This window comes from Myiozetetes cayanensis, unplaced genomic scaffold (genome assembly GCF_022539395.1).
Source record: "Myiozetetes cayanensis isolate MyiCay16 unplaced genomic scaffold, myiCay2020 scf23, whole genome shotgun sequence".
NCBI lineage: Eukaryota > Metazoa > Chordata > Aves > Passeriformes > Tyrannidae > Myiozetetes > Myiozetetes cayanensis.
The window spans coordinates 10453345-10597523 of record NW_026087445.1 but is presented as its reverse complement, the minus strand read 5'-3'; the positions used below and the strand labels follow the sequence as shown (position 1 = coordinate 10597523).

The window sequence follows — 144179 nt, the reverse complement described above, 5'->3', positions numbered from 1 at the left end:
GGGGTTTAGCCAAAGAATTTAAGATAAGGAAATCTATAGGCATTACAACTGGGAGAATTTTTAACTGCTTTATTGCTTTCCATAGGTTCTAAAGCCAGCTGTCTCTTTTTATGAGCTCTTTAAATCACGCATCAATGTGTCTTGGCTTCAGTCAGACTAAACTGTCTCTGAATTTATACTGATTCTTCTTGACTTTATTCTTTATAAATTAGCATCGAGGTATGATTTTGAGGTTTTATCAAAGAATTCTTATCTTTCTGCTAAGCTACAGCACTTTCCACTTCAGGCCAGCAGTTCTTTCTGGTGTGTAAGGCACAGAGAGGTCACTGGAGTTCTTCAAACAGGGTCTTTTTCCTATTCATCACTCTGCTTAAGGGAACTGCAAGGGAAAAGAGAGATTAAACCCACTTACTAACCTTTCCAGCTCAGTTAATTGCATTTCTTAGGAAATTTCATTAAGAATGTGCTGGCAACTTATTTAATAATGATATATCAAAATTTATTAATGTCATAATTTACGCATTATTAAACACCATATTATTTACAATAACAACACAGTAATTTTGAACTTTATACTGAAGGATATTTTTAACAGAAAAGTGTCCTGATCAGTCAGGTTAGATTGGTAGTGGGCACAGCAGTGCTGTGGCCCCAGCCGCCCACTGGGCACTGTGTGGCCACTGTGCTGGCAATGGGGAGCTGACCCTACCCTTGAGTACAAGATGGGGCTTGGGTGTGCCTGGTTTGTGGGAGGGGGCACCTTCTGCTTTGCATCCTAATGCCTAAACAAAAAAGCTCCTCACAAAATCCCATATGTTTCTCAGAAAACAGCTGAATGGTCATTATTTCCTTAAGGAAAACTAAAGCTGCATGAAAACTGGAGTGCTTTCCCTTATGTCTCTTGTTAAGACCCAACAACAACAGCTTTACTGCTTTTCCCCTTAGCCCCCCCATCACTCTGTTTCACAGTATCTTTGGGCTAATCTGCATGTCAGCAGCAAAAAGACTTTTCCCTCTCTTGTTTCCCTGTATTTGATTTCTTAAACCCGCACTTCCCTTCTGTCCGTACTGGAAGGTGTGACAAGTGACACAGCAGAATTCAGCTCTTCGGTCCCTCAGGGCATCACTAAGCACATGGGAGGCTGGTACACAGCAAGGACACCCCTCTGGTCGCAGTGGAGCGGGACCTTTTGTCAGCTCATCTGACCTGTCAGTGTTCACTGACTCACTGAGTGGAACATCAGTGCTGGCTCTCTCACTGAGCAGGAATCAGGCTCATACAGTTAAAGCCAGATTTGCAGCATAGAAGAATTTACCTTGTGTGTAAGTTAATAACAAAGGAAAAAAACCCAAAGGGGTGATAACATACATACTATAAATTTCCGTAAAATCAGTGGCATTAGAGAAATTACAGTCCTTACCTAGCACCCAGCCGGAATCTTACAGTGAAGCTATTATCACATTGGTGTATCAGCCTCAGACTGAAGGTTACATATGAATTTACAGAAAGAAGGGAGAGATACCTCTGCTCACGCGTGTTAGCCCATCCAGAGCATCTGGGGTACACTGCTAGGAGGGTGACTACAGGTGCTAAGCTTGTCATAACCCTCACAGATAAACCTCTGCTTCGGAGGTTGCATCCCAATAGACAGGGCTGAGGTGCAGCTGAGATGTGAGGTCTCCCTGTGCCCCGCTGGCACCCTGGGGCACTTCCTGCTCTCTCTGCACTTAGAGCAGTACCAGCCTGAGGAATACAGCCTGCTCAGCCTGATGTCCTGGGAAATGAGAGCTGCCACACTAAGTTTGAGGACAACTTTTACCTCTTCCTTTTACTAAACTGTATTGGAAAATTAATGCGCATAAAGTAATATACTTCACATTCCCCAGGTAAGAGGAGCTCCTTCTACGGACACTTTTTTTTTTTTTTTTTTTTTTTTTAATAAGACTGTCTTGTTTCTTCATTATCTTATTCCATTTTTAAAATGCCTCTTAGCTGACTAGGAAAAAGATGCATTTGTGCCCTCAAACGGGAGTTAATCAAGAACAGTTGAGGCAAGTCATTTTACACTTGCTGTCTTTAGGAGCTGGCCTTTATCTGCTGTGATTTTCAGCCCAGGTATGACTACAGGTTAGTCCTCCTTGCATCGCTTTTTCTTACATGCCGTAATAATTGTGTAAAAAAACATTTTTTCTAAAATTGGGTTTGCCTGTGAATAATCCTATTTTAAGCCAAGCCTCTTTCTCATGAGCTCATGTGCAGCTTTGTGGGGCAACAGATCCTGTTTCAGTGGATGTAAGAAGAATTGGTCTGTTCCCCTTAAGGCAAATGTTTGCAGAGAAATGTGTTGCTCAGCTATGACCTGCCTATTACTGCTTCAACCTGTCAAGCTTGGGATGTAAGTGCACGTGCAAATAAGGAGCCGTTTGTGACTGCCTTACCTGCTCACGCTGGCAGCTCCTCTCTGGTGCGTCTGACCTGTGTTGGCCCAGCTGTGCAGGTGGCTCGTGCCACTCACCAGTGCCATCCCAGGCAGTCCTGAATTCTGTGGATAAACAACTGATAAACTATAGCTGGACAAACTGGCCCGAAATGCTTTTGGAGACTGAAGGGTGAGCTGCTGAATATGTGAAGGGGCAGGATTTAACTTGTGCTGATGTAGAGGATAGTTCAGTGAGCAAAGCAGATGAGAATGAAGTGGGGCAAGAGCCCAGTCAAGAACAAAGATTTCCCTGAGGTCCCAAAAGCATTAGCTGTAAGTGATGCAAGTTATGTAATCTAGTAAAGTCTTTCTAGTTTTGCTGAGTGTGGCACCTGAATAGGGCATAAAAATGCATTTCTATAGAAGATGATGTCTAAATTTGTAAGTAGAAAAGTCGGTCTCTAATTAAAGACATGGAAAGCAGTTTTGATGCTTGTCTTTTAGGAATACTCTTCTGGATACTCCAACTTGAAAAGTGCTGTTGAATGTTAAAATGTGGAAGGTGAATGTTTAATTCAAAACAGAAAATTTAGAATTAGAAAGAAAGGAACCCAAATAGCCACTATAAAACAAAAAAGGAAAACATACAGAAATAGCGCTCCCCAGAAATCAGTCAGTGAAATTCCCCAGTCTCTCTGGCCACTGGACTTTGCTGACTGTATCACTCTGGCTCTATTTCCACGTCCTACTTCTTGCAACTACCTGCTATTGACCTTCCTAGCTTTTAAGTGTTGAAAAATATGTTTTAAAGAAAAAGCGGTAACACTTTTCAACTAAAAAAATTGAACTAAATTGTTCAAACAATTTTTCTTTCACTGTACATCAGAGTTAGAGAAGCCCAGGAAAAGAATTATTGCTGTTACACTCACTGATTTTCATGCAGTTGATGAACACGGGAAGAGGTATAGCCCCCCACACTGGGACCCCCCATGGGGCATTCTCTAAGTCTGGGACTGGACTGCACTGTGGGAACAGGAGCCACCTCTGGTCCCACTGAATCTGGTAAATTTTACCTACCTATGGCAAACACCTCAAAACTCAAGTGTAAGATAAATTATTAGGGGAACTAAGGAAAAAATTTATGTTAGTTATCTTCTTCAGCAAAGCATTCTATCTACCTGCAACAGGTGATATAAAGGCACTGGTGATGACCTGTCCTGGAGCCCTGCCCTGCCTGGGAAGTAGTGGCATTGCCTTTTTGAGATTCCTGATGGCTATTGCAGTCTCTTTTGTTTTGTTTTGTTTTTTTCATTTTTTAGCTCCCCAGATCTCCACGCTCTTGTTCATGCACAGGTTTCCCATGTCTCTGATTTGATGCATGAACAATATACTTGATAGGATGTACCTATGCATGTCGTCTCTCCTCAGAGGTAGTGGTTTGCCCTGATTTGTATCATCTCCAGGGCAAATATTTCAGGGTTATGTATAGCTTAGAAATTAATTGTGGAAACTTCAAAATTATAGTAGCAAGTAGGGGAAATACAGTAAGTAAGAGAAAAAGCACATTTCTCTATAGATTTTTCAGTCACATAGTTTAATGATGAAAAAATATTCAACAAGAAGGAGAAAGTTACAGGTTTACTGTTAACAGAATTTTGAAAATAGAAAATTATTATAAGGAACCTACAGAATAAAATTATAATATTTGATTGTGTAAGAAAAATTTTCTTTTAAAGTATAAATTTGAGAAGAGTTTCACAACTATGTCATATTTTGTACATAAAGTCACTTGCATGCCTAACTACAGAGCAAGACCTTAAAGGGAAAAAAAATTATTTTACATATTTTACATGAAAATATTCATGAAAAAAAATTGAAAATAGCCATACTTTTGTGCCTAGTTGTTCCAATCTAAGCCAACTTATTTTAAGCCACAACATTTCATCTGTTGTTTTCCTATTTTTCTTCTAATTCTCTGATGTGTTGGTTATGGTGATCTCACAGCAAACCAAAGCTGGATGTGAGCATGTGTATAACAGGTTTTGTCTCTCTACATGGGCTGCAAACTAATCATATCAACTGCAAAGAATTTTCGGTGCAGTGGTAATTCAAAAATAGGGTCTTTTAAATGGAAGCAAGGCACTGTACCTTATAGCACTGCCATAGTGTCATTTCACATATTTCTGTTGCACTTCTGTATTCTGCTTTTGACCTTTTCAAAGGTACACCTTTTCAGTGTATGACAATATTTATCTTTTATGAAAAAAATTAGGGCTTCTAATAACTAGTTTTCAGTCTTGAAATCATAAGAGCAATTTCTGTTATGATACAGAGCATGAAGAAAGGCCAGCAGTTAGGAATCTGCTACAAATCTAGCCCATACTATTTGTACTGAGTGTGATTTTAGGAACATAAGTTTATTATTATCATGTTTAATAAAAAGAGCCTCTAGATTCTTCCTATGCACAACTATCAGATCTATTGGCACTTAAGATGATAAAATAAGACTTGGTTTCAAGCCTAATACATATTTCCAAAGAATTTGTGATTACTGATCTTCATAGTAAGCTACACTCGTTTTTAACTTGTATGATACATTTTAGAACAAGATGGTGAAGAGAGTCTTGTTAGATCTCATGCAGACTAAATGCTTTGAAATAAGACAATTCCTCCAAATTCTGAGGGATAGCAAGAGTCAGACTCTTGCCCTTTTACCACCCTCCAAAATTTGATGATAGAGACTGATTTCAGCAGGTATCAGGAATGCATCTGGGAAAATTAATTAAGAAGCCCACAAAACTGGATGTGCAATTCGGACATTGAGTCATTCAAGAGGAAGAATTCTTCATATAAGATGAGGGCAGTAAATCAAGGGGGTTTTTCACAATTTCTTTTCATGCTGATACTCCAAGCAGAAGCACCCACACTGCTCAGTGCAGAAAAAACGTTTTTTAAAAAAACTTCTTTCTTTGAACTTTTCATCACTAATCAGTTGTGATTGTTGTGCTTCTACCTGTGCATCTAAACTACACTGCATTTATTGGAGAATATTTCAAACTCTGAGGAGATGAATTTGACTAAATTTGTGTTTTCTAAAATATGATACAAACGAAAAACACTTTGAGAAGGGCAGTGATATTTAAAATTAAAATTGATAGAACTAAATGTGACATTCTTCCCTTCAAAGTAGTATTTTCCTCTTTTCATTCATGTCTTTAGAATTAATTCAAATGTACTTTGAATTACAGCAAATTCTGTGGAGGATTACTTTCTGTTAGCTAACACAGAGCAAACTGCAGCAGACAACATATTTTTTTTAATTTTTATCTATTATTACTGCCCTAGTTTAGCAGATAAATTGGCATTCTGATCAGACAGTTTTCAGAGCATTCAGTTTCTAAATCTCAGTATTCTAACACATCTAAAGAGCATATTTAATTTTAAAACATAAAAAGTCTCTCATATATTAATTTATTGGGGTGGGGGAGCAGCAATAACACAGACACAGTTCAGCCCTAAAGATTTTTACAGCTCTGTTTTTCATTATGCTTTTGCATCCCAAACAAGGTATGTAAAGCATCTATTTTGTTTCAGTGTTCAATAAGAATTTAATATTTGTTGAATCAGATTCTTCAAAGTCTGTAATAAGCTGATTCTTTGTTGTTAATTTTAACATGAGTGAACTTAATTTTTCAGTGTGCAAAGGAGCTTATGATAAGTAGTTTTGAATTAAATAGAACACCCAGGGAGTAATATTTATGAAGAAATGTGGCCAAATGAATTTAAAATGCAGAATATTTGTGACTTTGCTAACCAGTAAATCCTTTTCTGTTCTCTGCTTTGCTACAGCAGCTGGTGATTTTTCAGTTTCCAGGTACAGTATCAGCAGCATAGCTTTTCTTTTGTGACAAAGGAATATAAGTTGCCTTGGAGATTTTTAATTAACTCTTCTCCTGTAACTCTGCCTGCTTATCATTTCAGCAGTTATTTAAGCATCACATCAGATTTTGGATATTGTTCTTCAGAAATGTCTTCTTAATCTACACAAATTAGCATTTCAGCAAAACAAGGTTTCCATAATGCACCATTCATTTCACTTTTTTTAAAGGTGCAGTTAGTATTTACATCCATTAATTCAGCCTTGAAAAACAGAGGAATCCTAAAGAGGTGAACCTGTGTGGATTCTGCAACTAAAATAAACAAATATTTTTATTCTGCACGAGAGAAGTGATGGTGATTAATTTCCTACCCCTAATCAGAATAAGATACTTCTTAATCACTTTTTATGATTTGTTCTTATCAATGAATAAAGGTGAGTAGAATATTTTTGATGAATTTGAATTATTCAGACTAATTTATTATTTAATGGTATTCATTTAACAAATAAATTTACTTTAATGCCCTTAACTTTCTCACTGTCATTTTGGAATGTGTAGTTCTCTCAACCAAGTGGGTAAAGTTATATGTATTTCTAGATGTGAAAATAAAAGCTGGAAGCGGCAGAAAGCTGCTTATGACAGTCACATCCCCTGATGTCACAAATTTTTTCCCTATGCTGTTCCTTTTAAAAGTCGGGAATTTACTGTCATCAATGCTGTTAATGCCATTCAGCAGCTGGGCTTTAGGGGCATTTTTTATTTCAGACAAATTATAAATGTCATAAATGTTTCCAAGAATATACAATCAGAAGCCTTTTCTACTCTGAAAATGGAGGTATGAGTTTGAGCAAATATGATTTACAGACACAGGGTTAATGCCATAAGCTAGAGGGAGCTCCACCACAACGAAATGCAAAGGTTCAGTTTCATTTATCAATGTGCTTCTCTGGCTTTGTCTGCTCCTGAACATAAAAGACCCAGTTTTATTGCAGATATTATCTACACCATTCTGTGATATGAATGTTATTGTCTGAACTGTTGCTGGGACATAAAACAGCTGAAACCTTCTACTAGCACCGTATTTATGCCAAACCTTTTGATAAATACACAGGTCTTTTTGTTCCCCATCACTGTCTTTGTCTTCATCTTAACACTCAGCCATCTTTAATGAAAATGCATCCTCTATAAATCCCCAACACAGAAATGCTCCCGGAGCTGATCTTGTAGCTGTAATTGTGCGAGTTAATGCCCAGCAGTTGGGCAAGAATTCTGGGCCAGCCCTGCGCCCTGGTTTGATAGATGCAAATATCCTTCCAGTTCAGTTATTTCACAGTGCTCTTTCCGAAGTAGTTTACACTATAAATTCACGCCAGTGACAACCTGGTTTATTCCACAACTGGACTTAAAGAGGGATCAGTGAAGTGAGGTTGGAGTGACTTGCTTTGGAAGGGTGTGTTGTTATTATAACTGCAACGTTAATAACCTATTTGCTTCCATTAAGCATCTTGGAGACACAGAGATCTATTTACAGTTCCAGTAATCCTCTAGGAAGCTTGTTACCCCTTTCATAGTATTGGCTAAAGTACAGTGTTTGTCCACTATTATTTTCAGATGCAGTTTCAGTATAAGGATGATTTTTAGTTTATTTGCATTCCTGTCTTGCCTCTGTGCACTGAAATTCCCAAGCCTACATCTGAGGTCCTTCCTTCTTACCTCTTGATCCTTGATCTCAGCAGATGGTATTGCGCTAGTCATAGAGTTAATAAGAAAGCACCTAATATCTTCTCATTGATTCTTGTTAATGAAATGCCACTTCTGAGAGAAAGCAACAACTGAAACTATCAAGGCTGGGTCATGGTTGTGTGAATAAACTTTATTTTTGTCTATATTGAGTGTGTAATTCATGGTGAATAGTTTATTGAATGTATTTGGTGTCTTTCCTGTTTGTGGAATACACACAAGCAAATTATTATCTTATACCACTTTTTAGAAACGACATTATTGTTTTCTTCTGCTAATTTTAAAAACATTCAAACAAAATTGACCAATTCTAAAAACTTTCAAATATAATTGACCAGGTCTCTTCTCCTTTAGCACAATTGACTGCATCGGTTGGGCACAGTGTTCTCATAGCAGAGAACAGGAATCAGCTTTCCAAACAATCTTGCTGCTAATGTTCTCTTAGCAGAATTTTAATATGAGATTTCCAAATATGGAGCAAAGAATACTTCAACATTTGCTGTGCATCAGCATTCCTGAGCATAAAACCTGGTAGGCTTGACCTCACTTGTGGGAAAAGGCCAGAACAAGGCTTAGAACTGGGTCTGGGGTTGGTCATTCGAAACTCAAGAGAAGGGGATTTGAACATTTGTTTCACTGAGCACCTTGAGTTCACACAGCTCGTGAGTTGCTTGTAGCAAAGAACCAAGTAACTGTGACCTTAAAACAACATGTAGGTAATAATCTTACACATAATTTGTTTTCTACTTTTAGTATTTTTTTTCCAGTTTCTGAAGAGTCATTCTGTTTGAAAGAGACAGACAGGATGTCTTTTTCTCTCATATTTATGTGAGACATGGACTTATTTATGCTCCTTTTATATGTTATGGCACATTTACTGAGTTATTCTGTACAGATAGGTGTAAAATTGTGCAATTTTTTATACCTCCATGCTTTAAAATAGAAGTCTGTGTGTTCTTTTCGTAGATGGGCCCTCCAGGATGCCGAGAGGAGCAGCTTTGCTCCCAGCCTGGGGAAGGGGATGGAAGTTTTAGAGGAGAATTTGGTGACCCGTTTTTAGAGCTGTCTGCATACAGATCAGACCTTCACCTCATGGGGATTCAGGGAAAGGCTGTTGTCTGCTTCATCGGCCTCTGGAGTGGGACCTGGGTCAGTGGCAGATCATTCTCAGTAAGTGTGCCAGAAATATTTATCACCCTGAAAACTCTGACTGCAGAACTTGCAGATCAGGATGTTTGTTTAGAGCAAGATGCCTGAACTCACTTCTTAAAAGACTTTAATTTCTGTAACACAAACCCAAATACTTAATAATTTCTAAATATCCTGAGAGACCACATGAGAAGGAAGACCTCTTTTGAAAGTATTCTCTTCTTTCCCTTTCTCACCTTGGAATAAATTTTTCAATGCAGACATTCTGAAAACATACACTTTGGTCAGAAGTGGCAAAACAAACTGGTGCTTTCCTGACAAATCTGGGCTGCAGGCAAAAATGTTTACCAACATCTGTCTTTAGACTATACAATCATTCTCCTGTATTTCCTTAAAAATATAATAGAAAGGTAGAATGTGATTTCTGAGCCTCTGATACCACTAAAGCATTTTATCTAAGAAATTCTATCTTAAAAATATTTTTTGCTTAATTTGCTTTTAATATTAAATATTTCAATACTAACAAATTCTTGCCGGTCTTATGGATATATATGCAAGCAGCAATTCTTGGACTTGCTCCAAAGCCCAGCTGCCAGCCATTGCCCCAGTGTCAGAGCAAGGAGTGATATGGTCAGAAAGGATTTCCAAAATGTAATTTTAGAGGCAGCTGTTTGCCAATCCTTAATTTGCTTTCTGAGTTTGCTGGAAGTCCTGCTCAACGCCTTTGTGAAGATTTTAACCAGTGTTTGTTTGTCTGTTTGCCATGTGGGATTGCCCTAGGACACAGCCGCGGGATGCAGCCCCAGCGCAGGTTCTGCCTCTCAGCACCGCATGGGTTGCCATAGTGACAGACAGTAGAGACAGTACTTCAGAAATGTTGCTTTATTGCAGCTAAAGTGTATTTTGAAACAGGATCACATTTCAAGTCAGTCCCTGTGTTTCATACAGGAATAAGCAGTATTATTTGCTTCTAGTAATAAGAATTATTTTGAACCTGCCCATTCCCCATCAGTCACTCACTCACAAGTCCGTCACGGTGTGCTGTATGTGCTTTCCACTCCTTTCGGGTAAAAGACAGCAGAATGTCCCTCTCTCTGCTCCTCTCTCTCAATGTATGCATAAACACACTTTACCTCTCTGCTGCCTTCAGAACAGCCCCTGCTTCCAAACAGGCCCAGGAATGCCAGGTCACCACTGCCTCTGACAAGTTGTCTTTTATTAATAAGGAGTACTTACCTCAGATTCCATTGATTTTTTCACATTAATGCAAGAGTGACATCAGGGGAGATTTCTGAAGGATTCCTGGCTGTGTTATGTCCTGACAAATGAACCTGATAACAGGCATTCTGCAAGCACAGTGCTGCCTGGCCAGCCTGGGCTGAGCCATCTCTCAGATCTGTCATGGGCTTCCCTATGGGAACACCAAGCCCATGGAGATTAAAGCTGCAAAGCTTGTCAGCCGTCCTCTCCCCTGCAGTGTCGGCTCCATCCCACAGCTGGGGCAGCCCTGGAGCTATCAGCATCCCACCTCTCCACTGATTAAACCCATGCCCACCATTTTCTCTAATAAATAAAATGAAAGGGTGTGCTGGTAAGGGGAGGAGCTGGAGCACAGCTTAGAAACAGGTGAATTGGCAGTTTGCAGGAGGAATGTTGAGCCTTGAAAGCCCTCCGGCCACTGGGCTCTCCTCCTGCAATTGAGGGTGATGGGTCGCTGGAGCCTCTGTAGGTACATGGCCTGCACCAGGACATAGAGGGAATGCTTTAGAGAAAGATCTTACTGCTTTTTGAAACAGTTTTGATTTATGCCTTGGATTTTACAGCTAGATCTTTGATATCCTTTCCTATCTCTTTCTGTAACTCAGACACAAGAACTATTCCTTCTGCAGTAGATAGCTGCAAAGGCCAGAGGCGGGATTCAAATCCTGTGCTCTTGTGCATCTACTTACAGTTATGCTTTTATCAGTATAGTTGCAAAGTAAAATGCTGATTTCGTGTCTGTCCAGCATCCTCCCTCCAAAATATACTGTCCAAGTCAGATTTCTTCATAAGCAAATAAATACTGCACTGTTCCACCTGCTCCTTCCTTCCTGTCTCTGTGATGCTTAGTTCCCTGGGCTGGGAACTATTAGGAAGATTAGACTTCTTATTTTACTTTGTGCTCATTCCTTGTTATTCTGCCTAAGCAGACATGACTCTCTTTCCATTTGCTTAGCACAAATCTTCAACTACTAAGTCAAGGAACAAGCACTAGTATTGGATGAATTCTTGTCTCGCAAAACTTTATTTTCCTGTCCATCAGATAGCAACTAGGCAAAGAGGTGGATTAAAGATTAATGCTCCAGGTTTGTTATGACACTAGAGAGCAGTGAATATAATTAACAGGGGGAAAATATTCCTATTTTCTCATCTGGAAAACCTGTCTTCTATTGAAACTTTAAAAGTAGGAGTAGACTCCTGGCACAGAGAGCTGAAGGTTTGCCACAAGCATAGTGGTCACAGTAGGACATTTGTGGGTGAACATCCATGGGTCCTCTGAAGCGGGTCTATGATTTGAATCATTCTGTGAATGAGGAGGACACAGAGCTGTAGGGCAGAGTTTGCTGCAGCTTGTGGCAAAGCCTGTGGAAGAAAACCTGTGTCAGAAGAAGTTATGGCATTTGGCTCATCACAGAGAGCCAGGGTTTTGCATCAGGAGAGATGAGCCCAGCTGAAGATCTAACTATTGAGCTTGATTTAATCTGTGCCCTGGCTTTTCTCAGGTGTGGGAAAAGGGCTGAAAGGAAGCAAAATGTGACAGACTTTATGTCTAACTATTCTGTATACCCTCATGCAAACACTCCTTTTTTTCCTTATATCCCTGCATGAAACCACACACTTGTGGTTTGCTGTGTAATTAGTTTTGGTGCTGAGAGAAGACAAGAGAACTTCTTGTTAGATGGATTAAAGGGATCTGTGCTCTACACCACTTGAGTGACAAGAACCATGTCAGACCAGTCTTCTGTCAAGTGGAAAAAAAGTGACAGCACAGTCTGAGCACGACAGGTTCTCCCACTTAGCAAGTGGCAAGAGGCAGGCACGAACTAGTCCTGTCAGAGAGCAGCCACAGGTGACTGGGTCAAAACAACTGGGACAGAGCCGATAGAAGTCAGTCCTGAAAACACACAGCATGATTCCTCCTTGGCTTAGCTGAAGCTCTCCTGCTGAGACTTGTGTCTTCCTGCCAAGGGAGCCAGAAAACACCTTCAGGTCACAGGGCGGGAAAGGGAGGAGGCTGGCACCAGCTCTGAAGAAGTATTTCCTAGGTTGCAGGCACCACTTTGGAGCAGTGTTTACATGCAGTAATTCTTGTTGAGTAAAAGAGGATGGAAAGTATAATATGATGAGAAAACCAGAACTCTCTGTGCCTGTGGCACAGTGTCAGTGTGGCTGAAATCCAGCCTTCAAGTCAGCTGATGCCAGACTACAAGTCAGGGGAGAGGGAAAGAGATTCCCTTTGTGTTTTCAGTTCCCAAGAGCTCTGCTAACAGTGAATGTTGGTGGGGTAGGTGTCACAGAATTGCTGAGGACAGGCTTGTGCTGTTCAGCCCCTTGCAAGTCCCCATGACTGTGGGCAGCTCAGTGATGGCCTACCTGCTCATTGCATTAGGATTATTGCCCAAAATAGTTGGTTCTCAGATGTCACAGGCTGTAGCATCATGCCAGCAATGTCACATATATTCAAGATCCACATCCTTCAAGTGCTGCAGAAGCAAGCTAGTGGGAAATGAATGCGCCAGATTTGGATTCATATAATTAATTCCATGCTGGAAAAAACCTTCCTCTCCTGTGAAATTCTACCTTAGTTCTGCATTCTGAAATTCTGAATTCTGCAAGCAAAACAAATCTTCCTTTTCTGCCTCTAATCTGTATAAATATAAATACAGTTTAATGCAAATTTTACCAAGCATGACAATCAGTACCTTGAAATTATATGACACAGAATGGTTTAATACTTTCATTCCATGGGATTGGAAAAGAGACACTGCAGCTCTCACCTAGCTACCTGAACTTGTTCATGTAAAGCAGGTGCCCACAGTAGAAAGTCCTTTCCCTCACAGAACACTGTGGTTGCATCTTCCTGGGGCTCAGGAAGTGTGCCCAGTTCTGCAAGGCAACCCCTTGCACTCTCCCCATGCACGTGTGTAATTGCAAGCACAAACTGCGATAGCAAATATGTGACTGGAGCTTCAGAAGCGTCAGTGGTGCTGCGGCTGCAGATGTGCTGTGACTGTGTCTGACAATGTGGACCAGCATCAGCCCGTTGATACCTGATGTTCTACAGATCTTTGTGATCTTTACCCGTTGTAAATCATCTTACATCAAGACTGTCAGCATTTCAGGGCAGATAATAATGATGGCAGGATCAGTAAAACTGCAGCTTAGATGGGTGCATGTGTGGCTGAAAGATGTGTGCCCCAGTCATGGTGGAACTGCTAGAAATGTGTGAGGAATAACAGGGCAGGAAGGGCAGAGAAAGTGATCTAAATGCTTTAAAGAAGAATGGACAGATCTGTAATACTGATGCAGGCAATGAGGCAATAAATCATTTGGTGATGATCAGCAAAATGATAGCATGAAAATAACCAGTGGGGTGACTGCAAAACCGACCATGTGCTGAGGGTGAGGCTCAGCATCATACCTATTGGATCAATAGTAAGAGTATCTGTCAGGGCACATACAAACCATAAAATCTACAGTCTCTGCTAACAAAGTGACAATTCTTTTTTTTTTTTTTTTTTTTGTTTGCACCTTACTCTATGACTCCAAAATGTGGACAAGTTAGTACAAGAACATCAGAGGAACTAGAAATCATTAATCAACAATACCTTCAAGCTATTATGCTTATAAGTGTCAAGACAAAAATCATGAGTAATGATTTTCTGCAGTACATTTTCACAAATTGTTTTTAAAAAATACTTTGAAAAATAACAGGTTTTCTGGACTGCACTTTTTTTCCTGGCTGAAAAGAATTAATATCTAAAGACATTTTAATGGACAGATACAAAATGCAAAAAAAGGGATGGAAGATCCAGAAAGAGCTTTTCTATCATTAGTCAGAGCTCAACAGTGGGAAGAAGTCCCTATGGCACACTGAGAATGATTATTGCATGGCTTCTACAGAGATTTGCCATGTTTTGAAGTTGCCTAAAAATAAAAAAATCAAGCTTCTTAACTGTCCCACCACTCACAGAAACCTTGGAAAAATTGAAATTCATGATGGACAACTGCGATTAGAACTTCTTTTCCACAAATTTCTAGTGCAATGGCTTGTCTCTAATTTAAGAATACCTCTCAGTTTTTCAGACTGGGAACTCTAACTGAAGGCATGCAGGCATCTGGTATTTCCCTGTCACCTAGAGTATCTGCAATGTGATGGATGAATGTTCAATGCTTTGCATACACTCTGCTTCTGTTACCTCCTTTTTATCACCTGAAAATAGGACTTATTAAAATTTTCCACACTGGGAATTTCTTCAGTGCATTTGAGATGAACAAACACTTCCGGAGAAATAGTATCATCATGAAAGGTCAGAGTGGTTGCTCTATAAAGCATCTTAAAAAAATCTTGAAAACAATTTTGGGATAGGGGAAACAAACTTCAAAACTCAGGTAACTGGGAAATTGTCAGTCCACTTCAATTAAATGGTCTTACATTTGTATACCTGAAAAAACAATTATTAGTATTCTGTGAATTTTAAAGCCTGCATTTTATACTCCTAAAGCATAGCACTAGGAAGAGAATGGGACAGCCAAGGAGCTGTCTCTGGATGCAGCCTTTCATGAGGGTGGCTGTGTGTAGCTGATCCCACCTGGCAGCACCGCCATGGGACCTGCTGCTGTCCCCTAGTCCCACGCTGCCACAGAGACTGGCATGGCTGGGGAGTCCAGTGAGGTGATCCTGCCCCTCTACTCAGCCCTACAGTGCTGTGTCCAGTTCTGGGTTCCTCAGTGCAAGAAGGACAGGGAGCTCCTGGAGCAGATCCGACAGAGAGCTGCTAAGATGACCAAAGCACTGGAGTATCTCTCTTATGAGGAAAGGCTGAGGGAATTGGGCCTGTTCAACCTCGAGAAGACACGGCTGAGAGAGTACCTCAGAAGTGCCTGCCAGTGTCTGCAGGGAGGTGTCAAAGGATGAACCAGATTCTGCTGAGTGGAGCCAGTGGGCAGAAACTAATCCACAGGAAGTTCCACCTGAACATGAGAAAAACCTTCTTCACTATGCAGTGATAGAGCACTGGAACAGGTTGCCCAGAGAGGGTGTGGAGTCTCCCTCCCTGGAGATACTCCAAAACCATCTGGACACAATCCTCTGCCATGTGCTCTGAGATGACCCTGCTTGAGCAGGAAGCTGGGACCAGATGAGCCACTGTGGCTCCTTCCAGCCTATCCCATCCTGTGATTCTGAGGCAGTGTAGGGCACACATAGCTGTGCCAGTGGGGAGCAGCCAGGTCCCCTCCCTGGGAAAACCCCTCCCTAGTCACACCCAATGGCTCCTTCATGTGTTCCTCTCTGTGAGATGCCACTTCCTCATACTGTACTGCAGTCACAGATCCCATGCCCTTTTTTGACATTAAAGAAATAGATTTAATTGTCAGTCCTTTTAAACAAGCGTTTAATTCCATTCTGTGGGGACTAAAGACACTCTTAAATAATTGAGCGGCCAAGAGATTGGTTATTTCTGTTTTTATTGCCCATATTGATTTAAGTGCAGTTAATCCTTTCAAATACCCATGTCACACAGGGCCTGATGGCTCTCTTTAGGGCAATATTGTTCCTCTGGCTAGATTATTTGACATCAAGCATTGTAATGTCACAATAAATCCTTCATGTGGGCTGTTCTTTTCAAAGAGAAGCACCAGATGGGGACTTTGCCTCTTACATTAAGCTCTGGGTTTTACTAGTCAGAAGTTGGGCTTGTGAATAATTTTCATTAAATTTTCTTTTGTGCCTCATAAAAGCTACCTTTGCAGCAGTGACATTAAATAATCAGAAGCCCAATTAAACAGGCATGTTGACATAAAACAAACCAAGGTGTTCCCCTCACAGCAAATTAAATATAGTTGTGTGTAAAATAATCTCATTTGGGATATAACCCAATACAGAATTTGTGGAATGGATTTTACTCACAGAAGTGAGGATGGCAGAAGCCCAGATCCAACAGACGTTTTACAAGTCATTGCAACATTTCTTACTTCTAGTGAAGTCCTAAATTTGTCTGTCTTCCTTGAGCTCCATCCTGTTAGTTGAGTGATACTCCACTTGTTACTCATCAATGGATGCAAGTGGACCCAATCAATATTTTTTCATGAAAATTCCCTTGGTTGATGCAATCATCCTGGCTTCTTCCTTCTTTACTATGATTTTCATCACTGCAGAGCCTTAGAATAACTCTGGTGTTTGCTGGCACTGGGAAAGGGGAAAGCAGAGTAGTGGATGAATTTCCCTTGAAGCAGAAGACCATCTGCCTTTGCCTGTGCTGTTCATGTGGACAGCTGCTCTATGAAAGAGTTTTCAACTTTGCTCGTCTGGCCTTCACTTTGGTAATAATTGCATTGTCTGTTTCTTGGACTTTGGTTGGTTGATTGGTTTGGTTACATTTATTAGGAGAATACTTAATGGTCAACTGGTAAAAATCTGCATGGTGATTCTTTGGCTCTGTCTCCAGAGAAATTAATGACAAGCACAACTTTATACTGTCTTGTTAGATGGCAAGTGTCATGGAGGGATAAACAGGAACCTTCTGGCACCATTGTGCCAGTGGGGGACAAGGCTAACTGCACATTAAACTGTGCATGGTCCCCATCCCCCTGACTGGAGAGTACCAGGGTATCAATTTTATCAAAATGTAAAAGTTTGTGTTGGTGTTCTTTATACTCAGACTCAAGAAGTCTAAAGTCCTGGTCAATTCAGTGAACATGGCACTCTCCTCTGCTAATTTAAGCTTTATCTCAGCACTGCTTTGGAAGGAGCAACAGCAGGACTGGAATTCACGGGCTATCTGCGTCAGCAACATTTATAATTAACCAAGGAAAAAAGATCATTTAGTTATTAACAAAAAAATATTTGTTTATTACTGCTTTCTTACTAACCAGTTGTGTATTTGAAATTCCTGAATTTTAAGCTTCATCTGGTTGAAGCATCTGGATCCACCTCACTGGTGCCTTTAGTGACAGAAAATATTTTGGACTGACAGCTAAAAGGACACAGAATATCAGCTGGTTCAGCTCGGCTGACATCATCCCTCTCATGGCATCTCCACTTAGCTCTCCCTTTCCTGTTGTCGCACAGGTTGCTTGTACATTCTGAAACACGTCCTCGCACTACCAACCTTCAGAATAAAATTATTATCTGCTTCTTCAGCAGGAGCAGTGTCTCTTGCCTGTGCATTAGATGAGGTTAAAATGTGTTCCCTCTGGACTCTCTGTTTGTCAAGGCTACCCTTCTTCAAAAGAAGAAAGATGATGTCCAAGAACAAAAGTGTGTTAGAAAACCAGGCAGATAAGGAAGTTCTACAAACCCAAAGAAGCACATGTTTTAGGCTCTGGGTCTGTGGCCAAGGGTACGGATACTCACTGTGCTTGTGGGTTATACCAAAAAAAATGCACTTCCATTCGCTGAGCAGATTGTGTGAAGAACAGATGGCTGTTACTTGTCTGCTTGGAGTATTTACAACATAGCACTATGCACAACACTTTTTAAAATTATTGATTGCCATTCTTCTGCTCTCTTGCCACAGACCTGTCCTAAACTCATTCTGGGTGGCCACAACTGCTCTGGGATCAGCAGCAATGCACAGATAAATGTTTGGGTCAGTTCTGGTGCACATTTTGTCACTTTTTTGGGGTTAATTTTTAAAAGTACGTTACTGTCAAATCCTGTCCTGAGAAGTAAGAGTTTACACATTTGATGCATTTTTAAATGACATTTTAAAGAAGTTTTCTTAAGATCATAATGGAGACAGTCTGTCAAGAATGCAGCACACAGCAGCGTGGGAGCATTCCAACGGCATTACCAGCTCAGCAGCCACACACCCAGCGTGCGGCTCTGCCTCATTATGCCCAGAGGTGTAAGAATAGCTGTGAACAGCTAATAAGAATCAATACTATTGGAGACATCTGTTTCAGTTTTCATTTTTCAGTGTTATTAGTGCTTATTGGTACAAGGCTAAGGAATGCAGCCAATCCCTTTGAAGTGGTGCGTGTTGTAAGGCTGGAGGCATTGTGAGCCTTGTTGATGACCCTGTGTGTAACCTTTCAATTAAACATCCATAACGCACAGAATGAGAAAAGACCTCTTTAAAAGAGAAGACTACTATACTGGAAATCTTGTTGCTGACATTTTAGTATTCATTTTGGATTTTATAATCTCCAAGCAAATAACAGATTTTTTAATTTTTTGAGATCCTTTAGTCTTTTAAAAGATCTTTTACTTTGGTCCTGCTCTTTCAGTTATTAATATGTTAAAAATGTCCTTAATCTGTGAAAGCAGCAGAGGAAGATATAGTAAGTGAAGATATGACTCTTTGGCCTCGACCTAGAAAATAAGAGAGAGATCAAGAGGAGCTGAAGTCAGCTAGCTATGTCTTATTCCCCTCAAAAACCTCATAACATGCACCAACAACAGCCTGGGACAGGAGGACAATTTGACTTGTCAATAAATTGATCTGCAGTTTAGAATGAGGTTTTCAAAGTGTTTTGCTGATCACAGGGAGGTCAGCACAGCCTTGGGAAGCTCCTGCCACAGGTGGAGGAGCAGCATGGTGTGGGTGGGTGGTTCTGTGTGTGCTGTGCTCTTTAGAGACATCTCAGTGAGGAGACTGGCTTGAGTAAAAAGACTGTCCCAAATGCAACAGTGATGTCATACCTGAAGAAAGCTGGGAGAGATGAGCCGTGTGCAAATAATCACTACTCTGAAGTCAGTGCTACTGTACTTTGATCTATACACGGGAAAAGTTTTTGAACCCCCTCTGACAGTAGGATTAAACCAGTTCCCACCTCGGTGCAGTAACCTCCGTGAAAGGTACTTTTATCAAGACAAAGAAAAATGCCCCCAGGTGCCGAGTACAGGATCCCAGGTGGTAGCTGGCTGCTGCTCACTCATGGAGGACAGCACAAAGTTTTGCTAATCCTCTGCACAGATCTGGCAAGCCTATCATGCTGTTTATCTTACCATAAATAATGCAAGTCCTCCCTCCTAATTGCCTTGAAAGGAAGTAAGTGACAGCATCTGCCCTCTTTTTTCGTTGGGGGTATTGGGAGGAAGCTGATGTTCAAGCCGCATGTGTGACTCCAGTATCTGGCATGTGTTTGTGAAAGAGACCTGATGCTCGCTGACTGCAACATGGACAAGTGGAACCAGCCATGTGGCATAAGACAAAGCAGTACAGTGGGTGAATGGTTGCAGTGGAATCTCCATCACTGTTCTCTGCTTCTCATTAGCAGTGGGGAGGGTCAGCTCAGGTTTTTCAACAGTTGGTGTGAAGTCAGAACTCATTAACTTGTTTTTTTATTTTAGAGTGATTAATACAGTTACTTACTTGTACTTAAATGGAAAGAGTCACAAATATTAGCAAGAATCAAAACATAATAAAAATGGGCCAAAAAAACGAGCCAAATGAGGAAAGTTGCAGAAGTTAGTTGGCCTCAAAGATGAGGCATTATAGGTGACATATAATTGGGAGAGAAATTACTAATGGATCATAAAAGTGGGAATGATGGAAGGAATGAATAATGTCAAACCTTGAGCTGGCAGCGAGCTCTGCAGTGCTGTGAGAAGTCTCATAATCAAAGGGTGGAGTATGTCACTAAGGATACTTAAATCAACTAGAGTAAGGTAGAGTAGGAAATGTCTTTTGAATAAAATGACTTAGTCCTTTGGGATGAGATACAGGATGTTACAGTGCCAGCAAGTTCTATCTGTGTGTTTCGACCACCGACTGCTGCTGGAACATATCTTGGCCTCATGTGTAAAGAGGACAAAAACAATGGTAGTGGTCATTGTGCACTGCGTGGACAATAGGATGTATTTAGTTAGAGCTGCACAGCCGTACATCAGCACAGAAAGTGTTTCTATTCTGCTACAGAAATACACATTTGTATAAAAGTTGTCCCTTCCAATTTCTGTCTGCAGGAACCCTTGAGTAACAACAAGAGCAACAAATCAAGTAAAGCTACCAAGGGAATTTTTCTTCACATGGAAAGAGTGAGCTATGATTTTTTTTAAATCTAGACACTATTACATTGTTGTTTCCCAGTACGCATATCAAGGTTATGTTTTAAACCAGAAACACTATTTCCATATAAGACTGAACGTACATTTTCTTCAACTGCTGACAAAGAAACAAGGTGGTACATTGGGGCAGTGCATAAAAATGTGGAACAAAGAAAACTAGCCCACCATGACAGTGGAAATAAGAAAACTGCACATTCCTGTGCCTGGGGCTTCCTCGCACCTCAGTATCCTTAATTATATTCCAGGGTATTTTGGCATTCCTTCTATTTGCATTTAGATCTTTCATCAGGAAGTTAATGTTCTCAGAGCAAGTAAAATCTCAAACACCATAAATCCTAATGTTTAATACGTTAACGATATAGAGATAAGTATTTAATTTTGCTTTATGCATGACAGAGAAGCCAGTGACAAATAGCACTGAGTAATATTTATGAGTTCCATGCCTGAAGGAATAATAAGCACCCTAAATTATTGTAAATTCTGACAAGGCACATACATTGAAAACTTTATAAAACTTTATACCTTATGCATGTTAACCACCACACTGTTTTCCCTGCTACAGTTCAGCTCTTAGTGTTACCAGCTGCTATGATTACAAAGCAGAATCATCCCAAGCTGAAACAATCTGTAGGAATGTCTCTAACTGTCCTGTTTGATATTGCTCTGGCTTTCAGCTTTCAACTGTATCCTGAAATGTGCCATGAAAAGGGCAGTAAGGAAATCTACTGGAGTGCTAAGCAAGTGGCATATGGTTACTAAGTGTCTGCTATGGCTAGAAATAAAGCAGGATTCATCTTTCCTTCCTTTCTTTCATTATTTGTATATTAACATTGCTTGGCAGCTGTGCTGGCCAACATTACCTGGGCAGAGCGTTTGCTCAAGGACAGCTCGAGAAAGGAACCTTATGCATCCAGGAGCAGCACAGCAGCAGTTTCTGAAAGCATCTTACGCCTGTTCAGTAATAAAGAATCAAGAGCTATGGGAACAGAAGATGGACTATAGCATAGGAAACCTATAGGAAGCCACTTCATTTCTTGAATTTTCAAGTGCACCTTCTAATTGGATTCGGAAGAAGTCACCAGTGTTCATGGAAGTACCAGTTCCTCTGGCTGAATTTAGCTCTGATAGCGGGGGCAAACTGAAGCTGCCTTGATATTCAGTTACTAGGGCAAGAAGATGACAGCCTTTTATAAAGTGATGCAGTCGCCAATTGCTGTCATCAACATTAATCATTACTGCAAGACTTAAGATATTTTACAATGTACTATTTTAAGAGCATTGTAGCAAAAAGTAGCAGCCAGAATGAATGGAAAGTAACCTGCTTCGTGGGGAAAAAAATTGGTTTTCTCCTCTGTTCTAAAAAATACACATGTAGAGCAGAGGCAGTGGTTGGTACATAAATGAGCACAGTTCTGTGACTGGGTTTCATGACACCAGTTAACCAAGTATGATGAAATGAAAGGGAGTAGAAAGGAATTTTCCTGTCATGTTTAGATGGGTAAAGAGGTGGATCCCCATTTCTAAATGCCACATTTTACCACCCATGCTTTGTGCCACTGCAACACATTGGTGTGAGTCCTGTGCAGCCCACAGTCTGCACACAGGACGTGCAGGACATAGGCATCAGCCTATTCAGTATTGCTCGTAAAGAGATGTGCTGACAGGAAATCTAGCAGCAGAGCCAGCGCCTCAGTCTTGCTTGGCATGACTCCTTCCTCTCTTCATAGTAAAATCAAACTGCTCCTTGAAAAAAAAAAATTGAACAAAACCAAAAACCCCCACAACAATCCCCCTGAGTAAGTGTCCTTTTTCCTTAAGGGCAATTTACAAAACCTATACCCTGGACAGAACCTCTTCCAACAGAAGCTAAGTTTTGTTTTTACTCCGTTAATCAGGCATGGCAGGAAACTGTTACCAGTTGTGCACAGTGCATCTAGTTTCTTCTCTTCTCTGTTCCAAATGTGCCTGGATTTATTAAGGTACAGAAGACTTTGAGAAATGTGGTGCTGTGGGCTTGCCAAAATAAACCACAAGCGATGATGAAGCAATAATGTATTTAACAAAGTGTCATGGAGAAGACAAGCTGCAAAACCTATTTGCTGGGCTGCTATCTCCACTGCACCATCTGCAGCTGCACAGAGCAGTCCTGTGTATCCACTCGGTGCTTTGAACACACAGAAACGCTACAGGAACTATTGAAGTTCATGTGCATTACCCAGACTGACCTTTAAATTCTGATAGCAACTGTTGAAACTATGTTGATTAGAGAAATTTTTGGTTACATCCATTCTTGGACAACTACAATTGATTAGTCTTACCAATACCTTTAGAGGAGACCTTGTGAGCAAGACATGGCTACAGAAGAAAGGAAATTCCATCAGTTCTTCAAGTGCCAGTTCAGACACTGGGACATGACTGAACTGGAAGAAGCAGCATCTCTAGGAGATGCCTCCTTATGTTAGTTATGTCACTTACTACAGGTACAACATTCAGGCCTGTCAGTGACTGATGCTGTAACATTTACATTTGCATGGACAGTGGAATCCATAACTGGTTTTTTTAGAACATTCTTCTGGACTTGGTTAAAAGACTAGTTTTGTCTTACCACAACAGAAAGCTTAGAGGGAGGTAAGCATTTGTACTGAAAGGAGAAAGATCTCCTCTCCCAGAGGAGAACAGGCAGCAGCCACATTCTACTCTTCCTGTCATTTAACAGGTGAATTAATGTATTTTTAATTCTATTTTTTAATTGAGCTGCAGAGACTGGCTGTCTCTTGCCAGCTCTTGTTGTTTTGTGTTTTGGGTTAGACACATATACATAAAAGGTCTTGAATAAATAGTAGCATTCTATTGCACTCAGTGCCCATCTGTAACTCATTTTCAGCTCATTCTAAAGCTCGAACTACTGAGTGTACTGAGGACACTAGAAGAAAAATTAAAAATAATTCAGAAAGTTGGTGAAATGCAGTTTTTCTTGGCAACAGGGAGGATCATGGGCTGCCACAGGGAGTTGCCTGGTGAGTGAGGGAACCATCCTCCTGCCACTGGTGGATGGGCATCAGAGGCTGAGTGCCCAGGAAAACTAAGACACCCTTGTGGCAGTGGGACTGGTGTGTGTGTAGACCCCCACCTCATCTCAGTGCTGGAGGAGTGTGCTGAGATTGAACCCCAGCAGTGGCTCAATCAAAATGATGATGATCAGACATGTAACTGATCAGGTGTGGGTCACTGGGGAGCTGTCAAGGACTTGAAGCTGCTCAGATACCCTGTCCTTGGGAAGAGTTGGGTGGAAGCTGCCGGGCTGTGCTGGTCAAGAGCAAGCACCTCAGAGACTGTCAAGTCTCATGTTGTTGTCTGAGACTGAGCAGGGGGACTCAGTGGCAGGGGGTAGTAGCCGAGGGGTTAGTACCAGGGCAGTAAATCCATATTTGGGGTCACTATCTCCTGCTATGAAAGGTCAGCTGCAGCTATGGGTCAGACAGTTTTTACTAGCATTCATTTAAGAAAAATGAATAACTAAACATAAACCATTTGGGGTTTTTTGAAGGGACTGCAGTAAGATTTTTAAAAACATATTTCAGAACTTTGCTGCATAAGGATGCAGGGCACTCCTGACTTCCTGCATGGTTTTACCAGGATTCCCTGAGAACGCCATCCCTGTCTAGCCTCTACTGGAATGACTGAGTCACCTGAATGTGGAGGAGGGTTTTTAAGCGCTTGGAGGAGGGGCAGGCTGGTAACTAAGCAAGACTTAAATCCTCCAAAGCTGCACTTCTCTACTCTCCAAATTAATGAAGGCATCCCTTCTTTGCAAGGAGAATTTTCCTGTACTCCCAAACAAGTGTTGCAAGAGATTATTTAAAACATTGCTGTTGGTGCGTTCTAGTACTAAGCCTAATTAAGTTTTTCTCATATCTTGGAGCACTGCAAATGCTTGCTTTCAGGAGGATGGCAAAGCATCACTAGGGCCGGGAGATCCGTGTCAAAGTGTGAGGTACCTCTGCAGTAAAAAATAGACAGTCAGAAACTGGTAGTTGGGGCTTATAATATAGACCTGAGAAGCTAAGATTGACATTTGTTGGCAGCAGTTTTGTTGAGGTTAAATATCTTTTTTCTTTAGCCAAAGAAAAATACTCTCACAAGAATTACTTGATCCACAGCAGAAGAATAGGATTAGCACCAGGAAGGGTGTCTGGTAGCAGCATCAATAGTACAAACTTCCCTCCCTGAATGGGATTCATTCTTCCCAGTCAAGCTGGTGGGAAGTTCTCTTTCTTACAGAGAAGTGCGCAGAATGCTGTTGCGGTGTTGCTTTTTGCTCTCATGTTATGCCCTTTTGCAGGGGTCAAAATTTCTTCCATAAAACTCACTGTAGGCTCGAGGTCCCAACATAAGAGACCTACTTGGCCTGTCTTCCCAGAAGGGATTTTATACATAGGGTGATGGAAGCCCCATGAAATGCCTGTCAACCCAGCACTGCTTGCTTATCCCAGGTTCACTGGAAGGAGACCTCACTTCACTCTTCAGCCTGTCCTGGCAATTGCTTTTTCACACATTTTCTCTACCACAACCATCTCTCAGTGAGATCTCTCTGCTGCAGCCAACCAGCTCCTTGGGGCTGGCAGTCTGGCACAGGCAGACAAAGCCGACTGAGTCACTGACAAAACCAAGGAGCTGCCCATTATTTGAGCATGCTGGAGTGGACAACTGCTGGGAGATCTTGAGTGCCAGACAATGAACGAATCGTGTCTGGTTAATTGTCATCCCTGCCAGTAAGATGGAGGTTGGTCACTCTCAAAATCAAGGACAAAAGTCTTTTCTTCTGCCCTTTGTTGCCTGTCACAAAGCTGGTTGGTGCAGCTGGGATCAGGCCCACAGCTGATCCTCCTCTCTCCCGCCCTAGGCCATTCCTCCCAGCTCAGCTGGGGTCACCCGGACAATGGGAAAGCTGTGTCTGCTGTGTCACAGGATGTGGGGTCTGTAGTCTGGACAGCCCGAGAATATCCCCCTACATGTTCAGGGGCTTGATTCCTCTTTGTTTGCTCTGGGTTATTGGAAGGTAAAATGGAAGAAGGGAAAATGCCCCTGCCTAGAAATTTAGATGCATGGTGACATAAAAGGGATGAGAAAGGCACATCTCAGCTGTGAGTCCACATCCTGGCTTGGCATAGGGGCAGTGTGGCAGGGGGCTGTCACATCAGCTGTGCTGCCCTGCTGCGAGGGATCTGCAGGCAGGATCCTCTCCACAAAGCAAAGCCTGTTCCATGTTCAGGTAACAGGCTGCCCAGCGTAAGGTGTCAGGATAATTTGCCTGCTCTTCTGGCAGGTTGCACTCCATGCAGGGGCAAACAGGCAGGTCTGACTCAGCTGCAAGCAGATGAGCCATCAGAAAGTGGTGATCAGAAAGTAGTGTCCTCTGTTTTCTGGTGCTGGAACTTTGCTTCCCTGATGTGTTTGATGTAGGTGCAATAAAAGCACAGAATATTTTTTCCACTCTCTGTTTCTGTATTTTTGTAGTTACCTTTCTCCAAACTTGGGAACCAGCAAGCAGATCCCAGCATGTCCATTTGCTACTACTCATGAGTGCCTCGGCAAGACATGGCACGAGCTGTGCATCACCTGTCTCATTAGGATCTAACCTGGTTACCTGCTTCTCAGCATTTACCTGGTGGGCCTTACAGGAAATCACTGTCCAGTGTCATTTCCATAAAGATACTGCTACCAGGAGCATTGCAGCAGCTGGCTGCCTTTGCCCCAGTTTATCATATGTGAAGGCTAAACTGCATTTATTCTGCATATCCACCTAAGCAGCTGCCTGTGTTCACACCTGCACTGAACACCAAAGGGACAATGCCCAGTTCTAGGGGTTAAATAAAAATATACTCTGTGCCAGACCATTCCCAAGGAGCTGGAAAAAGGTCAAAAATGCAGTGGTTTTCTTCCCCTTCTCCCTGCTGCTGAATAAGTCTTTTTATGCCTTCAGTGCAAAGAGTAGCTGAGGTTGATAAGCATCTTGAAAGAGATCATTTAACTTGTATTTACCTATGCATACAGAACAGGCTTGAGACAACATAGGCAACATCCCATTCTCTGGCACCTAATGTTCAAGAAATGAAAGGCTCTTAGTCCATTTACAATTTGGAATAATGTATTCCTTGATTTTTTTCAGGTGGATTATTGGTAGTTAACTGTGTTCTATCTGCATATCAGTGCTTGTACTCCCCCTGCAAAAGATGGTCACCTGGAAGCCTGCAGAAATTGAATACATATTCAGGACTTGAAACAATTCCTGCCTGATATATTCAAACACAGCAGCAGAATTTCATCACCTACCTCACCACCAAATTCTTTTCAGATCTTATCTTTTCCAGTCATAAGCTAAAAAAGATGCATGATACAATATCCTAACAGTGCTGCAGGGGATGTGACTCCATCAGTAATTTGTGAGATAGATGTTGGGAGTGCCCCTAACTAAAATTATTTCAGGATAAAATTATTGCGCACAATGCTGAAATGGTGCATCACCCGCTGGCCTGGTCCAGGATTTCCAAAGCACTTCTAGAACTTAAATGCCAAAATGCCACGGGATATCAATTAGAATTTTGTTTCTAATTCAGTTGCCTGAAACTCAACTCATCCTTCCCACAACATTTCTTTCAGCTTTTGGATGATGATTTAAATAAAAATCCTATAGACTTTGATCACAACAGACAACACTTGCTTTGATGTATTAGAGCTTTGATACCCACATCAACATGAAATCAAATTACAAGAAAAATTTAGAGATTTTTATCAGCTTATGATGGCAGCTATTCATAAAAATCTCTGATAAAAAGGGGTGCATATGTGATGTTTCTATACAGTCTTAGAAGCACAAGCCAGGGAACAAAGGTCTGATGCAAAATCAAGGTGTTAATGACAAAAAACTCAAGCACTACCCCAGTAGAAATTACAACACCTGTGAATCCCTGTTCCAGACCAGACTGTGGGTCTGGGAGTTGCCATCTCCTTCCCTTGTTACAGTAGGTGACAACATGAGTATTTTTAACCAAGAGACAAGAAACATCCGTTAGTTTCTGACAGAGTATCACCAACATGGCTATGGATTGGGACCTGTTCAATTCTGACTGCTAGTTCCTTAGAGAAGGACAGGATCTCTGGTACGGATTTGCTTCTCAAGAGCAAGTGTGGAGGGACAAAGTGCTGGAGAGACCCTGTGCCCTGAGGAACACAGTCCTGACCTCCCTCAGCACCCTTGGAATTGACCACTGGGTAACTGAAGGTGTTTTGCATAACTGGAGGACAAGATTTTCCTTCTGCTGGCCACAGTGTTTGTACAAGAAAGACCTGCATGTGTGATTGGAAGAAAAGAATATTTGTACCTCACATATTGGAGAAATTGTTCAGGAACAGTTAATCCTTGTGAAAATCTTGCTCTGAAATGCTGCCAAGAGCAGTGGTTGTGCTGTTATTTGCCATGTCAATGCCAGTCTGTGAGGAGCACCACCTTGCCATGTAGCATGTGACTTGGGCATCTGGCAAAAAGAATGGAAGGTTTTTCTTTCAGAGGGGTGCAGCAGATTCTGTCGTTAGCACTGCCTGGCCCACGGGTGCACCAGCTTTTCCTTCTGCACAGGCATTTCCTGGTATCTGCTCCATGGCAGTGGCAAGGCCAGAGACATGGTGCCTACAGGTGGGGCACACAGGGGGGCTTGTCCAAGCACATCTTACCTGGAGTCTGCGCTCTGTGTCATTCAAAACCGGCTGCTCCTCAGCCTGCTGCTGTCACACAGGATGTATCAGTAAACCCTGCCCACCTCAAGGACAATGCTCATCACTTAACATCACATTGTGCTTTACCTCACGCTCTTAGCAGCCATAACAAGTCTGAAAGGTAAATTATGAGAAACCTGAAGTACAGAGGGGACAACTGATTCTCCTGCAAAATTGGGAAAGAAAAGCTACAAGCACTTTTGGATTTTAACATATATAAGACGTTGCTTGTGCCACACCCATGCTGGACTCAGAAACATAAAACTTGCTGGTTTAAAGGAAAATCAGAACAGGTATCTGGAACATTATGTAGTTTTGTAAGAGTTTGGGGGAAAATTGGTCTTACTCAGATATTCTTAATTTTAACTCAGAAATATAAAATAACATTTACATAAAGATGTCATGTCAGGTAAACTTTGTATTTAATTTTCAACTGTATTAAAATAGCAATGTTACCACTGTATTTTCATTCATAAAAGCTTTAATCACTCATATGTGAGTTTGATTCAAACCCAGCCATTTCAGACTTTTTTCCCCAACATTCAGAAAGTTAGCTTTCCATTTCAGTCTGTCAGATTTTTCACTAGAATAAAAAAAAATTCATTTTCCTCCTGTGTTATAAAGTCTGGCAAAGCAAACTAATGATGATTAATAAAATGTTATTTCATTGCTTTGACTAAACCTGTTTGGTTTTATCTCCTGAGTTTGTGGAGCTTTGTTTTTCTTCCTGTGGTGTAATTGTTGCTTTTGGTACAGAAACACAAATATTCCAGACTTGCAGATACCATCTCCAGCTCTCAGAAAGTTCCCTCTGATAGCTAATTGAGGCATTGTTTCATTAACAGTGTGAGCAGGAGTAGCACTGCCTTTCTTGTTCCTGTGGCAGGGCTGCTTTGGAAGAGAGTAAGCAGAATAATGCAGGGAAAAGCAGCACTGGGGCAAAGTAGAGACTGGCAAGTCTGGTGGGTTTGTCATGGGGCAAGACAGCGCTGAGCTGTGAAGGCTCGGTCAGCTGGAGGGGAGTTGTTGTATCCTGGTTCCTGAGGATGCCCCTTCCAATAGCTGAATGCTGCTACATGTTTTAAGCAGATTAGAAAAGAAAGGTACAGAAATCTTTGATGGAAGCTGAAAATTACTGAAAGCTGTGTTGGTCTGGTATGTAAGTTTGAATAACAGTTTGAACATGTGAATTAAGGTCCAGATACTTACTGTGATGCCCTCAGGGGGCTGTCTTTGCAGTTGCTCTGTGTAAAGATAAGCAAGGTACCATGAGAATCAATTCCTGCTTTTTGTAGCTACAATAATTTAGGCTAATTAGGGCAGGCTCAGCACCACCCTAGTGCTGAACAGAGAACTGTACAGAAATTCAAAAGAACTAAGCTGTCAGTTTCAATGTGTTCCTCATCCAAAAGACCTCACTTACAATCACTCATGGAAAAAAGCTACTTGCACAGACAGGCCATCCTGAGAGCATCCCAAGCCACGAAAAAATATTTCAGTTCTGAAGAAGGTGCGATGCTTAGAGCTTCTGCCAAAACTCCCTGGTGCTGTCTGCAGAATGCCAAGATGCTGTGCCTCTGGGGAGAGACTCGCTGCCTGGGGGCAGCTTGTGCCTTGCCAACCCTGCGTGGCTGACCTGGCTCAACCAGGGAGAGAGAAACTGAGTGCACTTCCCATCTGCTCTGCCCAGCACCTAGCCCAGCAGAGTCTGGCCTCACTTCCAGCAGTGCCTATAAGATGAAAGGCTGAGATCTGCCAGTGGTTGCCATCTTACTCCAACCCAGGCCAGCCCAGCCTCAGCAATGCCCCAGGGCTGCCTGAATCATCACCACAGCATCAGCACCAACACTTTGCTTTGCAAAGCGCTTGTTGTTTAGTGCCTGTCTCTGCTCCAGTTACTACTTGGTTGAAATGACGAAACGCTGCACATCATCCTGATACAGCTTCTCACTCCTGCTCCTGGGGAGGATTCGTTCGCTGCATTGACAAAGCTGCCAGGTATGTGGAAGGGGAAGGGCTAGGGCTGCGCTCACATGCTCCAAAAGCAGTTGAGAAACGTGAAAACACAGCACAATCTGATGTAAACAAACAAGTTCTGCCTATTCTCCTTTCCCAAATATTCAGAAGCCTTAAAGGAATTGGGTGTGTAATTGAAAGTAGCCAAAGGCAGCTTTATCCTCTGCTACTAGTGCTTACACAGTCGATCACACGAAGTTTCACTTGGCAGCTTGACAGGGTTACGCATTTTCACATGGGTGAACAGTACTCTAACAAATCACTGCACCCTGAACAACACTGAAAACCACATTCTTTTGTTCCATGGATTCTGCTTTTGATAGGCTGGAAGAGAAACCTTCCTTCTTTCTTTGTTCCAGCCTTGCCACTAAGTCCCTTGCCTGATAGAGCAGACTTCCAGCACCAGGAGCCTGTTTTCTTTTACCTCTTTAATCTCTTTTACATTTTCACTAAAAGTCAACAGTGACAGTCTTTCCTATGTAATGTCTCTTGTGCTCTGCCCTGTGTCCTCAGTAAGCACCTTTGGAGACATCTTTCCTGATGTCATGAGATCCCACCATCAGGAAAAGATCTGAACCTGCAGCAGTTTAGAATTTGGAAGACCATTTATCAGAAAATTTGTCACTTGCCAGGGATGCAATAGTTCTGAGAAACAAGGAGCACTTCCCTGCAAATCCAAGTGCTCCAGAGCATCAGCTCCAGGGAACAGGGTGGCTGGCTCCAGAACACCAGGTGACATGACCTGTACTTTTTTCTTTTATGGGCCAGAGAGGAAAATCATTAAATGAAAACTCAGTAGGTACCACATTAATGAACAAACCATGAAGGAGAAGGCAAGATGAGCCTCTTACAATTCTGTATGGAGGAAACAGAGAAACTTCTCCCTTTTACCATAATAACTCAGTAGCTCTCTTAAAAATAGTGGATTTCCCATCTTTTGAGAAAAATTCTCACTTCTGATGACTTCTGTTCCACAGTAAAAATATCTTTTTTTTTTTTTAACTGCAATACAACATGATAAACAGAAAACTCCACAATATGGGCAGACACCATACAATACTAAATTCTGACACATTTTTCCACGAGCATCACCATTTTAATTCATGTATCTGCTACTTCCTGCCTACTTGCATAACTTAGAAGTATGTGAAAACAAAAGAGTGGGTGAATTCTTGAGAACTCCATCCTAGAGAATCCATGTGAGGTAGTGAGGTCAGCCAGAAAGAGCAACTTGCCTGACTAAATCGATAATGAGCAATCATTAGAAAAAAAGAAAAAAAAAAAAAAAAGGGAAGCAAAGAAGAAAAAAGAAAAGATTAAAAGGCTCTTCACACAGGTGATTTCTGTTGTTTAGGGGAAAAAAGGTGCTTTTCTCAATCATCATGCTTGTGAGAGACAGAAAATTCCACCTATGATACAAATCATATCATTTACCAAAACCCCAACTGAGTACACTTCTGGTTCCTTCTGTGGCAAGCTTTGACATCAAGTGGCATTCCCAGCATGGACAAAAATTTATTTATTCATTAATTTAATATATTCAATAAACCAAGTAGCACACAGACTTATTCTTTACAAGTAATTAGAATGTATTACAAGCATACAAATGTGCCTAAGATTGAGAACTTGGGTTATAATCTAATGAAAATATTGTCGCTGAATTAATTTCCTATGTGGTGCCAGAGCCATAGAATAAAAAGTATATTGAAAGTCTTCAGAGACGTACTGTCAACAGCCCAGCACTACCTCTATTTTAAGCAGGAGAAGATTAGATTTCAAAAGCCTGTTCTTTTTCATGCATGTTCTAGTTATCTTACAGGAATCTTCTATGCTTGAAAGGCCTCACAAAAGTTTCAGAGACTAAGAAAGTGAAGAAACAGGCAATTTTTTTCTACAAATGTCATTAAAATTGGGAATTTATTACTAAAATTATCTATTAATTAAGTACTATTTATTTATGAGTTACTTTTACTATGCTATTGATTTATTATTAGCGATTAGTCATTAAAAATGCATTGGTCTCACAGAAATGCAGTTCAGATGCCAACTTACCGGGCTCTAGGCGGTTGCTCCTCCCTGTGCCGAGCTGCAGCCCCAGAAATCGCAAGTTGCATCACTGCAGCGACTGCAGGCAGGAGTGGGTCCGACTGTCCCGGCCGTGGTCTCTGCCAGTGCTGCTGCAGCACCCGGACCGCCACCGCTGCTTCTGTCCTTCGCAACACCATTCATTTCACATTTGCCTCAGATGTTAATTTCTAAGCGTTTTGCAAACTAACTGTTGATGTACCAGTGAGAAGAGGAATGTTGTGAAGAAAGGGACATGTGATCTCTCTATAACTCAACACACACAAACCCTTTGGAGAGAGCTGGGGCAGACACGGGCTGTTGGCTGGTGTTCTCGGAGAATAGCAGCTGGGACTCATTCGTAGCCGTTGGAAGTCAGACAGGCAGATGAACCACCACCGGCATCTCGGTTCCAACTTCCTGTTCTGATCAGCTGATACAGATATCAAGCAGAAATAGCCCCTTTTGGGTGCAGAGGTTCAGGCACAAGCTGCAGCCCCGTGTCAACGCGCATCCCTAGAGCATCCCAGGAGCTGACATCCTGACAGCAATCTGCCTTCCAGCACACTTCTGTTTCTGCCTAGTGCACAGGCCTGGGGTCTTCTCCCTCTTTATAGCATTGGAAGAAAAGAGGTTGAGTTATCCAGGGCTTTGTGATTAATTTTTTTAAGTCAGATATATTTTGCCTGCTTCAGTAAACAGCAAGTTTCCATTCCTGTGTCCTTCACAAAAGACTGTTGCCACTGGGAGTATAATTACCTAGTTCCTCCTCTCAGTCCTAAACCAAAAGGTTTTTGTATAATGCTGAAGTGCAAAGAAAGATCAAGGGAATACTCAGGGTTCCCTGGGAACACTTCAGTGCAAGGCTTATCAGCAGCTCCTTATCACTGCTAATCTGACAACACAGGTGTGATGGGATGCCCCAGCTGGGACGGATCTCTGGTAATTTGATCAGGAGTAACTCTTTGTGTGCTGCTGGACACCAGTGTACTCCTTACCAGTTGAAGAAAGGAAAAAATTCAGCCTGACTGAGTGGTGCTGGTACCCTGAGGGGTGTGGTGGGGAGAGCTTGGCTGTCTGTGGGTGTGCAACTCCCAACCATTGCACAACACCACAGACATGTTCCCTGGAGGGGGGAGTGGGCAGGTAATTACAGAATGGGTGTTCAGGAGGAAAAGGCATTTCATATCCCATGTTGCTCATTTTAATAATACAGACGACTCATTGTGAAACTCCTTTCTTAGAAAAGCATTAACACTCTGACCCATGTCCTCATGGCAGTGGTTGTCTGTGCCTTCCTACTGCTCCAGCAAAAGGTCCCTGTCCCCTTGGTGGCCTGGGCTTGTCCCCAGGGCTGGGTCAGCGAAATTCGTGGCTGAAAGGGTCAATGTCTGGCTGGAGCCAGGGTCACAAAGCAGAGTTGCTCTTCCTGAGCTCACCCTGAAACACCACATAAAGATGTAGATATCGATGCACTGTCAATTCAGCTTCTCTAAGAGGAGGGTGGACCAGATCTCTGCCACCTTCCTCATCCCAACTCCCACAGGGGCCCTGCAAGTGTGCCTTGGGTCCCACTCCCTGAAGGGAGGAGGCAGCATTCCCAAACGTTGTCTTGAACACTGAACTGAAGCTGCAGAAGAGCTAAAAGTATTTTTGGGAAGACCTGTGTTGAGCTATCATAGTCCTGCTGCTCCAAAGGATTTTTCAGCGAGGAAATAGTATTTCAGGTAGAAAGCTGCAAGAAATCCTTCAGCGCTCTACTCTTTTTTACAGTAATTTGTATGGAAAAATGGCTCAACTATGACAAAACCACTTGAATTCTGATTAAGCCTGTTTAGAAGTAAAAGATCACAGCATATGGAAAGATTTTTTTGGAACGGGAGGGACACACAAGCAGATGACAATGAAAAAAACCTATGTGTGGCTGATGGATGACGTGAGGGGTTTGAGTATCAGTGCCATTCTCCTGTGCATTGTGTATAGCTTCAGCCTTTCCTTCCTGATGTCAGCAGATAAAGGCTGTAAAAACACTGCTTTTATCTGCCTGTATCACAGAATTCTTTTTCCTTTGGACATCATCTGACTATGCTGGGGTCTCATCAAACCCTCATTACCTGCTGCTCCTAGGAATGGATCTGTCCTAACTGCCAGTCAGTCAATGGGCACAAGGGATGGCAGAAAGATTTTGGAACAAGCAGACGTCATGTTAGTTCCATGCACAAGTCCTTGTGGATGCATCCCATAGGCATCCCACAGGCATACGAAAATGCCACTTCACTTCCTCTTTTTGGCTATAGACAAGAAAATGTGATGTCCTCTTACTAACCAAAAGTCAAGAGATTATCAGTGTAAATCCAGGGGGTAAAGAAGAGCAAAAGGGGAAATCCAGAGAGTGGTACAAAGGCTATCAAAATTCAATGCCACCAAAATGTGCATTGCCACAGTTCATGTTATGCTTTACATAATTCTCCACTCAAGATGATTTTCTTTGCTCTGCAGTTTGGGGCATAGCTTTGGCCATGCCTAACACTGGGCCTTGCTCACCAGGTGACACTTCAAGAGCCTGTGATTGACACACTGAGCTGGTTGTGAAGAGCACACCCAATGCTGGTCACCACTGGTGGGAGGAGCTGCATGCCAAGGAGGTGGAGAGGTGTGGATAGATTCTGAATTTAAGGTCTTCCCCATGTACAACTGATGCCATGCTTTCACTTCATCTGAGTGATGCATATTTAGTTCTCAAAGTATGACAAAAACCAGTCTGAGACTACAAATGGTGGCTGTGGCTTTGACAAATACTGCAGGCCAAATTCATTAGTGAGCCTTCAGAGAGAATTTTGTTCTCCCATCATAAGTAAACAAAGAAATAACACTGTCTGTCATCTCATTTCAGAATGTACCTGCTGGTTCTGGGGCTAATTACCATGTTCCTTCTGTGATGGAAAATAGCCCTACAGCATCTTAACTGTAAAATTTGGTTTTCAGGAAAGAACAGTTTTCTAAGGATTTAAAAATGTGTTTCATTCTTACTGAGTAATTGGTTTATATTTGGATATAAATAAATGAGAAGCAAGTATTCTATCTATTTCATAGCATTTAATGTACAATCATTTATACAGTGGGGCCATACTCATAATGTTTCTTTTATGCTATTAAAAATATTGATAAAACAGTAGACATTCATTAGTTACACCATTTCCAAGAGCACAGAAGGATGAACAAATGTGTTTTCATTATAAGAGGTAATAATAATTAAGAGTGACAGAACCTTATCCTCATGATCTGCCTCCCAGCAGCAGTTTGGCTAATAAAAACCCAGAAGTTAAGATAAGGCAGCAATTATTAAGACAAATCTTCTGAAGGGCTGTTTGAACTCCTGTGTCCAGCAGATAATCTGATTTTACAAGGTGCTCTGAGCGGGGGTAGGCTGCATGAGAAGCAGTACCCAGGTGCAGGCCTTTAGCCCTTTGCACTGGCATTTTTACCTCTAGCGATTTCCCTGGTCTCTTCTTCTTTTGTTTGCTACAGCTGTGGCACATAAATCAGTCTCCATTCTGTCTCACTGACACCAAAGAGAAACACGGCACAAACAATGCACAGCACCAAGCCCCAAATGTATTAATCATCTTTTTCTCTCTTCTTTTTTTTTTGCTTATCCCTTTCACCTGTCTTTTTTGGGAAATTCAAAAATGGCTATGGGCAACTCAGTAATTCTTCCCTCATAAATATTAGATGCACATGGAGCATGAATATTTGAGTAGCTAACTCTGACTTAGGTGAAACTGATTGCTAATAGCAATTCATTTTTTCTCAGTGACATTCCACCAATAACCAGCATGAGTGGGACAGGATGATGCAGGTTGGAGCTGGACAGTAAAAGGGAATAAAAGTGCCAACTGGGAGCTTTATCGATCTGGCCCTCAGGTGGGACTTGGGTCTGTGCCTTCCTCCTTACCTTGGAGAAAGGTTGAGCAGGGAGATCTCTGCTCAGCAGCTATGTGTGGATCTTTAGGAACCAAATAGGGGAAAGAAATTTTAAACTGATTTTTATTATGTCATCAAGCTGCTGCCTCTCAATGTGTTATGCCCTGTGCAGTGTCACCTGTGTGATGTGCAAACTGCAGTGGGAGAGACCCAGTGGGTCCCAGCACCCTCTACTTTGGATATACCACGTCCCTACTGTTGGGCAAGGCTGTTGGGGCCTTCCAATATCTTGTTTCTCAAGGCAGGTGAACCCACCCTGCTGCACAAGGGCTGCAGGGATGTACTGAAATGGTGTGGGGGGTGGAAACGGGGCTGTCCCATTTGGTGACACCAGGTCATCTGTAAAATTGTGTGCTTTGATCTTTAATAAAAAGTAGAAATTGTGATTTTATGCCTGAGGCGTAGAAAAGAAATGTAGTGTCTCTGGACCTAGGGAAGCACAATGAGCAATCAGGTGTGACCAGCTCAAACCTCAGTTGAAGTTCATGCTTACATGGCCCAAGGGACACCAGTGCATACCTATCATTTTATATTGGTCCCAAATTTACCATTACTAGATAGATACTTTATAATCCATTGCTAATACTTACACACATTTGTCTGTTCTAGCATGGGGCTACCCTTGCACGTGCTTTGGACAGGAAAAATCCCACTGGGTCTCTGAAATCACCACGGTACAGCTCCTCTGTCAGGGCTGGCTGTTTGGGTTGGCTCCCTGTCTCCACCACGGCTGGCTGGAGGAGTCTGTCCCCATCCCTACAGAACAGTTCTCAACTTGCAGAGGACAAAGACCAGTTCGAACAGAGCCTCTGCCACTGCCCTTGCTGTGTCCTTCGCCAGGCAGCCTGGGCTCCAGTCCCACCAGCAAAACCAATAGGGCAGCACTCAGCCATCCCCATCCCTGGGCTCTCCTGCCTGTGAGAACACTGGTGCCAGCCCCAGGACACAAGCGAACACGCTCTCAGTCTGCAAAAGCAAAGAAAAAACTTCACACTGAGAGAAAAGCCCACTTAGTTTACAGGTTGCTTTTATTTACAAATATACTGAAGTGTAATCTCTCTTTTTTTTCTTTTTCTGCTTTTGTTTAGAGAGTGTGTGTGTGTGCACACGTGTGTACACGTGCACATGCACGTGGGAAGGAACACAATGGATCTTAGCTCCAGGCAATGGTGGCAGGAAGAAAAATGCAGTGAAATGAAATTTAAAAACACTAATAAATAATTTAATAATGACAAATAATTAAATTAAAAAAAATTCCAATCTACATACATTATGGTGGTTTGTTTCCAACACAAAGGGAAAGGAGCAGCGAATCTACAGTGAAAGGAGCTGGTTAAATATGAGAGAGCATAGTCGTATTTTTTACAAGTTAAACAAATTGTAACAGACAGCTACAAAATACTACATTTCTATAACATAAATACAGAATATATAAATATACAAGTAATACAGCCATACACAGCTAAAAAACAGGGTGTTCACTTAAAAACAGAGTTCCCAATGCAAGGTATCCGGTAGCCCCTTCACAGCTGCTGCTGAGTAGAACCAGGGTGCGCTGAGCCAAGGGTATCCGGCTGCAGACGCGAGGAGGGAAACAGCCATCAGTGTAGTCAGATCAGCCTTAGAGGAGCAAGACCATGCTGAAAGCCCACCAAAGCCAAAAGACTTCATATGTCTTGTGACCAAGTACCTCCCTAACTGAGGAGCACAGCTGCCCAAAGCTCTGGCTACAGCTTCCCTGTGCCTCCAGGCCAAAGAAGAGGGGCTCTGGAGGAACCTGCATGCACAGAGAAAAGCTGCTGGTCAGAAAGGCGTGAGGTGGTTTGGGCATGGGGTTGTGTAAAGCACAATCTGGAGCACTGAGACTCTGGGTACTGTGGCTCCAGCTCCCACAGCCATGTCGTGCTTCAGCAGGCTCTGTCCTTTCACTGCTGTGACTAAGCTCCAGGCTTGTGAGAACTCTTCCCTTCCTCACAATTCTACTGTGCATTTCTAGTGACTTTCAGGGACAACTACAGTTCTTATGACAGGGTTCATGGAAGTGCTCTCTCAAACCCTAGCTCACAGCATCCCAGCAGCATCCCAGAGCCGACTTCCCTGGGACAACTGGGGCGGTGGCTTGGGATATACTTCTGACTCTTAAGGAAAGTGGAAAGGAGTCCTGAGCTCAGTAAGAAGAGGTAAGTGAGTTTACATCATCCCTGGAAGGTTTACTGTCATGAAGGACCTTCCCCATGCCATGATGTACAGCGAGGTGGCTGAGCAATGACCCTTCAAAGGAGCTGGTAATGCTCATCCATCTTCTGCAGGACGGGTCTGAAAAATCCACTCAGCAGCTGCTGTGCAACTAACGTGAGCCTCACCTTAGGTATAGTTAGCTGCAACTGGGCCAAGTGATATGGATGTTTTTGACGACAGAGTTTAAAGAAGAAAAGGAGTTCAAAATGCCCAGGATGGTGTTTCAATATAAGTGGTTGCAACCACCACCCTTTACTTACAATGACATAATTGTGTTCCATGTCATGACTGTTAAACACATTTGCCACCACCAGCCCCAGGGTTTGCCCCACAGTGTGGTGGTAACGGGGGGATGAGAACAGCAGGAATCATCCCCTCCACAGCCAACCATGCCAGAGAAGGTGCTGCTGCTCAGCCCAGAGCCTGGCTGGGACCCAGGACCACACAGCTCAGTAACCCCTCCTGAATGCTGGGAACAATCTGTCTGCCACCATCACAGACCTGCAGCTGCACAATAAGGACCTCTGAGGAAGTTGGTACCCAGCATTCTGATCTCACAATCATCTTTTTTATGCATTATTGAGCAAACACTGAAACCTAATCAATCATCTTTTACTTAATTGCATCTTGTCACCACTTTAGCTGCACAAGTATTCTTTGATTAGCTAAAACAACATGATCGAAATGCTGTGAAGAGCTCACTTGATGCATTTGTATTAGAGAGGGGTTAATTTCCTAGGGAAAATGATCACTGTAAGGTGCATGTAATAAACTGCTGTCATGACCTCTAGCTTTCGAGCTCCCATATGTGCAATCATTGTTTGTGGTTTCCGTGGAAGTGCCAGATGCTAAGAATTTTTTGGCTAGAGTTTATCAATTTGACTCAATGTAAGATATTACTGTGATATGGCCCACTAAACGTTTTACTTTCACCTGATCGGGGACATTCCCTTGACAATAAAAGAGTAGAGCAGAAATCAAAAAGGTCAGAGGTTGCTGTATAATCTTTTACTGCAGGTCCCAGGTTAAAACCACAATGATCACACTCCAGTAGAGTAATTTATTCTACAAAAAGGAAGTGACATTTATTTTGCTTTAATGAACTTTGGCCTTTGCCAGCTACAACAGGCCCACTGGAAATCCTTGGCTATGTATGCCTTCCCTGGACCAGCAGCAGCTGCCCACCATGGCACAGGAAATGTTACACATGGCAAGGGTCTGACTGGGCTGCGTGTGTGGCTCCAAATGTGGCAGAACATGGGGCAACAAACAGCTAAGGCATCACCATACAACACACCAAGGGATAGGAGATGATATGTACAAGAAATGAAAAGGAAAAAAAAAAGGTGGAAAACGTCATCCAAGCCATCCAAAATCAGCAAATTATTATGGTTACTTCATCTATAAAATGGGATATCTGATTTTTTCCTTGGAGATGGATTGTTTTTTCAACATCCAACCCAAACGCAGAGGTAGAGTTGGGACAAGGCAGTTCTCCAAACTGTAGGTCACATTAGAGTTCTCATATAAGTCCCTGTAAACCCTAAAAATGCCATTTTGATCCTGTCAGTAATGAAATATGAAGCAAAGTTGTGCCTGTGTGAGTAGTCTATAAACTGGTATGTCTGAGAGGGTGAAGACACTTTTCTGTGACTCTAACGTAGCACAGCAGAGGGATAAGGAGGGAAACGATGAATCCATTGTGGTGGTGACAAATGTTTATATGTGCCATATGAAACCTGCTTGCCTTCTGCCCTGCAAGCAGTGAGGATCACCTGAGTTCTTTATAGATGTTTGTTTTCATGCAGAGAGAAAGGAAATTGTTGTTTATTTTGATACATAAGGAAAGGGAAAAATAATTGAGTGGGATGGGCAAGAAAAGAAGATCCTTTCAATTTCAAAATATATCCAGGGGCTCACAACCCTCAAATGAAAACCACATCCCCGCCAGAAAGCAGGGAATGGCCTCTAGACAAAGCATATGGATGTGATGGATCACCTCCCTGGGGAAAACAGCAATGGAAACCAGCAGGGACAGGGACAGGAGCGTCCCCAGCACCCTGGCAGAGTCACCAGTCCCTTCCCTGACCAAGGCTGTGTGCGGCAGGCAGTGGAAGGGCTTGCCTTGGGCTGTGCTCTGCGCCTCTGCGCCATTCACACACACACACACACACAGGGCCTCCTCAACGGTGTTGTCCTTCTCTCCAGAGTGAGAACCAACGTGCTTATCCTGCAGATAAAACTTAACTTTCTCAACAAACCTCCAACATACTCGGTACACTTTTCCCTGCTGGGGGAAAACGATCTCATGTTTTTCCTTGGACCCATCATCCTACCCTTCCCACCCATGCCTCCGGGACACCCAGAGGACCTGTCTCCATCAGTGATGCGGGGTTCCCAGCAGGATCATCCCCCCAAGGCCAAGGACACAGTGCCACAAGCAACGCTCCTCCCGTCCTGGGTGCCAAGGCTGCAGGGGTCCTGCTCTGGCCTCCCCCTCCAAGGCAGTCCCAGAGTCCCACTCTCCCAGAGAAGGTGCTGAGCCCCACAGGGACACTGCAGTGCTGGCCTGGTACCAGTCCTGAAGGAGTTAGATTAACCAAAGCTTTGGACTTGTTTTTCAGCTATTATGGTCAATATATTAAAGGTATTTATTTAAGAAAGTGCCTATCCTGCCAATCTTTCCCCGTGAGCTCTATTTTGAACACACCCTATAATTACTGATATTACCCTGGCAAATTCTCCCCATGAAGTTTTCTCCACTGAGAGCCATGACTGTACTTGTCTGCCTCTCCACATTATAATTATCACCAGGCAATATTTATAGCTATACTATTATTATTTATGATATTTTATGCCCTACGAAAATCTATATGACATATGCTCAAACTTCAACATCAGAGACAATCAGACTTCAGCCGGGACATCCCCTCCTTCAGCATACCTGTTCTTCTGGCGCTGGCACTGACCGGTTGATTGGAGCCACAGCCAGGAGTCCTGGTAGCAGGAGGATCTGCAGGACTTGGTTAGACTCCAGCTCAACATACCTGAACTTCCCACCATGAGCTCTTTCATACTTTCCTGTTCGCAGCTGGTGCACATTTCAGGACTTCTGGTGTTTCAGGCTAGAACTGTGTATCCTCGATTCTTGCTGAGGCAAGATAATTAACTAAAGGAGTGCTTAATTATTCCAGATGGACAATAGAGTACAGCATGTTTATGCCTCATGCAAAACATAAATAAACAGAACAGAATGAATAAACACTTGTCTGGCTGTTGTGGCCTAGACTTGAAATTTGGCACTGCAAAACTTACAAACAAATGTAAATGTTTTAATCTCACACTAAAAAAAAAAAAATAATAAACAAAACTGTCTCGCAAGCACCCTTAGTTTTAATTATTTAAGATCAACACTAACCTACATGCCTCTGTCCCTAATGTGCGTGTCCTCTCCAGAGTCATAGACCTTTCTTATTCTGAAATCACTGGCTTTCTCCACAAATACTGTTAACCAGTTTCCTCAGTATCATATGCATAAGGGCTATAAACTAATGAGCAGATCTAGGTTATGTAGAAAAAGCGTAGAAAGGAAACAAATGTTGAACATCACATTTACATTAACTTCCCACAGTTCAAATGGCAATTTATCCACAACATAGTATGAATCATGCAGTAAGAAAAGGGAGGAATCTCCAGTTTCTTTGATTTATTTGTCATATGGTCAACTGATGTCAGTATCAGCAGCTTTAAAAAAAAAAAAAGTTTAAACATCCAAAAGAAAGGAAGAGAGAAAGGAGGAAAAGGTCTAGCTTTCCACAAAATCCATTTCCTTTAGGATGACGAGCTCAAACCAAACCAAATCAAAGGCTGAGGACGAGCAGGTTCTTCTGTTCCTTCCATGCTTGTCTCGTGGTCTGGTGCAGGCTGGGAATCAAGGGTATGGGACGGGTGGATGTGTTTTGTTTCTCTATATATGTATGTAGGTAGGTAGGTATTAAAGTATATATACATACATACACATATATGCAAACAGAGACAGTCTTCCTAAAAAAATGCTCTTTGCAGTCCAGAGGCAGCAGAGTCACTGTGAAGGAAGAGCTGAGCAACATATGGCTGTAGAGTCTGCACTGGAAAAGTCACTGGCTAAACACACGCCGGCTGTTTGTTTTCTTATTTTCATGAGGCGAAATAGGAGCTCTGCATAGAGTACAGCCTGTCAATGGGGTTTCCTACTCTAGCCTGCATGGAGTTAACTTCAGAAGAGGCAAGAAAACAGTCGCTCAAGCTAGTTAAAGAGGTATCACTGTCGATATCATGAAAAATGGAGTCATTTCCTGCAAATGAAACGTACATGTTAAGCTGGATGCTGTGCAGCCAGGGGAGTACACAGTACTCATGGATGCTCACATGCTGCAGCAAATGGGAATGCTCCTAGTTCTCTTATCACATGTTAACTTTATGACATGTACTTTGGCTCTAAGGGTCTGACCTATGATGATGGGGACTAAAAATCAACCCATGGGGGGGTCAGCTGGCAGCAGTGCCCCCCAAAACCTGCCAGGATTTAATTAAGGATTCAGTCACCAGCACAAAAGGTAGTCTTGGCTGACGATGAAAGCAAACAGTGCTGGGGAGGAGCAGGTGCCCAGCTCTCCAAGGGCTGGGATATGGTACTTGTGGGGACACCAGGGCTGTTGAGGAAGGTGGGACCAGATATCAAGTGCCCGTGACAGGGAAGCATGGTCTAAGAGCCATAGTCATAGTGGTCTTCATTTACACACAAGGCAAAAAACCAGTTCTACCAATGTAACAGGAACCAGGAGGAGACCCAGCTTCCCTGGCCTCAAGTGAGCTACAATTGTAAACATGCTCTCGTTTTAGAAAATTTCACTCTTTCAGGGCTGGTTTGGAACAGCACCTTTTATTTCCCTTAGCAACTAAGATTTCAGCTTACTTCAACTTTGAAGGTATCAGATAAAACCTCTAGCTCAAGCGCTGGAGGCTTTAACAAAATGTTAGTCTGGTTCTTTTTCCTCACACACTTGTTTGAAAGGGCTTTCTGCCATCCTCTGCACTCCTTTCAGAGCACAGAACTTGCCTCCCAAGAAAGCCCAGCAAACCAACAAAATCACAAGCCACCTATAATGCTTGAGGGCACTTTGTATGTCCTCAGCTCCTTACAGGACCTCTCAGATTTCCTTGTGTGCAGCACTGACTTGTCTCAGTGGCCAAAGTACTGACACAGACCCAAAGCAGATTTCCTGTTGGCCTGTGCATGCTGTGCTTGTGACAGTGATGCACATGTGAGCCTCTACAGTGAAGTGTCCTGGTCAGCAGAAAAGTCAGAAACGGGCCCTTTTGGGCTACTGTAAGGCCAAGAATCACAGTCTGAAATATCCTCTGAAATTCTTTTTAAATGCCACACTGCGATTGTCCAGAATCAGTTACTGGGCATTCAGTACTTGTAATGCCTTTGATGTGTGGTCAAGCAATTGTGAAAGCAAACCGTCATCTTGATATGGGACAGAGAATAAAACTACGCAGGAGAAACGTCCTGTGGTAACCCATCTCTTAGCAGCTCAAAAACTGTTCTTTAACAAATCCACACATCCAATCTGAGTGATTTTACAGGGTCGCTTATTCATTTTGGAATGAATAGATTACTTCTTTTTATTTAAGGCATTTTTTTTCTCAAAGCTTCTAAGAAAAAAGGAAAAACTTGTGAGGGATCTAGAATTTGGTACTGTTTATTTTTCAATGTCTTGGACAGTGGTTTAAAAAAGTGGAGCTGCAAAGGTGATGTTTCTTGCTTTACCATTTATCAGAATCATACTGTGAAATAATTTTTAAGGGTGTCAAGAGCTTGAGATGAGCTCTATTCTACCCCCTTATGTGTACAAGAAAATACACATGCAAAACTGACTGGTACAAATTCCCTGGTACAAATTCCAGAAAAAATATACTAAAAGACAGTAATGTTGCTGCCCTTGTGGTGTGTGATCCAGCACACGGACCCTGCTACTCCGGATGTGGCAGAATGAGGCATGCCTTACCATAGGGGTTCATGTGGTCGCCTGGCATTTGTGGAGGGGTAAGACCCTGCTGAAATGGGTCTGTGCCATAACTGCTTTGCTCCATTGCTACAATCTGCTGCTGTGGTGGTGCAAGTGGTGTGTAAGATGTCATCATCCCTTCCATTCGGTTGGACATCACTTCTGCAAAGCAAAGAAGAGGCAGAGTCATTGCTGGGGACCAGGGCAGCATTAGTGGCAACACTGAACCTGCGTGAATGCAAGTAGGGGGATCCTGTCAGTCAGAGGAGCTTTACAAATTTTGTCTGAGAGTAGAACCCTGAGCAAATAAGTTAAAGACTTGTAATTTCTGACTACATAATTCCTGGAGCTCCTGGGTGCTGAGCCCTATCCTCCCAAAGTCTGTACTGTGTATGACAGAGCTTAGCTATTCTCTAACTTCTGTTGGTCCCAGTTCTGGCTCTGGGTAAAGAAGAGGATTTAAGACCTTAAGGCCTTGGAAGCTGGAGACCCTCAAGTGTACCCACAGAGCAGCAGGGCATGCCCTGGCACCTCTGTGTGGTGCCTGCCCCAGGGTCCAGCCACCTATGAGGGTACAGGAGGGGCTCCCCATGCCTTGACTGGAGCAGCAATGCTGATACCCTTGCAGATTTCCAGTTGAACATGGTGCACCTTACTGCAGGAGAAAATGAACTGGAGGATCTACCTGGATCAAGCCTCATGGAGATTTCCTCCAGTGGAAGTGCCTCCATATGGCACATTTTTTCTAGAAAGGAGATAACAGCTTCTGTGTGAGCACCTCTGGGGTCTGGCCCCATCAAGGGAACTTGTGGTAACCTGGCATGGGCAGTCAGGCACCTGCCTGTGCGCTGCCACTGCTGATGGCACACCTCACCCACAGACCCGCACATGACCTGGATGGCTGTAAAAAGGTATCATGCAGGAATGGCACTTCTAGACACTTGCAGATTCTTTCCCTCTCACTTTGCTTCAACACAAATCCCCTACCTTGTCCTAGTCGCTGCGAGTTTTGTTGCTCCTGCTGCTGCTGATGCCTTCGCGCTAGCTTTTTCATCTGAAAAAGAGCAGAACAGAACAATCTCATGGTTCTGAACGCAACAATTTTCCTTCCTTGCAAAACTCTCTACGAACATCATTACTGGTAAACACAGACTATTAATACTCATGCACACACTGTTGTGGGTTCAGTTTCAATTCCAAGCTTAAACATTTCAATTTCCCATTCAGATTTGCATGCAAAAGTAACTCCCGACCCTGCCTTGCGTTGCTTTGAGCAACGGTGGCTGTGTTCGCAAGCTGCCTTTCTAGTGTGGATGTAGAGAGCAGTGCAAGGCGGAACCTGCAGAGCTCAGCTATGGGGCCTCAACATTGTGAGCCACATCCGGGGCAAGAGCCCGTGCTGAGGCATAACCTGCATTTGACTTTTGAGAATATGATAAACAACCTACCTTTGCTCTTTGGTTTTGAAACCAGACCTGGACGACTCGCACGCTGAGCCCTGTTTCAGCTGCTAGTGTTTCTCTGACCTGCAGGAGGAAAGGCTTAATGATGCAATTTTTTATATGTTAAAAAAAGCCAAAACAAACCACTAATCAGTTTTGTTAGGATGAACATTTGTACTTACAACAAAAAATTGCATGTATGGAATTACTTTTAAAAATTCCTCATATTTTTGCATAATTTTTTCAAGTTCTGCCCCTGATGTCGCTACCAGTTCCATGAGTACTGAACAGATGGTCTGAGCTGAGGAAAATGATGTTCGGTCATTTCATGGTTTTTATTTTACCCATAAAACAGTTCTGTGCAAAAAGAGCGCTCTGCTCTCACCCCAAGGGAACTGCTGCTGTCTTGGGGAGGGACAGTGGCAGTCTGGAGCTGTGGCCGGGAGTCAGAGTTGACTTGGTCCCTGGTGAAGCACCTACCTTTCTACAGGGCTTGGAAGACACTTCAAAGGATGCTTTGAATGCTCTTCTCTGCTGTGTAGTAAGTATTGTCCTTGGTCGTTTAGGTCTTCTTGGGTCCTTCCCATCATCACTTCCTTTTCCTTGGGTTACTTGGCCTTTGGTGGGCTTAACATCTCCATCTTCATCATCACTTTTAACTAGTGAAAAGCAGGATATATAATTGCACTTGTTCCACCAAGAAAACAGGATGTTTGAGAACTGTTCTTCAGTCAACAGGTTCAACTACTATCCCATGGTTATTTGAATACCTAAATCAGCTGCAGGTAGGAAGAGACTATCTTAGATTTGTGTGCTCTGCCTAAATCAAATGGCACAAAAGCATAAAAACGTGTTCAATTTTTAATTGACAAAGTGGGACTGAAAATGGTATGGAAATTCACAATATGCTTTAATATTTCCAGCAATCAGGCACAGAGAGACTTTATGCCCTTCCAGCATCACTTGGTCCTCTGTGTGCTCACCTGCTCCAACCTCACCACCAGATACACACCTTTCCCTTAGCAGCTGAGCTCCAGCTTCTCCTGAACATTATCTGCAGACAGGTACTACTGCCCTCACCACTACAGCAGCAAAACAGCATAAAGCAAGTACCACACAAATATCTCAAAGCCTGTACAATTAAATAGAGTGCAAATTTCGGTTAGTGTTCTGAGTTTTCAGAAGCTCTAGAAATAATATTAAATATAATCTTTGCCATCTCATTTCCATTTCCCACAGAAAACATCAGTATTCTTCCTCTGTGTCCACATTATAATGTGTCTGGATGTACAAGCACAAACTTCTCTTTCTCTGTAAATGCATACAAGTATCTAGACCAAACAGATTCTTTATATATTCTATAATTAAATTCTGAATGTTCATACAATTCTGGTGATGCTACATGTGTTAGTATATTGTCCTGGGAAATCTCAATTGCAGTGGCAAAGGTTGAAGGGTAAGTACAAATTTGTTGTGAAAATCAACCTTTTAAGTCAGCACATTTTATTTGACCAGACTACTGATTTTTCTTCCAGAAAACATTATCACATTATTATAGGGATTTCAACATGAAGAAGCCCACTGACATTTTTATATGCTGAAAGATTACATTTGGGGAATCAACAAATTAGACTTTAATTCATTTTAGGGTCCGATTATTATGCACCTAGCAGTCTAATCACCTTTTACTTTAATAAGCATCTTTGGCCTAATGATTAAAGAGAAGTTCAGTCATTTTAATAACCATGACATTATTAACTTTCCAGCATGCCATTTCTAAGGAAAGGTTTGTGAGGATTACTTCTGCTCATAGGAGAGTACTTTTGTGTCCAGTGGATAAATATTTGATTGAAGAAGGACACATTCTCAGCCAGGGTTCTGCAGATCGTGTGCTCTCATGCAGGCTCCTGGGAGATCAGTGTTTTCAGTGTGTTAGACAATGGGAGACAAACAGCCTATTTAACTTGTCAGCTCGTTTTTCAGGTTTGGGTTTGGCAAACAGAGAGTAATGAGGGAAAAAAAGCATCTCTGGGAGTAAGAAAGTCCCCCCTGTGCCAAAGGGAAATGAAATTGAAACCAAGGCTGGTTTGTGCTACCGTGGTTGCTCACCACTGATCACAAACCAGATCTGATTGTGAAGAGGAGCCCACCCCACCCAAAGCTGATGTCAAACAGCTGCCAGTGCTGGCATGTATGGGAGGACGTTTGTGCCCAGCCCCAGCGTGGGGATGGTCCAGCTCCAGCTGCTCAAAGGGGTTTGGCTGGACACAGGGCAGGTGCACAGCAGGATGCTGGAGGTAGCGGGTGGAATGACACGGTGATAGGCGAGGAGGAAACTCCCATGCCTTGGGCATATTCACCAAGAGCTGAAACTCTGTGATGTGAGATTTACTGAGCAGAGACTCGAGGGTCCTGCAAACACAGTATGGTAATAACTGACACATAATAATAATATAATTATTGTTATAATAATAACAATAACTGTTCCAAGAATAATCCTGGTCCCATGCACTGCTGAGGCTGCAGAGATCTTTTGCTTGTGCCATTCCTGACACAGAAATACAAATTTCAGCAAAGTGAAGAATATGGCTCTCAGATTAGAGAATAAGGATTATTTCTGCTCTAAATGGAGCTAAAATGGAGTAACACATTTTCCCATAAATCAGAGGTAAACATTCACGTCATAACGACATTTAATGGAATGGTAACTATTGATTTTCTTACACATTTTCTTGGAAAACAAGTGTGCCATTATGATGGCACAAACCAACATCTCAGTTTCTTTGAGACTCTCTTCAGTGCTTCTGTGTTGTAATTTTTCTTAAGGGTATCATTTGTGATTGGCAGAGAGAATCCTCTCGAGAATCATACTACTGCTGTGCCTATTTCCCTAGCTCAGTGCTGGAAGTGGATGTGCAGAAGATCCCCTGAAAAATACGTTAATGGATGGAAGAATGCCTATGGAGAACAGCATACTGAGGACACACTTGAGTGAGACCTCAGGTAGCTGAAGTCAGTCTGATTCCTGTTTTATGATCTTGTAGAAAAACACTTTGATGAAATAAAAGGGTTTTGTCCTTTACTAAGCAGCAAGTTAAGGAAGGGAATCAGATCAGGGAGAGCAGACTGCGAGCAGGGATGTTTTTAGCTGTGCCTGTGAATTTGCATAGGTGGTATGTGCATACAGACAAAGGGGATGTGCAAATGGATCTTCTCTATAAGAAAGCCACACAAACTTATGCAGCTTTTCCAGTCAGAGCAGGTGGGGGAAAAGCTCACCTGAGTCTGAGTCGTCTGGACTGACCGAGCTCAACAAGTCCTTCTCTTTCTCATAGTCACTTTTGCAGAGCAGCTGCCCTTCCTTGAGGACAAACTCATCCCCTTTCCTCAGCTGGCGCTCGCACACGCAGCAGCAGAAGCAGCTTAGGTGGTACACGCACTCCAGGGCTCGCATCACGAACTCTGTCGGGGCGATCTTCTCCATGCAGCCGCTGCACTTGGCGGCAAACAGCCTGCAAGAAAGAGGTACCACAGTCAAAAGGAGTGTCAGATGCGTGGATCTAAGTCCAGCAAAATCTGAACAGATCAGCCTGGCTCATGCTCCTGCACGCTGTGAGACTCGTGTCCTTAGGCTTGGAAACATCACAGGCATGCAATTTATTCCAATCTCAATCTCTTTGGTCTTGAGATTCCCCAAATCGCCTTTGCTGGATAAAGCCCACTAAGATCTGTCCTTATCACAATATTTTTTTTCCTCTTCAAAATGAGAAACAAAAGGAAGCTCCCAGAGTTGGATAACTTGCCCAAACCCAAATGTATTTTAATTTACCTTTTAGAGAAAGGGCCAGCACATGCTTTGGTTTATGCAGGCTCTCTGGTTTCAGCACTTAAACCCTTTTCTGAACAGATTTCATGGCTTTCCATTTTTGGTATTGTCTGTCTCTGAGGACACTGGTAAACGAACAGAGAAATGAGCAGGAAAACTCAGTGCTCTGGCTGAGGCGAAGCTGATGCACGCACATGCAATTGCACACATGCAATCGATAAAGAGAGGAGTGCAATAAGAAGGCTTTTCTTCGGATGTTGAGTTATTCCAGAACAACCTGTCTCTGAAGGGAATACTGTGCATTTTAAATGGTGTGAAACATCCTTTGGCAGAGATAGGCAGTGATACAATCTGCTAAATTACCACTATAATCACAGACTCTAGAGCACACACTGTATCCAGACTAGTTCTTACTAAACCTCTATAAACCTCCTCTTTCATCCATCATTAATTTTTAAAGATAAAGTTAGAATTATTTAGATTAATTTTATTTTGCTTCTCTAATGTCAGCTGGGAATCTCCCTAAGTGAGCTTTTCAGAAGAGGGCTGCCTCAAATAAAGACAAATCGCTAAGTTACGTCCCTGTGTCACACAGTGGGCTGGTGATTTGAAATTCAGTGTCTTTTATGGCAATACATCACAGTGCAAGGTGTGTGAACATTTACATTTCAGCTAGGCAGTGAACACAACTGCACTCATGTGCTCACAGGAACAAAACTATATTCTGCCTTTTAGCGCAGGGTCCACTGATCTTCCTTCTTCATCATCAAAAATATAATTTTTTACAAAAAAAGGCAATTTGCTTTGATTTTAGAAGACAAGAGACTGTAGCAGTTACTCATTCCTCCAGAGCCTCCATTTTGTCTGAGCTGAGAAGTGCAGGAAAATGGCAGTCATGAGCCCTCAACAAAGGACTGGAGTCAGAGTGGGCAGAAGGGAAAAGCAAATGACAGTGTGGTTGCACACAGCATTCAGTGAACATCTGAGAGATGGGAACTGGGGGGGTTCCCCAGCTGTATTAAGGAGAGATTGCACTGGGAGCCTGGCTGGCTCAGTGCACACCTTTGTACAACCACAACCTCAAGGTAACAGCTGTGCAAGGTGGACTGAGCGGTTTGTTTTCGGGGTATATAATGAATTAACTCAATCAAAAGGAAACTAATGCCACGTAGAACCCTCGGGCACTGCCACGAACAGGCTGGCTTATTTCATACACTCGGTTGGCTTTGTCCGCAAGGTTTTCCTTACAATACTTTGGCCAGCAAATTCCTAAGCAGAAAATATTTTTATCTCTACACAATAACATATCTGAAAGGATTAACACACAGAGAAGAAGAAAAAAAAAAAAAGGAGCACTGAAAAAAGTTGTTTCTATTTAACTGCTTAAACCTGTTTGACTCCTTTAACCAAACCTGGCACCTCCGTCCCAGGGGTGTCCTTAGGACGGGGCGTACCTGGAAACCCCAGGACTGGCAGGGCTGGTGCGAGGGCGCAGTCCCCCCGCACCTACGCTCGCCCGCCTCTGCCGGGGATGGGAAGCTGCCGGGAGGGTCGGGGCGGCCCCGACGTGCGGATGCCCCGCTGGGACCGGGACGGCGGCGGCTCCACAGCCGTTCGCGTGTCCCGTCAGCGCCGCTGGGCTGGGAAACGTTCAAAAACGGACTCCAGGGACCCCGTCCCACCGCCCATCGCCGGGGGCAGGTGCCCACCTTCCCACCCCAGCGAGGGGAGAACGGGGAGCCTTTCCCGGGAGGGGTGTGCGCCGGGGGGCGGCGATGCCGCAGGAGCACACGGGTGGTGCGGGCTTGGCCTTGGTGGGGCTGTTCTCAGCTAGGGCCGTGATCGCCCCAGGTAGGGCTGCGGCTGCCTCCGGTTTTTTCCCAAGCAAACCACACAATGTGCTACCATCCAGTGACAGTGACAACATAGATGTTAACATCGTTTACAGATAATTTCTAAGAGGAAAGCCCAGGAAAGCATAAATACCTCGTACCTTCTCTCTACCTGAGACATGACAATAACCTCCTTGTCCTGTGGAGTTTCCCTGAGCAGCACCCTCGCTGTCATGCTGCCTTACTGAGTGTTTGGGTTTTTAAATTTTTCTTCAAAATAAAAATGTCTAACATGAACCAAAAATATTTTGTGTTATTTACTGGCAATTGACTAAGCTGATGTTTTTGCAACAGTGCTTCCCAAGGCAGCCTTTTAGCTATAACGAATTACGCTGTTATCAGGGTACTATTAACTCATTCAAATTAACATTAAATTGCCCTGACAATACTGCGAGGACTTCATATCTTGAATTTGCTCACTGTCAAGGAAATTCCCTCCTCTGTACACAGGTATTCTCTGCACTATAATATGCACTACACACACAGAGAGGACCTTGTTGGATTGAATTCTGAGATTATAAAATCTTCATTACATCTATCTTATAAATCGTTTATAGATATTTTTTCAGCTTCCCAAGAGGAGCCCAAGGTTATGCACTCTTTTTGCACAAGGCAATCTCACAACAGGAAACTAATCTTGACAAATGACCAGACTTTGATAGCTGTGATCTAAACCACTGCTCGTTAGACTGTTCATTTTATAAACGAACGGTAATAAACCTGTTGGGAAGTGTAGGATAGCAGGAATACTTTACAGATCACCCCTTTACAGGTTTCAATCAAAGCCATAAATTTTAAGTGGAGCACACAGATATTCTGTGCTTAGACAAAGCCTCTGTTCCACAGCAACCACATTTAAAGGAATATTTCTTTTGCTTTCTATACATTTTACAAATAATTTGCATAACTCAGGCTTTTTACCCCCATGGCTGATTATCTCCAGACCTCTTAAGTTAATGTCAAACCTCAAAATCCTTGGACTTGTAAAAGTATGTGGAGAGTGGAAATCAAATGCCTTTATTAGAAGCCCCAGGAAATCTCTGACTCCTAAGCACAACGAAAACATTCCAAAGAAAATTGTTCAAAGAGGACAAAGCAGAAAAGCAGAACAAGAAAACCTTGTTTTGAATCAACGACTGCAGAGTTTTATAAATAAATTCTGTTGCCTGGACAATTTTGAAAGACAACTCAATAGGTTTAGGAGTTTTTAAGTGTGTTTGCCTCTATGCCTGGAACACTTGTGGGATTCAGCCAAGCTAAAGCTTGGAACAATGGCCTGTCTGTCCATTGGAGTATCTACAATAAATGCTGTGAAGCAACTTTACAGTATTAGATAATCAAAAAGTCTTTACCAGCTAAAACTGGGTGAACTTAAATTAATTTGTATCAGGGGCAATGCAAATGCTAAGACATGTGTTCCTGTCTTTAAACAGTAGATGAAAATGTTCACCAGCGGAAGAGGCCATAAAGATTTTATTTGTTAGGATATCCCTGTGAAGTCAGGCTGAATCAGTAATCCTTAAAAACAACCACAGTTACATGATCCACTGTGCCTTCCTGCATGGCACAGCCATCTGGTGTGCAACATGGACCCCTGATTTATTATCTCTCATGCAGTTATCTCACAGTAAGTTTGACCCTGCTTTGCTCCTGAGAATCACGGCTCTGCTGTTTACTCTCCTGGTGTTCTGACAACTTACCCTTTACCTTTCTATGGCTCACCCAGGTCCTTCATTTCCTCCTGTCTGTGGGCAAATAGATTTTAATTGCTTTATTATAACTAATTTAATCTGTGCTGAGAGACCTCCATGTGCAGTGTGAAATTTGCTGTTCACATTAAGTGTGGTTCAAGAGCTTTGTTATACAGGACAGCAGCAGAAAAATAGACTAATTCAGACAGGTTGTTTATTTACTGGGCCTCTGCCATAAAGCAGTAAATAGGAAGTTATTAAGCCGTGTTTGATATATGCAAGAGGACAGATGCTGCTGCCTACCTATCAGAGACCTTCAATCATTTCCCTTTCTGCATTATTCTGACATTATGTGTTGCAGGAATCACAGTAAATACCTGGCATTTCTTTATTTAATAAATATGCAAAGATGGTGGTTGCGAGCTTTTGTGAATACTGTCAGTGTGGTCTCTAGCTCTGATGCTTTTCCCCCTGCTCACACCCTCCTGGGACACCCCTCTCAGCCTGTTCTGCCACCAGGAACTCGTTCTGCACTCCTGTGGCACCAAACAGGGTAGAGCTGAAGTAAAATATATTACGCTTTTCACACAATTGAGTTTTATTAAGAGAAGAAATTAAATTACTAATGAAAGACATATGTTACTTGTTCTTTGGGAGAAATTTTAATATTTCTTTCTTTAGATGACATAGAATGGGGAAAACTCTACGCGTGGGCCTTTTCCAGCCCAGCACTTGAACATTTTTGTAGCATCTTACAGCTCATGGGTGCTTACAAAGAGCAAAAACTGTTGCTTGGTTACATTCAATTCTGTACATTCAAAACATTTCAAATGCCGTAACGCAAAACAGAAATATTATAATTTTATGATTTGAAAAAAAACCTCTATCCTTAAAAAAGAAACATTCCATTTAAAATATTTTCCCTGCAGAAGAAATAATTACGTAGTTTATTAAAGCCAATTTCATAGCTGAAACTTCAGTAGAAGAAAGCTAATTCCCTTTCACCGAGTAGTAATAAAATGCGCAAAAATTAAAAGCTTCTAGGAAAAATATTGTAATATTTAGAAAGAAACTAAAACAAAGAAACCTTTTTCTTCTTCAGGAAGAACTGAAGAAAATATTTATTTATTTAAGCCCAGGTGCTGTAGTATGAACACCAGCTCCTGGTGAAAGCTTGCATCAAATCTGCACTTCACAATGCGGATTTGGACTCACAGGTAACACATGTCGCCTGTCTTGCTACTGAGTGACTTTTTCTTCCCCTAAATATTTTACCTATATTCCCATGAGGAATGATGTACTGCCCTGCCAAGGCAAGCTGATGGCTAAAATAACAATAGCAACAACGTGTTATCCCATGCCAAGTCTTGTTCTGAAGCTGGTGGGACTTTGACTGTGGACACTGCCAGAGCCACTGGCTCCCATCCTTGGTCTTCCCACCAGAGACAGACCCACCAATGCGTCCCCAGGAGCACCTCAGCCTGGCCATACCCAGACAACAGTGTGTGTCAAACCAAGCCCACAGAAACACCACCCTTTGTGTGACTTTCTTCCTGCGAGTCCCCTCACCATCCCTCTGCAGGTGGCCCAGCACTTGCTGGCCAGCCCACACCTCAGGGCATGAGCAGCTCCAGGGCAGAACTGGGATACTCACACAAAAGCACAAAGACACGCAGAATTCAAAGCCTACATCCTAATGCAGCTTGCTGAAGTGGGGCTAGAATGACCTAAAAAGTTACACCTCCCTTAACTATAAAGTACAACAAAAAATGCAAAGTGCAGAGGAGTTTCTCGCTTTGAGCAGAACGTGACAGAATGAATTCTTCTCTTTGCTTAATTTTCATCCCCTAATTGTCCACTTGGTTCAACTGTCTTCCATCACTGCCATGCTGTTCTATTTCATAGCATTTTTTCTTACAACATTTTGATGGGAAAATTTATGAAGAATCGAATTATTGCTGTTAGAAGGGAATTAAAACAATTTTTCATTTACAAAGTCACTGATATTGCTCTATTGTGCTCCACCTTTGGGAATCCAATTGCTCTTCTCAGCTACTCCCATTCCTCTTTATAGCACAGCAATTTTACTGTACAGATTATGGCTGCAATTTTCTCCTAATCTGTTCTGTAGAACAGAAACTGTTATAAAAGTTAAGGGCACCAATTGAATTGATAAAGCCAGGGTTGCAATTAAGAAGCCTTAATGAATTAACAAAATATGATGATTTTGTTAGAATAATATTTTTAGGCAGTGCAAACATTTGTGAAATGATGTTATTTTTGTCCATGAATTTCAAAGAGGCTGCTGCTGTGCTTTTTGCATTTTCCAAATCACACCACAGGGCTGTAAAAGCATCGTACGTGCTAGGGAGTTTGTGCTTCTGCTGTAGCTCTGCCCAGCCTGGGGGTCACCAAAACCCAACTGTGTTCTTGTTTTTCTTCCCTTGGATTTTTATTCAGTTATTTACACATTTTAAAATAAATCCACCTTTATTTCCTCCCTTTACCCCCTCGCTAATATCCTGTGGCAGGGCCCCGTGGCACAGTTGTACTCAGGGCTGCGACCACTGGCTCCAGCCCACGAATGTTTTCTGCTCTGACTGACATCTTATCCTTCTTTTTCACTAAGTGGCACACTGAATTTACAGTTGTCTTTGAATTTACATCACCAACAACACAGGGAAATTCTTCTAATGCAATTTTTATATGAGATTTCACCCTAAAGGCCCCATAAGCAGGGAAATTGTACTGTTGGTGATTCACAGCCCCAGCCTTCACTTTTACAGAAAAAAATAATCATATGTCAAAGCAATTCAAATGTAATTTCTAAGTTATTTCTTGGCTGGCAAGAATGACTTAGGGAAAGAATTTACACAGAGCCTTTCCTTGCAACTAAGAACATTAAGAGAAAGAAACATTATTTGCCAGTATAAAACAAAATCACTTCCTGTGCCTGCTGCAGTGATGCTGTAGGACAACTTGTGCCCAAACTCATCAGCACAGCCAATTTAGCAACTGATTTGCAAGGGAAAGATACCTTAGTCCTGTGGTGTTAATGTCTTTGCAGTGGGGGGTCTATTGCCAGCTTCTCCAAACTCATCAACACAATCTATTATTAATACCCAGAAAGGCTTTATAGTATCTTTATAGCACAAGGCAATGAAAGCTCTGCGGTGTAATCTGTTATCTATATTGCAAAAACATGTGAAATAAAACAAAACATAGACACTTCATAAACAAAATGTTTCATCTGTTACATCTCTCTGCCTCCCCTATATATAAAGCAGTAGGGTGCAGGAAAGGCATTCAGAGAGATTTGCTGTTAGATGTGGCACTGGCTCCTTTTTAAATTCTATTTGTATTGTGACCAACTTTACTCTGAATGAAAATTTCTGCATCTCTCACCAAGATGGAAAGGTTGGGATCTTTGCAAAATTACACTGCATTTCCGGGGTAGAACAAAGGGGTTTAGGAGTAAAATACAGCTTCTAGAACTCCTACAGGAAAGCTCTTTACGATACAGGGATGGGCTGGCTGAGTCAAAGGGAGCTGCAGCAGGGCGAGGAGGGGGCACAGCCTGGGGCATGGCCAGGTACAGGTGTCAGGGCATTGCCATGGCACGAGCTGAAGAATTTGTCTCCACTAAGCAGCAGCAAAACCAAGTGCCCATTGGCATCCTCGCGGAGGCAGTTATTTCTCTGGAAAGCATTCAAGAACAGAATTTGAGCAGAGCTGCATCTTTTCTTCTATTATTGATCTGCATGCCAATATTTTATATGAAAAGGCTGGAATAATCTTATGCTTAGTCCCTAGGAACAGACACAATTAGAAACACCATTTAACAGCAAAGAAGTAAAGGCACAGTTTAAAACCCAAGAAGGCTTTGTTTTGAATAAATATATTGTGGCAAAAGTAAAATCGAGAGGAGGGCATGAAGCAGTTTAGTGTACTTGGTACATATATACTTGCAATACAGTAAGAACCAAAAAAGCACTCAACATAGGGCTGTGTCTTATTTCCCAGATGCCCTTTTATGTTCTTTGCCTGTTGAAAATAAATTGTTCTTTTGTAGTGCTTGTCTTTTCAGTCCAACTATCAGCTATTATTTTTCTATTTCCTCTTTTTGTCACTTTGCATTATTTTTGGTGCTGTAATTCCCATTTGTTCCCACTCCTATCTTCCTGTCTCCCATTGTTCCATTTTTTAATCTCCAGTTTTACTCTTCTTCGGCTCTTTTTTGGCCCATTCTCAGTAGGGTTTGAGAGAATACCCAGGCGTGACTCCCTGCTATAGCAACCACACCTCCCCAGGAAAGCCACAACAATCTCTTCGGGAGGAGCAAAGTCTTTCACAAGCTGGCAGCAAAAGTAAATCCTTCTTCAAGGAACAAGAAGGATTAGCAGGGAGCAGTGGGCTGCAGACTTAACCCTACCCCTCATTTCTTTAGAGCACCAGTCACTCAGAACCCTACTGTGATGTACAATTAAACAGAACCCAAAAAAATCCTGAATGACACAAGAGCAGGATTGTGTAAAGGTTTAATTCCACTTTAATACCTTTCCAAGTTCAGAACTCAAAGATAGCAATTTAACCCAAGAATCCCCATTTGAGCATGAAAAGTTGCTGCTTGTCTTACAAAAGTCCCAGCTATATTCTGCTCTAAATCATGCTCTCTTAGCCTGACCTTTAATAGATGAAATTTTTCTCTCCCGATCATCTCACACGGTTTCTCTTTATTGTCCTTCTTTCACAAATTTTGTTCTTCTGATAAAGACAGAAGAGTCTTACCAGAGGCACGGAGCTTTTGCGAGAAACTCTGTAAAAGGACCACTGAAAAAGGAACACTAAAAAACCCCAACCCAACCCCCAAAACCCAGGCAACTAAAGGTGTCTCCTGCAATGTTTAGGAACGGTAATTTATTCTTGTAATGTGGAGTAACTCTTACTATCATTATGTCAATTACTCACTATTAATATTACGGTGTAAAATAAATATCCGTATTAATACAGGCTTTTTTGAAGACTCCAAATATCTGATTCATCTCTTTTAAGTTAATGAAAAGAGGAGTTTAGTCATTTTAGTATGGATGACTACTATAGTTGCTTTATAAACTGAATTTTTAAGATTAGACACAGAACTACCAAAATCTCCTGGCTTCTGTAAGGCCAAATATGGTTGAGAGAGTCCTAAGACTCAGCTATCAGCATCTGTGTTTGTATTCAGGCTTTAGGAAACTAGACACTCTAAACCCATCCAAAGAGATTTATCAGTAAGCAGGGCCCTACAGCACGCCCATATCTTCCTCCTGCCTTGAACGTCTGCACAGATTTTAAGTTATTCCAGCAGTCAAACATATATCACACAGGACACTTCCACATGTGTGAAAATGAAATCCCATTAGACACCAACAACATTATTAGGCATGCAAAGCGGATTATTTCCTTAAGCTCACTAGACTGAAAGGTTTGTCTAAACATTTTATTAACTTTTTCTGATTTTTTTTTTAATTAAATGAGAAGTTGTAAGTAGGTCAAAGCTGGAAAATACTACTGAACTTTTGGTTATGTGTATGTATATATATCATACACACAGAGAGAAAAAAAAGAGATGCTTGTTAAAGAGAAAGTGTACAAAATCCCCCCCATACCTTATCAGCACAGCATTCCTTTCTTTCAGAGAGAAAATTTGTATGGCTTGAAATTGTTCTATAAAAGCACAGAAATGCCTCATGGTGTTGCTGAGGGTTACATATATGTTTCCAAAAACAAAGTGCTTTGTTGAGTATCTGGTTGAAAAGAAATGCTGCTCTGACTGTCCTTTCTATGAAGTTGACAAAACGCATTTTTTTTAAACACAGTATTTTCTGAAATGCATGGAAGTTTGCTCACCAGGAGCTCTGAAGTTCTTAAGATCATCTGCTAAAGATAAAAAGGCAGAAGAAGCCGTGTCAGCTTTGGCGTCAAGTAAGTGAGATGCAGAACTCCTTTGGCAGCATCAGGAACAGGATTGGGTCCTCATTGAGAGGGAGGACAACTTTAAAAATGTTCAGCTCCACGGGCAGTTCAGTCCTCCCTCACAAAACCCCCAGCTTTGACATTCAAGTGTTGTTCACAGTATCTCAATTTGTTGTTGGAAGGAAAACAATTCCTTTTTTGGATCTCACACCAACACATATCACAAGTCACAGAACAGCTGCCCTGGGAATGCTGTGAGGGCTGTAGGTGAGATGCAGCAAATGCCTGTCCGTGCTCGTCATGACTGATGTGTCAGATTGTCGCGTATAGACACGGCTGACCCACACGTTGCTCTTGTTCTCACTTCACTGACAATAGGCATTAAAATATTTAAGATCTGCTTCTAGCACTGCACCAAGCAGGCAGGAAATGTAGAAGCTTGAGTGTACAAGTTAATGAAATATGGTTGGGTGAACATAAGCTCTTCATTTAGACAATAACAGTTACCGCCACAGTGTCTTTGTATCCGCTTTATGAAAGTCATAAAGTCTCCAAAGAAAAGCGCGAGCTATTTCACCCTGACGGTCTTTGACTCCCTCTCACTACCTGCTGGCGCAGTTAGAAAGTATCAACTGCCTTTGAACAGATTAGGACCAAGTTAAAGTGTGACAACATCTTAAGCTTTCTCCACATGTTGCCAATGATTTCCAACTAAAGATGTTACCCTCATCACTTCTGCCACAATGATAAGAATCTATAGCCCTCTCACTTGAGGAGATAAAAGCAGTTTAGCTGGAAGTATAAAGTACTCCGACTTGCTAAGCTGAGTGATTGGCTGTCCCAACCTAGCTGAATTTTTTCCTCTACAAAGCACGAAATCCTTATCATTAGGGGCTTAAGCTGCTTTTTATTTTGAGACAAAAAGAATACTGTTTATTGGCATCCAACTCAAACCAGCTGTAAACAGTTGCTTTGATGAAGAAGCAGCTACAACTTCAGGGTGCCTGAAGGCACAAACCTACCAAGTGTCAATCATTAAAGGAAGAATGTAAGGTGTATATAGGGTCAAAAGAAGGCCAAGGGACATTTACAACCTCAGGGATCCTGGACAGCTTGCTTTGCCTTTAGAACCAGAAGAAGAATTGAAGCTATTCTGCTGTATGACCTCTATCTCCTGTGGCAGCTCTGGGCTCAACTCAGCCCTGAGTTTATCCACAGGAGCAGCAGACCTGTAGTGTAATGCTTTCCTCTCCACATGACTGTAGGAGCCACGTGGTGAACTTCTATTTGACAGAGCCTGAACAGCTCCAGGATGCTGTACCTCATGTCACACCCAGGGCTCATGCAGAAGGCTCTGGCAGCAGGAATCCTGCTGGTGTCTGTAGACATTTGAATCACTGATGTGCAGGTAATTTTAATTCTTCTTGTAACTGACTTCTTTCATCAAGAAATACTTTACTGTCTGCAACAACTATCTAAATTAGAGATGCCCCACCAACAATTTTGGTGTCACAGCCAGACTGATGTTGACCCTTACAGAGTTAAATGCCAGCTGCTCTGGGCAGCCCAGAAGGATGGGCTGGCATCTGCTGCTGGTCCTCCAGCCACCCTTCCTCTTCCTCCCTGACCCTCTTCCTGGTGTCTGTCAATTGTTCTATACTTCCTCCCACTCCCCATTCCTGGCATAGCACCAGAGCTTCCCCAGAATGAGTAGCAGTACAAAGGGTTTCAGCACAGAATGGCAGTGCTGGCTGGTGTGGTGTGGGGTTCCTGCTCTTTCAGAAGACCAGAGCAACTTTTCAGTGAGAATTCAAGTGTTGAATGAACTCAGCTACCAGGTGGGCCAGGCAAACCAGATCTCAGTCATGCCACATGAGCCGGAATATTTTACAGGAATGCTTTATTCCTGTAGAAGGTCCTGGTGCCACCAGAGATGTGAGTCCTCTAGGCACAGGCTCAGCAGGTCCTCCTCCTCCCAAGGCTGACAAGATACACATCAGCATTATCGGTTTTTCAGGCAGAAACAGCGCACGTGTCCTTGGCCACATTCTCACAGACACGACAAACAGACACCCTGGTTTGGGGGGATTCAGTTCAAAATTGCCACCCAGGCTTAGAGCCCTCTCCTGAGCTCCTGCCAATCTGGCAGCCTCTCCCTGGCCCTACTTGCACCCCCCGCCCTGTCCCCCCGCTGCCCACTCGCATAGCCACACTGGGAGACAGGCTGTCCTCACTGCTGCTCCCCCACCTCTTCACCCTCCACATCCTCAGTGAAATCCCTGGCCTTGCTGTCCCTGCCTGGCTTCAGCTCCCAAAGTCCATGCAATGCAGGGGTTCCTTCCAGGTATCCCAACACGACTGGAATTGCAAGTATTGTTTTGGGCTCACATGGCAGGCAAAAGGCAGTAGAACGTTTGTGGTGCTGTTAGATTATATAACATTACACATAGAATACAAAAAAAAAAAAAAAAAAAAAAGTCTTTGCAATTTATTCTGTTAAGAAATTTTCCTGCATAAAACCTCATAAATTTTTTTTTTAAAAGACAGTGGTTCATCTTTATTGTCATACTGATATCTTTATAAACTTACTCTAGTGATCTACAGGAAAAGCAAACCAGACAGCTCTGTATTTATGGGCATATTTTAAAAGCCTCTTATATTTAACAACTGCATTTAGCTGCGTTAACTGTGAGTTTCAGTAATAAAGGCTCTGCACACTTCGATTCTAAATTAAAAAAAGTTCTGCTGTTCAATAATACATAGATGCTGTTTTTTTCATTACTCTTTAATATCATTTCCATTTAGTTTATAAATAATTGTAGCTAGCTAATGAAACGAAATAAAACCTGCCTCCAACCCATTCCCTAGAGCAAACTAAACTCCTCTTTTTAAAGCTTCTTAATCACCGCCCAGTTCTTAGAAAATTAGCATAGTAATGGGCTTTAAATTGAGCCTCTTTGTTTTTTAATTAAGCTCCCAGCAGGTAAAAATAAAACAGATTATTGAAGAATATGCCAACACTAATAGCCTGCAACTCTTTTGACAATTAAAAAGATCCCATGTTAACCCTTTTTAGGAATTCTGCATGCTAATTAGTCACTCTGAGGCCCAAATCCATCAATATTCCATCCAGACACCTTGTAAGGTTGGGATGGCAGAGTTGGCCTGTGCCCACACCTGCCCAATTCTCCACAGCAGGTGAGGCACAAACCCTTGGTGGTGGCCAGACTCTGCAGGTGACTGCGTGCCAGGGCAGGATGGCATTGGCACGGGTGGAGCTGGAGCTGCCACCACCCTGCACTGGCTGGTGCCCACTGAGCTCCCAGACTGGGCAGAGCTGCAGTTCAGAGCCTCCCAGCTGCCCTGCAGCTCACCCTGTGCCCAAAAAGCCCCTCTCCAAACCCTGTAGCTTCAGCACTCCCTGTTTGGCAATGCCTCCTTGGAGCCTGTGCCACTTTTGTACAACAAAAGGAATGGGGTGCCAACCGAGCAGTCCCAGTCCCAGGGCTGGTTTGGAGTGTGCACAGCAGCACCAGTACCCCAAACATGCCAGACACACGATTACCCTCTTTTCCTTAGTAACATCAAGTTGCCCCAGAGGCAAAGGTAAATCTTGAGTAGAACAAAGGGGTTAAGAAATAGCAATGTTGGAGCCATGTTGCAGACAGTAGTGATTCTCTGGAAAAATTTGCTTGGCAGCCTAGAAATAGGAAGAGTACTGAGCTTCCCTGGCAGTTCTCTGTCAAATACTTGGAAATCTCTGTCTGAGTGCCATGCTTAATCTTCAGTGGCTGCTCTGAGCATCAGTGGGAAGTGCTGGCTGCCCTCCACCTGCATCCAGCCAGGAGGATGAACCTCCCTGGTTGGGAGTACTGTGTCCATCCAGAAATGAAATCAGTAACATGAAAAGCCCATTCATTCCCATGATCACTCTGCATCCTCCAGAAACTCCCTACAAATGGGCCCAGAAGCGTGAGGGTCATCGAGATGGAGTTAGGGAACCACAGAAAATGGGATCAGATTTAAGAGCTGACTCCAGCCATGAATATATGCTGTCTTCTTTGAAGCATTTGGGAGTCTCTAACACGTACTAACATTGCATTTTCAAAGATAAATGTAATGTTATACCAGTCTGATACCAGACAATTTGGAGAAAGAAGGATGCACTTTGCACTTTACTCATTATGAATAGAAATTCATTAGGCAAAGACCTTCATTTGCCCTCTGCACAGAGATGGGCCTTACCCACTTCACTGGGCACCTCTGGACTGTGCCCTGTCACAAAAATTGCCAAAAGAATCATTCAAAATGATGTAAATCATCACAACTGAATTCACTTCCCCTGAGCTACACTTCAATAGATCACAGACAATGTACATCAGAACTGGAGAGGCTGGACTGCAAGATGGTGATAATGTCTTGGAGTTTCTCAGGTTCCAGTTCCCCCCACCCCACCCCAACTCCCGCTGGGCCTAAAGGACAGAGAGCTAAGGTGTACACAGATGCTAATTCCTCCTGGGGCAATTTCAATTACGGGAACCTCTCCAGAAATCTATTTTCTTTAAAGCAAAAAAGCCACAATGTTGAGAGTAAGCTTGTAGTATTTCCATCACAACTGGTTGAGAACAGCTGGAGAGGCAATATTGGGTACAAACTTCTCTATCCTTATTCTTGAGGCTTGCCAGCTGTTGGTGGGGCTGCAGGGTGGCTGCAGAAGAGCAGCAACTTGTGAGTGATGTGTTTCCCAAATTCCCAAGAACTGACTTTAGAGAATATAGAATCCCCTGCAGCAAACAACCAAACTCCCACTGTTTCATGCTGAAAACTTCCCAGTAAACTGAGGACAACAATTCCCTATGTCTTTAAGATCTATACAACAGATTTCAAGCTGGAAAGCATGCTTATATACATGGTACATTACATACCTCATGCCATGTCACACGAAACAAGCAATTCTATGAAACTGTGATGGCAAAACCATTTTGGTAACATGCATTCACCCCAAAGTGTATCAAGAACACAAAATGGTGCATTTAAAAATGCTTCTACCTTTTTTGAGGGTCTTTACCAGGCCCAGAGACATTCATTACTACATAACTCCTCCTCTACCACAGAATCAGTCAAAAGGGGAGCAACTTTTTTCCATGTCTAATCCTGACTGGGTTTCAGCTGTGGCTACACATGGAGCTACAATGAACCCACCAACTTCTGCTCTGTGTGCACAGGCTGTTATCTTCACCAGTGTCTGACCTTTTGCAAATGTGATCCAAGGCAACCTTTTACTATTACTGCAGCAGTAAATGCAGTTTTTCATGTAATTCTCACAGCAGCATGTTCTACATCAGTAATTGGCATGCATCAGAAAATCTAACCTCTCTGCTGTGTTGGGTTTACTACAATGGCCATGTCTAAAGAGATGTACAATTTTATATGAACCTTGTATGAACCTGGCATTCGTATTGCCAGGCCACTGGCCAGCGACACCTTTCAATGGGCAGTGCAGCTGTCCAAACAGTGCCTGGTGTACCTGAGCAGCATAGAGGTACTTGTTTACCCTCTTCCAAAATACACAGAGGCAATTCTTCTGGATTTCATCACCATCCCTTGTTTTATGCTTTATATTCAACCTCTCAGGAAATCAGAGGAAGGTATTATTTCCTAACAAAAATATCTGTCATCTGATTGCAGCTAGCCTCAGTCTCCCTCTGCACCCTAAATGTGGGCTTTGGTTTAATGTCTCCTTGGCAGGAGTGTGTTTTATACTGGCACAGTGTGATATGGTTTCTTTTTGATAAAGAATATCCAACCATTGCTTGTTGAAAGCTCCAGTGACAAAACTGCTTTCATCCACCCGGTGAGGACAATTACACTCCCAGGGGTCTGGGGGCCTTTGAGAGCAGTTTCCAGGTGTGTGCCTGCTGCAGCCATTGGCACTCTGCATACAGGCAGCAGGTGAGAGAAATCCTGCACCTTCAGCAGCTCCAGCTCATGCTTTCTTACCAAGAAATAAATGGAACTTGATAGCAACAAGGAAAGGAACAGGTCAGATGCCATTTCTTTTGGTCAGGAAGGCACTGTCTCATAGTTGTACACTATGAAAACCTGTGTTTGCTAATGCAAATGACTAAATCTTACCATTGACTAAATTTATGGGCTTTATTGAAATCTGATGCTTTCACGTGAGTAAATCGTTACAATCAAAATAATTTGCCACAAAAATGCTAAGCACAAGCCCAATCAGTCCCTCATCCACGCTCTTTACGACACATATTTAAGTGAGGTGACAGGTGGGTTGAACAACTGGCTTGCAGTCTCATTGTGAAAACATACTCCAATTTTTACTTCCAAATTTCTGTCAGAACTGGGAGAAAGACTGTGCAGGTTTGGTAGTAAGTAGCACTGCAGAAACCAGCATTTTCCAAACACAAGGCTCTGGATAGACGTTGAAATACCAAAACCACATGCAATAGTCACCTGTAAGAAACTCCCAGACTGGTCAAGAAAAGTTCATGTCTCTTTGTGATAAGTACAGGAGGAGTTTCCCCATGGCTGTGGCCCAATGCCAGGTACTCAGAGCCACTTGCTGCCCCTGGGCTTGCCTTGCTTGGTGTTAGCTGACTTTGGTCATCAGCTGCCAAACGGTAGAAACCACATAGGACGGAAGTACCTGGCACTGAGCACCAAGACCAGAGGTGTCATTTACTCCTGTGGTTTCTTCTGCTCTTTGCACATTCCAGTCTCTGACACCTCACAGAACACATTGGCCACAGCTATCAGAGATTTCCAGTAATGGTCCCTTGGATAAGAGCAAACTGGCAAAGCTTCAGGCACTGATCACTTCAACTGAATCCAACTCTGAGAAAATCAACTACCCCTAAAGCTGTCATTTTGTCATATCATGACTGTTTCTGCTACCCAAAGCACACACACCACATCCTCCAAGTCCACCCTCTACCTGACCCCCATCAGCCCTTAGAATTCCAGCAGTTTGTGTGATTCCCATTAAAAAGACAAACTGGACAGTTTTGTGCATAAGGCAGACTTCTACCTGGCAGTAACTCAGCAAATAATGATCTTCTTCAGATTTACAGAATTTAATTAAAAGTAGCAAGATATGTCTCCTGTGCTCAAGACATTATCTTCAAATTTTCTCTCAAATATTTTAAGCAATATTTTCCAATTTAATTTTTGTCCATTTTAAATAATCTGAAAGTCAGAGAATCTACCACGAATATTTTATTAGACTTGCTGTTATGCAAATTAGAGAAGTTCAGACTTAACTGTAAATTAGTTCTCAGACCCCAAAGGACTGCTCCCATGATTTCCTACTGACTAAACAATGACTCTCAGCATTCTTCTGCTCTGGAGGAGCTCAGTGCAGTTCTTGACTTGACCCTGTAGGGATAGAGGGAATAAGATAGGTTGGGACTTTAGGAACCAGACTGGAGAGCAGAGCTCCTCTGGCTGCTGATGGAATCATGATTGGTTTTAAACACCTTTCAATGTAAGTGACACAGAGTAAAGAGACAGAAACACTATTTGTATGATTCCCACACTCTAAAGCAGTGATTTTGATTGGGGTCATAGCACTGTAGCGAGTTACTTTAGCAATTTAACCACTCATCTCACAAATTGTAGGGAAATCCACAAAGTCCAATGGAAATGCTCAACTCCAAGACTTCCAACTTGCCTGTTCCTCCCCTGCAATGCAAGAACACAAATTTGAGCAGCACCTAAGTGCAAGCACAGCCCTGCACTAGCCATCAGCCTCCTAATCCAAAAACTGAAGGAAACAAAAAGGTATTTCTTAGGGAACTCTCAAAATGATCATTACTTAGAGCATACAGCTTATTTGCAACTACCAAACACTCCAGGCTGGATGAATCTCCAAGCTCTTCTTTTTGTTACCCTCCAGAATTAGAATTATGATATGCTTAATTTAAACCATATTTCCACAACCTCTAAGGGCTTTAACAGAGCTGGAAAGCTTGCCATCCTGTAGAAAAGGATTTTATGTAATTTTTCTACCAAAAATTCACAAGCACTAATAAGTAAACTGAAACACTAAGTTACAAATGTCTTTGTACATTCTTCCTTTCATCCATATTTTCCTGAGCCCAAGCCCAGGGCAGACTTTTTAACAGCATGCTGCAGTATAGCAAGATGCATTTGCTACAGGTATGTAACTTAAAATTGTTTGTGAGAAACATCCTAAACATGTTCCTTGCTGTAAATGTGACATCTTTACAGCATATGCTTAGTAAATGAAAGCCCTGGGAAAAGGAGGAAAGTCAGGATACCTCCCATATAACTGATTGTAAATTCTTGGGCACCAGGTTTATATTCTTAATAACCTACTAGTTAGACTTAGTGTGTCTGTTCCATCTAAGTCAATTTAAATGAGGTGTACCAGATACAGTACATAAAGTGTTTCATACTTGTGGAGATATGTTTAAGTATTGTTTCTTTAGGAAAATCTAATAGCTAGCTCCAGTTAATCACTGTCAGATGTTCTACATACTGCAAGTGGTAACTTCCTTGTCACAAACTGCTTTTAATCAGGAATCTCCAGCGTATCTTGCATACATCTCAGACTGACTTTTGTGATACACTGAAAAGTTTTTATAGCATCTAGGTTTTGGTCACGTTACCCTAGTTTACTCTTTGGTTTACTGTGTGCCTAGGGAAAACCCTATAAGATAACTTCTTCTTTCCCTGGAAAAGGCCATGAATTCCATGGGGTTTCATAAAAATTAAACCACAAATGCAACCCGTCCACCTTCTCTTCCCACTGGTGCTCACCACACTTACTCGGAGCCAGTGTTAATGCAACCAACGCTGTGAAAGTATCGCCAAGCCTGGCCATGGCCCAGGGCAGCGCTCCTGCTCCCCCCAAGTCCCAGCGCTTGTTTGTAAACACAGCTCGGCTGAGAGCATGCGGACAGAGCGCTGATAATAAGAGCCTTCAAACTACCTTCTTTAACTTCTCTGACTCTAAAAAGGCAATCAAAGCCACCCCACAATGTGTGATTAAATATACGCAGGGGATAATCTTGCCTCCAAAAAGCTGGAGAAAAGGTGGTGTCGAGACTGGTTTGAAGTGGCCTCCTTAATAGAAAAGGACGGTCCCTTTCTGTGTACATCATGATTTGCTTTGGGATTTCTGTTGTGCCCCGTAAGCCTACAGGATATTACAGCAGCTTTTGTGTCGCTGGTGACCCAGCTGTTCATTATTGAAAAATTCCACTGCTTGATGCTAAGGGCAGGAAGGCTGACCCCTCATCTTATGGACGTTACTATCTTTCAAAAGATACAGGATTAAAGGGCCGAGCAAAATCTGGAGGAAAGCTATGTCTGGTTTTCTGTGTTTTCATTGTCTTTCGCTATATTGGCCCAGAGAGGGATGTTTGTACAGGATTTAATTAGTTGGAATCAGGCTGAGATTATTGTTGAGACTATTTACCCAGCAAATCTCCAGTCTGAGCTGGAGCTTGAAATGAGTCTGAATAAGAAAATCGAGGAGTGCTCAGTCTTACTGCTCATATTCTGTAGTGAGCAGCGAAACGTAGACATAAAGGGTCTGATCATGTGAGGTGCTGAATGCCCTTTATTCCCACTGGGATCAATAAAGTGTGGGGGAAACTATCATTATATCACATGATTGAGCCTTAATTAGCTATAAATAGCAAGTGAGAAGATCACAGAGGCCCCCAAGGTTTAAGAACTTTTCCTGCATTCTCTTGGGGAGCTACAGCACTAGTGCATGATGCAGCACAGGAAGCAATAAAAGGCATGTTGCTATCACTCCTGCAGTGTGGGGTTCCATTGTTCCATATAGATCAATTTTTTGTAATAGAAGAAGTTAGGAATAGACTTTTTTTTACATATTTATTTTTTAAATTAAAGCATCAAGATTTGGACATTAGATTTGACCCATCGGCTTCAGTGGCAAAGAAGACATTGCATCTGCTAGATACAAGTAAGCTGGAAGTAAGGTAGCTAGAAGAGACATGAATATGGAGAAAGCAAGAGATACTATTCTGCAGCACGACATGATGTCTCTGGGAACACAGCCCATTTGCTGCCTCCCCTGGTCTGGGGAGGGAAGAGATTCTGTAAGGAGATTCATGGGGATTCATATCCTAAACTCCTTAGTAATTCCAGGCCCTGAGCTCCCTGCATTTCAAAGGGAGGGCAGGCAGTCAATCTTAGGGAAGGTTTGTAAAGGTCAATAAGTTGCTGTTCATACTTTTTACAATAACTGAAGTGCTTCAGTGCTATGTGCAAATGCAGCAATACAGAACGGGGTACTTCTGGAGCTCCAGAGGGTGCAGAAGTGGTTTCTCCATCCACTCTTCCAGTAGTACTTCTCTGCAGCGCTCAGGTGGGAACCACAGCAATACAGACTCCCTGGGCTCCATTTCCTTGTAGGAGGACCTCTACCAAAATCATGAATAGCCACTTGCAGACACAAGCAGTCACTCTCCAGTGATTAGAGGAGACACAAAGATTGCTGAGAGAAGAAAAATGTGCGGGGTCAGTTCCCCTTACATAGGCATAACACTCATCAAAAAATTACCCCTTGTGATTTACTAGGCTTGAAACCTTGATGATGACCCAGAGCTAGCTTCCAGGACCTCAATTTGAACACTAAACCAACCCAACAGTATTACTGCAACAACATCCCATGGCTAGTTGAGAGTGCACAGAAATCAGACAATTCCTGCCAGGCAGAGGATGTTTCAGGTGAGGCGGCCGTTGCTCGGGTTGCACTGGTTACTATGGCACGGACCTGGAGCTGCCGGCCAGGGGCCAGGAGTTCTACAGGCACGATGGGCTGCAGATGTTACCATTCACAAAGCTGCCCTCTGCAAAGGGGTAAAGCCCTTCCCGCAGGCCAGAGGCCCCTTGTTGCCTGGCGGCACTATTTCAGTTCAAATAATATTGTTTTAAACTTTCCAGACTGAAGAGTAAGAGAGACAGTGAGAGCAAACATAGAACCACAGCGGATCCTCACCACGTCAGACACCAGTCACTGCCTGCCCCAAAAGACAAAAGCAGGCTCTGACCCAGCCTCAAAGAAGGAGGCAGCAGGCATACTGAACATTTCCTCAGCCCCTGGAAAATTAAAATCAAGCAAAGAACTGTAAGAAAATTTAGTGCTGTTCTTAGGTCCCAGATCAGACTTTTTACCAGTTTTGAGCAAACTCTTGGCATTGGCTCAAAAGGCTTTTTGTGAGCAAGCATGTTGTCAGCATTTTTTCTTTGAAGGCATATAACCTAAAGTAAAAGAATAAAGCCAGACTGAGATTTATGCTGCAGCTTTCTTTCGGACCTCCCCCTCACTGCCCTCCCGCCCCCGTCCCCTCCTTTGGCAAATTATTGATGTTGCTGTATCAGTCAACTCTGCAAGCTGTGGGCATGTGACTTCAAAGGCAAGAGGACAGGATGGACCTTTCCAGCCCCAGGGGTGTGGATCCTGCAGCTGAGCAAGGCAAAAAGGCATCTTATCTGTAGCTGCTGTGCAGCACTGAGAACTTCCCCAGACCCTTGCCAACTGTTCTCAACATGCCTGACGGATAACAGGGCCTAAGGAAATTAGTGCCATGTTTATATTACATGGTTATATTATCTGCTTGTAGAAACCACAGCCCCCTTGTGCACTTAGACTCTTTCTCCTAAGAAAGGAAGAGAATTTGAAGAGAATAGTCTGAATAACAGTGAGATGCAGCACACAATGAACACAAAAATCTCTTTCAAATATTTTGCTGGTGATCCTGTACAAAACAGCAAGTCTGCATTCCTCCTTGAAATGCACTGAGCTTTAGTAAACAAGGATTCTTCTGAAAGTTCAGATTTTATAAAATTCAGAGTATGAAGGAAGATCTGTCCAGCTCAGCTCCCAGCCAGTGCTTGAGAGGCCAGATCCAGCTCTGCAGCCAGGGGGATGAGGCTGTGGGAGGGAGGTGGCGGGGCTGAGATCTGCAAGTGCCGAGCAAAGATGACATCCTGTGAAGTGGGAAAACTGTTCGTCTCCTCCAAGAGGAAAATTGTATCTATTCACTGAATTATTGAGAAATCAACCAGGAAGGTCTCTTAGTTTTTTTAAGTAACGGGAAAAAAACTTGATAATTTTAAACAAGGAAAGGCTCTGTGAGGACTGGCTCATTTAAAACAGCCATGCCACAGAGGCTTGGGTAGATCCAAGCTTCAGTGAAACTCAAACCCTTCTGCTTTAAACCTCCAAAGCACAAAGGCAGGAGCAGCACAGTCTGTGAGCATGCCTACAGCACAGGCAATGGCTGGATACAGCATCGCTGGAGAATGACCTGAGAACAGGTTTGGGGCTGGTATACCTGGGGGACCTGGAGTTTTGCTGTGCTTTGGCAGACACAGATAGATCACGGGCAAACAGCAGTACCTCAAGAGCAAACCATTTGAATCCTTTACTAGTGATGTAAACAAATATATCACTGAGCATTTGTGGAGCACCATAGCTCCAACTCCAGTCACAGGTCAACAAGCATCAGACCTTAACTGCCCCTCAAACAGTCAAACCAACCCACAGCACCAGCAACTTCAGGACCCCTGGTAGCTTTGGGACCTCCTGCCCTGGCCACCCAGGTTCCTTGCACACATACCAGAGCTGAGGAGTGGGGCTGTGTGGGGTGGAGGAAGGACAGTGTGGGCAGCTGAAGGGCAGGGTGTCCCTGCACAGCACCAACCCCTGGTTTGGCACAGCATCCACCCAGGACTGCAGCACTGCAGCGGCAAGGATGCAGCAGCTCGGCTGTGGAGGGGATTCCATGCAGGCTGCAAATTCAGAGCTGTGGTTGTGTGGTCATCCATGAGATGACCAGTAAAGCACTGTAGTGAAGGTTCGTTTGTTGGGCTTTGCAGCCACGCTCACTCCTTTGCTGAGCCACAGGAACAGCTAAATGCCAGCAGAAGGTGTCTGGCTGCCAGTGCCATGCTCTGTCCATCACAGCCTGGGTGCCCCGCTCATCCAGGCAGCCACATAGTGCACCATGAACCAAATCTGTGAAAGCCCTTCCCCCTGTTTTTTCCCCCCCCCTCTCCTCTTTCCCCTTTTCTTCTCAAAGGGCAACTCGATGGTTAAAAAGCCCTGATCTGATAGCTCTGTCTAGGCTGCACCTTGAGAGAATGGATGTCTGAGCTGGTGACAGCCTATTTCCCTATCGGTTCATCCTCCCATGGAGAGTGACCAGGGCCAACCAGGGTGATTTATAAAGAAAACTGTTTTCACAGACACAACATGAAAGACACAAGCTCTAGATTACCACCAAGATTATCATGCAAAAATGTATTTGAATTTCTGATCAGCAGGAGGCTTCAAAGGGCCCAGGCGCAGATTAGCAGGTGTTACGCGAAAAAGGAGAGAGAGCTTTTGTGCTACAAAGTTGCACGAGTAAAACAAATATGTCTTTCACTTTGAAGAGCTGGGGAGGAATTTGTGGCCATTGCCATGGAAACTCAACAGGCCTTACACTGCAAAGCAGATTTTGGAGACAGAACTGTTCTTATGTCTGTATGCTGCTGAATACATGTCTTTATCAGAAGGCTGGTGAGGAAAGTGAAACAACAATGTGACACCATTATGACACCTTTGTTTGGTTCAGCTGAATTTCCATTATCTGGAAAAGGAAAGAACACAGCAGGCATTTGCTTTCAACAATGGATCCCCTGAAACCATATTAATTTGGAGAAAGTATATATAGGCTCCAGAGGATCTTGATTATCATTAACATCTAGCTACATTTTCTGAGCCAATACAGTCTCACCCCAAATTGTGTAGGGTCAGTCTTTGGCTCTATATTTTAAAATTCCTTTTCCACTTCTATTTTCATTCATCCCGCTTCTGGTATTGTAATTGAATGGCATTCAGGTGAAGCACAAGGCCCTGACTAGACAGCAGTGACCTTCAACCAAACCAAAGCACCCTGGAGAGCACACTGCCACTGTTCTCAAGACCCTTGGTTCCCTTCTTTGAGCTGTGACAAGACCACCTCCTCAGGCCCTCCAAACGGCTGGCCATGAGGACAGGTGGTTCCATAGCCCCCGCAGAGGTGCCCTCACGCACCTGGCCCCAGTGGCCATGAGCAGCTGACACATCCCCAAAAGGACAGGAGACAAGTCCCTCTCAGGGTAGCAGGGAACAGGAGTAAAGGGCAGGGCAGCAAAGGCAGTAGACAATGGAAAAGGCTCTCTGCAAGGGGCAGCAGGACTGCAGGCTCTGGAGCTGCTCCTGCCCCTGTGTGTCTGCCTTTGGCTGCCCTGTGTATCTGGCCCTGGTTAGAGGTGTTGTTTTATAAACAGAACACATCCACAATTAACCAGTTAGACCACCACTAACTCATCACCATCAGCACAGTTAAATCACACAATTAATTAACTGATGCCAAGATATTATGCTGAAAGGTCACGGTATCTCCCTGGTTCCTCCACAGTTAGGCCGTGACTCCCCTGGCAGCGTGGCAGGGGCAATGATGGGGACCCTGCTCACAAACCGCTGTGGGAGGGCACAGACCCGAACAGCCACAGACACCAGTCAGGGCACATGGGGCCTCCATCACCAGAGGGCACCCAGCTGAGGCCCTACAACCACAGGAGGCCCCTTCATGCCTGCTGGAAACCAAGGAGGCAGTGAAGGCAGAGGCTTCCCCCAAGGCAGAGCACTCTGCCTGCTTCCAGAGGCAGAGCATCCTGTCTCCAGGCACCTCTCTGAAGGTATTCAAGACGCTGTTCAATCCTCCCAGAGGACATTTGAACTCACAGGTTCCTGAGGGACTTCAGGGGTTTTAGGAGACTTGGGGGATGGGCTAAGGGCAGCACTGCTCCGCTTACACCTCGCCTTCCTAGAAAACCCTGGACAGAGGGATCCTGGCACTGCATCAGACATGGAGCCAACTCAGAGAGCCCTGCTCACACTGGGCAATGCTGCTTCCCTCGCTCTCACACAGGAATGTCAGAAGATACTTCTTAGATGCACTGGGTTTTGGTTAGTTTGTTCCTGTTGAAAATTTGAACTGTTACTTTTAAAAAATAATCGACTGGTACCTGAGTGAGCTTTTTACAACACCTTAAAAGGCTCTGCTGCATTAAAGAAGAACATATTCTGTGAGAGGTAAAGCACCAGCACTGTCCAGACATTAGCTATCAACTACCTGCGAAAAAACCCGAGTGTAACAATAGCCACTGTGAGTGCTTGAAACCCAGTATACTTGCTAGAACATGTATTCCCTGTCTTAGACCTCATTTTTAACTTCCACAACTCCTTGCATAAGAATACCGACTTCCTCTCCAACTCGCCCCACCTTTGCTGGCTTCATTCATGTTTGCAAGAATGCATTTTGCCCGGAGAAATCTGGCAGAAAACGAAAGTGCTGTCCTTCTCTCCTTGCTGGCTACTTATGAAAAGACTTACAGTATTAAAAGCTAAAGAACTGGTTCCACAGAATTCCACAGAGATAAACACACAATTTGATGCAGATACTGACTGAATTTCAGTGCCATTTCCATTCAGCTAAGAGGGAGCAAAGACTTTTGGTTTTTATCACTAACTAGTCACATGCCTGTATACACAAAGTAGAAGGCAACTAACACTTGCATGTGAAAAAAAAGCATGTTTTAAAACAATTTATCCTTGAAGTATACTTTTAAACTAATTAGTTACTCCCGTGTATATTTTGAAAGCTAGGAAGGGAACATTTAGATCTTTCTCCACACCATGGGTTTCTGAAAAAATACTCCTTCAAGTGTAAGCATATAAGAAATATGCAAACACATAATTTATCTAAATGAAGTAAAAAAATGCAGTCCTTACATTTATGGCCTCTTTACATTTCTAGTTAAAAATATTTAAGTTAATATTTAATTCCAATATATATATGACACAATAAATATAATCAAACCAAACCAAATTAATGGTTCAATGTATGAGTTAGAAATGCCCAAAAATTATTCTGAATGAAGGAAGAAAGAAATTTTATGATAGAGACCTAGAAGTTGAGGGAATAACTTACAGCCAAATGCCAAAGTTTTACACTGTCAGTTATGTAAAACAGGATAAGACAAGGCAGCTGAATTTGTAACTCACAAAACCCTGACAAGTGTGGTCAACCTCCTGAAAGCAATAATTTATTATCAGAAACGTCACGCCTACACAATAGCCTTATTGTTGATTCATTAGGTAATTTCCCTTGAAGACCAGCTGTTTCTAGTGTGGTGGGATGAATAATGAGAAAGATATTTAATGTTCAGGGTACAAATGACAGACATAAGGAGGTTCTAACACCACCAGCGTCCCACCGCCTACGGCACCAGTTCTGTTGCAGGGGGTAAAGGTCCTACGCCTCCCACTCACACAGAAAACCTCCCAGGTGTCAGATATGCTCAGAGGGCAGGTTGCTGTGCAATACCTTCAATAGAATCAGGAGACGCATGTGATATGGCCAAGCAGGCCTTGGGCTCATTGTCACCTTCTATTTCCATTGACATGCCCCAGGGGTAGATACTTTCTCCTCCCAGCAGACTCAATTTATTCCCAGGTGCTCCCGTGAATGTCTCACCACCAGTGCAGCCTGCAAAAGACAGTCCCCAAGGCTGTGCTCCAGGCAAGCTTTTATCTTATTTTGCAGAAGTGCCTCTTTTTTAACCTTAAGCCAAGTACTATCCAGATAATAATTATTAAACTGTAATTTACTACAGCTAGTAGTACTATCTGCTAGTTGTTTGGTTTATTTTTTTTAATTTTACACAAATACATTATTTGTCCCTCAAACGATCCCTCTGAGGGCTACATCTCCATCATGTTAAGTAACACTGCAATTAAAGTGAGTTAAATTCACCAATAAGCAGACAAGCGCCATGTGCTGTATAGCCAGTGTTCATTATGCTCAGTAAATTAATGCCAACAGTTTGTCACTGTTTCTCCTGCTACAGCCACCTCGACTGCAAGAATCAGGGGGAAAAAAAATAAAAGGAAAACTTGTCTCAAGTCTGTGACTGACCAATCCTTTAACACTCTGAAATACAAAATCAGGTGGAACCATTTCCTTGCCTTTCAGAATATATTTGTTTGGAAACATAACCGCATGCTGAGCAGGACCACAGAGCTGCCCTGAGCGGCTCCGAGGGGAAACGCCGTGGCTGTGGTTGTGTTTCCGGAGACTGCAGAAGGATGGAGCCTGAACACTGACACACTGGCAGCCGCCTCCACAGCTGAGTCAGGGAACCTAACAAGTTGCTGACACAAGGCCCAATATTTTCACTAAAATTTCAATAAAAATAAAAATAACCCCTCTCTACCTTGCCTGGTGATAGCTTAACTTTTGAGATGATGGAAGGACAATTCAAGTCCTAAAGGCCTGTCACTTGCAAGTGTCCCTATTCCTGCTATATTTTCCTTTAAGGTGCAATTATCTCAACACTTTCCATTACACATGGCTTTAGGAAAACCGATAGAAATGCCAGACAGTAAATATTCCTTCAGCATTTCTTTCTGAGGCCAGATGCACCAACATGGCACATCGAACATGATTGTTTTTCAGTGACAGCGCTGTAAAAGGTAAATAATTTAGTAAATATCTTCCTCTCAAATCTTACTTGTGCTGTGGTTGAGTTCAAAACCTAGTTACTGCCTTTTCTACCTATGAGGGGGAGTCCTGGATTTACAGTTAATCAGATCTGTGACTTCTGTCTGTATTAGTACTGCATCATTCCTGAGTAACTTCATGTCCTTCGACACCAGAGGAGGTGTTCTCTGCCATCACAACCACACTGTAGTAATTCTGTTTCCCTAAACGCTTTAAATGAATACAAAACAGAGTATTTTTATTATTACAAGAAAAGATCTGTGAAGACCTTTTCCCCCTCACACAGAGGAGCACCAGTCCTTAGTGCAAGCTCCCCTCACTGAGCTCTGTCTCACCCCACAGAAAGGTGCCCATTGCTTTGGTTGTTCTGGCCTCACTTGGCAAGTTGGAAACCTTCCTTCAAATTTTAAGCATGGTTTTCAAGATCCTTAAAATATTGGCAGAAATCATGGCCTGATGCTGTTCTCTACAGCAGGATTTTAAATTTGAAGCCACTATTTGTCTAAATATAAATAGAGCTGAGAGAACTGATTGGGATTAATACTGCTAAAACCTTGCCCTTGTATTCCCTTCAGTCTGCCTCTTTAAAACAAGGATATAGATCCTCATTTCCTCATGTCACAGGGGAAAATCACAGCTGCTCATGAGAGGGTGTCGCTGCAGCTCCAGGTGTGCTCCTAGGACTCACATATTCCGCATCCTCCTGTCCAGGGAGGATGGGAACATGGTCCTCCAAAAACATCCTACAGCCAGTGCTGCAGCCACTGGCCATTCTCATCTCAGTAGAATTTCACTGCAGTTAGGATTTAATCATGTGCTTCTTTCTATCAGAGAAAGGCATTTTTGATCACCAAAAATCCAACCAGAGAAACCTGTTTGACCTTCCAAGATGCCTCCCCCAGCAGAAGCATCCCCTCTGTCTTGGTGCAAGGCTCCGTTCCACGAATGACAGAGGACACTGCATTAGGATCTGTACACATTACACACCACCAAGAGCTGAAGAACCCCTCCCTGGTCACTTGGCTCAGCAGTCCTACAGATACACAAGCCATGCCACTGAGTGCTATGAGATCTCACCAGGTTTGAAGAAGGGAATTGGACCCTCTTTCCTATTTTTTGGCCTATTGGACTTTCAAGTCCAAAAATGGAGATGTGCTCAGTGTGATATCTCCATATGAAAATTTATCAACTGTGCCCCATAACAGAGTTCTCCCAGAAGAAGAGGTTTCACAATTAACAAAACCTTGTCCACATCTCAGTTTTAGAACCTGATTATTGTTCTACATTTATCTTAAGCCAAGTGGCTGACAAATAACTGCAAAATAATGTGATAAAAACCATTCATACTGCCAACTTATTCCAGGTCTTCCTCCCTAACTATTTATGACAAGGTAATAATGCTGGTTATGCATTTGTCTGACTTTAAATTGGTTACTTAGAACCATGATGGATGAGAGGAAGGATAGCCTTATTTGGAAAAGCAGTCTTGATTTCTGATCTCATTCCTGCAGGTAATGAATTATATCTAATTAGTAGGTTCCAAATCTAATCAAGAGGTTGAGATGTTGACCCAGAGCAGCAAAAGAGGGTGAGAAGGCCTACTTTTATGTTTTTGCTTATCTTAAATAAAGAATACTTCATAAATACAGTCTTCAGGAGAGCACTGACTACACTGGCTAAAGATGGAATCAATTTTAAAAGTCACTGTTTCAGTTAACAGTTTAATGAAACTCATCTCCGCAGATGTATTCTTTCCATTGGGAATGTAAACTCCTTATTCCCCATTAGGGTCTATTTATTTTATTATTTAGGAAAAGTATGAGAAATTGTTGCTGTTGTGAGCAAATTGGGCTCTGAGTGAAATAATTTACTTTTGATTCTATGAAAAAATTGTGTGAGTTAAGAAAAATTTCCATCAGAATTCTTGATAAATAAACGTTTAAAAAATATAAGGGAGCTGGAATGGAAAATATAGCTGGACAGATTTAAAAAAATGTTTTTCAGTTCTACATCATAATAGCTGCAAAGCAAACACAGTTCCACTTCTAATCACATTTTGCTCTTATAAGTGCAATTTTCTCCACCAGAGCCAGCAAACTGAATATAGGAGTACAAAATCTACCCCACAATTCTGTCAATCAGTAAGTCATATTTGTTACCCTTTGGTTTTCACACTATTTTACACCTAAACAGGTTCAAAGGTACCTTTGCAAGGCTATTATCCGTGCAATAACCTTCCATCACCTGCCCTGTCCTGCCTGTGCCGGGGATGGGCCTGCAGGAGGATCCATTGCCTCTCCACTGAGTCTGAAATGCAGAAGGACCTTTCACAGCTTCTCTCTTAGTTTCCCTTTAAGATTATTTTTAAATTCTCTGTTTGGATCTTTTAAGAAGCGTCAATTATTAAAATAAAATGCGCATTTAAAAGAGAAATATCTTCTGAATTAGTAATCAGGACTTATGCCATACGGTTTATGTTCACAAAAAAGGCAACATATTATACAAGTTCTCGAGATGCTGTAGTTAAAGCTAAAATAAATCTCTGTTTCAACTGAAGTCTTAAATAGGCCTACAATTTTCCTAAATATTTCCTAAATATTGATCCAGTCTTTCTACCAAAAACTTCCACAAACCCTAAGTATAGCAATAACACTTAGTCTAAAAAAGAACAAAATCCTAATCCCTTATTTATAACTTGTGTATTTATCCCTATCCACGGCAAACTCCAGCTGAACGTGACCACAGAGCTCAGAGCCCTTCCGACCAAAAGCCTCCCTGGCCCAGTGGCATGCAGACAAGGGCACCTTTGGCCATGAGGCCTACGAGGGGAAGGCTAACCAAGACAGCGTGGAAAGTAATGTCCAAAAAGTACAGTGGCATCAGGAAACTTCCTGAGTGCTCAGCTGAGCCCAATGCTTTAACTGGAGCCGCTGCAGCAGCAGTCGTGGATCAGACAAATTGCCTGGTCCGAGAGGAAGGTGCTTCCCCAGGGACTAAGCCATGGGCACAGCAGCCCACTCTGCCTGGGCTGGTCCAGCCTCTGCCTGGCTCGGTACATGCCGGGGTCAGCTCCTCCTGTGGGGCAGGAAGCAGGAGAAGCTTCAGGTGCTTCATTTGGATTCACAGCTTCTGCTAGACATCCCAGGGATGACTTGGCTTCACTCGAACAAGAGACTTTTGCTATGTGGATAAAATGATTCCCCAGAGAAGGATTTTGAGTGAAGTAGCCAGACTTTCCCCCAGGTTTGAAGCAAGGTGAGAGATAAAAGGGCCAAACCCAAACTGCAGCTCCACACACAGTGAGGTGTGCTGTACCTGTAGCAAGTGCTTTGGGGTAACAAGCTGTCAGGTCTCACTGCTTGCAGGGATTAGAGGATGCTCGACTAGAAAGCTGAGGCAAAGCACTTCTGATTCATTACAGCGTAACAGCAAAACAGAGATGTACTTGGAAGCCTAAAAGCACACAGGGGTGATCTAAATCCCTGCATTTGTGTGGTGACACTGTGAGCATGTAGAAACTCAAGAGGACACAAACTCCCTCCATGACCCAGGCAGGCTGAGTGTACCAGTCTCAGAACTGCTAACTGACCTTCACTTTCCCAGGAGTAAGCAAAATTTTATGTGATCTATGAAAAGTGAAGCTATCATCAGTCTTCTGGTATTTTTACTCTTATTTACTCTGGTATTTTAACTCTTATTTCTTATTCTGACCAGAATCTGAGAATCTCTTCAATGCTTGGCACACAGTGTTCGGATCACTGCCCTTTTCCAAGGATGTTCTGCCAAGCTACAGACCAACTTTATGTAGTCAAACAACACAATGAGACACTTACAAATCCCTAATGACTGCAAAGGGAGCATTGAACAGAATGAGCTGGAGCCATCCAGTGTCCTGCTTACGCTTAACATTGCTAAAACAATGCTACAGAGAATGTTACTGAAAGGAACAGGACTTTATTGTTTTATACTGGAGCACCCGTGCTCCCAGGTATTAAGTCTGCAGAGCTCACCTTGTTCCAGGACATGGCAAAAAGGTACGATGCAATAGCTCTTGGGGAAGAGGAGCATTTGCTTGCCAGACAGACTAGTAAAATGACAGATTCATAGTGGTCTGTCTTTCATCTAACGAGGTTAAGTGACCAGTTCCAACTATGCCTGTTTCTCAGGCAATACCAGTTTTAAGAGCTCATTTTTAAAGCCACACAACTCTATTTTTTGTATTTATCTATTTATTTATGCATTGCCAAAGATCACCACAACATTTACTCTGTTATTAAACTCTGTGTGTCAGGCACTAATGGCCTGTAATTATCTTTGAAACTGGATTTGATGTTGCAAAGTTACATAGTGGAGACAAGTGTCCTAATGATGTCAGTTTCATCATTAAAAACTGTTCTGCTGCTGCAATTCATTTAGAAAACACACCTCCCATACAGATACATGAAAACAGATCAACAGTAAGCCTGACTTAAAATCTAAACCAAAGACCAAGTATCCCAAATCTGTATGCCAATCCACATGAAAACTTCCGAGAAAACCCTGTTACCCATGCTCATATTCTGCTGCCTGTACTCCTCTGCACAGGCCTACGTGAACACATTACTACTTTTTCTTATTTAACAAAATAGTTCACAACATAATTCCACAAAATTATCATAAAATCAAATGCTCGTGAGTGGTGTTCCTTTGTTCCCCTCGAGCCTGGCCAAACCAGCATGTTCTGCCATTCCTTCCTGTGAACAAATGGCTGAGAGCTATCGCCGCCAATTCCCCATTAGAGCCCTAGTGCTCATTCATTCTGTCTGCAGAGAGACCAGAACCCCCCCAGCACCGAAACACGCTTCCATTAATTGAGTTACCCTGGGAATTTCACACCTTTGCCAGGCCCTTTACGGTTCTCATTTTAGTGCAACCTAATCTCCAATGGATGCTGAAAGCTGTGAAGAAGGGCAGCTCAAGCTGAAGGCGGCAATTAAATGATAATTAGGGCTTTACTTCTTTTTGTGATTGATAGAGGTTTACCGGACCCAAACATCATCTGCTAATGAGCAAGATACTCCACTAAGTCTGAAGGATTCTGCCTTATCTCAAGAGAGATAATCTACTCAACAAGTCATCTCATGCCTGTGGTAAAGTGCCATTTTGTATTTACCAGGCCAGTATTCTTCATGCTTCAGCTCTGAACAAACCCTAGGACTTCCTTAAGAGCAAGGAAGCCAGGGCTTTGTTTTCCCATTTTCATGCTTCTGGGCGCCCAGTTTTTGGGTCTCCCAGTTCAGCTGCTTCATCTTCCTTGAGCATGGCCCTTCCCAGCACAGACCCTCACAGGAGCCACCGCCTTGGAATCCCAAGCATGGAAAACTTTTGACTGGTGTTTAGTCTATTTACGGTTCCCGAGGAAGTGAACTGCCCTGTAGCCCCAGCGCTGAGCGAGGCGCGGCGGGCAGGAGGCAGGGCCAGGTGCCCATGGTCCGGTGCTGCAGCTCCCATGCTCCTCCCTGTCTTTTGAGCCTTTGTCAGCCCAATTACTTATTATAAACAATTCAGTTTATCTTTATCAGAATCATTATCTAAATTGGCTACATGACACATGCTGTTCTCCTAACTGCACTCCTGGGAAAGTCTGCTATAAAATCTGTGATTTTGTACTTTGTAATTATCCCTCTATGGGCTATAAAGCATTACACTGGTGTTTAAAATAGGTATAGCTAGCATTTTCTACTGCTCGAATGAGAACATTTATTCTACCTCAGAAAATAAAATGCAGCAAAATATTTGGTGCAATCAAGTAGAGGTTTGCTGCAGCAAAGTGCTGGCTGTTGGGCCAACTCCACACACAAAGGAGTTTCTCATGATGTGCTACGTTTTTATTATGGAGTTTCTTTTTCCCTGGGCAAGGCAAAGATGACCTAAGTTAGTGTCAAGTGAAACATGGCCCTAGCTGGCATTTTAGTCTGGAAATGATGAGGTGTCAACAATAACAGCTAACAGGATCATACTCCCAGTGCCATTAATTTTCTCTTTTCAAAATCCTCCACATTTCCTGTTGTAAAAATGCTGGCCAATTCTTCCCTGTTGCTGACTTTTGTTTTCTTTACTGTTTTGAGAAATTCCTCCTTCCTCAGGATTTCTAAATCTATTTCACGCAGTGACAAGCCAGCAGCTCTCCCCATGATTAAAACAAAACACTTTAGTTCTAAAGAGCAAAGACCTCACCTCCCATCTTGCACAACATGAGGTGTCCCTGGCCTCCCTTTTTAGATGATTCTGCTTGCTTGATGTACTTTCAGAAGTTCAGTAACTAGCAGTGGAGGGGTCATGTTTGCCCTCAAGTTGCTGCTTTTCATGCTTGACATGTTTTTCTACTGTCCGGTCCCTTAGCTGCAGCAGGGTCAAGAGGATGGAGGGAAGGGTGGGGGTTACAGAAAGGGTATTGTATTACACAAACCCCAAAAGGTTTTGGTTACAGAACGTATATTGTCCATGTCTATTGGGCTTGTGGAGAAGTATCAAGTTCACCACATTCTCATTTGATGACTTTGATCCTTTCAGTTAAAAAGAAGCTGCTGAGAATTACTCTGCAGAGCAAAGAAATGAATCAGTTGTACTCTCTCACCCAGCACTGAGGAATGCCAATATTTCTGTTAGCCAGCCCAATCCTAGAGAGATTTACCCAGCTGCAGAGAGGCTGGAAGGGGCTTAAGTCTATCAACACAACCACAGGCTACCCCCTCCTTTCAGAAGGGCTCAAGCACCTTTTATGTTGCCTGACTTTCAATGATGTGGAGCCCTTTAAAATCTCTGGAAATGCATGTGACGCCACGCTGGGTTTGAGTATTTTTATGTTTCTTCTGCAGCTAAAGCAGCCACAGGGACAGCAGCCATGCATCTTGTCTCCTCTCCCCACCTCTGCTCCTCTAGGTTATCCCTGATCACCCATGTATTCCTGCTTAAGTAATTTATCAGACAGGAAAAAAATCTAACTGGAATCATCACAACAGTTGTTTCTGCCACTCTAACTTTCCTATCCCCCCAAGAAAGGCTGACATGTTTCATAAACATTTATTCTCCCCAAAAGTATGAAATTCGGTAACTGTTTTTTCCCCTAGGAGTCCCTGCATTGTTTGCCCGGATCATATTTATGCATATACTGACAATGTTTTGGGGTTTTTTTCCTTGCATTTACATCAGTAATCTTTGTCAATCTAGTTTTTATAGCCTGGTGAACTGTGATGTGCATTTTAGCATTGTTAAGTCAGGGAGACCTTATTTATATATATAGGGGGTTTGTCTGCATTTACTAAAATAAGAGAGATTCAGAGCCATCATGTGTTTCAAGATCCATGCTTGAGCTTTATCCTGAGGGCAGAATCTACCCATGACCTAGACAGGGCCTCAGAAACTGCTGCAATACAAAGAGTAGGAGTGTTAGGAACCGGCTTTCCTTTTGCTGTGGAACAGTTTCATCTGGGCTCCGCCTGAGCAGGACAGAGGCCTGAGCTTTGCTGGGGAGCTGCAGGCCCCAGTGCAGCGCCTGGAGGGATGGTAAGAGACGCCTTTCAGCATTCCGCGATCCTGGGGAACCGCCACACAGACACCCATCCAGTGCCAACTGTTCTGTGGGGAGTGATGCTCCTGTGAATAGGGTCAGAAGGGACCCAGAAGAGCATCATGAGGCATTAGCTGATTTTTCAAGGGGCTCTGGTTTGTTGCATTAGCAATTTTCTACAGCATTAAGCAGTTTCACGGTACATTGTACTACACTGCCTGAGATGGGACACAAACTATTTTCAGCCCAGAAAGTTGAGCAATTTGAAACTTTAAACATCATGTTAGGCAGGGAGACTTGTAACAGAACAGCAGCCATCCACCATAAGCTTTCTATTCACCATACCTGGTCTCTCTTCCCAGGCCTGCAGTCCCATCAGAGCCCTTTTTAAGCCTTCTGGTGAGCTGCAGCACCAGTGCCTGCACCACCATCTTCATTAATCACCACGTGGGCCTACCTAATCTGTTCTCTCTCCTTGCTCTAGCTCTCCATCCTTTCCCTTCTTTCTTCCTTGCTTTTTCTTTTCTTTTTTTCGGGGAATCTTTTCAGATTACTTTAGTAATCTGAACTGTTACTTTCGTTATCTGAACCGTTAGCTTCAGATACTAATAATAAATAGAATAGCTTAGAACTGCAGGGTCAAAAGCTACCTTTGTATACGACAAATGCAATATATGTATTTCAATCACTACTAAATTACAATTTCCGCTTGTCCCTTCCAGTTACACAAGAACAGCCAGTTATTGGCATGTCCACAGTGCAAGCAGCTGTACAAGAGGTGTCTTCAGATGGATTTGGAGAAAAAAAAGTTAGGACTTGCGGAAAAAGTTACAGAAGGGCTAGATGATGTATCACCTGTATGCCATAAGCTGCACTCTGGACTTTCAAGAAACAAACCAGACCATCAGATCTGGGCATTTTAAAAACAGCACTCAAGGGCAGCATAAGACACAACACAATCTGCACAGCACAACTGGGCTCCACTAAATGAAGCATCATGAAGGGCCACACCAATGCACAAGAACTGCACTGCACCTGGCTGAGCCCCTTCACATGGGACATAAAGGAGAATCTGGGAATATCCGCAGGCTTGAAGGGAGGTGAGGAATTCTGCCTGGCTAAAGAGGTCTTTATTCTTAAAAATCTTGCCTTTCAGAATCACACAGCATTTCTAAAAGTAACAACAATGATAATTCTTATTGCTGCTTGATTTCCAGTATATGAATCAGGTTATAGAAGCTATGTCCCACTTGACATTTCACAAACATTATTAGAAATTATTAGACAATTATATAATTGTCACTAGAATATTTCACAGAATATGTTGAGTTGGAAGGGACCCATCAGGATCATATAGTCCAATTCCTGGCCCTGTGTAGGACACCCCAAGAATCACACTATGTGCCTGAGAGAACTGTCCGAATGCCTCTTGAACTCAGACAGGCTTGGTATTGTGACCACTGCCCTGGGGAGCTTGTTCCCGTGGCTCAACCACTCTCTGGGTGAAAACTGTCTTCCTGATATCCCACTTAAACCTCTCCTGACTCAGCTTCCATCGTTTCCTTGGGTCCTGTCACTGGTCACAGAGAGCAGAGGATGGTGCTCCCCTCCACTGCTCCTTGTGAGGATATTGAAGACTACAACGAGGTCTCCTCTCAGTCTCCTCCAGGATAAACAAGCCAAGTGTTATCAGCTCTGGGCTGGACATTTTGCCCAGAAGGATCCTGGGAGAGACAGTATCAAAATGTCTACTGAAATCCAAAAATATTACATCTACAACTTCCTTTGATCGGCTAGGTGGGTTACCTTGTTGTAGAAGGAAATCAGGTTTGATAAGCGGGACTTCCACCTCATGAAGCCATGCTGGCTGCCACTGATGACTGCACTGTCCTCCAAGTTTTTTTCAATACTTCCCAAAATAATCTTTTCCATGATTTTACCAGTAAATGCTACATTTCTGGTAACCTTCTAGAAAACAACTTGACTAAATGGAACTCACTAAACTCGAATTTTATAATAGAGTAGCAGAAGGCTGCCTTTTTTGTTAATCTTCAAAAATTCTCACTAAAACAACATTTTTAATAGGCAGTCTTCTCGTCTCAGCCAGACGAATTCTGAATAAAAGAACACATTAAAAGGCATATAAAAGTACACATGTGAAGGAAGAGCTGTTAGCTGGAAATGGCCAGAGATGGAAATCCTTGGAAATGTCATCACAGCACTGTTTGTAGATACAGCTGTACCCCTATCACTAAATTACAAATGATAATGAGGTGTAAAGATTTTATCAGATACCTGGCCAGCTTGAAAGGCCTTTGTGTGTTGCCTGGTGTAGTCTCATATTAGGTGGCAGGAATTTTGTTTTCTTTTCTAAGTGGAACATCAGATTACACAGGTCTTATTTCACTGCTGATTGCAGTCATCCACTTAACATCTTGACAGATATTCAAGAATGGAGAAAGGCTGGTGGTGCTGCCGAGTGAGGTGCACATCCATCCATCATCTGCTAGCAGATCATTTCAAGGGCCAGGCCTCATGTCATTAGCCTGCCATACACCACAATTTGGTGGCCTTTTTTTTTTTAATTCCTGCTAACTAGGTTTCTCAACAATTTTGTGACAGCCTATTAGCTGTCATTCCTACAAACAAAAACATCAACTGAAATATCCTAGGCCAGAGCTTGAGTAACATGGTGGGGTTTTGATACATTTTCTAGAGATAACAGAGTTGTGTGATGTTTTAGCCCATTTCAAGTGAGCGCTGCTACTGCACAGTTTGTGTACCACCGAGTAATCTCCAAATGCTTTGTTTACTTTTTCACAGCAGCAGGACTATCATTACCCACTGCGCCATCTCCTGGGCTCCCAGCCCAGCCCATTCTGGTCCCTCCTGTGGAAGAAGATGGGCTCCCAGTTGAGGCCATGACTGCTGTCTGAGGGGACAGCGGTCAAGTCAAGGGCAGGACATTGCTTCCAGCAGCCCTGGTCTCCAGCACCCCACTGACGTCATGCCACTGCTCTTGCCTGTGCTTTGGCAAAGGTGCCTGAAGAACAGTTGCTGCCTGTGATCTGATTCCTGACTGGTCTTCCTTAAAAGCAGGTTTCCAGAAGGGTTTGGCAGAGGTTCTCCCTGACTCCAGGTGACCTCCACACCACCTTGACTGGCACTGGCAAACCGAGTCCCCAGCCGTGCTGCAAACCATACAGGACAAAATGAGGATCTGAGAAGGACTTTTGCCCCATCAAAGAAAATGCAGCAGTTGACAGTTTCTCTTCTCTAGGTGATTGCTTGTGCTCTTGCTATCGAGTAAGTTCAGAGAAAAACTGGAGGTTTTTTAAGGAAAATTTATTTGGGGGAAAGATTTGAGGTGAGTTACAAATACCAGTGCTTATCACTGCTGCCATGTACAGTGCCAGTGGTAGGAGCATCCCTGCCACCATGCTCTGAGAGGCACTGGGAACCTATGCTTCAGTAGGAATCTCACCCAGAAAGCAAAAAGATCAGTCAGCCTAATACTGAAATGTTTTGTGAAACACAAAGCTGATTGTTCTATACTCATTCATTAGCGCTTCTGGCACCTTGTTCACACTCCTTTGTGACTCCTTATTTTTGTCGACTTTTCTACTTGGTTACATTAAAAGAGGAATTCTCTTGAACCTGTTTAATGTTCTTAAACTCAGAAACCACAAAGCATGTTCTAGTTCTGTCAGCCTGTAAGATTTATAACACAAACTGGCCTTGTGTTCACACCTCTGTTGAAAGACCGAAAAAATTTTTCAGCACTCAAGAAAGAAAGAGAATCGTTACTTATTAATATGCCACTGCATAGCTTGACTTTACTGGCCATCAGGGGAGAGGGAGGTTTCTTTCTAACAGTGTTCTCTATCACAAAGTCCCTAACAAGAAGCAATGAATACAGAAACTCGATGCTACATGCTCAGGTGAAATGGTTATCACCCTGCCTGCTTTCATCTAACACTGCAAAACCATGTTTACTTCTAGTTGGGAAAAACTCAATGAAATTATTACAAGCCATGGATGAAACCATGCAAAAAAATTCATGTTTCCTTGTCCCAGAATATTTGACATAACAAAGGGCATATACTCCTTAATGTAAATAGATCACACTTGCACAACACTATTCTAAATAAATCTGGGGCTAATGTAGTTTATGAGATACACCAAGGAGGTTAAATTGTTTCTGACTAGGTGGTTAATTAAAGGATTTATTTTGCAGTTGCAGAGGACCCATAACTCATGAGTTACTGCACAATAAAAGTGTTGTAGATGTGTAAAATAACACCACGATTAACTCCCCCAAGCCACCCAGTCCCACACAGTTTTGTGTGCCCCTTCATTCTGTCAACGGCTCCAACCCAAAATAAGACCACACTGTGGCTTCAGTTGGGGTTGTTGTTGGTAGTGGGATTGGGTTCTGTTTTGGGTTTTTTTTTAGTGAAATAGATGCATCTAATCAAGTGGTTGGGTCAGGGTTTTTGCCAGCTATAAAAGAGGAAAAACATACATGGAGAATTATCAAGCAAAAGTGGTCTGGAACAGAAGAGACCAACAGCCAGGGAAGACTTTTTAATAGATGATTCTCATTCTGTTTCTCTCTCAAAAGGCTCCTGAGGAGCTTTGAGCTGTACAGTGAAGTTTCCATCATAAAACACACTGCAATTGTGTTTCATTTGGCAAGATCTGGCATTTGTTTTACCATTTCCTCAAAGTAATCTTAATGTTTAATGAAAAGTGACAAAGGAAGTGTGAAAAAATGCAACATGGTTTTCCTTTTAGTTAAAATTCTGTTTGCTGTGGTCCATATTAAAAAAATTATTATCCTGTATATTTAGCCCTCTAAAATCCATGCCATTCGGCTACCAGAATTAATGATGTTAGGGTGAATTATACAGAGAAATCAAATTTTCCGTAGCATTTGAACGCCATTAAAATGCCAAACAATAAACTACCAGACTGCAAATTAGATCAGTGGAAATATCAAACACATTGCGGTATAAAATCCATAATTGCATTTAGCGCTTGGGCTCCCAGGGGACAGGCTGCTAAAGATCATCACCGTGCCACATATGAGAAGCTATTGACAGAACGATAAAAATCGACAGGCTAACCAAATAAACACTGTAGGCTTCATTAAATATTCAGCAACTGAAATTTGACTATCATGTGCCTTTTTTCCCACTAGATGTGTCCTGCTGCAGTGCTCAGGGTTTCACTGTGACAGCGGTGTGGGCGGCTGTGCCCCGGAGGGCTCATGGTCGCGCAGGGCGCAGGCAGCACCGGCAGGTACCGGCGCCATCAATAAACACGCTGCAGCCCAGACAGGATGATTATTCTCCTGAATTCATTATTAGCCTTGGCCCTGGGAATACCTGGCTCCAAAGACTTTAATTAGAGGAAGTATAATATCTGCAAAAGTTTAGCACTCCTGCTAGGAGGACAGGGACATCTTGTCTCTAATGAGGCCAAGCACTTCCTCTGTGGCCCCTTCTGCAGGTGGGTCACACAGCAACCATGGTACCCTGTACACCTGACACAGGAGCATGCCCAGCTGTTCCAGGCTGGTCAGGATTCCAGTGGAGTCCAGGGCCCACGTCTGAGGAGCACAGAGTATGGCATCCACTCCAACAGCCCAACCCCATGGCCAGAAGGCACCTGCGAGTGCTGGCTCTGGGATGCCCAGCTCTGCCTGGCTCTGGTCTGGGGAAGGGTAAGCTGCTTTGTGTAGCTCCAGTTTTACACAGAAAGAGGGACACAAAAAGAATGAGTATTCCTGGCAGAAGACAGGATGGTGTTAATTTTAAATTTTATTAATTACTTATTTTTTGTTGCTCTCTTGGATCACCTGCTGCCAGGAAGAGCACCCCTGTGCCTTTCACAGCCATTCTTTCTGGTGACAGTGAGATAAATAAAGCCATAGGAGAGTTGGTATAGGCAGAGCCATGCGATGTGCTTGTGGAAGAAAAAGGAACCTCAGAAAACCAGCGTGTCCCAAGGAGTTCTAGAACCCAACAGTACTTGCTGCTTGTGGACCTGGCCTGACCGAAAAGGCGAGAGACTTAGGTACCTGGGAGAGAGTTTAGGTACCACACTGTTTAAAATATTTAAAACATCCTGTTGTACTTCTTAAAATGTATTTCTTAAAATTACATTGAACATTTCAAATTCTGGAAATGGTTCCCAAAACCCTGTCAAGACACATTTTTGCCTGCTTGTATGCTCACATATACAGAGTGGCACGCTTACTGCTGCAAGACTAAAAACGACGACAGCAACAAAAAGGCTGCACATTTCCTCTCTCTGTTCCTACAGGCCTTGGGCCTGAAATTAGAACAAATAAAATGTATAATGCATGCTCTGGAAGCACCCAATAGGGTTATAAGCAGCCATTCCCTCTTCATGGAGAAAAAGTTTATGTAAATGACTGATGACAGTGTTATTGTGTGAGGAATATCAATGGAGTAATTACAGTTACATAGCTTGCTGCTGCACTGCTGCTCTAAGCCTGTGTTAATTTTTCACACCACTCCCCTGGGAAGGATCGCAGTGTGCTCCTAAGAGCAGAGCTAATAATCGGAGCTCTGAGCCACTGCCGCTGAAACTAGCCCCAAGGTCTTTCTGAGCAGACTGCTAAACACTGCCTGTCTCCCCAGAGAGAAGAGAACAGAGATAAAATGATTAAAAACTGCCAAATTGGACTGGCAATCACTTGGCTATACTGTCAGCCCAAGACAAGACAAATCTCAGTTATTTTTCCTTTTGTGAGCTGGAGAACGAGGCCAGCACAAAGCAGCACAGCTGCAAGCAGAGCAGTGGGCTGCCCACATTCCAGGTCCTCCTCAGCTCTGTGTCAACATCTGCAGACACAAATGATGTGTCAGTGATTGTATTTAACACCAACACAAATTCAGAATCTGAGAAAACCAAGTTCCATTAGGGCCTACTGGGACCCTTATTATTAGGAGTCAATTCCACTTGTTTGATCCCAGGGATAATTTCAGAACTGAGCAGATCACAGACTCAGAAACTACATCTTCCTCTATATAAGCAGTTCCCTGAGGTTAGATACTGCTGATACTATTTGTCCTAAAATTTTAGACAAATGACAGATTCTGTCGAGCTCCATACTGTGAGAGGCAATGCAAGGATTAAGTGACAGAACACATCTTAAATTGTCCAGTAAATGCACTTTTAAAGACTCAGGTAAGATATCTGCACCTCAGCTGCGTGAACACAGCAAGAGCCTCTCAAGCCACAGCTGATGATCAATAACACAAGGTACCACTTCTCACAGAGTTGGTAGAAATTCTCCATAACAAACAAGAAAAGCAGCCATAATTAGCCTACCAGCTAAAAGCAGCAGCCCATATAAAGCAAACTCGCAGTCCTGACACAAACCACTTAACAAAGGTGCACATACCTTTTTTGGTGAGGGCACACAGAAGAACAACAGCCAGATGGCTGTGGAGAATCCCATGCACTGCCCTCTTGCATGGCTAGTCCAAAAGCCCTGTGCAAACTAAATTTCCTGTGTGAAACCCATCAAAATTGGCCAACATAGCTTCATTCCTGTAAAGGGGCAAAAGGGTGACAGCCAGGGATCTCTTCTACTGTCCCAAAAAGTATTTTTAGTTTGAATTCACTGCATGAAATCTTAAGTGCGAGTGTCAGGATTTGTGCAACCATCTATGCAGGTTCTTTTCCAGAGTCCAACTGTCAAGTGGCTCATGGGTAACAATAACAAAAGTAACCCCAATCTGAAACTGAGGCTCCCCAACCACCTCCTATTCATCCATAGAGAGGGGGATGACATAGGGGCTTTTCTCCTAGGCCTCACAAATTTCTCAAACATTTGTTTGTGATTAAAAATACTTTAGCCAATTCCCTTTCAAAGCAAGAGAAAGAAATCTGGCAAGATTGAACACTAGCAGCTGGCTGGGATAAACTTGGGCTACAGGAGGCAACTTGTTTTGAGAAATCCTCCAACTTTTCCAGTTTTCATCGAAACATGCCTGCTCCCCAAATATCTCATTTACAGGACAACTACTGGAGTTTCCCAGGGATTAAGATGACCTCTCGTCTCTGTTTCCCTATAAGCCTGTAGCAGTCTACCCTGGGCAGGGTTGCCAGGGCACCCATGTGTGCCTGGGCACTGCAGCCCCCTGCACATGTTTGCTGCACTGAGGGAGCAAACCCTGCACCTGGGGCTCTGCCACCCCCAAAAACCCTGTCCAGAGCCATGCCCAAAATCAGCTTTGTGTATGAACAAACAGGGTTTTGGTCCTTCAGCTCCCAACAGTGATTTAGGAACAGGACACTTGAAAATCACCAAGTGAAGGTGGGAAGGAGGAAAGCAAAGCACCCTTAGCACAGGAATTATTTTACTCTGTTTCCGTTTCACAACAGACCTGGTATAATGTTTTTGCTTTCAGCTCTGGATAATGTCTGGGGTGGGTAGAAGGGATTCACAAGGGGAAGGTCTGCAGCAAGTACTTCTCTCTGCCCCAGAGCGGGAAGCAGGAAGGAGTCTGGTAAGAGCTATCCCCCGAGGGCTGCATGCCATGAAGGGCACGCAGGGACACTCGGGGCCTCGGGCTGAAACACTTCCCCATGGGGGATCAGCAGTGCTGCTGAGCTGCTGAGTGCAGCCTGTTCCCCAGGAGAGCAGGTACTGGGGCTGGGCCCTGCACTACTGAACGAAAACCACATCTGAGACGGAGTACACTGAAGTTATTAAATAGGGTTTAGTTTATTTCATTGATAGCTCATTTTTGGCTGATTCTTTTTGATGTCTCAGTGTCTTGTCTGACATGTCCTGCAAGTCCACCACAGCTCTCCTTCTGGTCGTGTTGAAAAGCCCCATCCTTATCTATGGCTTTTGTTTTTCATCAGACTAAGAGAAGTTGAATCCTTTCCACCTATTCCAAAACCAGTCTCACACAGAGAAGCAGTAGAACCACGACACAGAGCTCTGCAAAATCCTATTTATTACTCCCAGGTATTTATCAGTAAAAGCAAATGTTTCCTCTGCAAAAAGAAACTGTTGGGGCAAGTCTCTAAAATACAGTCGTAAATGATACAACCCCTTTCCCCTCAACTACACACACTGGTACATTCACACACAAACTACTCAATTAAGAGAAGCTGAATAGGCATGTACTCGCAGTCTGGAAAAGTTTAAGTTGCTGGAGCTCTCTGCGGGGCGTTTGTGGAGTGGAAACACTTTAGGCTGCTGCAGCTCCAGTATAGTAAGGCCAGTCTTTGTGGATGAGACACAGCCCTGACAGGCATCCCTCACCTCCTGTCTTCAACATAACACAGCCATCCAGACAGTTGACAGACATTTTCCAGTGTTAACAACATGCTCTTCCTTACTGTGTTTGTTTTCTCATTTCCAATCTTAAAAAAAAGAATCACTTTAATCTTAAGTTTCATACACAGAAATACATCTCACACATTAAATACGTAGCCAACACACACCCAAGGTGCACTTAAAGTTATTATGAGCAGAGGGTCATATATTGTAAACAGAAAACCAACTTTCTACTTCAGCTGTTCTAGATCCAGATGCTTTCTCTGTTCTGCAACACTACAGACACATATGATTAAAAAGAACATACCAGGTATTACAACTATTAAACTGTTAGATACAATTTACAATGGCAATAACTCCCTTGTCGTTTGGTCCTTGCTAAAGTTAACCAGAAGTTTGTCAGATATTTAACAGCTCACGGAGTGAACTGAGTTTGTGACTTGTTTCACAGAAGTTTGGTCAGTTATTTCTTACAATCACCAGCTTTTGTTCTAACTCGGTTTGTTCAAATTAAGGAAAACATGAGGCTAACTGGTATAAGGCTTCTTACTTTCCATCCATTTATAAAAAGTGTCACTTGTACTCAGAGCACCTCAGACCCAAGTCCTGCTCTGAGCTTGTAGAGTTGGGCCCAAGCATCTCCTGGGGGAGGCAGGCAAAGGATGCTGTGGCAGTGCCAGAGCCAATGCCTCAGGACTCAGCTCTGGACAAAACCACCCCTGAGCCCCAGAGGCTGACAACACGCAGTGGGCATAGGGGTTTGCAGCAGGGCCACCAGCCTGTCCCTTCAGGGCTGCCTGCCCCACACGGGTACAGGGCGTGCCCTGTGTCCCACCGCAGAAACACGGCTGGGGACGGTCACCCTTGGTGTCCCTCCAGAAGTGTCCGAAGGGATCACTCAGAGGCAGAGGGATGTCTGGTGGAACATTCTCCAGAAAAAAGTCAGGAAAAGGCAGCAGACAGGTCTAACTGATGCACTTCCCTGGCCTCCCAGCACACCAGGAGATGCAGGGCACAGCTTTAGCATGGAGTGAGATGGTCAAGGGTGGTAGGATTAGCCAAAAGACAAGAGGGAAACGAGCATCCAGTTGTGTCCTCATTTTATGGGAAATTTAATAACTTTGGTAAAGAAGTACAAACTAGGAAAGCTGACAGTGCTCATTCACTGAAAGTAATGAGGTTTGACAGATTTTTCTCAAGGATTACGGGTTATAGGCTCCTCTACTCATCCAAAGCAAGATGTTGTCTGGGGTGGATGTCTACCTTTCCCACAAAATCTGAACAATTTAAACATGTGAGAGCACGTAGAAGTCATCATAAAGTTACTGTCATCTGTGTCCCCCTGGGGCTACCACTGCAAATGCAAACCAGTCTGGCCTAGGGACACTCACCAGCACAACGCAGATGCAGCCTTGGGAAGGACTGGTAAGAGTTGAAGATGAGACAACAACTGGACTAACATTTTCTCACTACAAGTCCCCAAGCCACCGCTGACTAAATTCGCACAGAATTTAGCCCCAAGTTTCCTTGGATTTTTAGCTTAGCAGAGGATCCCTGGGCTTAGCAATTCCATCAGATGATGAGAAGAGCAGTTTACAAAATGCTGTAACTTTCTAAATGTATTTCTGGAGAGTTGATAATTTAGGGCCTGACACCATGTGCAAGTCTTGCCTGAGCAGGAACCCTGCATGGTGTAATCACTTCCTGCTGCGAGGGCACGGTGTCTGGATCAAGGCTCACAGCCGACACGCTCCTGCCTGACATCAGGCTGGATCAGCTGCCTCTCCATGCCATCAGCACACTCCTGACACCGTTCCTCACCAGCTAACTTTCTCTTTCAGTGGCACCAAGTGGCGACAGTGTATAAGCTGATGGTGTTTTTGATTTTGCTTCAGATCTCAGGGGAATGAACCAGGAGGTGCAGATTTTATTATGCTAATGAAATAAGAACACAACAGTCCTCTGAAGCGTGCAAGCCAGAGTCCAGGGGCAGTGTTAAAAACTTCTCCCACAGGAAAAACAGATACAAGGCTGGCTTTGAGAGTGGGCGTCTTCTACATGAACCACCACATTGTCAGAAACCACAGCTGTCCACCACATGAGCGAGCTCAGATGGGACTGCCCTGGGCATGCTGACCGGACAGTGCCTGCAGCATGGTGCTCTGTTGCAACACAGGACAGCTCCTCATCTTCTCACCGACAGCCTCGCGGCCCAGCACCCGTGAGGAGAGGGAAGGCACCAAGCAGAGCTGTGCCAGTGTTTCCCTGTCTGTCTTCCTAAAGGCACAGGGCTAAACGGTCTTCCTAAGAGTTTCTAAAACACTCACACGCTTCTTTCTGACCCTTCTATATGTGACAATTTTTAAAGGTGCATGTCTTGCAGCACAGCACCAACGTGAGTCCGCAGAGTAAAGATAAACCTCCAGCTGAGCACCTGCACGATCCCCATGGGCTTCCCCAGCTTTCGAGGTGCTGTGCACGATCCTTCTCTCGATCTGTTGTTTGCCCTGTCATGCTCTTACAGTACATGCAGAACAGCTTGGGTCTTCCAAGAGAAAAAATACACAACAAGCCATTATTAAAATGAGTTTAGTAAACAATAATCAGAGGAATAGTTAATAAGCACAGCTTTGCTGTGTTAAGTAGGAAATTAGATCCACTGCCCCATTACTATTTTGAGTGAGAAAGCAATGATGCCTTTAATTATGCATAGTCTGCTTTATTTGAACTGTGTTGGCTGTTGTGAGGGAAATAATCAATGTAAACGCCTCCCGAGGTCGCTCCTGAGGCAGCCGTGAAATGAACTAAGTGAGCAGAGCTGTGTGTATAATCATATCAAGCAAATCCCCAGGTACCAGCCCAAGAATCACAGACACATATGATTTATACACTCTCCACAACTCAACACTGACACCCCGAGCCATTTTAACAGTAAAGCCTGCAAATTGCCCTGAATTCTTACCTACACAGAGTAAGTCAGATTTCTGAAGCTAGAATTAATCCTATGCATTTTAAAATTACACAGTCTACCCTGAACTCTGCTTGATTAGAGATTGTGAAACTCAACTCCAGCTTAAAACCAGTTTGTATTCTGGGGGCTTTAAGCAGAACTCCCTCAAGAATTTCTTCAGACTAAAGTTAACCTTCAGGAGAAGTCCAGTATGAAATAAACTTTTCAAACCAAAGCCTACTGTAGTGAGAGGAGCAAGAATCAGGCTGGAGGAATTACCTTTTAATTTCTGTATTTATCTAATGGCAAACTTTGATCCGAATTTGTTTACAAAGCTACCCAGGTTATTGTTTGTTTTTCACGTTTTTAAATTCAAGCAAATATTTTAAATACAAGTATCCATCTTTAGTGTGAATTGGTAGCACCTGTGTTAAACTCCCAAGGAGAGAACACAACATCCAAACAAGACTTTCTGGGTAGGTTCCTTCCCCAACTGCTTTTCAGTGATTTTCACCCTTCACGCATATTTTAACTGCTGCAGAAGCCCCACTGAGAAACTTACTTAAAAAAAGAAAAAGAAACATGGGAAAAGGGGAGTGATGATGTTATTCAGACCTGTTTGGCTGCAACAGCTTGTAGGGAAATCACAGTGTGCACTTTCCCCCGAGCAGCGACTGGAGCCCCTCACTGCACTGCAGGAGCCCACCCTGCTGTGGGCGGTGGCGTGGGGGGGAGGGCTGCACCCCTCACCTGCCCACAGCACCACCTGCCCTCTGCTCGCACGGGTCCTGTTGGGCAGCCGCAGTGCCCGATAAGGCCATGCTCCACCCACCCCTACAGAGCCAAGAGCCTTCTGCTCCCTCACACTTCCCTTCCTGACACCTGCATCCTCCCACATCCCAGTCTCTGCTGGACGCTCACACCGCTGTAGTGTCCCCCCCTCAAATAAAGTTTCTTAGCTGTCCTATGCAAGGCCTCCTGCTCCAAAAAGCACAAGAGGAAGATTTTTTTTGCTTGCAGCTGATCTGCCACAGCATTTGCTTAGCACAGTTCCCTGACATTTCATCGCTGCTGGGGCAGGGACCATGTCATAGCAACACAGAGGTTTCCCAGTGTACATTTGGGTGTTTGCATATGGACATCTGCTCTCCACTCCACACTCAGGATTTCTGCAGGTCCCTCAGCCATGTGCTAAAGGGAGTTTGATCTTTCACAGAGACATGCACCAGCGTGAACTTCACCCTAAGGAGTTAAATCAGCTTTTGCTGTGGAAACTCACATAATAAAAATAGATCCTCCTGCTCTAAAAGATTTGCACTGTGTGTGATTTAAGGGCCCTTATTGAACCATCCCATGTGGTTTGTTTTGTTGCACAAAAATCATATTTGTCAAAAATGTCTTTCTTTTACCAAGATTCATTTGGATAGGTGCTGCTGTACTGGCCATAAGATGGGAAAACACCAGCCTCTTCTTCCCAAATGGAAAAGGCAAGTTTATGCTTCTTAGCATTTTGGCTAGAAATAGAAGTGTTAAGGAGTAAGAGCATACAGTGCTAAAAATATCAAACAAGAGGCTAGGGGCTATTTAAGTTCTTTGGTGGATTTGACTATTTAATGCACTTAAAATTGAAACACTGTAATGATGATTCTAAAAAAAAAAAAGTATTCAGTCCCATGTTTTCTGAGAGTTGCGTAGACACAGAGTGGGGTCTCAGGAGTTTATACTGTTGGTTGATTTTAGTTTTTGGGTTTTGGTTTGGTGGGTTTTTTTTGTCGTGTTTTTTTGTTTGGGTTTTTGTTTGTGTTTTTTTAGTTTTGGGTTTTTTTGTAAGAGTGTCACAGGCACTGCCTCCCCCCCACACACCTGCAGGGCTGCACTGCCCAGGAGCATGGCGGGCAGCCCCACAGGCTTCTCCTTCAGGCAGAACTTGAGGATCACACAGCCATACACACGTGCACACAAACACATCTGCACACGCTCACATTTTCCAGCTCCTTAAAGAAAATAAATCGCATGAGCGTCGTGCATATTTTAAGCTGATACCCTGGGGGATTTTCAGACCAAAAATGCCTTAACCAGAAAACTTTGTGTTTTCCTTGCTCTCAAAAACTCAGAAGAATTCATATACAAACGATGACAAATACTTCATTCAAACAGACAGTTACTCCCAGAGCAGAAGGAACAGGGCCAGCTCAAGTAGTTGGGATGACTGCATGCAGCTAGCCCCTTTGCTTCAAGACCACAGGAATTGTTTATCACTGAGACTCTCCCAGGCTAATTGAAACCAGCCCTGACTTTTGAACCTGCCAGCACTAAAGAAACTTTAAGTGTTTTCTCCTACTGAGATTTGGCCTATGGGGACTATGCTCACCCCTCAGTTATTTTCAGTTCATTTTATTTCTACCTTGAATGAATCCTTAGTCTAAAAGATGCTTAAGCAATTCTTTGACAAAACACTTAATTTTTATGACAATGAAATTTTGAGACCAATTGCTCATGTTGCATCCTTCTAGGAATGTTAAATCCAAATTTTGATTCATCATTAAGGAGTCTAATTATAAGATAGTTTCAATAAGTTTCAATAGTTGGGGTTTTTTGTGGTTTGCAACTTGCTGACATTTGCAACTTTCAGCATACTCTCACTTAGGATTTTCACAAGCTCTTGGTAGCAGAAATTTGAGCAGGGAAATGGAAAGACAGTCCAGTTAACATGAAGCTGGTTTAACATTTTCTAAAAGCAACCTGAAGAACATTCCCATCCAAAGGCAGACCTGCATAGTCTGGACTGGACGAGTATGCTGGCCTACCCTACACAAAAGGGGAATGATCTTTATCTAGTACATATCTTCATTTGGATGCTGTGATAACAGGAACACCAGTGTCTAATGCTGCCCTACAAAAAAGCCACATTGGAAAACGTTGCAACCATGACTAGCTCTATTGCTAACATGTAATCCACATACTTATCATTGACAGAGAAACTGATACAGGCTACAGCACCAGGTCCTGGCAGCCTGACATCCCAAGCTCACTTCCAGCCCTCCTGATTCCCTCCGGACACTGCTCAGTGCATCACAGATTAAGTCAGGACAAGCAGGCAGGCAGCAGCACATTTATCTTCTCTGCAAACATCAGTTCCAAGAGAGATTCCACAGATAAGACAAGTTCATTCAAATTCATTCATCTGAGAATAGAAACCTGAGCCAAAACTAACATGCATTTTATGCTTATTTACAGACCACCAGAGACTAAAGGATTCATCAAGAAATTCACAGGTACCTTCTCTGCAGCAGTAGCGAAATGCCACAGACTCATTCTCCTGGGAGGTTCACTGCACACCAGCCTGAAGTTCAGCCTCTTCCCAGGGCTCTTCTCCTCCTGTGGTCCTGCTCGTGCTGCAGAGCTGACCTTGGCCCATGCAGCAGCAAGGAGGGCACTCTGTGCTTGTTGCTGTCTGGACAGATGATCCACCTTGGTACCACTGCAGCCAAACAACTGCAAATCCACAGACCCTAAGAAATGCTTGCAACAGGAAAACAAAAATAACTTCTGTGCGCTCCTAGACTTGAGCACGTTTGCCTGCCCAGGAACTCAGGGTGCCCTGAAGAGCAGCACTACCTTTGTGCCTGCAGCCCAGCCCAGCACCCAGGGAACAGTCAGGGCAGAGTCACCGTTTTCAAACTTCTGGAGAACTTGGCAGCAGGTGAAGCCGGTAACTGCCGGCTACTGCCAGCTACTGCCCTCACCTGTGCCTCTTGGGGGAAGAGCAGCAGAGGCTCAGGGAAGAGTGATAAAATGATTTAGGTGTTTGTCTTCAGGATGGTTCCAAGATGCAGTCATGATATACTGTGGGATCCCTTGCTTAAAGTCCCTGCAAAGATCAGCTTCTTCCCTGACTTTTTGTACATAGTACACACAGACAGTCATTGCCTCAGTACATGGAATACAACTGATGGCTTGAAAAAAAGAGGTCAGTAAAGTTTAAAACTTCATGTGGGTTGTGTCCAGAGGAACCCTGTGCCCAGATGTTGACAGTTCATAGACAATCAGTAGTCAGGTTGTATGTGAATAAGATAGTGATGATGCGATGATGTCAAGGAACAGGAGAGAGGGAAGAAGAAAGAACTTTCTCAGTGAACATATGTCATAATCTATTGTGGAGAAAAGGACACACACAACCCTCTTTTTCTCGTTATGCACCTTTTTCCAACCTTGCCTCTTTTGAACGTGTAGCTGATAGTCCAAGGACCTCATCAAAAGAGGACATAGAGCAGCCATACATGTCCTTGTGGGAAAGACATGGGAGAGTAAACAGTGTCTGACAAATGTTAGTCATAGTGCTGACACAGAGTGAGATGATATTTGGGTCTGGAGACCCTAAATGCTGAGACATTTAACTACTAACAGCAGTAAGGCGAGAGGACTATGTGCCTTAGAGCTCCATGTGCCCCAAGCTTCAGTCAGTCACTGCAGCAGGGAGAGCTGGAATGACAGCTGGAGAGACAACACTGTCCAGGGATGTAACGGGGCTGGACTGTGTGGATGCATGGATATGGCTGAACCAATACAACTCCTGTGTTCAGTCAGGGTCCCGTTCACTGTGCCCACAGACACAGCACACAGGTTCAGACAAGGAGGCTGATGGCTGTCTACTGCTCACCTCACCAGAACCTCTCCAACAGGCTGCCAGTCATGCTGGTGCACATCAGGAATAACAACTTCCAGGAGCTCTGCAGACCAAAGCACCAGTATTTTCCACACATGCCAGTGCTTTCAAACTGTGGGTACTCCCTCTTGACAGGATTCAGGAATGCTTGGGGGGCTTTGGATTAGCTCTTGGAGCTGGAACAGCCATGTCAGCAAGGCACTGTGCCCAGGCTGAGAAACATGGGGGCGTAAGAGTCAAGTTCACGTGGAAGTGGGACAGGGGGTAAAACAGCTTGGGAAATGCTGACAGAGTGTGTTTGACACTAAACCTGTCCTGAGGAAGCCTCAGGAATCTTTCTCAGTATCATGCAGGGATCAGCCTGGCAGGCTCACACGTGCATACCAGTTGTTTCCCCCAGGACTGAAGCAGCAGCAGCAACATCTCTTCACCTTGTGTGAGGGAGCAGTTCCAGTGCCAGTGTTGATGCAAGTGGAGAATCACCCCCAGGTGGCAACAGGCCAGCCTGCCAAATCTCCTCCCCGCCCCCCACATTCCCAGCCCCGAGGAAGGGAAGAGCTTTCCTGTTCAGGCTGCACTGCGGCATCTGTGCTCCAGTGCGGGGGCACGTGTGTGACATCTCACCACGTGCAGCACACAGCACTTCCTCTGCCAGGAGGATGTCACCTTTGTAACACACATAGACAGTTCCACACAGACCTGGGAAGAGTACGGTGCAAAGGAGCTGCTCATTCTTCCTTTGTGGGACACGCATCAATGTATGTTACCCTGCAACACTGTAAAGAGCAATTAGGGCTTGACTACACGGTCCTATGGAGAGGCCCTCACCTGCAGGCTGCCAAAATGATTGTGGACTGCAGGTTTGTGGTTTAAGGACATGGGAAATATCAGCTCTCCCCTCCTTTCGAGGGGTTCACAGCTTTCAGCAGCCTGGAGAACACCCTTCAAGCTATGGGGTGTCTGGGACAGGTTCAGTCTTTACCCTCCACTGCACAGAGGAATCACTGGGTGAGCCCCCAGGGCCTGGTGTGATCCAGGTGGGCAGTGATGAGGGCACTCATCTGGTCAAGACCGCAGGTACCAGCCCCTGCTCAGGGCTGCCCACCTCTGTGGCCAGGCTGCTGTCTTGGGAGCCTGGTGCCCGTGACCAACCTGGATGCTGCAAGAGGGAAGAGAAGGGGGGTGCACCACTAGATTCTCCCGTGGCAGTGCTTTAAGAGAAGGTTTTGACTGCTGCTGCATTTTGTGCGAAACCTGATCTTGTCAGCGCGTAGGGTGAGCTCTCTGCATGCCTGTTTGCCTACCGCGGCGTCGAGCCCCGCGGGCCCGGGCGCAGCCACAGCTCCTCTTGGCGTGCAGTCAGCTGGGAGCGGGCCAGGGCCTCTGGAGAGGCCGATAGCCCCAGCACCCACAGAGCGCTGTCCCGGCACCCACAGAGTGCTGTCACAGTGCCAATGCAGCAGGCCTGATGCAAGGGGCAGCTGCCCTGCACAGTACACATGTTCACAGAACACTGCCTCCCAAACTGACTCGGCACCTTTGGCTCAGCACTGAGTTGGACCGAACTGCTCACCTCCACCAGGGCTCCACGGCAGCTCCTCTGCCGGGTGCTCCCTGACCACAGACAAGGCAACGAGCCGGACGCCACATCGTACTGACCCAGTCTCCCTGGGCCTCCAGAACAAAGCGTGTTCCAGTGTCAGCAGGAGCAGGAGCATGGATCTGCCCCAGGGCAGTGCCACATGCAAAGCTCACACCACCTTGCGTACCGCTGCCACTGAAACACCCCAGGTCCTCAGCCCTGTGCCACAGAATGAAACAACACCCAGGACAGTATTTGCACCAGCAACAGATGTACCCTCATTGTTACCTGCATGCACATGCTTCACCGGAATGAGATGGAACAAGGAATTTGAGTCAAATCTTCCAAGTAAATAGCTATATATTGAAACTGCACAGCCCAAAGCTTTGAAAGGCTTGATCCCCCACCCTGGAAGTCTCCAAATTACAATTCCCTTGAGGCTGAGAGAGGTCATGGGGCAGCATCCTCCCTGTCTCACCCTCTCTTCTCCTGCTCACTATCCTCACCACTGTCAGCACCTGCCCTGACCCTCACAGCCACTTACACTCCTTATGCTCTTCAAGTGAACCAAGTAAATCTCCTGCGTTCCAAACAGGAACACAAAACCTGTTTCTATTCATTTAAAACAACAACACATGTTAATTATAGCTATTAAAAGCTACTCTCTATTTATACTTAATAACAGCACCTTTATTGGGGGATTGAGAGCTCTCACTGATCTGACAGCCCTGTTCTGGAAGGTCTGAGCTAGATGAAGTTGCATAAACTTTGCACTGGCTTTGCTCTGCGTCAGTGAAAGTATTGTAGATTTACACTGCTGCAAGACAAAAATTTGACTGTAAAAACATGAAATTACAAATCTAACCTCTAAAAAATCCCAGCATAACACAAGATGAATTCAAATTCCAGGCACAAAATATTTTCTTTTAAAACTCTTACATTTTTAAGAACTAATCCATTCCAGCCCATGTGACTCTTGCTGGCAGCCAGCTTAGCACTGCTCCCTACTGTCAGTCCCAAACCCAACAGGAATTTACAGCCTTTCCTCCACTCAGTGTTGTCACTGAGCAAATTGCCGAAAATGAGCAGCGTTCCTCACCACAATTGCTCCGTCTCTCTTTTGCACATTTTCCCTATTTTAACCCCAGCATTTGTACTCTGGTCATTATCCATTGTAAGCCACTGCACACTGCATACATGTGTTACTTTGGACAACCTCTATTCCCAGCCATCCCCACATTACTAAATACACATTGTGAGATTCATTTTGAAGAATAAACAATAGTTTATTTGTTTTGGTTTCCACAAACACATGTACGAGTAAAGCTTAACGGCCAGCCTGCTTCAGAAAGGGGATGCAAAAGCGTATTTAAAATAACCGCTTTAAAATAAAAAGCCAAGGGAAATGTTCCCCCCCATTCCCCACAGGATACAGGGAGCACTGCTCTAACATCCCTCGGGGAGAGAGCCAGGATCATGTCCCTGGCTCTGGCCACTTGCTTCCTTATGCTACAAGTCTGTGACTAGTCTGGAAGAACAGATATGGCAAGAAAAGGAGAGGAAACTGCAGCTAAGGTGATGCAGGACAGCCAAATGCTCCTATCTGCCTGACCAGCCTCACTGACACAGAGGATGCACATGGATTCACTCCAAGGGGGAGATTCAATTAGTTCCCACCTGTTGGTACAGCAATTGGCTAAATGTGGTATCGTCCTGCACCTACATAACTTAATTCATGTGGTTCAGCAGCATCCCAGCCCCCATTCCCTACCTAGCCATCTTGGCAGGAGCTAAAACATAAGATGGCACTGATCCTGAGCCGTGACTGACCCCAACTTGATAGTCCCATTTTTTTCATGGGGTATTAATCCATAAAAGATTCCACAGATCCACCTAAAGCTCCTTCCTCTCTGAATTTCCTCACGATGCAGTTCATTGAAGTTTCAGGATGGCCTTTATTACAGCATATGCTGAGGCTTCAAATGTAAAGCAACATTTTGAAAAGGCAGCATCTGTCTGCAGGCAGGAAAACCCTTTTGTTGCCATGTTGAACTCTTACACATAGCAAGGGATGCAGTGCAAGCAGTAAACTCTTGATCTTCACTCAAAAGTCTCTACTTTCACTTATCAGCCTGACATCTCACAGTGGGGCCACCTGAGCAGACGACAGGGCTGGCTCCAGGGCTTGCAGACTGGAACCAGACCTCCGAGGGATGGAGGTGGCCAGCACCAAGGGACCCTCCAACACAGTTCAAAGTGACACATTTCAAACAGCCCTCTCCTCCATACCCCATGGCCTTCAAAGCACTAACAACTTTATTGCCTGGAGCACGTTGAAGATCCGCTCGGGGGTGTGCGGCAGTTGCTCTGAGCTGAGGACGGAGCGTGGCTCAGCTCGGCAGGGACCTTCGCATCCTGCACTCCCAGGGCTGTTCCTAAACGAGTTTAAAGCTGACTCCATTCTTTGATTTCTGCCATCCTATTTCTGCCAGATCCTTGCAGTTCTCTGTCAGAGCTCACACACAAAGAATTTTAAGCAGAAATACAGTAACAAAAAAAAAGAAAAAGAAAAGGAAAAAAAAAAAAAAGCTCCCCAGCAATTGGACTCCAGTGTTCAAGACAAAACTTCTCTGAAGTAGAAAATGAGCTAACACATAATTAGGGGTTTTCCCAAAGAGACTGAATAATTTATGGAAAGTTACTGACATGTTCCTGACATGTTTGGTCCAGTTACGCCTTTGCACAATGTTAGGCTGTGACATCACAGCACTAAAAGACAATGTTTTCACACGAAAAATCAGTTATTGTGAAGCCACCAGAGCAGAAGCTCCAGAAACTGCTAAACTTAAACCATTTTCCTAAATCGCTATTTTATAAAAGGAAAAGGAAAACATCCCTGGCTGTGTGCAATGTGTGCAGAAGTCACAGGATCCCACTTGTAACAACTTTCTTTCCCTTTGTCACAGCTCAAATTAACGGCACTTGGGAGGCAGTGAGCAGAACCGGAGCACACTGCACAGCTCCTTCAGCAATTTGGTACCAGAACTGTTCCTGGAGCAAAGACCTACTCACCACTGGCCAAAGAGTCACTCTATATAAATTGACAAGTTTTCCATACTGATAAATGGATTAACAGAGCACACGTTTTGCAGGAAAACAACTGTCATCAAACAACGTGAGGGTGCTGCTCTGTGTGAAGACACAGACACTGTTTATCTAATGGTTGGAAAGTTTACAAGAAAACAGCAAACTTCGTGCTGTGGTTGTTGAACTGAAGTAGTACTTTACTAGAACCAGGTTTTTCGGTAATTTTGCGGTTGTAACAACTATTTTCTTTACATACTGCTATAGAAAAGGGACTCTTTTTAACTTAATTGAAGACACTATCAAGAGTAAATATACTGAGGCTTTTAATAAAAACAGTATGAGGAGAACATTCAAAGCTAAATAATCAGAAGCAATTTGTGTTCATGAGCAGAATGATGTGTCATTTTTTTTCCCTTGCAATGCTCTGTACTGGATCAGTTTTGAGACTGTGGCAAACTTTAAACCTATCTTAAAATAATGAACAGCAGTGAGGGTTGAAGATAGTTTGAAAAATACACTGGAAAGAGAAAACATATGCCACAGAGTGTGGTGCAAAAGTCGTATTTCATGCATGACTTTAGAGAATGTTAATAAGGATTAGAACCATACTTCAGCAGAATAACAATCAGTCAAAGAAGTGTAATTAATTTTTCTTTAGATCTCTGTTAGACAAAAATACAGGAGAGATAGTAATGTTGCCTATAGATTTTGATCCAGTGAAGAAATACAGCCCTGAAATACTCCTTGTAATTTTACACTGTAACTGCAGTGTAGTACATGACTCATTTGCTTTCTAGCTGTTGGTTTTATAACATTATGAATCCAAAAATATTTTAAACTTTTTTTTTTTTTTTGGCCAATAACTATGATTAAGATAAGACATCCAGAAACACATGTAAGCTGTGTATGTGGGACATATGGAAAGCAGATGTGTTCTTAATTTACATATGACCTAAAAAATCAGCTGATTACCAGAGATGGTACTTTGTGGAGCTGTTTTGGATGCAGAAACATTGTTGCTTGCTCAGCACCATTTTAAAGTAGGCAGTTTGCTTCTCTTGTGCCTGAAATCCCAAAGCCAGTGCAGCAGACAGACTATCCCTGGAAGAGGGTCGTCTGGCTTCACAAAAAACAGCCGAGAAATAGAAAACCAAGGTAATTTGTTTCTAAACACAACTGTTATTGCAAACTTCTTTTTAATATAAGTGTATGTTCCAGTATATGCTTACAAAACTCCAGTTGTGCCCGTAACTACACTCCTTCAAGCATAATGACAATAGAGGCCATGCTCAGATTCCATGATAAGCCAAATGCCGAATGCCGAAATCAAAAGGCAAAGCTGCGTCTGCACAACTGGTGGGGATACACACCGAGGTGGCAGTCACCTCTCCAAAATCACAAACTCACTTCTACTACAATCACAACAGATCAGGCAAGTGGCTTTTTAATTAAACCCCTGTGACAGACGTTCTCTGGGGCCTGAGTTCTGGTTTCATTTATTTAGCTATACCCATTAAGAGAACAGTAACTTATACAAATGGCCCAAAAAACTTCGCTCTCGGTAGCAAACACAACCAAGAAGGGATGTTCCCATTCCAGTTAGCATCAGAGGCCAAAGCTGGGTTGTGAAGTGGAGCACCAGAAATAAGGGGTTCCTAATTTTTTTAAAGCAAAACATTATCTAGCCCTTTTTCTGAGCAGAGGTGGTTCAAATTGCAGGGGGGACTGTCAGAGGGATGAGACAGCTTTTCCAAAGCTCAAGCTAATTGAACACACCACTGGTAAATAAAGACACATTTTTTTCAGGCAGGCGATTGTCACAGTTAGCAAATTCTCACTCTTCTGCCAAGCTCCAGCTTGGCAGCATCCACGGGAATCGCTCCAGCCAGAGTCCCCCTCACAGCAGTGCCAAGACGCAAACCCACCGTTGCCTGGTGCTCGCCTCGCCCTGGTGCTCGCAGTGCTCCACAGCCCTGCCTGGAGCCACGGTGAGTGGCTGTGCAGAGTCAGTGAGGGGCTGTGCAGGGTCAGTGAGGGGCTGTGCAGGGTCAGGCATTCACACAGGGTGGCAGCTCCAGGCGACTGCTGCACCCCTTCACCACCCTCTCCTGCAGCGGGTGCAGGGAGCATCCTCCTCCCAGCAAGACGGATTCTGGAAAGACCTTGCACAGCCTCCACACTCCCCCTAGCCAACAGGGAACTGGCTTTATTTTTTAAGCAAACAATATTTTAACATCTGTCTCCTCCCTCCTTGCTGCAGACATGTAATTTGGGATTTGCTAGTGCAGTAGTGGCTGCAGTGGACCTGGTGAGGTGAGTCCAGGCTCAGCCCCTGCTCACCTGCTCCAGTAGCATCACAGGATGGGGCTTGCCTCCATGGCTTCAGGGAGTCTCACCAAGAAAAAGTGTCCACTGTCACTTCCAGATGTGCTGGGACTGCCACTTAGAGTCTGAGGTGCTTGCACCTGTGTCTGCCTCAGTGATGTCCAGATGCCCAGGGTGATGTCTTGGGCATCTTTCCATTGTGATTCCTGCCTGGGGCTGAGGCCATGGTCAGGAGCCATCCTTGAGTCCCATAGGGCCCCTGGAACCTAAGCCCCACTCTGGGCCTGGGTATGGACATGTTCTCTAGCCAGCAGAGACCCCAGCATGCACCCAAGCACAGCAGGACTGATATCTGCTGATTCTCATGTGTTAAGCCTTAAAGCAGATAGAATTGTTAAGCCTTAAAGCAGATAGAATTGGGGATTGTTTCCCCAACATGGGCTCCACAGCCCATGCCACTCTCCTGGTGCTTGTACACATGTACAGCTGGCCCATTTTTTCATAAATCTGAATGTGAGACTCACCCACCTCTCTGGCCCAGCAGTGATGCTGAGGGATACTTTGCCCTGGATGCAGTGCAGGTTCAAATCCCTGTGCCACGGCTGGCTCCCAGAACTCCTGTCTGCAGGGTAGGTGCTGCTCCAATGGTTCCTCTCCACTTCTCCCAACGGCAGGAACACCAGGATCAACAGGCTGGCACTGGACAGAGCTGGCATGACCAGTGGTCTGTGCCTAGATGTTCAGCAGATGTTCTGCTGAATCAGGATCCTGAATGATTTCTCCTCCTCCTCCTCCTAACTCCACCAGTATTTTTCTTTCCTTGTCCTAGAATATGTCCTCCTTCCAGGAAATCTCTGTTTATATCAGAAAAGGCAATAGGACATGCTATTATTGTTGGACCCTTATCCAAAAACTCTTGCTCCTCTGGCTCAGCTCCTCTCAGACAACCCTCCTCCCTGGGCCACTGGCAGGACTGGCAGCATCCACAGCCTAGCCCTGCCACCCCCAACATCTATGGGGCAGAGAAGTAACACACTTCCCAGTGAGAAATTAAAATCCCGCACTGCTCATCAGAGCTACCTAATGCAATAAGCACAGAAATTCTTCCATGATAAATACTAAAAACATAATCCTGTGAGATGTGGCATCACTACACCAAGGAAAAAGAGCTGCAGAGAAGACCTCAGCCCAGAGGCTATTGGGGGCATTTTCTCATTGTCATCAAAGACTTTATGATCTGAAACATCTGCATTGTCTTACGCTGATCAACAAGACCCACTGTCCCTCTGAACTCCAAATGTTTCCCTTCTCTGCTGCTTGATGCCTCCTTGGGTCACAGGCCCTGGCTCACAAATCATTTCAGCCTTCAGAGGGGGCTGAGAGGAAGGCAGGGAGGCTCTGAAATTCAATCCCAAAAGGTTTTTTGTATTTTTTTTTTTTGGTCGAAACAAAAGTTATTTTTCTTTCAGTGAGAATGCTGTAGTATCAAGTCCTGTTAACACAGAAGCACCACCCCAAACTCACCGTGAATAGATGGTTTTCCCCTGTTTACTGACCTTCTTGCTCAGAGAAGGGTAGAACGCATCAAGAGGAGCAGAGAATCTGTTGTGTAAAGTGTCAGGGCACACAGTGAGGACGAGGTTTGGTTCCCTCTGGAAGATGCAGAATGTGCTGCATTTCCTATATCCTTCTGAACCAGACATGTTCTGTGTTAGGGTAGGACACTGCACACAGGTAACACTGTCAGTGGATCCGAGGAGAGCAGTGAACAGCCCTCAGATTCAAACCCAGGAGAGTAACAGGATCTCAGATGCTTTCTGAAGTCCCCTTCTCTGACGTACATGCAGTCTCATACCACATTGATTCTGTCTGTATTTAACACCTCAGATGTGTTAAACACTCCTACTCTTGCATTTCAGTAATGCTTTTGATGATGTTTTGATATCTTTTACAGTTTTACTGAACCTTCTCCCCAAGCTCACCCTGACATCCCACTGTCTGCTCAATTCACCTATCAGTTAACTGACCTGAGAAGTTTACAGACACTAACAGACCCCTGCACTGGCCTCAAGGATTCACAGGGTACATAACGCTGTGTTCAGCTCAGCACCTCCAGCCCTGTCTGTCCTGCAGAGGCCACAGCAAACTGACAGAGGATCACCCTCCTGAGATCTCAACAGAGCTGGCTGTTCAAAGCAAATGTGCTCTGCTACAGGGAAGCTGCAGCCTTGAGAGTTCCTCTGCATGCTGGGTTTTTTAAATAACGCCCTGTGTACGTTCCCCTGTTTGCACTGCATGTTAGCAGCCACTGGCGCTCACAGTGGAAAAACAAACCCAGGTGAAGCAGCAGCAAACGAATCTGCACGCCCCAGACATGAGAACGCTCCTGGGGCAGCCTGGTCCTAAGAAGACATGGGAAGAAACAGTGTGTCCCAGGGATAAGCATGCCCAGGACAGGCCCCAGCCTGCAGAAACCCCAGGCAGGTCTCTCTGCAAAGCACTTTGATATCTGCTGGAGCTAAGTGCCATGTGAGACAAAGCATCTGCCCAGGACGAGATGTGAGCACCCACTGGGGTGCACAAGGTCGCCAGGAGCCGGGGCGGAGGACAGGGAGGAGAAAGGGGAATTCCTGAGGAACGATTTCTTAAAACATTTAATTAGCACTGGACTTTTTACATCCAAAATTACTTTAAAAATGTGCATAGAGATGAAAAATACAGAGGAGCTGGACACGCCTTCTCAAATGAGGACAGTGAGTAGTGCCGATGGCACCAGCTTGTAGCAGATGAGTTGGAGGAAGTTTGACGTAGTTTCTCTGCCAGTGGTGCCAGGTTGGATGAAAAGAAAAAAAAAATCTTAAAACTTTCCCATTCCCTTGATTTTGATTACAGCTTGAAAAAATACTTAATGCAAGAAAAAAAGTAATTAACTAGACTGTGCCCCAGAATGCAGCATTCTTTCATAATTTCCCAGACTTCTGTTTCAAAAATTACAGCAACCGGTATAAACTCCACAAATCCACCAAGGAGGCAACTCTTCAAATACCTGTGGTTTCCCACATTTTCCAAGGAAAACAAAAAGATTTATAGTTTCTCATGTTAAATCCAAGGGGCTAAACTTTGAGAGACGTACTTGCCCACCTGCTGCACATGTATTAGTTCTAGCTGAAGAGAAGTCAATAAAAATGGAGAAAGAAGAATTTGCAGAACTGGTTAAAGTAATAAGATTTGTTTCAGAGCATCTGATCTTTAGACTAACAGACTTCCAAACAGTTGGACAAGTAAATAAAGCACCACAGGGAACTGCTAGTTCCACTAGGTTACCACAGGGATATGCACAAAGGAATTCCTACAACTAAGAAAGGGCTGGTCCTATGAAAGCTAAAATACCAGCACTGGGATGGATTGCTGACTCCTACAACATTGATCCTATGCTTCTGAAAAGACAGGGGGGTTAGTTCCACTTACTGTTTTGCCTGGGTGCAAAGTTTGAAGAAGCTCAATGGCACATTTCACTACATGATCTTACAGACACAACGCAAAAGAAAATGTTTCCTTCACAGGCCTTCCTTTCTTCATATATATAAACAAATTTATATATAAATAAAAGCAGAATCCAAACAAAACCAGTTAACCTGTAAATCTCCTACCATCTCCCTGGGATTTTCCTGCACCGTGTGCACGGCTTCCCCAGGGCAGCAGCAGGGCCAGCAGGGCAGTGCTGGGCAGGGCACGGGAAGCCCAGGCCGGGAGCAGGGCTGTAGTGCCGTGGGCAGGAGCACAGTGCAGCTGGAGAACAAAGCCCCCCATGTCCCATGTCCATCCAGCGCCGAGGGGGTGGAGGTGACACTGTTGTAAGGTGCCATCTGATCAGGACTTCTTTTCTGTGCTTGACATGAATAAGGGGATTAGGACGGCAAGTTTCCGTGAGCTCACTCTATCGGACAAAAGGCCCCAAGGTTTAGTGTCACACTGCCTGATAAAAGTACAGGAGGCTGTCAATCACAGGCTCCTAGGTACTTGTGTTGGTGACATAATCTTATTAGAAGATAAACCAGTGAAATCCTTTTCATGATGAAAAGTTACATTTAATTGCTCCTTTGCTTTTCTACTCTTTCTCTTATTCATTTGCCCATTTAACTTTGTTAATGTTGGCTATTACAAGAATATAACAGCATACAAATGCCAGACATTCACACCACAGCCACGCTCCAAATACATGAACAACCAAGGGTGCTGAGGGATGGTGGTGTCTGGGCAGGAACAGAACCAGCTGTGATCCTTTAAACAGAAGGTCAAAAGAGTTACTGAATTAATTAGCACAAGTGCTCATGCACAGGGATAAAGTTAAATTTTTTGTCAGTTGCTTTAATACCAAAAAAAGCTGACAAAAAGACTAAAACATGGTAAAGCTCAGTGCCTGTACAACAAACAAAAGGACTTTTAATATCCTCTTATGGGAGCAAATGCATATTAGCCTCAGTAATGGGACTGTTTCATTTCCAGGTTGCTTCTTTTCAGTTTCACAAACAGGCAGCTGATGCTGACAGCATGAATCACCCGGGAATGAATCAGGAGAAACTTCACAGAACCCGGAGGGGCAGTTCAGGGAGCGTCAGCGTCTGCACCCCCTGCATACCCGCCGTGGTGCCTGGGCCCTGCCGTGCTGTGCCATGGGCTTGGCCAGGAGCATGTCAGAGTCAGCCTGTGTCACACGGGCCAGGGTGACCAGAGGAGCCCTGGGAGCACGGCACTCCCCTACCCCAGGAAGGCTTGAGAGGACACACGCAAGGTCTGCACAGGACTTGTTTCTGGGAGAGAGGAGGAGGACAGCACACTGCCCATCAGGCCTTGAACCCTGGTGCAGAGGAGGAGGATACACTGCTGCTGCCCCTGGACACCCTGCAGCTGTGACCTGCATGCCAGTGCAGCCACTCGTGAGCCCAGACATGGGTACCTGCCCTGGACAGTGGGCAGGAACCAATGCACGGCAAGTTGCACCTGAGCATGAGGTCTCCTTTACTGTATGGGTGACCACACACAGGAACAGATTGCCCAGAGAGGGTGTGGAGTCTCCCTCACCAAAGATACTCCAGAATCATGTGGACACAACATTGTGCCACATGTTCTAGGATGACCCTGCTTAACAGGGAGGTCGGACCAGGTGACTCCCTGTGGTCCCTTCTTGCCTTACCCATCCTGTGATTCTGCGAACAGCCAAGCCTTTGCTGGTAAAGAAGAGGAGCTGCTCAGGTTTCTTCACCCCAGACTGCCCCAGAAAATGCCTCTGGGAAGTAAGTGATCACTCACCACACAGTTTGGTCACCCAAAGGCATCCCCAGTTCTTCTACCACTGGTGCATGCAACTTTGCCATGTAAATTGCCACTGAGGAGACTGAGTAAAATTAACCAGCTTCTAACTGCGAGAGCGCAGCCCAAGACAGAAATATTGATTCTCAAAATACAGATTTTTAAAGCATCATATAATTGTCACAATTAATAAAGTACAAGCATATTCTCAGTAAACTAGTGCCATTTAGTGCCATGGAGTCCCACTGAAATAAGCTTTAAACAAAGCACCTGAATGTCCACGTTATTAAAAAAAATTAGCTCCACAAATGCAAAATGTTCAAAGAAAAAATGAATTCCATTCATTTTACACATCCAAGTGCCTGGCAGACTGAGAACAAACTAGCACTTGTTGCTGAAATGCTTTGAGAAATTAAATGTGTAACTCTCTCCCATAACTCTGATGATCTTAAAGGGAGTAACTGCTCCAGAGTTCTTCTAGAAAACCACATTTTCATTTAAGGACTAACAACAAAATATCTGATAAGTGACTTAATACTTTTCTTGCTTACTAAACTTCACTTGTTTAGTAAGAGTTTGCAAGAAAAATCATAAGAGAAAAGGACCAGAGTGGTTGATGGCAGAACAAAGGCAGCTGAAAAAACGTGATTTAAAGTTGTTAAAGCAGTGGTAGTTGGTAATTTAGCGAAAAGACAATTGTTGGCTTACTGGGCTGCTGATCACATGTCACTGGCATTCCACAAACTCTTTGCCTGTGGAAATCCAACTCCAGCTTTTGGGAAGGCAATTTCAAAACAGTGCAACATACATATAGTAATAAACGAAATACCTCACTTACTGTTTTCTCTAAAAACAGCAGTTTCTATATCATGCATATTTACAAAATCCTTTATTACATTTTCAAATATCTAATCACGTTTCATACCTGCCAGTTCTACGTTCATCTTTAGAGACTCCCATTACTACACTGAAAGCTTGTCCAAAATATTTGTATACAGGTTATTTGCTCGGCACCCAAATTCCTCTGACATTTTTTCTGAAATCAAAAGGAGACTCAGAACAAGTTCAGCCCCGCTCAGCCCCACTCAGCCCTGCTCAGTTCCTGTCCTGGCCACCTCCATTTCGAGGCTGCAGAGAGCAGCATGATTCATACAAAAAAGCGTTTCAAAGCAGCGATGAGGGAAGGACGATGGGTGAGCTCAGTGCAGAAATTTATTTTTACTGATGGAACTTAAGCAAATCCAAGGAACAATTAGGAAGTGCTGTCAAGTAAAGCCTGAAATCTAAGCAAGTCGCCATTCAAAGCACAGTAGGCCCTTATAAACAGTTAATCCACGCAGCTGCAGTAGTTAAAGCAAACACACTGCCCTTCACTGCGCCATCAATTACACCTTCCCAGAAAAAATTACACAAACTTGGTAGGATTTTTCAGAGAGAAGATGGATTCTTTTGGAGACTTGAGGTCAAGGCTGGACTTTTTAAAGTATATTATTAACAAATAAACATTTATTGCAAAAAAACCCTATAGGCCTTTGGGGAGGAAAACTGTGTTATTTTTGGCATCAAATGACACAAGCCATTTATGACATGAATGGCTATCACCAACACCCTGATGAAATGGCAAATGTCTCCCACTTAACTTCCCCTGGCTTCCTGAATAAACTTTTTCAAACACTTTTTTCCTTCTGAAATGGCAATAAACTCCATGTAATTTTGGTTTTCTCTCTGTTCTAGCTATTTCAAGATCTGTAGCTGGAAAGGGTTGAAGGTACTTCCAGATGGAAGCTGAAGACTCCCTAAAGACTGGTAAGGTGATGAAAATCACATTGTTGGGATCCAGGGCCACCACAGACTGCCCTTGTTTGTGTATATTCCTGTCTGATTGAAAATGTGCAATTGGCTTTCAGATGGTCGGGTGAAAAATCCGAGGTTTAATTGTGGCATCCAACAAATTGAATGCTATAGCTCTTGTCACTGAATGTATCCACTACGCACTCAGACAAACCCCTGCCAAAATATGAGTGGATTTTTTAAGTAAGAAAAAAGCCACAAATGGGACAGGCTTCAATTACTCAAGACAAGTAGTGTTCAAGGGACATGTACGAAACCAAGACAGCACACTTGCCTTGGGCCTGTTTTCCAGCCGTTCTGAAGGACACAGATCAGCAGAGTGAGCTCCACTGCTGCTGGTGCTCAGTCCCAGTGCCCTGGGCCAGCCATGGAGCACGATGGGACCATGGACCACCCGCTCCAGGCTCTGCCACAAGGGATGCTGCGGGTGCCAGTGCTGCTTTGCTCAGCCCTCCTGTCCCCTCTATGGGGAGCAGTGGTGGGGTGGGGAGGATGCTGTATTGGGCAAGGTTGCTCTTGCTGTAATTGCCCTGGAATCCCAGGGGATTCTTGCACATAAAATTAATGCAGGTGCCATCATGGCTAATTTATTCCACACTCACAAAACCATGATGGGAACTGGATCCACCATGGGCAGCGAGGCTGAGGCAGTGCAGTTGAAGGAACTGGCAGGACCTGTGCACCCCAGAGCGGTTTGGGACACCCCCATGGGAGCTCAGGGACCCCACAAAGGTCATGCAAGCCCCATAGCCTCTAGTGCAGGACACGAGGGACACAAGGGAAAGCTGCCACTGAAATACAAACTCTGCCTCCTCCATGGAACCTTGTTCCACAGCAGCTCCAGCCAGGAGCAGCCAGGGCACAGTGGGAATCCCTATCAGTGGGATCCGCCTGTTCTCCACTACCCAAGTAGCTCTCTGTTAACACTTTCTGCTCCCATCAGCTGAATTGCTTGTTGCAGCTCTAAGCACCAAGCCCAGAAGTTTCAGACTAATAATGCCAAGCAGAGATAGCATCGCTGCAACATTTCACAGGCCATTTCTTCCTTCAAAGTGTTTTACTCCACTTGCACTTTTGCATCATTTCATAAATTACTCTTAACAATAACTAGCCTCACTGCCAGTGCCAACATTCGTGTAGGGCCCGACCACACTTCATGCAACAGCTCCAGTATGAGTGGGGCTGACCCCATAGCGTCACTCTCCACAGGGGAAACTTATCACCAGATGAAGCCCATGCCAATATCCAGCTGCAAAGACAACCCATAATGTTAAACTGTGACTTCTACTTAGGGTAGGTTTCACCTGTGAAGAGCCACATCCCCAAAAACTTCAGTGAACAACTCCACTGAGCTCTCACTAGACACTCACTGTCAGGTAAACTGACCTTGCATGACACCACAAGCCCCAGCATGTCAGAGCAATTGGCTTCACTGGCACTACTGGGAGCAGGGATCTGCCAGTTCAGGCCCTCGCTAGGGCCTGTCAAGTGGCAGCATCAGCCCCTCTGTGCAGGGAATGTTCCCAGCTGGTGATGGGCTGCTGGAGATTGTACTGCCAGCTCCTGCAAGCGCTCACACCTGCTGCGCATGCTGCCCATTGAGGAGGGCTCCAAAGGTGGGACAGGTACTGACTCAAGCTTGCATGTACACACCTTCGTGGAACGGATACTTAGTCTGTAAACCAAGATTATTAACAGCAGGGGTGGAGGAGAAGGGAGGATCAGCTCTTTCTCCCCCAGAAAGTCAGAAATGCCAACCTCTGGAAGACCAGCAGACTGACCTGCACAAGTGACCTGCATGGCCCCACTCCACACAGGCAGGGAGCACCAGCCTGCTCCTCCAAGCCAGCAGCCATCCACCCACCACAGCCTGTGGCTTTGGATCTTTGTGAGCCACCAGCCACACCAGAACAACTCCAGCATCCTGAACACGTCACTTGACTAGTGGGGAGGATGGATGATGCCTGGCCAGTTCCAGACTGTGAGGCCATGGTGAGGCCTTGGGGAGCTGGGTCAACCCTTCCTCCCCATGCCCACCACTTTCCTATAGCCCTCCCACAGCATTCAATACCTCTCCTGTGGCTCCTGACCATTCAAAAGGTTGTGAGTGGGCTCATGAACTGGCAGGGCCTGCTCCCAGCCACAGTCTGCCACAGACCCAGGGCACAGCACCACTGAGGGGCACAGCCAAGGCACTGCTGCACTCTAAGATGGCTCAGCACAGAGCATTAACTACCAAGAAACATCTGCAGAAGACCCTGAATATTTATGGTCAATGCTGGGGTTACCAGATTGTCACGTACAGCTGGACCTCGCTGTACCAGGTATCCCCATGACCAAGGTAGCTTACCTCTTCGGCAGCCATTTCAATGTTTTGTTTTGAGGTTTTTGTCTTGGTTTCATGATTTCCTACAGTGCTTTATTGTCATTTGCTAATAAACCTCTTACCACTAGTCTCACTTTACATGGGTTATCAAAATAAACCTCAGCAAGTGCACCTACATCCCCCCCAAACTAGATTAAAATTGTGACGTGAAAGAAAAAAATCAGAACAGAGAAAAGCTGATTCCATTGGGAAGGAAGGAACTGCACTATCAGAGGATAGAAAAATACAAGCTCTTGTCAAGCTGGTTCTGTCAAAAGGCAGGATCCCACAGGTTGGAAACAATTGTTCGGTGGGGGGTGGATGTAAACTGTAACCTTTCTCGCTGATGAGTTTTGGCAGGTATCCTGCTGCAGCCCAAGGGTCTGGTTCCACGGAGCTGCCCAGGATCCCAGTTCCAGCTGTGCAAGTGGCAGTGCCCGGTACCCTGCCAAGCTCCACTGCTGGGGAGCAAGTACTGTCCTCACCACACCATCGTGCTGTTCCCATCACACCATCATGCTGTCCCCACCACACTGTCACGCTGTCCCCATCACACCATCTCCATCCACAGGCTGCGACACACGTGCTCCCTCAGTAACACACAAGGAATTACCTGTGCTGTAAGGAGAAATGATGCTTCTCTCCATCACAGTAACCACTGGCTGTAACCAGAAATGTTTTAAAACAATGTCCATAATTTCTTCTGCAAATTCAAGCTTGCTTTCTCGCTATCATAATACCAACCTATGACAAAAGCAACAACTGTAAAAAAAAAAAAAATAAAAAAATTGATGCAGACAATTATTCTTTGTTTGGCTTTGTTTGGTTTTGTAATCAGTGAATGGTAATTCAGGTTACACCAAGGAATGAGCACGTGACAGTAAACATCCTAACAGCTAGCAGAAGGATTTGGTCCTCAGCATGTGTACATCAATCCCACCAGCTCTTACTGGGAGAGTGCACATGCACTCTTGTACATTATACATAAAACACTGATTGCAGTAAAATCAAGAGCCAAATTCCCTCCTTTGATGAGTGAGGATGGCTGTCACTGAAGCCAATAAAATTGCATGTTCACAAGTTCATGTCAATGTTTGCAGAAGAAATTTTTGGGCATATTAAAAAAAATACTATGTTTTGGAAGCAAAGCAAATGACCTCCACGATACAGGTTCTCTGTAAACCTATTTGCCTGTTACAAGAGAATCACAGCACTGACCTTTATCAAGTCCCCAAGAAATGTGCGATACCTTGTTACGTTGATACAATGTTGGCATTTAATTGATTTGGGCCATAGCAGTTCTGCTGTACCTGTGAGGAAGATCACTGTAAAATTTCAAACCCAAGAAAATCACGAGCTGAAATTAGTCATATTAACAATTCCTTTACTGTAATACAATCTCACAAAAGTCTACTTGTTCAGTTGCCCACAGGCAAATAGTTTTCGAAAGGTGAGTAAAACCCCCCGTTCTGTGGGAGTGAGGTGATGAGCCGTGCACAGGTGGGCTGTGGCAGGCGTCTGGAGTCCCAGCTCTAGCGCACACGTGGTGTAACAGACCCCATGGGCCTCTGTCAATGCTGACCTCAACATTATAACCCCTCGAGATGGCAGATAGTTAATGGTGACTACAAGTACTTCATTTTAAGGATTTTGCTTCAGCATAATCTGCATTAAAACTGCATAATATGCCACACACGGTGTTTCTACCTACAAGGTATATTCAGTACGCGATAAAGGGCCATGGCAGCACACCTATTCTGGGTACATGTTGGTCATATAAAAGGAGAAAACAGTTATCAGTATTTTGTTTGGTAACAACCAAAGCCTATTTTGCAAAATGGCTGCTTTGGGAGCAGCGTGTTGAGGTTGAGGGGCAGGAGCCCTTGTCCATCCAGCCCCGCTCCTGGCAGTGTCACTGGTGCCAGGGGCTGTCTCTGGGCTCGGGGCTTCGGCAGCCACGGCCACTGGATGCAGCTGTCACAGTGTGGCCAGAGCAACTGTAAGACAGTAAAGCAAGGGTAATACAATATTTCATTTCAGTAGCATCAGTCTAGCCAAAGCAAATCTAGGAACATAAAGTAAATGTAAGGTCAATATTTTTAAACAATTAAGAAAATAAATAAAAACTGCCTCAATTTTATATTGATTTTGTAGAGGCATCTAAAACCAATTAATAATTTGCCTGAACAAGGCACTGAAGATTCAGATCTGCATTAACATGCATGTTAGAAACACTAATATTACATTTCAAATGAAAAATCAGGCTCATTTTACCTTACGAGTATTGTGATTTTTTTTTCTCTTTTATGGTCTCTACTCTTAAACTCAGAATTCTAGCTTGACTTTCAACATTTATTTTAAATTAGATCTGAAGCTGTTCATAGATTTTTTTTTTACTTAGTTACTAATGGAGAAAAGTGTCGTCTCCTACCCGTGCTGTTAAAGCTTCCACTGTTGCAAAATTATATTACCACCCTGTTACATTTTATAAAATACTGTAATTCAGAAAAGACCTCTGCTTTTTAACAAAATTCTCATACCTTTTTATCAAAAAGTTCAGTTTTCGTCCATAGCTTTGGCTGTAGTATACCATAACTACACAGTCTACAAGGTAGATATTTGATGAAAACTTCCTGCCCACTTCATTTAGTTATTTCAGATCACCTGGAGAATGGAAATTTCTGTTCCTAATCGCACCCACTTGACTCCAAAGTAACTCCTTTAATTCCATCGTTTGGCTGCTGCAGACTCGGCTGTTGGGGCTCACAACATATTGTTACTTATAACTAACTGTGTCCTTTGTTTCAAAACAAACGTGGAAGTTTTATGTTCTGCAATGAACAAGAAACTGTCATTTCATTATGAGTCAATCTTTGCCTTGCGAGTAACATAATCATCCCAAATCATGCCAAAACCCCTTCCTACCACACCAAACCATCCCAGAGCAATACCTGGTTTGTTTACTTTTACTGGAGATTGCTCTCCAAGTCACTTTACAGTTTTATTTACTTGCTTGTTTCTCACTTCACTAGAGCAATAACATGACTTATCATGTGGGAAAAAAACTGTAGGCAAAGAGTAGCATTTTCCCCTGTTTTTTCTGCAAGTTTGTCATTCAGCCTCATACACCTCTACAGAGGACACAGCAATGACCCTTTTCCATCTTGTTGTGGTTTAAAATTCACAGCCTTTCTCTGACTCTGCATTTTATGCAACTCGTGGCATGGTCCAAGCCAGCTCAAGCAGTAGAAAATCCCTTTCTAATTTTGTCATGAAATGTTGCTGTTATATTTATACTCCACACTCTCCCCAAACTGCCACAGACACCACGCAGCACAGGGAGCTCCACGCACGGCACGCAGACATGGACCCTCCTGCTCTGCCTGGCAATGACAACAAACATGAAGTATTTACTGACCCCTCTCTCCCTCCAAAACTGCCCCACTGAACCACGCCAGTAGACGTCCCTAGGTGCTCGGGGTGCCTGTGCGTGTCCCTGCGTGGGCCCCAGGGCGGCCGCTGGCACAGTGACTTTGTCGAGTGTTTCATTACAGCCAGGAGGGCCCCGGTTGCTCCTACCGCACTGAAACCTCCCGAACCTCCCACTGGCCTCCACACCGAGCACGCGGGGGTTCAGGTCTCCTCTAATTACTCCCTGTATCTGCTGCACTCTCCATTCCAGGAAGAGGTATTAAATAAAATAAAATCAATTCCTGTTACTGCAAGAAGTAGTCGATTTAGTGCAAATCCAAATTTTGTCTGGAATAAAAGATAAAAATCACAGCTGTGTTAGGGAAAAGCATACTCCTTTTTCTCCTGAATATTTCTGCCCAGATATCCGACCAAAGGACGCAGCCTCTCACACTACTAAAGCTGATTCCCCCGAACCCCCACTTTCAGGTTCACCAGAGCGGTGAGCAGTTTAGAATGTACCAGGCTTTACAGGCTGTTCCACAGGAGAGAGAAGCAACAGGGGTGTATATTTACCACTGAAATACACTACTAACATAATTAATCTAAGAAAAGACATTATAATCCAGCTGTTTTATCATATATTATCGATAGTTGGAAAGGTGACATGTGCCTTTGGACTTCAAAAATTTAGGCCAAAAAATAACAGACCTGACTTCTAAACAGAATATAAAATATTCCTGTTTATTATAATACTCAGTGAAGAAATTTTTGTAGGGTATTTCACATCTATAGGTTATTTTTTTCTCAGGTTAGTAATAAAGCATTTTAAATTACACTCCTGTTAATTTAATTGCATATTGCCTACATTGCACAAAAATCTTCCCTTTGGTTTTCTGCCACAGATCAGTGCAAATCACATCTTTTCATTGCAATTATTTTGTTCAATGTTACGACGATTGCAGTAGAAAACCAAAATGTCTCCCCAAATTCTCAAAACACACCCCGTCCCAGATCCCTGCTAGTACTCAGGCAGCCCAGCCCGACCCAGCGGGTGGCCGGTGCCCGGCACTGCTGAGGTGCCGCTGAGGCCCGTGCCATTCCCACCCGCGGGGACGGAGCCGCCGACACGGGGGACCCGCAGGGGCTCAGTCCCAGCACGGCCACTCCGCTGACGTCACTGACTGAAATAACAGCCACATTTCCTCAACACTCCCGCTTTCAGGACTATTTCGAGGTGCCACGAAAGCCTAATCGTAGAGGATTTTTGATGGGGCTGATGTGACTGATGGAGCAGGAGTGGTGGGATTTTCAGCAAAAATGCCAGAGTATTTCAGCGACTTTTAAAAGCATTTTTAGTGGAGGACATAACTTTATTCATTACTTCACGTCCAGGGCATGTGCTTAGGCTACTCCTGTCTCTAAGTTTCACCCCGTTTCTGTGCTGTCTCCTCGTGACCCACGCACAAGGACCAGTGCCCCTTCGGCACAAGGCAAGGGCAGCTGTAGGGACCCCCTGCTCCACATTATTCTGCCGAGCTCATGGTGCTGCACAACTGCACCCGTGAGCACAACAGCCCGGCTGGTGCTCCTCGGTTAAAAATAAAACAGGAAAACTGAAAACAGATCAAATCCTGTCGTTAGCAGACTGCAATTGAATGCGGGCAGCAGAATGCAGCAGAATCCGGGAGCTCCGCTCCCTCCTGCACGGGGCTCCTGCCACATTCCACAGCTCGCGCTCTGCGAGAAAAATAACAGTCACAAAACCAAGAGACACTCACTGACGGGAAGCTTTTGTTGTATTTTGAATATAAAACGCAACTCAACTGGGAAACATCAGCCTCAGAGTTATGCTCGTGTGACAGCATTCCCAAAATCTGGAGACGGGAAGATTTCCCCACAGCACCGAGGTTTCGTGGGGTTTTCTTTCCTTCCTGCGGGAGACGTGCTGCTCTGTGCTGACTGCACAGCAAAAACAAGCCCAGCCACCGACAAGAAAGAATCCAAAGATGAAGAACAGCACAAAAACATACCAGAAATACATAGTGGGTCTTTTGTAATAGCATTCAAACGTGATGCTAAAACAATGCCTGGCCATATTTAAAAGAACAAAAACCTGAGTATTTATCACTCCCACCCTAAGCAAAACTTAGAATGCATTAATGAAAACTTACAAAATAGCTACTCTGAGCAATTGTTATCCGGTCCCTTGAATAAATATCTCTTTTACAGCCTTTATTTCCAAAGCTAGAATGGGAATACAGATATTTCTATAAATTATATGCATTACTTACATATGAAACATGTAACCCGAAACAGTTATTTTTCATAACATATCCTTTTTTACTATCAGCAATAACCAGGACAAATTGCTACGTAAGACTGAGCAGTTGAAAGAAAAACAAACCAGAAAAGCACAATCACAAAAACATGAAAATATACAAATGGGAAAAATTGTAGTATTTATAAATACTAACGTTTTTTAGAAGGAAGCACTATTATGAACGGTGCAATAGATAAATTAATTTAAGCAAAGTGCCAAAATACAATTATTGCAAGTCTTCTATTTTTGAAAAACAATCACTCTGTTCACTCATTTTATCTGAAAAAAAAAAATTCTTTAAAAAAATCACACCAGTGTTAAGTGTAAGGTTCAAAATGTGCAGCAATTTGTTAAAGCTCTAACTAAAATCAAAGAGATTCTGATTGACTTGGGCTTGCGAGACCCAGCCTCCCTGGTGCCATTGTACTGCTCTGGACTTTTTCCCTTAAAAACCTTGTCATCAAATGCACCTGACCCTCAAAATCCTAAATTTTAGCAAAATAAGTACTTAAATGTATTGAATTCCTTCTTTAAAAAAAGACCAAAAACGTGCCTAGCTCGTCCCACTGGTTCCATTGACATAGTAATGATATTTTTGTGATAAATTACATTTATCAGGTACCTCTGACTACTTCAAAATGGACTTGGGCCACCAATCCACCTCCCCAAGGATTTATTCTAACATTCCAGGGTAGCTTCACACAGCCAACATTTTTATTAAAAAAAAAAAATTAAAAAAAAAAAAACACCAAAACAAAAAACCAAAAACAAAAACCAAACCAAACCAAAACAAAACAAAAAAAAACCACAAAAAACCCCCACAAAACCAAAAACTGTTTTCACCCTTCCCCCTAATGTGAAATGCCCTCATCCATGGATGGGCAGCAATCATTCCTGACCCAGGGAAAGGTGTAAGGTCTGATATCTGACCCATCAGAAGCTTGCTTTCATTAGAAAGATGAGACACCAGTTTCCCAAAGATATACACACAGTGCTTGATTATAGTCCTGGGAGTTCTGGAGAAATCTGACCTTTAAAATTGCATTACTACGTACAGAAAAATCTATTTAAAGTAAATTTCAGGAACTGAGATATTTAAGTAAACTTTATTCTCCCTCTTTTCTTTTTCTTTCTTTCTCTCCCCCCTCCCCCCCCCAAGATCTGTAAATAAGACTCAGGATGACAAAAAGTATCTGGTATTACTGATCCCTGTCTTCCTCTGTGCCGATCCTATTCCATCTCACTACCCCAAGGCGTGCTCACTGAGCACATAGGCATTTCCCATCCCGGTGTTCCAGCACAGGACCGAGGCTGTGCCCACTCCGCCTCGAACAGCTCGCTCATGGCTTCACCCTCCCCCCCCAGTCTGATGGATAAAACTGACCCTCTGCATCACACAGCCCAGAGCCACTCGCATGGATGGACAGCTATTTTTATCTTCTAGATACCATAAACGAATATTTCTCCAAGTCTGAAAGGGTGCATAATCTGTGTCAGCATAGTTTCACATGTTTGCTCTTTTGGGCTAATAAAATCCCAGAGAAAACAAATTCTGATTTACCGTGTCTCCCCTCCCCTTCCCTTTCCGTGAGCCGCTGCCGCTGTCAGTCCTCGGGGGCACACACAGCAGGGCAGCATGTCATGTCACACTAGGTGCTGGGATTCAACAAAGGCCAACATGTTGATATCTTTTTATTGTTCACCAGCCTGGTTACTCTGTTTCCCCCCCCCCTCTACAATTGGACACCTTTGATAATACGGGAAGTTCTGAAGCAGTAACATTTCTATTTTCAGTCAGGAAAGTATTTTTGTTTTTACAAAGAAATAGTCTCTGATCCTGCTTTTTAGGTTTCTAAGTATGATCTTTTATTTTACAGAAACTAAGGATGGGACTTGGGAGGGTACATTTCTTTGCAAATAATGTAAATATTTACATTGCCAAATAACGCTTCCTTAGGTAGCCTGAAGACTGTTCTAAATTCTTTCCTAATCAACAAAAATATCTAAGGTGTTACTACCCACAGAGGCAGAAGTTTCACTGATCTACAACTACAGCTACCACAGGGTGGTTTATTTTGTGTAGAAGGAAAAGGTAAAGCCTGTGGACATGCTCCCTGCCTCACGAGGGTGGGATGGCAGTGGCCCACGGGCAAGCTGCGGGTTATTCCATGTGCAGCGCCTGGGCCATGGAGGAATCTCTGGGAGTTGGTGAGGGCTGCGGCATGAAATAACGTGTTTTGTTGTAATTCCTAAACAGGGGGACATTTATCTGGGCCATTTATACAAGAGTTATAACCCTCACAATATTTATACTCAGCATGTCATGTTAGCATTTACTACCCGTTTCCATGGAGATGGATTTTCATGCTGTAGCTATGAAATGCACATTGTTGCCACTAAGCCACTTCAGGCCTTTCTGGAAGCCTGCTGAATGCCTGACAAAAGTTGATGCAAACCAATAGTTGTTGTTCTTTGTTTGTTGCCAGACTTCTAGCAGAGCCATATTATGTCCTAGTGATTGAAGTGCCCATGTTCGCCCCCCTCTCGGCACAAAAAGGATCCTCAATTTCGGTGACAAGCATGAAGTAGGCTTCTGCTGGGGAGGGCGGCCCGGCGCGGGGCCGGGCTCTGTCCCCGCGCGGGGCCGCGCCGCGGCGGGGGCCGCTCCCGACAGCGCCTGACATTTGGGGATAAAGCCGGAATAACAGAGAGAGCGGGCAGCGCCGGGGCCAGTGCCGAGCTCAGCTCCGGGCTCTTCCCGCTGCTTCGCTGGTCTCTCGGCCGGGCCCCGCCGCGCCTCCTCCGCGCCCGACGGCCGCTCCGCCGGGCCGGCCCGCGGCACCGCACCGACGGCCCCGCCGAGCCCCCAGCCCCGCCGCCGGGCAGTGCCAGCGGGGGCTCCGCGGGCCGGGCGGTGCTGGGACGGCCGCGGGCCGGGGCTCGCCTCGGGCAGGAGGGATCCGCGGGGCGGCTCCGGGCGCGGCGCTGCCTGCGCAGCCCGGGCCGGGCCGCCCCACCGCCATCCCCTCCACAGGGTCGCAGACCGCGGCGGGCGGGGGGACAGCGCCCTTCCCGCGTCGGACGCCGCGGCTTGGTGTCTCCGGTCCCGTCCGTGCCCGCCGCGCCGCCTGCACCGGGGTCCCCGCTCGCCAGAGCAGCCACCCTGTAGCCGTGGGGCCCGGCGCGGGGCTGCTCCGCTCCGCCGGGCTCGGCCCGATCGGGAACACGCTCGCAACGCGCAGCGCACCCCGGGCTGGGCCGGGCTGCCCCGGCGGGACCCCCGTCGCCCCCCGCGCCCTTACTGTTGGTAGTCCTGCTTGCAGTAGAGCTTGCGGTCCCGGAAGTAGCAGCTGGTGGTAAGCGCCTGCTGGCAAGCGGCGCACTGTAGGCACTCCTCGTGCCAGGAGGACTCGTTCACCCGCATCAGGAACCGGTCCGAGATGGGCCGCTGGCAGCCCTCGCAGACGGCCTGGTGCTGGCACTCCGACCCTGCAACGGCAGACGACGGCGTCAAGTGCCAGCTCTGGTCCCGACCCGGCCCCGCTCCCAGCCCCGACACAGCCCGGCCCCGCTCCCCAGCCTCGGTCCCGGGCAACCCGGCCCAGCCGCTCGGCGAGATCGAGCTCGACGGCTGCCGCCGGCACCGCGTCCCGCACACGCGTCCGAGACAGTCCCGCGCCCGGCGCCGGTCCGAGACTGAGCGGCTACAGCCCACATCAGCCCAGGCCCATCGGACCGCAGCCCCGGGTACCGAGCGGAGCGCGGGGGCCGCTTTCGGCATAGCCGAGAAGCGACCGGCAACTCACCCAGCAGCACTCCCAGCGTGGCCGGCCCCGAACGCAGGGGGTGGTCTTCCATTTTAATACCGTCCAGCATCTTGGCGCAGTCCGGCGGGCCCCGCGGGAAGCACCTCTCCAAGGACTCAGGACCCGTCGCGATGTCCATGGGCGGCGGCGCGGCCCGGCGCTCTGGGCGGCGGGGCGAGGCGCTGCCGGGCGGCGGGGCCGGCTCAGCCCCGCGTCGAACCGGGCGCGGGGACACTCTGCGGCCGGGAGGATGGAGTCGCTTTTATTTTTATCAGGGAGACATGAGGAGCGTTTCCTGCCCAGGCTTCCAGAGACGGGGGGCAGAGGCAGGAGCCGGCGCCGCCGCCCATGGGGCCGCCCCGCTACACGGGCGCGCACATGCCGCGCACACGGCGCCGGGCAGCCGCGGTGTCACCTGCTCGCAGGCAGCGCCGGACCCACGCCCTACGCGGCTCAGAGGGCCCTCCCGGGGCGGGCCGGGACGGGCGGAGCGCGGGCGCGGCCGGCCGGGCGGGGCACGGAGCTCCCGGCGCTCCCAGCCCCTGAGCCGTGCGGCGGCCCGAGGAGCCGCGCCGTTTAGAGCAGGGGCCGCCGCGGAGGAACACACCCCCCGGCGCCTCACCCCTCCTCAAACTTGCTGACATTTGAACTCCATTGGTGCGCGCCGTATCGCTGCGCCGCGGTGATCCGTCTCCTCGACGTCAAATAGTGCCCCGGCCCCGCCGGGCCCCTGCGGCCCCCGACGCGCGGCGGCGCCCGGGGCGCGGGGCGGACAGCTCCGCGCACCCCGGAGCCGCCGAGAGGCGCGGGCACTGCGGGCCCGGGGCGCGCCCCCGCGGGCTGGGGAGGGGGAGAACGATCTTGGTCGAGGGTGGCGGTGGAGCGGCGCCCCGGCTGCTCCGCTCCCCGCGCCGCTCCCCGCGCCGCTCCCGGCCCGACGGCGGCTCCTGGCTCCTGCCCTGTCCGGGGTAGGTAGCAGCGCGCGTCCAGCGCCGGGCCACGGGCAGGTGGCAGCGGGACCCTCCCTCCGGCCCCGGCGGGGACGCGGGTCTGTCCCGCGGACGGCGGCGGCGCAACCGGCCCCGGCGGGGACGAGGAATGGGGTGCGGGGGTTGCGCCTCTGAAAGGCTTCTCCGAACCGTCGCGGCGGGGCTGCGGGCGGGAGAGCTTGGGCGGAGCAGCGGCCTGAGGGCTACGGATGCTTCCTCGGCGGCGACCCCGCGCCCGCTCCTGTGGCAGCGCTGCTCGCTCGGGTTGGCCGCTAACATGTTTGAACACTGCGGAGCGCAGTGCGAGTGTTCACACACCCGGTGTGGGTGCCGGACAGCCCTGTCCGAACTCAACAAGCCGGGATTCCCTCTGAGGAAACAAAACTGACGGGAAAAGCGATCCCCATTAGCCTACCCGTGCGCCCCGAGCGCCGGACTCCGCGCCACCGCTTCCCTTTCGATTTTGATTTTTTGGGGTTTTTTTGAGGGAGTTACGTTTTGGTTTTTTGGTTTGGTTTTGTTTTGTGTTTTGTTGTTTTTGTTGGGTTTTTTCCTGTTTGTTTGTTTTGGTGTCTTTTTCTATCCGATACCGTTAAAGATCTAAATCTGAGGAAATGAAAATCCCGAAAGGATTCCGTGCGGAGATTCTTAATGTGACCGGTGATATGCCATGACCCTGCCAAATGAAAGAGTTTATTTTGTAATGCTCCCAAAATATTGATACATAATAAGCAGGGCAAGTGTTAACTTGAATTACTTAATGCTTCTTTTTTGGGGGTCTTAAGATAAAGCCTCTTTTTATGCCGTTTTCGTACGCAAAAATCTCTGAAAGAAATTCGTGACTACTTTTTAGTTAAATATTTTGGAAAGGGTTTTCAGTAATAGAGCTTATTTGGATTTTGTTCTGGAGAGTACAAATCTGAAAATCTTTGTCGCTAATGCTGAAAAAATAATATATGATTATTTAATTCTGAGATCAAGATAAAGGCTGCTAAAATTTCAGAGTTCAATCAGCGGCGAAAAAGCTGCTCGTTCGCATTAATATTTTATGTTCCCTTCCTATTTTCTCTTAAGGATTCAAAGTTCTCCATCACAGAGGGCTTCCGTCAAATTATCTTCCACAATTACGAGGAAAATTATAGTCCCCGTTTCCGCAAGAGTTTTCGTAAATTCTCGTTATAAAAAGAAGAACGAAAAGAAGAAAACCCAAAACCCAGCCAAAAGGCAGCTCTAAGTGGCGGGACTGTGAAGCGGAGCGGGAGTCCCTAGCCCCGCAGCCGCAGCAGTAATTCCAGCTTTGTTCCTGGGTTTTTACTCGCAAATATCACACCAAATTGCTTCTTGCTGTGTGTGTGTACGAACACTGCGCCGGGTAAATGTTATCCCCGCTTCTGCCCTGAGAACAATTCGATGAGGTGTTATATCGGTTTATATGATGCTTTTAAAGAAAAACAAAATGCAATTAAAACACCCACGCGCAAAACCATCACAGAAATAAACCCAAACCAGTCTAACACAGCCCCACCTCCCCGCGGCTTCCTTCGAATTCTCCGTTTATTTGCAAGACACATCTCCTTGTTTTGGGTTAATTTTGAGAGTCGAACAAGAAACGCAGCAGGTCCCAATCCTGCCCTTCCCAAAAGAGGCAGGACGAGGAAGCACCGGTTTAACGAACAGTGGCCAAACCCGCGGAGGAGCCGCCGCGCCGAGCCCGCTGCACCAAATCGCCGGCCGCCGGGACGAGCCGCCCGATCCCCGCTCCTCGCCCGTCAGTCCCACCCCGGTGCACACGCACGCTACGGGGAGCGCAGCGGGACCCCGGCGATGTGCGGGACAGAGCGGCGCGTGAGCCGGGGGTCCGCGGGCGTCTTGGCACGAGGGCAGGGTGGCGCCGAGCGTTTTACGCGTAAACGTGCGGGCCCGGCGGGTACGTGTCTGTGCACTCTGGCTGCCGCACGCCCCATTTCTGCCCAAGCGCATTCTCGGGTGCCTGCACGCGGATTTTTCCCGATACCAACGCGCACCGCCCGCTCCCGCGGTTAGGCGGGGGCGACCCGCGGTGTGGTGCGCGCCGTGCGGTCCAGCCGTGCGGCGGGGCTGCCCCGCGAGGTGCGCGGCCGGACCCGCGCGTGCGGGGGTGCCCCCGGGCGGGGCGGCGGTGACGGCGCTGCCCGGCCCGGCTGACCCCGCTCGGCAGGGCCCGGTGCCCGGGGCGCGGGGCTCGGGCGCAGCCTGCCCCCTGCCGGCGCGCGGCGGCACGGCCGGGGCTCCGCGGGCGCGGGGTCAACCGGGGCGAGCGGTGGGGCCGAGGGGAGCAGGGTCGGCCGGGCCGGGCGCTGCCCAGCGCGGAGACGGCGGCGGTTCCCGACCCCGGGCGGGGCGGACCGGCCTGCCGCCTCGCCGTGCGCTGCCGCCGGCCCCGACTCTGCAGCACCTCGGGGGCGAGGCGAGGCGGGAGAACCGAGGCAGCCGGGGACCACCGGCTCACTTTGTCCTGTTTTTCTCCACCCACAGCTGGACTCTGCACCTCGCTGCCCTGCGAAGCCCCGACCTTTTCCGCTCGCCAACAGAACGCCGAAGCATCGGTGCACGGAAAAAGGCTCTCGGCAGGAGCACTCAGGGAGCGCCGGGGCACGGGGCCGCTGGCACGGCGGACAGCTGCCGAGGTTCGGCACCGCCACAGAGACCGGCGAGCGCCCCTCTGGCGGACTCGCTGCCGATTGCCCGCGGAGCTCCCCACACTCCCCAGAACTGGGCGATCCCCAGACCGGCTCTGCAGCCCACAGCTCCGACGGAGCCTCCGGCGGCGGCGCCCGCCGCACGGTGCCTCCCTGTCACCGGGCTTCTGCCCCCGGCCGCCGTGCGGGGCAGTCCCACTACTTGTCCCCGCTGGCTCGGTAGCCCCGGCGGAGTGGCTCCGGCCCGGGAGGAGCCGCCGCCGGCCACGCATGGAGGCAACTGATCCAACACACGCTCCCCTCCTCGGAAGGATGGATGTGAACGAGCTGCGAAGTGTAGTTACCAATAACAATAACAATAAATTATCGGGCTGTTGCTCAGTAGCGCAAACAAATGCTTCGTGAACCACGCGGAGCCTCCCCGTGCACCGCAGCCGCCCTACTGGGACCGGCCCGTCCACCGACCGGCTGGGCCCTAGCCCCGGGAAGGAACACTGTTCGCCCGGCGACCTCACGGAGCAGGTGACCGGGGCCGGCCAGAGCGGCCGATGGGGGAGGTGGAGCCGGCGGTATCCGGCAGAACGCGGTCGGAGACCACGCCGCGTGAAAAGCGGCGAGCACCGAGCCGGTATTTTAATTAAGCAGGATCTCTTTGATATAGGCCGCCCGATGCTATCTCTGCACTCTGTTCCCGTCACGGCAGCATTTGGGTAGGAAAACTGCTGAGAGAGGCGGATCAGGCAGGGCGCCGGGGCCGCGCCGAAAAGCCGGAAAGCCCCGGGGAGCAGCGAGTGCCGCGCGGCGCTGGGAGTCCCAGCCCCGCCACGATGCGGTGCCGCCCCGTGCGCCTTTTCGGGGGGCCTGGAGGAACGGGAGCCAATTTACCATGATTAAAGGCATAGGCGAGGAGGCGCCACGCATTTGCATGCGCCTTCATCTTCCCTAAATAGATTTTTGAGGGCAGCGCGGCAGACAGGCTCGGGCTTCGCATACCCTCCGCCGGCGGAGAGCCCGGCCGGGCGGCTTCAGAGAATGGAGATCTTAAGCTCCCCGCCCGCCCGACGGAGTCGCAGGACCTGCGCCGGCACCAAGGCCCTGCGGGGTGGAGCTGCTCCGGCGCGGAGCCGTTCCGCCGCCAGGCCCCCGCTGCGGCTCCGCGCTGTCCCCGCGGCTCCTACGGAGCCGGGTACGACGCGCAGTGGCTGCCCCTGTGATAAGGGCTGCGCTGGTGATAAGGGCTGCGCCTTGGCCTGACCAAGTCCCCGGCTCTCGCTGCTGCTCGCCTGGCTCTAGCACGACCCGTATTACCGGAGCACCCCTGTCCCTCATCCGCCCTGAGCCCTACGGTCCAGCGGTCCGGGCAGGCGGCAGAGGCCCCGTGGCAGCAGTGGCGGACACCCGGCTCAGGCCCGGCTCGGTCCGAAGGCAAGTGCTTTCGCTCCGGTCGCTCACTCTCCGGGGGCTCCCGGGGTCAGGGACCCAACGGGGCTGGCGGGCCGAGCCCTGTCTGGCAGCAGCGTGTCGCGCACATGTGCCCCCGCGGCGACCGATGCCAGGTGCGAGGCTGGGGGCAGAGTTTACCGCCAGTCTCTGACGGCTCCCCGGGTTTCCCAGCATGGGTGCTGGGGGGGTGTCTTTTCCCAGTTCAGGGCAAATACCTTCGTTTCACTGGGAAATTTAACCTCTCCTTGGAGCTGGATCCATTATACGGGTTTAATATCCGCTCTTTTACAGCTCAGTGTTGTAAAAGGCAGCAGCCAGGTCTGTGAACTCTGACATGTGCACCCGCGGGGGGAATGTGGGGGGGACAGGACCTGCCTGCGCGGGGCACGCCTGCGAGCGCAGCCTTTCATCTGCGGGGCCTCTGCACCAGCCCCGCCGGCCGGAGCGGGACGGGGGCGGCTGTGGCCCCCAGCCGTGCAGCCCGCAAGACCCCTCGGGGCCCCCGCCGAGGTCGCGGGGTTCGGCAGCCCCTGAGGCGCCCCCGGGGGTCTGGCGGGGCCCCATCGCTCCCGGGGAGTGGACTGGACCGGCGCGGCAGAGGCCGTGCCCGAATCGGTGGCCTCCCCCGCGCCACCATATGGCAGGTGCCCAAGCAGCGCGGGCAGAGGCCGAGAGCCCCAGTGAGCGGGTCCGGGAGCTGCTTGTTCCGGGGCTGCCGCTGCCGGTGGGACGCGCTCCCGCAGAGACCAGCTCGGCAGAGCCGCGGTTACCGCACTGGTGTGAGCGATGCGGTGAGACGGAGGGACAGGAAAGGACGCGGCCACCTCGATTTTCCGTTTTTTTCTCCCGAGAATTGTCAGGTGCGTGGAGCAGCCCGGGCGGGGGCACTGGGCCAGGGCTGTCGGCGGGAAACGGCGAGCGCACAGCGCCGGGCGGGCGGCGCCGCGAAACGGGCGGGAGCCACCTCCGCCGGTGCGGCGGCCGCGCCATTTCGGCACCCGCGGGACCCGCCGCTCCCCGAGCAGCATCTCCTGCTCCTGCTGCGGGCCGACTGCCTATGCCAAGTTGCGCTGGAGGGCGTCGGGCCGGTGCGGCGGCAGGAGCGCCCGGCTGGCGAGGGCGGCGGGACCTCTAGACGGGTGGAAGCGGTTCCCGTCAGAGGGGCCAGCTCCTCGGAGGCGAAGGGAGCTGGTCGCTCCTCTGCTTTTCCGAGGCGCTGAGGAATCATTTCCGTAGGTTTAATCGAGGAACTTTAATACAACTCGATTTTGCGGGGGAAAAAATTTAAAACAACGAGAAATCGTTTCCTGCTGGTGCTGGGAGGCCTCTCCGTTATGATTAACGTTTCCCCCCGCCGTGCCGAGGGGACCGCGGGCCGCGGGCGCCCTGACCCTCTTTCCATCCCACCGGGGCCTTCGAGAACCACGCGTGGGTCCGGTGTGGCGCGTGGGCCAGGTAGGACCGTGCAGACACCTCTTCGCCGTCGCACCGTTCTCTCGCCCACGCAGCGCCGCTATCCCGGCGCTTCTTGAAGAGAGACATGAAAAGCAACGCATTTGGGAGGAAGAGAAGAGCGGAGAGGGCTCTGTCTGCAGACGGCGTCGCTCTTACGTAAAGACATAAACAGCAGGAGCTGCAGTCGGGGGTGACGGAGTTGCAATGGCTGTTGGGGCTCTCCGGAGCTGACTTTGTCAGTACAGAACGATCACGTAAAATGGGAAATATCAGAAGCCGCGCGAATAAGCAGTGTTGCCCTGAGCGGAGCGCACCGCTCTGGTTTGTATTAACGATTATTGCGCTGTCATTGAGGAATGCAGGAGTGGAAGGATTTGCTTTGGAACTCCAAGTACACGCGGTACAACAGAGAAGCGAAACGCTGCAGCTTGCGTGCCTCGCGGAAAGCGGGGTAACGCTGAACAACCCCCGAGAGGCTGAGGGGAGCCGGGACAGGCCGCCCTCCTTCTCCCCCCCAGTCTACCAGTCGACTCGTCCCGAGGGCTGCTCCTGCCCCGCTCCCCTCAGACCCTCCTGCTCGCTAGTACCACGCGCCTGGTAGCTTGTCACACCGAGCGGTGTGTGATGCAATTCCCAGCGTGGGATTCCTCACCTGCTGCCAGCTGATCGCTCGGGAGATGCACGCGAGGCTGCAGGCTCTCCTGGCAAAGTTTCCTTGTCCTCTCGCCTTTTCTTGCATGTCTGCCTTATCTAACGTGTTAAGTGCTGGCAAGGCGAAACCCGGAGCAGCCCTTTGAGGGCTCCCATCGCCCCTCAGCCGCTGCCCCCGCTGCTGCCCGCACTCCTGCTCCGTTCCAGGACACCGGCGGGCCTGGAGAAACACGGCTAATTTTTCTCTCCCATTATTAATAAGCCCAAATTATTGCTTACTATTTATATTTATCTCGAAACGTAAATTTCAGCTGTGGCATTGGATTGACGAGGAATCCCTTCCCAAGGTGTTTTCCTAAAATAACCCCTCTGATTCCTCGGCTCAGAGGTTATCACGGGCAATAAACACTTTCACCCTCAGCCTCAGTTAGTTAAGGACAGATGAGCCCATCTTGCCCCCCTTCCCGCACCACAGACTCGCTCCTCTCAAAACGAGGAACCTGCATGGTTTTCGCTGGAGTCGCGGTGTTCGATTCTGCCTCAGTTGAAGGGTTTTGGTGTCTCGTAGTTCCGCGTGTGAAAAACGAAGGGAAAGAGAGGGCGACAGAGCTGGGTCCCCGTTCCTACTCTAGTCTCTCCTTTGCTCTTCCCATAGAAATTCCCTGGGTATTTCTAAAGTTCAGTATTTACATAACACATGGAAAGGTGTTCCCCGGGAACAGCCAGGTTATCCGACACACGCGTACCGAAACGATCACATCTACCACTGATTGGAGCACCACTCCAACCTGGGCGAAAAGGGACTATAAGGAGAGAAAAACAGTGGATGGAGAACTTCAAAGTGTGAATTTCGATGTGACCCCTGCAGATGTGAACAAATTCGTCTGTAGTCTCGGTCACCTAAAAGCTCGGGGTCAGCATACCAACCCCCCCACCCCGGCCCCGGTGATGATCTTATACTTTAGAAGCAGCGGGTTCCATAGCACAAACTCCGATTTGTTCAGTCACTTGCCCATGTAGAACGAATTTCGCTCGCTGAGTGTGCTCAACCCGCATCTTTGCTTAAGCCTGCTTTAGAAAACAAAACAAAAACAACCCCCAACCCCAAATAGCCCGTCATATAAACTGATCGATAAATGCATTTACACTCCTGATTCTGGCTACAGCAATACGATTGAGGCAGTGGGGCACCACAGCAGAGCAGACTCTCTACTCAACGGTCGTGGGCGAGCCCCGCACAGCACCTCTGCACCGCTCCGCCCGGCTCGGAAGGGGAATTAACAGAAGGAAAGGCAGGAGAGACCCGGCCTGCCCCCCGCCCGGTGAGGGCTCCATGACTTCCCCCAGTGGAGGCTCCCGTGCCGCAGAGCCCCGGCCGGCGGTGCAGAACCCTGGGGCAGCTCCAGTCTCGCCCCGGCGACGGAGCCAGGATTTGCTGAGATAGACACTGAGCTCAGATTCTTAAATATCAACAGCACACGAGCGCCTCGGTCTTAATTTTTACTAGTGTCAAGGAATAAACCCATTGCTCATAAACGTAGGGGAAGACCGAATATTTTGATTTTTTTTTATATAACAGGTTATAAGATTACTCTGGAGGCCAATGTAGCCCGTTAAAGGGGCTCCCACGTCATGTTTTCCTTAGCTGTGGAAGTTGGTGAAGGATGAGGGGTCACACACTCAGGTTCCCTCTCTCGCACGGAAGAATCTACCCGCAGAGCGCACTGAGGGCAGGGTTCCTCCCTGAGCTGGTTCCCAGCTACCAGCACACACTGACAGCCCGCAGTGCCTTCAGAATTTAGTTTCTGACACCTTTTACGCTAGAGAATATTTTCCCTGCCTTTGTGAAGTCAAGGATGCTAAGAAAAAGTGTGGCTGATTAGTAAAATATTATACTAAAATAAGATATTAGTAAGATACATTAATATAAGTTATTGGAAAGACATTAAAATGCTGCTGTTGAATATGAAAAGACAGTTGTGAAGCCTGATAGACTTTGAATTTCAAGCTCAATTCCACAAAGAAGTTGGAGAAACGTTGCACATTATCATTTTGTTGTGAAGTCCTAAAACATCGCTGCTGCCATAGCAGGAGGTTTAGAAGAAAAAACATAGTAAAGATGAAGAGGAATTTTCAGGGTAACATTTTGATTCCTTGTGGCAAATGAAAGACATACAGAATGGTTGGTATTGGTGGCTAAACAAAGTTTTCAGTGCTCTGAGATACACAGAAAGAATGTGTGCTTCTAAAATACTATTACCTTGGAAAAAATATCATTTTTGTTTCAATTACAATTGTTCTATGAGAGACAGATGTGAACTGCTAAAATGTTTATAACGTGCCTAACAGTAAAAAAAGCAAATATTAATGAAATGTGTTTCACTGATGGGATTTGATTGGCATGCTGTATTAATTACAAGACTTTCACCTCTGAAATTGCTGTTCTAATCCTAACAGCGTCCAGGGAAAACAATTTAAACCTTGTTTATATAATCTAAAATGATATAGAATCATGTAAGCATCTTTAAAAAAATTTAAAAAAAAAAAAGAGAAAAAAAGAGAGAAAAAAGAGATGCATTTCATAATTGGTTTCACTACAGTGAAATACTTAAGCATCTGCCGACACATACATTCTGGTCACCAAGCTACAACACCAACCTGCAATATTTCAGACACTACTACATGCAAATCATATCTGTTGGATCCGTAATTTGAAATGAAAAGCAAGATGTTACCCGAATTTCTCTTGCATGACACACCAAGACCCGCAAATCTCCAGCAGGTGGAGGCAGGAATACTGCTTGTTGTTAGTGAAACAATAGGAATAAAGTAATCAACGGGGGGAAGCTGGTTCCAGTAGCACTAAGCCAAGGTGCTTGAAGTGCATCACTTAGTTTTAGAGAGCTCGCAAGTGCAGTTTAAAAGCACGGGATATGAAAGCATCCTTTATTTTCATTCCTAGTTACTAAAGCAGAGGGTCCTTTCTGGCCATATTTATAAGTTTTTCTTCTCAGGAAGAAAAAGAAAGGACTTTCTTAACCTTAAAACATTGCTTGGCATGTGCCTTTATGCAGGGAAAAGCCACACTTCTCTCTGCTGAGCATCCCATGTGTATTCTGCACAGACTGAGAGGAAATGGGACCCTGGAGCCAGAACCAACATTCACACCTGCATTCCCGGGGCAGGGATTCTGTCCCTTCCCAGCTTCAGGCACTTCACATCCCGGCGCACCCACAAGCAGGGAGATGCCAGGGTCTTTTCCTTTCTGTGCCCGTGAGAGCACACACTGCTCTGCTAGGCTCGGAGGGCACCTTCAGACCGTGGGGGAGGAGAGCTGAGCTCTGCCGAGGGAAGAGCATTCAAATCCTTTTCATAGGTAAGGGATGGAAAGAGAGATGGAATCAGCCACTTATTTAGAGCCCAGAGACCTTCAGTGCAAAGAACCTCTTTGGCCCTTGGCCCTTAAGCTTTCACCAAATATTAGGGTACCCCCTGCAGAGAGCGGAGCAGAACGAACCAGCACTGCTAACTGGCATTGCTAACCAGCAGTGCTACCGTGCAGGCATGACAAGAAGCACAGGCAGCCCAAGTCCTGCAGCCACCCCCTCCTCAAAGCCTCAGCCCTCTCTTTGCTTGTCGTGGGGCTGAATCTGTGTCACCAAGACTCTCACAGGTCACATCCAGGGAGCCAATGGTCCATCAGCTGCCTGATGAGGAATCCCATGCGGGATCCCAAGGGTTCTGCATCACCTGTGGACTGACTTAGGTAAATGAAGGCAATCAGTCGGCAAAGAGCAAGGCTGGTTTTTTTCCCTGGAGCAGAAACACCAACATTTGAAGCACCATCGTGTCATAAGCAATTTAGTCCCTGTGTCAAAATGGGAGTAGAAATAAACAAATCTGCACTAGGATAATATTTTGAACCATAAATCCCATTTTAGTCTATTTGACATGTTCTGTGGCCGGACATTTTATGTGATTTGGATACAACTCCACTGGCACGTTAAAGTTTATTTGCCTTGAAAACAATGGCTGCATCACTGCTGATAGAAGACTTGGTGTTACGCTGTCAGTGCGTATTTTATTTGATCTCTGTCTTAAATAGAACTCAGACCTTTGGGCTCCATACAGAATTGGACTTTAGCCTTTTCCTGTAATTATTTGTTGTCTTGTTAATATTTTATGAGCACATCTGCTTAAATAAACTTATTTGATGTGCAGTTGTTTTGGCTGTAGCATGCTGCATATGATGGATGTGCTTTTCTCTTTGTCTTTTGAAAGAAATCAAAATAAAGCTGAACAATGGAACTGCAAGGGGAATAAATTTAAATATAGTGTTCACTTCATTTAACAACAATACAATACAGTTGAAATCAAATAGATCTGACAAGATTTTTTACTAGGATTTAATATTTATACGCTAAGAGTAGAACATTTGGATACTTACAACAGTAAAGCATTGATTTGTTTGCTAGTTGCGTTGACTGACACTGGAGCACCACAGGCACAATGTGTTTGTAGTAATGGACTATAAAAAAGGCCAGAGTTTTAGGGGCTTTTTAAAACCACAGTTCTACTCTTTTTATTCACCTTCTGAATACTTTTAGAGAAATAGAATATCTTCAGAATTCTTCCCTGTTTGTGTGAAAAGATCTTACTCATTTGTTGCTGTTTCTGCAATGGTCGCAGCATGTGGAGAAGGGGCATGGGGAAGCTGAGGCATGGCCAGCCCTTCCCAGCCACCTGCCCAGGGGTCTGTGGAAGGAGAGCACATATCCATCCTCCTGCTACCATGCTCTTCTCCTCCCCCAGATTTCCTGCAACCAAGAAGCCCTCCACACCCCTCTGAATTCTGCTTCAAGAATTCATTAAACTGAGCAGATTTTGTGCTCTCTGTACCTCTTAAAAACATCTGATTCATCTCCTTTGGATCTGTCAGTACCTTTGGTCATGTACTAAAAGTGTTGTGTGAGAATTCAGAGCTGCCTGCCAACCTCTGCCTCAACTGTCCCACCTCCAGAGTGAAGCTGGCCTTGTCACATCCAGTGCAGCCCCAGAAAGGGAGAATGACAAGTAATAGCACAGAAAGCTTGGAATAATGTTAAGCAATTTGTCTTTCTCAGTTTTTCCCATACAAAGTATTCCTAGTAAGTATTTAGACCTCAGATGCTGAAAATAAAACAAATGCAGAAAACAAAAAGAACTGGACTAAATTATGTCTTGTCTTTCTCCATCGCCTTTCACCACAAGATGTTCAAGAGAACCTGGAGCACACACAGATGTGTTTGCTGCCCACTAGAATGCAGCAGCTTCCAGATAAACAGCATCCTCACAGAGCAAAATTCAGCATAAGTTAAACCCAGTCAAAGACATTAAAGACAGAAATAGTTTCTCAGAGTTGCAGGGAGGGTTTGATGTAGTCGCCTTCATCCTTTTTTGTTTCAGCTCCAGTAATAGTCCCTTACTCAACCTGCTTGAGCTGCTCAAGGTAAGCAGGTTCTGATTGTCCCTGCCCTGCCCTGGCCAGCCATCCCCTGCTCCCAGGGCCAAGAGAAGTTCCGCCTGGCATGAGGTCACCAGGGTGGTAGGGACAAATACTCCCACTGGCTTTGCTGAGCTCTGACCTGGACGTTCACCTGCCCCAATCCCCAAGCTCTGGGATTGGCCAAGCCAGAGTAGTCAGTGCAAGACAGGACAGCCCTGTGTGGGAGGATGGCTCTGCTCCCTCAGCGAGGCACAGCCCAAGCAGCACAGCTCTGCAGAACCATCAGGTCAGTTGCTAACTATCCTGCACCAAAACCAAAGGCTTTTGTGAGCACTTGACTTGAGTTTTTTTCTATGTCTCCTGTAAGTAAAGATTTTTTCCCCCGAATGTGGAACTAGCTTCCTTACAGCAAATCAGCACATATTCTAGAATGTCCTTGGGGCAAAATGTTACTGTTCCAACACCTTTCTTAATGAAGCAGTCTGCTGGTCATTGTGGATGTGGCCTTTTGTTTTGGTGCAACAGGTACTGATGTACAGGTTACTCAGTGTGCAGAAAGCAAATATCCTCTGTTTTTCTAGCAATTATAATACGATCTCCTCACAGACTGTCACTGTTAGATTGTAGCAGAAAGAAGCAAAAGAGTCATACTTTTCTTGTTTTAATCCTTGCATTCTCTACATCACACCTTGCACGGCATTGTCAGGGGCTCCTCCTGCGTTCACGTCTGATATGGTCAATACACCAAATCGACAGCACTGTCAAGAAGGCACAGTCTAATAAAATCACTGCCATCAGGTTGGAAAAGGCTGTCAGACATCAGAGAATGTGACAAAAATTATGGATGACTCTTGAGCATGAATTTGCATGTGAGCATCTTCACTGATGCAAGTAGGACCAAGAGTTCTCAGACTCTGCTGTGCACAGCTCAAGCATTTTGCAGCAGACTTCACTGAGCATACCCCACCCCTATGGCTCAGGGAAATGTACAGCCCATGGTTACAGAATGCTGCACCAGCCCCAGTTTGTTCAGACCAGAGAGCCCCAGAACAAGCTCATACCAGTCCATTACAGAACATGAATGTCACTTTCCATGTGCCTCCTGCTATTGCAATTGAGAAGGCAGTATCTCTGGGGAAGGTCTGGACAGAGGGTGATGGCACCGATGCTGTACTCTCTCTTTAAATCTGCCACCCAGTCAACAACATTCCCAGTGCATCCTCAGGGATGCTGAGGATAATTCCTGCCCAGCTGAATAACTTTCCAGGGCTCACTGAAGAGGAAGAAATATTTTGGTGCTCAGAACCCTATCACCACCCTCCCAGATTACTCTCATCTATCACTTGCCAGAAAAATAATACAACTATTCTCTCTCCCTTCCCCTGTATACTTCACCCCTAAACTGCCTCCAAATCTTTACTTTTCCAAAAGTCACCGTTTTCCACTGGATATCGTGCTGGCAGTGCTATTCCAGTAATATTCCCTATATTACTTTCAAGGTATGAGGAACTAAATGAGAATTTTTTTCCTAATCGGGTCAAGTCAAGTGTTAAACCTGCACCGCGGGAGAAACGCTGCAACCCTCAAACCTTTCTTTTCTCTCTTGGCTCCATCTACTGCTGCCGCCGCAGATTGCACACGGCTGAGGCACCAGCACAGTTCCGCCTGCCACCAAGAATCGTTTAAAGGTTAATTCTTCAAGAGATTAGGCAAAAATCTGCTATCAAGCGAAAGACAAGTGCTTGTTTGTGTTTACCCCGCGGCGTTTTTACATCAGAAGTGTGAACTGGATTACAGGGTAGGATAACTCAGTGGAAAGTGAGCTGCTTCTCGGTGAAAAGCATTTTGGAGCCAGTTTAATAACCCACCATGAGACCACACATCAAAATTGTATTTATTTAGGGAGCTAATTGAAACAGAGCCTGTAAGGAGGAGCCGACATCAGAAGTGAGAGGCAGTTAAGATCAGAGAATGGGCGGTGTTTGTGGGCAGAAAGAGCAAACAGGGAGGCCAAGGCTGGTAGCCCTCACCCAGGCAGCATTCCCACTGGGTGGGGTGGGCTGCCTCAGGAGCTGGTTTGTCAGGGAAAGGCTTGTTCGCTCAAGCCTCTGGGTAATTTTCCTGAGTGGTGGTACAAGTCTGCTTCCACCAGTGCTGGCACTCTGCTGCAGACTCTTGAGTCCCTTGGCCGTTGTGCCAAGAACCTCAGCACAGAGCCGTGCCATGCCCTCTCCCAGTGCCAACTGAGCAAAGGGGCAAGGGCATTTCACATTTGGTTTGGCTGAATGAACGATTTGGACTGTTTGGTTATTGGCATTTTGTTAGTCTGTGCAGAAGGACATTCTAAGCTTGTTTGTTACCAAAGGAAAAAAAAAAAAGGAGTGTCAAATTGGAAAGGTCTGTCATAATTTAAACTTGAACATTTTTGGGGCAAAATGCTGAATTCCTTATTCAGAATAAAGCTTCAAAACCAGTTTCTTAAAATCCACTCAGGTGCCTTAAAACCTTTAATATCAATAAGTAAAGTTTGAGTTTGCTTCCTGCTCTTGGAGCACCTCAAGTGGCACTGTCAGTTCTGAGCTGTGAGCACAAGAATTGAAATCTCAGTGCAAGGAGTCCTACATAGCCCAAGGGCTCCTGAAGCAAGGGCTATAAAAGCAATATTGAATCCTATGACACCTATGTATAGCGGGGAATAATAGTCACTTATTTAAGAAAAGACTGAATAAAAGTGTCATGGGACAAACAGCTGCATTTTGCCTTTTATTTTCACTTTGGAGCATCATTTTGAGGCTCATATTTTGCAGAATTTAGTTAAAAACCCATGGCTGTTACTGGGGCAAACACCTTTGAGGTTAAGCAGCGAATGTCAACCAGTTCCCTCTGCTGTGATCCCCTCCTCCCAGCCTGGGGCACATACTCCCAGGTAAAACTTACTCTACTTATGTTAAACTGATACTGTAAGTAGAAAAGTCTTCTCCCTTTTGGTTTGAATGAATCCTTGCCACTTAAGTTCATGTTTATTTTTATAACATGGACTCTCTGTCATTTATTGCTCCCAAAGGGACTCCAAATACCATGATGGTTATGAGTGAACCTGCAAATATACTTCTGAATTGCTTGTGATTTATCCTGGTTCTGATGCGCATACTAACACAGCTCTTCTGAAGCCTCTTCAAGGCTTTTAATTATTAATTTCTGTATTTGTGTAGCACCATGTGACAGTAATTGCTGCTGTGGGTAGGAATTACTGTGTCTGTGCTCTCTGGTAACAACACTGTCATTGGGAATTTCATATTTCAGGCTAACTGCTGAATGGCTTTGGAAGAGCTTGAACTTGTCCCCCAGTAAGGGGACGTGTCATTTAAAACAAGGCCCTTTGCAGGATCGGGATGTTGTGGAGTGTAGAGCCCAAGGGGAAAGGTGAGACCAGCAGGAACTGCGAAGACACGCTGTGGAAGCAGAAGGGCAACTTCCTCTGCAAATGGGCAGCAAAATTCCACCTTCCGAGTGGCCTCAGACTTCTCTGTACCTCTTTTACTAAAGATAATACAAGAATAGGATGACCCTACAGACACGCAACTTTTCCTTCCTCAGTGCCAATCGCCACCAGCTCTAATCCCTAGTAACTCCTTGAAAAAGCCAACAGATCCAAAGAGGTAACAGTCTGAGGGTGTCTGTGTGCCCACCCGGGCTGCTGAGGCCTTCCCACAGTGCTGGACGAGCAACACAAAACAGCAGAGCCCTCACCCTCCCCAGCAGCAAAGGGCCCTTGCTGTGGCAGAGTCTGCATTGCCCTGAATAATAAAACATATCGATGGCTCTGTCCTGCTCTGACTCATGGAACCAGTTTCCCTTGGAGAGCTGGAGATTTTCCCACCCTGGACACACATCCTGCCAGGTGCTTGCCT

The 144179-nt window shown here is 45.1% G+C and overlaps 1 protein-coding gene across 1 annotated transcript; it reads right to left on the bottom strand.

Moving 5' to 3' along the window:
- Positions 1–37781: 37781 nt before the first annotated feature.
- Positions 37782–128116, bottom strand: LMX1B (LIM homeobox transcription factor 1 beta). Its single transcript, XM_050320166.1, has 8 exons — positions 127568–128116; positions 127064–127250; positions 49312–49544; positions 46513–46691; positions 46039–46116; positions 45578–45644; positions 44591–44752; positions 37782–42871 (listed from the first exon to the last, which is right to left on the bottom strand). The coding sequence occupies exons 1-8, from the start codon at positions 127704–127706 to the stop codon at positions 42714–42716; spliced, it is 1203 nt and encodes a 400-aa protein (XP_050176123.1). The 5' UTR covers positions 127707–128116; the 3' UTR covers positions 37782–42713.
- Positions 128117–144179: the final 16063 nt, after the last annotated feature.

What these genes read in the sequence shown, in the direction of transcription:
- LMX1B (XM_050320166.1), bottom strand. Translation starts at nt 127,706, where the DNA reads ATGGACATCGCGACGGGTCCTGAGTCCTTGGAGAGGTGCTTCCCGCGG. An exon ending in CACGCTGGGAGTGCTGCTGG is followed by an intron (nt 127,251 to 127,567) that starts GTGAGTTGCCGG and finishes CTGCCGTTGCAG; the next exon opens with GGTCGGAGTGCCAGCACCAG. An exon ending in CTTCCAAGCCCTGTAGAAAG is followed by an intron (nt 46,117 to 46,512) that starts GTAGGTGCTTCA and finishes TTCCTCCTGCAG; the next exon opens with GTCAGAGAAACACTAGCAGC.